A 124,531-nucleotide genomic window follows, 5' to 3' on the forward strand; every position below is an offset into this window, starting at 1 on the left:
CTGTGCAGCTTTAGTATTGTGAGGTTGACCAGATGTCAGCCAATGCTGAAGCACAGCCTGGCAATAACAGTCTGTATATTCTTCCCCGGAGTTGGTCATGCTCCCTATGGCAATCAGAAATAAAAGGAGGTACTTAAGTGACCAGAAGCCATAGGACATCTATCAAGGTGTGTGTACTATAGGGATACCCCTGAGTAAGGGTCTTATGGCTCCCAGGCTGGCTGCCTACATCTCATAAGATATTTCCTTTAGGCTACTTTGTATTCAGTATATGTGTCTGATCTCACAGAAAACTGTAAAGATTTCTGCAATCAAGAAACACACTCGGGCTTCCCTGGTGGCGCAGTGGTTGAGAGTCCGCCTGCCGATGCAGGGGACACGGGTTCGTGCCCCGGTCTGGGAAGATCCCACATGCCGCGGAGCGGCTGGGCCCGTGAGCCATGGCCGCTGAGCCTGCGCGTCCGGAGCCTGTGCTCCGCAATGGGAGAGGCCACTACAGTGAGAGGCCCGTGTACTGCTAAAAAAAAAAAGAAAGAAACACACTCATCTTTGTGTCCCTGGTAACACAAAATGAAAGACAGTGCCTGGTGCTAAAGTGCTCTCAGTAAACGTCTGTTGACTTGAGTTCATATGCTGGTATCCTCCTCAGACTTTTTTGAAACACTACAGAACTTGAGAAGCTTGAAGACAACTGAATATTTCTTCCTCTCTTAAGTCCATTCTCTCTTGACAATTAGATCTATACATGAGATTTAGCACTGCTCCAAGGACTCAGAGTCCCATTATTGTACTGGTGGGGAACCTGAGGACAAAAATGGCATTGACCTGTCAAGCACTGGGGTAGGCAGTATTCTAAAATGACCTCCAGTGACCCACACTCTTCTATAATCCCTTTCCCATGGATGTTGGTGGGACATGGAGCTTGCTTTTAACCACTAGAACATCATGATAGAATATCAAATCCTGTGATTATGTTACCTTATATGGCAAAGGTGAAGAGACTTTGCAGATTCAATTAATTTGCAGTTGACTTCGAGTCAATCAAAAGGTAGATTTTCCTGGGTAGGCCAGACCTAATGATGTGGCTTTTAAAAGAGGCTCTAGATGTTCCCTGAAATTTGAAACTCAAACCAGCAGAGGTGCTCTCGCTCTCGCTCTCGCTCTCTCTTGCTCTCACTCTCGCTCTCTGTCTCCTGGAACAGATAACTTTTGGTGTGGGTAGAGAGGTTTCCCTTCTGGGTAAGCAGGCAGTCACTTCCTCCTATGAGTTTCCCAGGAGTCCTCTCTCCCACCCAGTCCATCCCAGCTGTTTCAAATGCTCATGTCTCTCCACATGTCCCAATCTCCTCCCACCTTCACATGATGACCAGTTCTTGATTTCCTTCACCAAGTTCAAGTCAAACAGGTGCCCTCCATCACTTCCTCCAGCACCACCTCTCTGCCTTCCTGGGAAACAGTAATAACTAGTTTCCTGGCAATAACTTGAGTTCTCCTCCTAAGCTCAGAACGAGGTGCTCTGCTCTGCCCAGTGCTTTCCCTTCTGGGCATTCATGTTCATACTGCCACATTTTTGTGGATGACCCCCAGGTCTCTCTCACCAGCTCTGCTCTTTCCAGACCTGCTGTGTGCTCAGGGCAGCTTCACTGGAGGTACCCTCTCCACCTCATTCTCCACCTTTATTCAGTGCTTCCTCTGCCCAGATCATCTGTTTCCCCCACCATCCTCTCAAATGTCCAAACTCTGGAACCTCAAAGTCATTTATCCTCCACTGAACCACTTTCCTCAAACATTATTTTATTGGGCATCAATTTCCTCCTCTATAATTTAGAAGACAATAATCTATCTCCCTACTTATTATTTGGAAATGTTTGGGTGAATTTTCAGGGTTCAAGAAGAAAGAAGCTCCAGGACTTTCCTGGTGGTGTAGTGGTTAAGAATCCTCCTGCCAGTGCAGGGGACACGGGTCCAGGAAGATCCCACGTGCCGTGAAGCAACTAAGCCTGAGCGCCACAACTACTGAGCCTGAGCTCTAGAGCTCACGAGCCACAACTACTGAGCCCACGCACCACAACTACTGAATCCTGCACGCCTAGAGCCCGTGCTCCACAACAAAGAGAAGCCACCACAATGGGAAGCCCACACACCACAACAAAGAGTAGCCCCCGCTCACCACAACTAGAGAAAGCCTGCACACAGCAACAAAGACCCAATGCAGCCAAAAATAAATAAATAAATAAATTTATTTTAAAAAGGAAAAGAAAGAGGCTCCATAAACATAATTGTGAACGTGAAGCTGAAGAGTTATGTTTTCCATATGTTTTAAAATTCAGTCAATGGAAATGGACGAAGTGAAGAGAGCTGTGTATAGGGGGCAGGATGGCCACAGAATAATGGTTGTTTCCAGCTGAAGGATGGACTCGTGGGGATTTGTTATACTATTCTGTCTACTTTTATGTATGCTTGTCTCCACAATAAAAATAAAAAGGGTTTTGTAATAAAGTTAAATATCCAATTAAATCTTTGCGAAAAAAAAAAAAGTCAGAGTAGGGTGGGGCAATGCTGTTTTCATAGTCCCAAATGGTAACAATAGTCTGAAAGTGAATTGTAACATCCCCTCTTGAACCCATGTTTCTCCCCAGTCCCCACCCAGCCTGCATCCTGTGACTTACCAGGGCTATGTACATTTGTGACATCTGTTCTACAGCTGTGAGAAAATAGCTAAGTAGATGGATAGATACGTATACGCATGGATGGTGCCAGTCGATCAGTAAATTATTAGTGTGTTTTTAGTTTTCAGACACTTCTTTTTAGCCCATGACAACTCATCTCTGGGTCTCTAGAATACAGAGCATTGTCTCCCCGTACTTGACACACCAGTTCCTGCTTGAGTTCAAGATTTATGGAACTCCTTGTTGTCAGACCAGGGAACCATCTGACACGGGTGGTCACATCTTTGGGGCCTGCGCTGGTGGTTTGTGGACCAGGGAGTCATTGCACCAGACAAAGGAAGCATGCATCTTTCTGAAGACCAAGTAAAGCCCCTGTACCTTTCTGGCCTGTGGCTCCTGATGTAGACATTGACTTTCAACCTCTAGAGCCAATATTGACCTCACTGGTTCCTTCCCAGACTCTCAGGGTAGAGTTGGGTCTCCTTCATTCCCAAGTCTTAGACCTGGCCAACATCAAGTCTCAGGAAGTGCTCCGAGTGGACTCTAGCTGGCTCCAACACAGGCACCTGCACCCCCCCTCCCCCACCAGCACCCCAACTGCCCTTTGCCATCTGGTTGGGTTTCTAACTGGCTGCAGAGAGCAAGTGATTAGGGAGGATTTAATAACTATCAACAAAAAGGAAATTAAATTTTGTTTGGTTTCATTTCTTTTGCCTTTAATACTTTGGCAATCGAGAAAAGATAACTAGAGAGAGAGTCTGGGCTAACTGAGAAATCAAAAAAAGAAAAAAAATGGGAAAGAAACAGACATTATTTATTTATCCACAAACCTTCACTGAGTGTCTGCTATGCACCCATCGCTGTTCTAGGCACCCGGCAACACGATGGTGAACACAACAGCCCAATCGCCAGTTCTTGGGGTACTTTCTAGACATAAACAGGCCAGGAAAGACAATGAGAATAAAAATGAAGATCTGAAAATTCTGACTATAAAACTACACCATGGAAAGGTGATTGAAGAAGGCATTGTGAATAATAATAACTACCACTGGAGTGTTTACTATGTGTTGTAGATGTAATTGTGTCCCCACAAAATTCACATGTTGAAGTCCTCACCCCCAGAATGTGCCCTTATTTGGAAGTAGGGTCTCTGCAGACATAATTAGTTAAGATGAGGTCATACTGCAGTAGAATGGGCCCCTAATCTACTATGACTGGTGTCCTTATAAAAAGGGAAATTTTGAACACAGACACACACTCAGGGAAACAGCACGTGAAGATCAGAGTTATGCCGCCATAAACCGAGGAGCTCCCAGAAGCTAAGAGAGAGGCTTGGAACAGATCCTCCCTAGAGTTTTCCAGATAGCATGGCCCTGCCAACACCTTGATCTCAGACTTCTAGCCTCTCCAAACTTGAGACATGAAATTTCTGTTGTTTAAGCCTCTCGGTTTGTGGTCCTTTTTACAGCAGCCCTAGCAAATTAACACACAATGTAATAGGTGCTGCGCCAAGCGATTTACATAGATTGTCTCATGTAACCCTCACAACAACCACTGATAGGTACTATAGCCCATTTTACAGAATAAATGGAACCAGAGTAAGGTCAAGTAACTTGCCCAAAGTTGAGCTGCTTTAATGTAAAAGGACAGAAGTATTCAAAGCTTGGGGCTCAGGGAAACCTGCCCTCCACACCCATAATCTACCCTAATTTGGTAAATCCTACCTCTCCACTCGGCCTTTCAATCCTTGCTCCAAACAGGTGTTGTCTCTTCAGTTGGCTTATGGTTAAGATGCCCCCACTTCATGTTTGGTGGTCGAATTGGTGCCTTTACCTGTTCTAAGGCTATACAAGCAGAATGACCTAGTGAGTCGTGATGTTTACGCTGTATGCAGTGACTCATTTACCAACAAACTGGTAGTCAACCCCCCTCACTTCACGCCCTCTCTGTGTGTGACCTCCAATATATACCACACACACACACACTCAGACCAGCCATAATAGTACAGGTTGTTCATGTTGTTTTTTTTAATTTGTTTTTCTCCAAAGCTCATCACCCAGTTGTGTAAGTTCCTTACCTCAGCCTTGCATCCAGCACTAGAAGACATTTTCCATTTTCAAAGGTATAGGATTCACGTAATTTCATTGTGATTGTCATTTGCTAATGAGCTAAAAAGCAGATGTGGATTTGATCCTGAGACAATGCATAGGAGCTGCGTGAAGGCTGGGTGTCCTGATGCTATGTTATAAAAGTGAAGGTTTTGCAGTACTGTTTTGTTTTTCAAGTGACTTAAGGGGTTTTCATGGGTAATTTTGATTATCCTTCGTTTTTGTACGTCAAGCTGACTTTAACCACTATATAGGCCATGGCTCCACTGTAGCTTAAAAACAAAAATAGTGAGAGAGTTAAATCATCAAATAGGACATCGAGTCTGTGTATGCCAAGCTCAAAAACCCTGCACCGTAACAGTTAAACCATAATCACAACGTGAGTAGTGATTTATTTCCAGCAAAACATCAACCAAACATCAAACAACACACTAAATTAATGTTGTCATTTTGGATTTTGTTGGGTTTGTAGTTTTGACTGAGTTTACTTACATATTTGTTGGATTTTACAGTGAGATAAGCGTACGGAGCTTATACCTTTATATGTTTGTACATGTTTAGGTTACACTACAATTAACATATTTTAAGTCCAACAATAGGAGTATACTGGAATTTACTGGAATTTTTAAAGAGTTCATAAATTACTCAATTTGAGACACAAAGCGTTGACCAGACTAGAATATAAAGGTACAAAGTAGAAACACATCAACATGGATAGTAAAACAATCAGAATGATGAAGAGATAAAACTCATTGTTTAGGAAGATGTTGGAATAATTAGGGGGTGGTAAATGTTTTTCATTCAAAAATAATTTATTCAGTGCCCTCTGAGCTAGGAACGGTACTAGGGGCTTATGGCTAAGAGGTAGGGAAGGAAGAAGGAAAAGCAGAAATAAGATATCGAGATGAGGGACTTCCCTGGTGGCGCAGTGGTTAAGAATCCACCTGCCATTGCAGGGAACATGGGTTCGATCCCTGGTCCAAGAAGATCCCACATGCCGCAGAGCCACTAAGCCCATGCGCCACAACTGCTGAGACCGTGCACCACAACTACTGAAGCCCGCGTGCGTAGAGCCCGTGCACCGCAACAAGGAGTATCCCCCGTTCGCCACAACTAGAGAAAGCCCACATGCAGCAATGAAGACCCTGCGCAGCCAAAAATAAACTAAATAATTTTATTTATAAATTATTCAAAAGATGTCAAGATGAGTAAGACCTCAGGTCCTTCAAGACATTCAGTCTAATGGGAAGATAGGACTACAACAGGTAATATTAATTAAGCACTAGTGAGGTTCACATAGACTGTCTCACTGAAGGCTCACAACAACCCTAGGGGATGAGCAATATTATTCCTCCATTTTACTGATGAGGACACAGAGGACCTCATGGGATAAATGGTGCTACTCAGCTAGATGCCCTTAGGAAATTACACATGGGAGTCAGGGAAACCTTCCAAATGAGGTGTGATTTCATCCGGGTCTTTAATGATGACTGGGATTTCACCAGTCAGCACAGAGGGGGAAGGCATTCTTGTCAGAATAGACAGTTTGGGGACTTCCCTAGTGGCGCAGTGGTTAAGAATCCACCTGCCAATGCAGGGTACATGGGTTCAATCCCTTGTCCGGGAAGATCCCACACGCCGTGGAGCAGCTAAGCCTGTGCACCACAACTACTGAGCCCACATACCACAGCTACTGAGCCCGTGTGCCACAACTACAGAAGCCCACGCACGTAGAGCCCGTGCTTTGCAACAAGAGAAGCCACTGCGATGAGAAGTCTGTGCACCATGACGAAGAGTAGCCCCTGCTCACCATAACTAGAGAAAACCTGCGTGCAGCAATGAAGACCCAACGCAGGCAAAATTTAATTAATTTTTTTTTTTTTTTTTTAAAAAAGAACAGACAATTTGTGCAAAGCCATGGGGACATGGAAAAGCATGGTTTCTCTAAGTAACGGAACAAAGGTGTAGATTGGCCCAGCTGAGAACACGGCCGGAGTTAGCTGCCCTGAAGGGGTTCACGCCCATCCTTCAACCCTGGTAATGGATCAAGCCATGTCACTGGACCGATCCTTCCCACACTAGAAGAAATGCAGTGCTTCCCGATGGTATGGTAACCAGGCTCAACTCTTCCAAACAGTGCCACCGCATACAGCTGTGCACACTGTGCGCTGCATGAGAAGAGCCCCATCGAAGTGGCACAAGCCACACAGCAGACGTCACAGATATACACACTCATTATGACGGTTTCCTGGAAGGGGTAGTAAAGTTTCTTTTTTCTAATAAAATCTGTATGTTATAACAATTTTCTGACAAATAGAAGTAAGGTATCTTAGGGAGGGACATCTCTTCCTAATTCATTTAAATGTGTCCTATGAGCTAATGGTGGTAAGCTAGCTCTTACTGCTTTTCCCTCTTGCACTGTGCTGAAACCTATTCCAATGGCACACCATGATCTTATTTGGCCTTTTCATGACTCAAATGCATTACATCAAACCTGCTTCAAGCAGGTAACGCTTTCTATTTCCTCCTATCCCATGTGATTCCAGCTTCCCTACCTGGTCCATCGCTATCCCTCCTAGATTTGGATCGATCCACACTGTCTTCTGACTCACAACAGATCACTTTTCCTGGTTAATCTCATTTTTTCCAGAACTCAAACACAGCCCTGGGCCTGCCTGTTGTCGGAACATAAGAGGTCCCATGACCCAAAAAGACAGGAGGCCTCCAACCAGAAACTGTATTCATGGAGCCCTCCCTGTTCTGCCATATATTTCTGGAACGGCTCCAGAAGCCTCCTAAACATGAATTCTTAAAACTATCAATTTATATATTGCTCACATAGAAATATAAATCATTCTGAGCTGTAGTTGGCTCCAACTCCTTCAAAAGTCAGCCTTGGGTCTATTTAGACGTTAGTTAAATGGCCACCGTAGCAAGCCCTGCTACAAAATGAGCCTAAAGGGGCACATGGGTTCACCCTCAAAATCGTCCTAACTCTGTTCTATAAGAAACTTCCTAAAAAGCCTAGAAAAACATTGTGCAGAAAGGATACAAAGCTATTTTAGGAGGATGGCTACCTCTGCAGAGGGAAGACAGGCATGGGCTGCAGCAGGAGGTGAGCTGTTCTCTGTAACATTGTTATTTCTTTTTAACACAACCTCAAACAAGATGGTGAAATCTTAGTGTGGTAAATGTGTGTGGTGGGTAGAGGATATCTGTTGCATTATCTTCTGCTTTTAATGTTTGAAATATACCATAATTAACATTTTAAAATGTAAAAAAAAAAAAAGGACATTTTTATGCACTTTGGCTGAAGACCATATTATAATTATTCACCAGAGAAGCTTTAGGGCATCCTTTGATGAACCCCAAATAATCAAGTTCTGACCTGGCCCTTCCTAGGCTCAGAGGGAAAGGTTCATGCATACAGCCGCAGGGGGGGACTTGGAGGGTCTCCCACCTCCAGCTGGACTGGTGCTGTCACAGCAAAGGGCAGTGCCAAGGCCGGGACGGTGCACAGTGCACCCAGTGGGCGTCGAAGTGGCCGTCCGTCCGTGCTTTTGCTTCCCACGTCCCCCCACCCCCATTGTCAGACTTTCACCAGTGTCAGCTTCTTTTCCCTTCTCTAAAGGAGGCGTGTTTTAAATGATGTATCTATTCTGCCACCTAGCCTTCAGCCGCATCACTACAACAAAGCTGCCTTAAAAGGCTCTTCTGCACAGACTTCAATCTTGCTGGATTTCCCTAATCTTGGCTGGGGGACCTGAGCGATTGGGTACTTTATTTCTTAAGGGTCACCGTACCTTAGATTTGGGCCAGGGTGAGACGGTAGCATTAGAATGCTCAATGTGAAAGGGTATTTTCCTTTGGGAAAGGGATTGGTCAATCTCAAAAGGGCTTTATAATGGAATAATAACTCACTGTGGGGAACAGTTTAGGCAAATCTGTCTAGAACAGTGGGGATAGCCATTCATAGGAGTGAATGAAGGCAAGACCCTTAGCTGACATTCTTCCTCTCCAACCAGAGGAATCCATGATATCTTATGTCTCATTAAAAGCCTTGCTTTCTCACATCAGGCATCATCCTGGCCTCAAAAACCAATTAGAAACTCATGGAAAATGACCAGAGGAAAGGACTCACGCTTTATAAAACACAAATGCTATGTACCCTTGGAAAAGTTGTCCATATAAAAGCACAAATCTTTACTGGGTTGCATTTCTTGAAATATGCAGTTAATCTTTTAAAGGAATGGAAAAGGGTGATCTCTGGGGAACTGGACACAAGTGGATGATATTTAACTTCTTACTCCTCCAAGAAAGATGTGGTTGAAAGGCATCAAAGCTGGAATATGCCAGAGTTAGGAAGCAGAGTTGGGAAACTTGTGGCAGAGAAAGAGGGAAGGAACCCCGGCCTCTGACGTTTGAATGTGGCAGGCATAAGTGAGCCACCCCCCAGCCCCCAAACTAAATTCACTGACGCAAACGACTTTTTTTCTGGAAGCAATCTTCTAAAGGTGACTGTGAACAGATCTGGGGCTTCAGAACAGAGGCGAGGGGGAAATGGAATAAAGAAAGGCTCCTAGGCACCCTCCATAATCCAACATCCTGGAACAGACCTTCCCACTCTGCCGTCAGACGTTAATTATGGGCTCTCAGGGGCAAACCCATCCAGCCAGGAGCCCATCTTTGGACCGAATTACCATAGACAATCCCAGGCTACTGAGCGTTCTTTCTCTCTTAAGCCCTCGCAGGGAGCCTACCTGAGCTCCCATCAGCCAGCTCTCAACCCCTCATGACATAAGCCCGTCTCTAAGTGGAAATACAGACAGTCACTTAATGTCTACAGACTTACAGAGTTCCCCCTCTCCCCGGCTCCCTGCCACCAGACCCCATGGACCAGCTCTGGCTTCCTTTCTCTCTACCCTTTTCGTCTTCTCTATGAATCATCCCCCTCTCCCTTTTACCCGTCTTCACACATTTTATTTTCCAGCCACTGGAAGTCGGCTAGACAAAAAGACGTGTCACTGAGGCCGTCTCCCTCAGAATAGAGGGTGGCTGGAACTAGGCAACTCATGTTTCTCTGGAAGGAGCGCCACAATCTCCCCATTCATCTGAAATGCTACCACTGTGCCTTAGCCGGCTCTGCTGCGGAGTGGCTGCAGAAATAGGATCAGGGGCTGGAACACACACGCCACGCTGTCCGCACTTGACACAAAGGGGAAAGTAATACGTGATCTCCCTCACTCTTCAAATATTCCAACCAGAGTTTTGAATATTAATTTTGTGCCTACCTTACCGAGCCCCAGACACAGAGGAGAAGCAATGTTAACGAGCCTTGCTTTTTTTTTTTTTTAATCATTACACACAGCTCCTCGTCTCTCAGCCAACACCTAAAGCCCCTCTGGCGATACGAACAAAAGCACAACTTTAAACTTTTGCCTTGACTTTTAAACGTGCCTTTCGGCAAGTAGATAAGTGGGAAGAGAGATCAGGATCTGGGGGTGTTAACAGCATAGAGCGAGATGCTTCTGAACCAAACTGGCAAGAGAAATATTTTCTTCAAAGCAGCCCTACAGAAGGAATTCTTATCATAGATGAGGGTGCAGTCTAGTGGCAAACTTCATGAAATGCAGCCCCTTCTCCAAAGGGAAGTTAGAGCACTTCCAGAGGGACGAAGAGAAATGTAAAGGGGTGACAGTCCCACCGCAAGTTCCCCCAAGTGGGGCAGCAACAGTTGCCCAGCTCTCTCTGATCTGCCTCTGAAGTCTACGACCCACCCATGCCAAGTGCAGGAGAAAACGACAAGCCCCACCTTCATTCTTTGAAGACTTCAGCTCTCTTTCGTTTTACTTAGGAAAGAAGGGTCCTTAGGGTCCCCATAGATCACATGAGGTTCCAAAAGGGATAACAGTGCTCCTGGTCGGGATCGGCAAGTCCTGTGGTGACGTCAGCTCCGATTCCTAGGCTGTGCCTGCTGGCACCAGTGTCCCTCATAACAGTGGGTCCCTCTGGTTTGTCACCCAGTCCCTCCAGGGATGCAGCCCTGACCAATGGAAATACCCCTTTCAAAGAACCCGGAAGGGAAGGATGACCACTCTGCCTACCTTCCCTCTGACAACCCCACACCAGGACACTTCAGGCCTCCAGGCAAGATTTTCAGACCTAGCTTTCTTCCGCAGTGCCAGTCTCTGTAACTCACTGCTGCCTACAGGCTGCTGCTATGACTGTCCCTTCGAGCAAGTACACACACACACACACACACACACACACACACAGCTGCCCGGGGCTAATAGTGTAACTGAAGGAAAGTGGCCACTTCTTCACCCTGTGACCAAAGACAGTCACTCCGCCAGCAACAGAAACACTACATTAAATCCCCTTCCCCAGATTTTTAAGGGGGAAATTCAGTCTTTCTTTTCTTTCTTTTTCTTTTCAGTCACCACCCATCACTGGCCACCCTACACTAACGCCCACCCCAACACATACATGCGAGACAGAGACAGAGAGAGACAAACAGAGAGAGACAGAGAGAGACAGAGAGACAGAGACAGAGACAGAGCGCGCGCGCGCACACACACACACACACACACACACACACACACACACACACACACACACACACACACACACACACACACACACACACACACACACACACACACACACACACCCCTTACTTGGTCACTCAAAAACCAGCAGACAGCCATTTCCCAAAGCTAAGGAAGGATTTCTTGGGCACTGTATATATCCAGTTGGCTAATAAGAAAATACTTCTCCCTCCAGCCTGGGCCTTGGCTAGTTAAGGGGTGGGAGGGACCGGGAGACGGGTTACTCCGTATTGTATCCACCGTGCTGCGAAGAACTCTCCTTCACTCGCCCCCCGCCTCCTGCCCGCTCTGGGCAGTCCGAGCCCCGTCCCCCGCGGCCCTTTCTCCACTCCGGGAGAGGAGGGCGCTGTTCGGGCGGCGAAGGGGAGCCCCCGTGTGTCTAGAAGGCCTCTCCCCACCCCCACCCCGTGTGAGTTTGTACTCCTTGGCATCCTTGCCGGGGTTGGGTGTTGGGGAGCTCAAATTGCAGCTACAAACTGGCTGGCAGCCAGGGGCCGTCTATTTAAAAGCGCCTGCTCGACCGGAGCCCGTAGTCTCTTTGGAAACTTCTGCCGGGGAAAAAGAGCTAGGAAAGAGCTGCAAAGCGGTGTGGGTTTTTTCCTTTTTTTTTGTTTCTTTTCTTTTTTTCCTCCTTTTCATCACCCCCTTCTCCGTTTGCACCCTGCTTCGGGCTTCACGCAGAACCTGCGAATTTCGAAGAGGTGCTGGCAGAGTGGGAGAAAAGAGGTGTTAGGGGCTTGGATTTGGTCTTTTTTTTTTTTTTTTTCTCTATTTCCACATTTTCCCCCCACCCTCGCGGCTGCAGCCTCCGCCTTTTACCTGTTCCGAGGCAGCCGCGCGCCGCTGGCAGCTGAGGGTTAGAAAGGAGCCGGGTGCACTTGGAGATTTTAAACAAAAATTTTGAAGACGAATCTATTTTTCTCCCCCCGCACCCCCTCCTCCACAGCCTCCGATCTCATTATTCCGGTGGTGGTTTTGGGGTGAATAATTTTTGGCCCCCGCCCCGCAATTCTGACCAGGTCAGGCTTGGGGAGGGGTTGTTTCTCCCGCCTCCGATCCCTCTGCGTGCACCTGGCGCTGCTCTTTTTTCCCCTACCTGTTGCAAGTCCGTAATCTTTGCAACTGAGACTTGCTTGCAGGCACCCCAGCCCTCCATCGCTCCCTACATTTTGCAGTTGTCTGGCGGAGGCCACCTGCTCTACCTGCCAGAAATTTTCAAAAGAAAAATCAATTCTCCGCGCGCCCTCTTGGCCCCCTTCTCCCTTCATTCTCGCGCTCCTGCCCCGCCCCAGGTAAAGGGGGAGACTCGCAGAAGATGGTGCTCACCGCGGTCCTCCTGCTTCTGGCCGCCTGTGCGGGACCGGCCCAGGGCCTGGGCTCCTTCGTGCACTGTGAGCCCTGCGACGAGAAAGCCCTCTCCATGTGCCCCCCCAGCCCCCTGGGCTGTGAGCTGGTCAAGGAGCCGGGCTGCGGCTGCTGCATGACCTGCGCCCTGGCCGAGGGGCAGTCGTGCGGCGTCTATACTGAGCGCTGCGCCCAGGGGCTGCGCTGCCTCCCCCGGCAGGACGAGGAGAAGCCGCTGCATGCCCTGCTGCACGGCCGCGGGGTTTGCCTCAACGAAAAGAGCTACCGCGAGCAAGCCAAGATCGGTGAGCACGCTCAGTGTGCCAGGCAGCTATGCGGCGCACGGGCGGGGGACACGGCACAGGCTGGCCCGGCGCGCTCTGCCCAGCAAGTGGCTTAGAGCCTGGGTGCATCCCGGGAGGAGGGCGGGGAGGGTCCTTGCCCCTCGGGATTGGAACCCTGGCCGATCCTGCTACCCGGGTTACTGTCTAGCCGAGGCTCTCCCTGTTTTCGCTTCTTTTCCTCGCTCCTGTCCACACCTCCTCCACCCCACCCCTCCCCCCTCGACTAAACACTGACTCTAAGATCCTATTCAGTCTCCAGGTCCAAATCCCCAGGTACTGAATCTCCAGTCCGAAAATGTACACCTTACATTATTAACTCCCTCTCCACCACCCCCATCTACCCAATATGTTGTGGGGTGGGTTTGTTGGGGTTTTTTTTTTTTTTCCTGAACTTGAAAAAAATAATGTCTTTTGTTAAAATATTGCTTTAACTGGGGACCTGGAGAGAGAGAGGCGTCACCGGTCTTCTGTGGTAATTCCACCTTTGTCCTTCCCAGCCCCCTACCCACCCCCCCCACCCAGTCCCTCCTTGACGTTTCTATTCTCCTACCCCACCAGACACACACGCACACATGCACACATATCACACGCACGCACGCACCCTTGGTAGCTAATGCCTTTTGGGTGGGGACTTCGATGCCCCTCCCACGTGCACACCCATTGCTCTTGACTCGATCGGATTGACCGCGGTCAATTATACAACATACTGAAATGCAAAATACCGTTTTTCCTCCCTGGAAAGGAAAGATTACTTTAGTCAAGCTCAGAGGCGGCGGGAAGGTGGTGAGGCGGTAAGTGGGGGAGGGCGGGAGTGATGGAAAGAGATAAGAAGGAAGGGTTTGGTGTTCCAGGGCTGGTGTTTGTCCCCGAATCTAACTCCTTTTCCCGTGCCCCAGTTCAGATTTTACCTAGGAAGAAAGGTGGATACAGGGTTGGGAAGCCAGAAGAGGCATGAAATTCAGACATCACAGCTTCCCCGCCAGTGCTAATCGCCCACTCTCCCGCGTTGCCCCTCAAGCTCTCAAACCAGATCACAAGTGGGCGTGGTGTAAATGGAAGAGGGGCCCTGGAAACGCAGAATGCAAAATCAAGGGGGCGGAGACGGAAAAGCCAAGCTCCCGGAGCCTCCCCTCCGCCTCCAAGTAGCCCCGCCTCCGGGTTGCCCCGCCCCCAAAGTCTCAGTGCCAGGAGTCTCGGGTTTAAAAGGTTGACAGAGCTCTACTTTTCAATCAGAACAGTTCTGCGCCCCTTAGACTGGGTTTCCTTTTGGAAAGTTACTTGATCTTAAATTTTTAGCAAAAGTTTAATGAACTCTACACAAGAGTCTGGGTTCTGAGACGTCGTTATCGGTCCTCTCCCAAAGGGGTTCAGACTTAGCTAAATAATGTTTATTCTGTGTAGTATTTTATTACTGGGACAATGCTCTTCTTACCTCCTATCCCCTTCCATTACGAGCACCCCAACGTGAGTTTTCTTAACTGCACACTACAGACACTGTCGTGTAAGAAAGGAGTGCGTTGGCGCTTGAGAAGAGGCAGGAGACCTTTCCTGGGTTCGACCTGGATGCCCACAAACCCTGCAGGTTTTGCCTGTCGCAGGAGGCCGTCCCTCCAGCTTTGCAAGAGGTAGTCTTTCTCCAGACTGCAGCCTGCAAAAAGGGAGAGAGAGCAACGTGCAGGCCCCGGAGGCCCCAGAGGCCGGTTTGTGAAGTTATTTTTATTAAGAGCCACTTTTCAAAGGCGGTCCCCCTCGCCTTCATCTTGTGGGATGTGGATTTGGAAAAGCTTAGCACGGGGTGGGGGGTGGGGTATGAATCGGTTTCCTGGCTTGGAAGCGAGCGCTCTGGGTAACAATCCGGTCACATCGAAAGCATGCAAGCTATCGCTCAGCCGCCTTCTGGCCCCATTTTTATTTGCCCAACCGTATGGTTGGTGTGATGTGGTTGGTGTGGAAGGTGCCCGCGCGCGCAGCTGCTGGGAGAGCAAACGGGCGCATCCAACTTTCCAGTTCAACCCAACACACGCACACACACACACACACACACACGCACACACACACCGCTTTTGTCCCAAGCAAGATGCCTTTTAGACTTCTCTGCAGCCCCTTCCTCAGCCCCCACCTTCAAGGTGCCTCTGGACCAACACGGAGCAGCCTTCCTCCCCCTCCCGCATCCCCATCCCCATCCCTCTGGAAGACTCCACCCGCCTAAAGCAGGTGTCTAACCCACTGTAGTCGCTGGATGGCTGCCCTTGACCGGTGGCCGGAGTTGACGCCTTCCTCCCGGATGGATGGGATGGGAGTGGGCTCTCCTGGCTAGAGCTTTTCAGCCCGAAAACCACTGGGTGGGACCCCCAAAAGTTGGAGATGGTGCAGCGACGGTACTTAAAGAGAGCTCAACGAACAGAGAGAGGGAGGAGAGTGTCAGCTCCTTTAGGCAAAATTACTGCCCCCTGACACTCCACCACCACTCCTCCCTACCGATACCAGCAGTGCGAACTTGGATTTGCCCCAAATTTAGATACAGACATAGATGATAATATACATATGCACATATATCAAAAAATATATGGAGAGAGAGAGATTTAGGGGGGTTTTCCAACCAAAAAAAAAAGTGCATTTCTAGAATCAGAAATGGGGAGCTGAGGAGAGCGAGATGGCAGGCAGCCAAAGCTTCTGGGAGGAAGAGCGGAGGGCGGGAGGGGACTGGTGTTTTGCTAGGCGCGTTGCTGAGCAACGGGAGAGGGCGTCCGCCCGCGAGCCTGGTGCCGGGAGCGCTCCAGGCCCTGCATTTTATTCTGGCCAGTTCAGGGGCAAAGATAGATATAGAAACAGAGGGCAATGTGAGGGAGGGCTAGAGGGAGGCGGGAGACAGGAGTTATTTATTGGACCGAGCTCAATAAATATGGGCGAGCTGGGTCGAGTCAAGGAAGGACCGAGCTTTGCTCTCAGCTTTGTTTGGAGAAGGAGCCTTGCGGCTTTACTGGCGCACATACTTGCCCGGGTCTGGAAGATCTCTCTTGTGCCTGTGAGATATTAAGTTTGGGATACAGGGAGAAGTGGGTTCTGGGTTTCAGTTCTGTCATTTAGAAATAAGAGAGGAAGAACAGAAAATATGCTTCTGGGAAAGAAAGAAAAATTACCTAAATAAAAATGAATTCTGCCTTTGCTTCTTTGAGGGGTTTGGCCCTCCAGCACCCTGGCTTCCATTCTCAGCCTGGTCCAAATGCCATGTTGAAATCAAGTTCCAGAGTTAGGTTTATTGGCCAAATTTTTGTCTGGGTTGAACAAGATCACGGAAAACTGAAGGAGACAGATTCCTTTCCCACCCGTATCCCCTCCCTTTGAAACAAGTCTTTAAGAGGCTGGCTGTGCCCTGAGCCAACCAAAATGGGAGCTGGGAAGACGAGAGAGGGTGCTTTTAACTTGATTTTTCTTGCCTTCCCCCTCCCCTCCCTTCCCCCTCTTTCTGCTTTGTCAGTTCAGACTGGAAGAGCAAGCACAGTTGGCCACAGTGAGAGCTCATTTTCTTTCCACTTCTCCCCCTACCCTCCCCACCTCCACCCTGACCCCTTTCTTATCCCTCCCTCCCATCCCACCCCCTTCTCCATCCCCCAACTCCAAGGCCTTCCCCTGAGGGCTTCAGTTTTAACTTGGAGCAGCTGTGCGTTAGTCCTGGGGCTTGGATTGGATTTGAGCAGGCAGGTGGGCTTGCAGCTGCAGAGGGGGGACCAGCCTGACCTAGGAGCCAGAGGTCACCATGAGGGTCACGGCAAAGGGCATGGGAGCAGGAATCCCAGCAGAAACCCTGGTCCCCTTAATGGGGAAGGGGGGGTGGGGTAAGGGGGAAGGTGCTAACAGGAAAAGAAGGTGATTTTTGTTATCTAAAGTTTTTACTTTGTACCTGAGCAGTGTCTTTGAAACTCAGTTATTTAATGTATGGAAAATAAAATTTTGGAGAAGGGCCACTACACTCCAGGTCTATTGCCTCCAGAAATTGGAAGAACACCGTAAACAGACCAGGTACCAATGAGGTCCCACTGGAAGCAGAAGTGAAGAGGGAGGAGGCTGTTTGGTGAGGTTTTGTTTGAGATTTTGTTTTGCATTTTTACTATGGTAGGTCCAAAAGTTGCAACCCCCAGAGACCATCCTTCAAGTGTAATCTGGACATATGTTTTCCAAAAAATAAGATTTATTTCATATCTGCAGGAAGAAATAAGCAAATTAAAAAAGCCAGTTCTAAGCTTCTGGTCCCCTCTCCCCATATCCACAGAATCCCCCATTCTTGTTTCAAGCTCCAATTCTTGCCATGATATCTGTTATGATGTCTTTTTTTTTTTTTTCCTTCTTAAATATAAATCCAGAGAAGTGACTGGAAATCTCTATGAGAGGCAAAGTAGCCTTTCCTGCCTGGCCACTCAACTTAGCTAGGTCCGAGAGTCTCTCCAGGAATTGTCTGGGTGTTGGCCAAAGAATGCTACAGCTGGAAGGAACCCGCAGTGATCATGGCATCATGGCAGTCAAGGCCCTCATTTTACAGATGAGGACTCTGAGGCCCTAAGTGCAAGTCACTAGCCCAGAATTAGGCGCAGGGTTAGAGGCAGAGCCAGGGCGAGAACTCAGCCTTAGAATCGTGTTGCGCCTAGGCCTCCGTTCCGCTCTCCCTGGCTTTCTTCCTTAAGTCACTAGGTCTCTGGCCTCAGTCTGGTCTAACCTGCAATGAGGTCTTTGGCAAATATCACCCGAGGCTGTCATCCCATAGCTTTGGGGGGGGTGGGGAGGAGCTGGCGGGGGCGGGTTGTGAGGATGAAATAAGAACTCAGAACTGGGAGTGCTCCATTTGAGGGGAAGAAGTGAAGTGACCCCAAAGTGGAGAAGGCAGTACCCCTTTATTTTCAATCCCTCCCCGTTCTGTCCCTTTTTCTGCACGGTCTTGCAAGCAAGGCTGGCTTAAGCCAGTGGTTTGGGATGGGGGCAAGGAGGGTAGTGTGTTCAGTCAGGACTTCAGGTCCATGTGCCAAACCTCATTTCCTGAATGACAGGGAGCTGTCCTGATGCGGGCAGGCAGGCAGGCAGGCCCTCGCTGCTCCTTGGCTAGGCAGCAGTCCATAGTCTCTAAGGAGCCCACGGCACAGAAGTGGCCGGCTTCCCATGGCAACCAGCCTCCACCAGCACGGGCTTCCATGGAGCCGGGCAGCAAGATGATGAGATCTGAGCTCGGGTGGGGTGGGATGAGGGTGAGGGAGTGATTGGGGGATTTGCGCATCAGAAGAAAAAGAGAGAAAACCATATGCCACAAAAGTTGATAAGGAAGAGAGAGAGAAGGTCACCGGGTTTTTGAACGTAGTCAGGTATGTGGGAGCTCTTTCAGAAAGAGAGGAGAGGAAACCCTCCAGATTACAGCTGGGGGCCTCACGTTGATCTGAGGAATTGCTGAGAGCCATCCTCATACATCCTGGTTGCTGGTGCAGCTCCTCCTTTGGGGGTTTCTTAAGAAGGAGGCAGATAAGGCTGTCTTCCCAATAGGTTAGACCAGCTGTCCCCAACCTTTTTGGCACCAGGGACCGGTTTCATGGAAGACAATTTTTCTACGGACCGGAAGCAGGGGCGAGGGGGAATGGTCCAGGCGGTAATGCCAGTGATGGGGAGCGGCAGGTGAAGCTCTGCTTTCTCCCTGCTCACGTGCTGCTGTGCGACCCGGTTCCTAACAGGCCACGGACCAATATCGGTCTGCAGCCTGGGGGCTGGGGACCCCTGGCTTAGACCGCCAGGTGAGCCCTGGGGGGTGTTTTAAAGTAAATAGGTTATCTTATTTTTGATCCCTCACTTAAACCATCAGAGATCAGCCCTTCTCTTACCAAATCCTGAAGCAAAGCCCAGATTGAATTTGCACTCAGAACCTAGCCTCATATGACCTCTGCTGGTTTGCAGAGATGTTTTACATGGGCCCCTATTATCCTGAACTGGGTAGATTGTACCATTACAGCCGTACTGGGGAGCTGCTCCCCAGTCTCCCTGTCAACTCAGTGAAGATGGCTCTCCTTCCACACCCTTTAGAACAGCACTGTCCGACTGACATATAATACAAGCCACATACATATGTAATTTCAAACTTTCTAAGAGTCCCTTTTTTAAAAAAAAAAAAAAGGTAAAAAGAAACAGGTGGAATTAATTTTAACTGTATGTTTTAACTCAACATACCCAAAATATTATAATTTCCATATATACTCAAAATAAGCAATTATAATGAGATATTTTACATTCTTTCATGTTAAGTCTTTGAAATCTGAAGTGTATTTTACATTTACAGCACATCTCAATTCAAACACCAAATTTTCATTGGAAATACTTGATCTGTATTTTTAGTTTTCATAAGATTTACAGTTGGAAAAGTAGATTCGTATACCTGAGTTGCCCTAAATATACTCAAAAGTTTTCCAATAACCAAGGATATTTTTTTAATTTAAATGAAATAAATCTTAAAATTCAGTCCCACTAGCCACATTTCAAGTGCCAAAAGCCACATATACCTAGTGGCCACCGAACTGGACAGGGCAGAGGCCACCAGCAAGCCCCTCCCATACCTGAGAAGGGAAATACTGTCTCTACTCTCCTCCTGCCCCAAAGAAGTCAAAAAGGAAAAGAGTCTGAGCTTTAATTGCCAAACAGGACAGACTCCCTTGTTTGACCCCTAGCAAGTCTCTCTTCTTAGGGGAACCAGGGTTGGGAGGGGAAAAAAGAAAAAAGTGTTCAAACCATCCGCTCCCTGCCGCCCCCTTCTGGTCATACAGGACTTTTCAGGGAATTTGGCTACTTAATTGTGCTGTTCTGAATGGGCGGTGATGAGTCACCAGTGAGAGTGTGGCCAGGTCAGAGAAATGGTCCCTCACTTCCTGCCTCTCCTCATCTCCCCTTCCCCCATTCAAGGCTGCCCCCCACCTCACCCCTCCATTACCTTCTGGTTTGGGGTGTATATAGGAAAGAGATAGAGACGTTTCTACTGAGCATGTGCCTTCCGCAAGTCTAGAGAGATACTGGATGGCTGGATACACTCATCTTGGGAGTTGCGCATAAGTGTGTGTCTCTTATGGGTAAATTTATCACCAGCTGCCGCCCAGGGATCAAGAAACGTGTGCCAGAGTCATGGCCCTGAATCCTAGTTTGTCCCCAGGGAGAAAAAATAAGGAGGATCCTTCCTTTACAGTGGAGGATGTGCGAGTGGGACCCCAGCCTTTCATTCTGGGGAAGTGTCGCCAACTTGACACCTGCCGTATCTACACTGCGGAAAGGTGGTGGGTCACCTTTTCTCTCTCCATCTTTAGGTAAAAAGACCTAGTGCCTTAATGCAGCATGAAGGAATGGGATTAGACAAAGGACAGACTCCCAGGCTGAGTTCTCTAAGTGGGAAGCAGTCCTCAGAAGCTCTTGGGCAAAGCCCCTCTCACCTGAGGTTGGCAATCAGTCTCCCCAGAGATGAAGGTAGAGCCATCACTTCCCAGCAGACCTTTCTTCAGTCCAAGGCACCTGAGATCTTGTGATCTACAAGTAGGCACCTGTCAGCCACATATCACAGCAACCAGATTTTTAGTTGATGATGGGAACAAGGGAGGTGGGAGGCAACAGAGACCTACCAAGGCAGAGACCTACGCTGAGAGTTCATTAGCACGTAGCAGCTCATAGAATCCTCACAACCCTATGGAGAAGTGGCTGTTGTCATCCTCCCCATAACTCAGATGAGAAAACTAAGGCAAGGAGAGGAGAGGAAGCAACTAAGAGAGGTCAAAGTACACCTGCACCAGGATTTATTGAACCACAGTTAGCAGCCCCATCTTCCTCCCAAGAAGGATGACTGAAGGTCAAGGGCTGGTAGTCTGGCTCCTGACTCTGTTTCTTTGCTTTGCTCTATGGTGTCTTTATTTCTGTGCTCAGGATAGAGATGTCACATACCCACGTTGGTTTTCCTGGCCTGAAATGGCGGGGGGCTGTAAAGGAGCTCAGGGGGCTAAGCCTGTTGCTCTCTCTGTCCAGTCACTAACTCTCTGAATCTGCTCCCCGCCTCTGCCATGTACCCCAGGTCAGCAAGGCTCCCCTCCAGTGTCTTTTTGCAACTCCTCCCTTCTTGCAACGGGTTCCTTAGGGTAACAGTCGTTTGGGTTTCTTTTCCTCTTGGGAAGTCAGTGTTCCTTCCCTTCTCAGCCCATAATTCAGGTGAAGAAGAGCCCAGAACGTGCATGTCTGTTACTAACCACAGAGGAAAAGAAAACAGAGTCTTCCAAGAGAGACTGGGGCAAGGTAGGCTCTGGTCAGTGATGTTACGGGTAGGAGCAGGGACGGGGCAGCTCCCCTGGAAGGCTCTGCAGCCCTCTCTACTGCCCCGTCCCCTTTTTCTTTATGCAAAGGCACACACAGTGTAATTGAGTCTCTTGGCATCTGCAGCTGGGAAATGGTCAAACTTCAGGAGACTGAGACACGTCTCACATCTTTTTAAACAGTGAGCAGCTGATCCAGCATTTTCGCAGAAGCCTTACGTGTAGCAAAGAGCAGGAGACTGCAGGTTGGCTAGGAAACAAGGCCAAGTGGAGAGGAGGCACGGAGAATCCAGCCATACCCAGGCATGGATCAGTGCCCTCGGATGAGCTGCCCAGGGGAGTTTTCGGCAGTGATGGAAGTGTCGTCGATCTGCGCTGTCCAACACAGTAGCCACTGGCCACATGTGGCTGTTGAGCAGCAGAAATGTGGTTGGAGCAACTGAGAAGCTGAGTTTGTGATCTGACTTAATATTTATTCATTCCAACTGTATTGGACAGCACAGTCTTAGATCAAAGAAGCCCAGTAAATCCAGGGGACCCTACTTCTTCCCGCTCCTGTGAGGCTCACCTCCCTGCCACCTTGTTCCCTCTGCAGCAGCTCCTGTGTTTAAAGGCAGGTGCATGGGTGACATGACCCCTCAGGGTATCCACTGAGCTCTAACATGCCGCAGCTGGCATTACAGAATTGCTCCTAGACCTCCTGCGCTGTCTCGTGAGCAGATTCACGCATCTCTCCATTTAAAGATTATTGAAGACCATAGGCTGGAGAGACCAAGATAAATGACAAAGTTCTCCCCTTAAGAAGCTTACTGTTTGAATTCCACAGAGGGAGCTAGAATGAGAGGCAGTGGAAACCCAGCTCCCCTTTTCATTCCTTGTAGAGAGATTCTGGGTGAACCCCTCTTGTCTTCTGGCTAGGAAAAGAGACTACTCCCAGGTCCAAGTGGCCTGGCAAAGCCCCACATCCTTCCTGAGCTGCGCGTTCCAAGTACACCTCAGCTTCTTCAATTTCCGTAGGCGAAGTCACAATATCTGGTCCACCCATTTTCTCTAAGTTTGATTATGAGGTCAAGATAGTGTGGGAAACAAACACCAGGCTGGGCCCAGGCTGTTAATGGTGCCAAGGTAGGACTCACAGCCCTAGGGTGGAAGGTTCGATTGCAGGAAGCAGAAGGTCCCCAACTGGACCCGCCCCATCGCTGGGCTCGGGGAGCAGGTGGGATGAGAAGGCTTCCTAAGAGCAAGTACCTGGTCCTGCTGCTAAAGCACCCCGCGCCTGCCTGTGGGAGAACTACAGTGAGAGGGCGGGTTGGAGACCGTGGTGGGGCTTGGGGAGGGAGCATGCATTGGCACTTGTGCTGTGAGGAGCAGTGCCCGCCCTGGGATGCCTCTGGGTCCACACTGGCTGGGCCTGCACCCAGACACACTCAAGGTTCACTGGGGGAATTCCCTGGCGGTCCAGTGGTTAAGACTCAGCACTTTCACTGCCGGGGCCCTGGTTCAATCCCTGGTTGGGGAACTAAGATCCCACAAGCTTCATGGCGTGGCCAAAAAAAAAAAGGTTCACTGGGACATGAGGATGGCACAGTCCTCAGGCAGGTTTTCGTGTTGCCCTGGGGAGTGGATGTTGCTGCATCAGTGTGAATGCACAGCGCCTTATGAAGGAAGGAGAAACTGAGTGCCCACCCTAACACTGCAGGGGCTGGGAGCATCAGAGAGCCCGGGTGGCAGGACTGGGGGCAGAACAGAGCAGAGAATCACATAGTTATCCAAAGGTAAATATCGGGACAATATGAGAGCCCTTGCTTCCTTAGTTGTTGGATAGATCATGGAGTTAAAGGGCCCTGCCTCAACAGCTTCCCAGAGGAGGGAACAATAGTGAACATTCCCTTGCCCACTCTCTGCAGAATCCTTTCAAAATAACATCTAGAGATAGGAAGGGAGGTTTCCCTTCTTTCCCTGACCGTGTTTCAGGTGCAGATTAAAGAAACAGCAGGGGGTTACACACTGATAGCATTGCCCCCGCCCCACACCTGCCTTCTCCACCCTGACCCCCCGTGGGTCCTTCCCAGTCCGTGCATGTCCATCTCCCTGACTCTTTCCATGCATGCCGCAGACACACAAAGAGGGGAGGATTGGGGTGGTTGTCAGAGAAGTAGGGGAGGGAGGCACACAAATTCCAGATTTTAAAATTGTTTACAGTCCCTACAAGGAAGCGCCACGGACGTGTTCTGCGGCCATCGGTCTCCTCCGCCACCTACTGGCCGTATGGAGGTATTGACATGCTGGTCGACTGGGTTCCAGAACCTACTGCATTGCTAAGTTCCCTAGATTGCTATTCACGTGCAGGGCAACTTCACCAGGAAGTCCTCCCTTATATCCCACCTAAATCCCTTCTGCAACCTTGCTCCATTTTCTTTGGATGAAACAGCTCAGGAGCTGCCAGTCTACTTGTGCCTTCTTGTTTTATCTAAAACTTAAACCCTTCCAAAATTGCAAGCCTATTTATGACTCAGCTACAAAGCAGCTGAGTAGGGCTAGTTGGCTCCGGCATCCCAGCTCCAGTCTTACTTTCCAGCCCTTTAATCTTCATGGCTCTGCCCTGGCTCCGCTCCAAGTTTCCACTGTCTCTCTGGAGCCTACAGGTGACCACAAGACCCTGATTAGTATCTTTGATACTCGACTCTCCCGCTGCCTAAGTAATAGGTCCCATGGGGTTAAGTGGCACCGAAACCCGGGAGGCACATCAAAACTTTAAGTCTGCCCTTCAGAAACAGCCAAAGAGACTGCAAACTGGGGAGGGTATGCCCTCAGGAACCCGGCCTTGGTGAGGCCAGGGGAAGGACAGAGGGTTTGCAAAAGTACTTTGAGTTCTTTAAAGAAGGCACTTTGTTCTCCAGTATCATCCTTGCTTAGTCTCAAAGCTAACACTTTTGGACATAAGACCAAGAGAGGTCAAAGTAAATTGCCCCAAAGTTTCTTGAACCATTGTTAACAGCCCTATTCTCCTCCCAGGGAGGGTGAGTCAAGGTTAAGGGCAGCCACAGCACTTCTCAAAGATCCTAAAATATGAAGAGTCTTGAGAAGGGCTGCTGACGCTGGGGGAGGGTGGGCATTAGCCAATGTACTTCCACGACCACCAAAGCCAGAGAGAGAAGCTCCGTGAGAGAAGGTGAAACAGCATCTGGAGAATCACACCTTCTGACCAAAGGGACAGGGGGCCCCCAAAACAGGTGACCAGAAGAAGGTGGGTGGCACTCCCACCCCAGATATCTTTAAGAGCCAGAAATAGTACCGCTGGGATGGGTGTGTGTACTTGTGGACACAGGGATGGACTATTGGAGGGATTCGGGGAGCTGGAACAGCCAGCCACTGGGAGTAAGCAGCCCCGGGGACCTCTCCCGGTGAAGAGCCCAGATCCACAGGTGCCCCTGAGGACAGTCTGCTTTCCCTCTGGGCCAGGCCAGAGCAGCCCCCAAAGGAGATGCTCATCCTTCCTCCATGTGTCCCACACCCAGCCCTCTCGCCCTCCTCCCCTCCCTTCACCTGGTTACAATCTTGATTGGGGAAGGCATGTGGCCATGCACACCCAGAATGCTCCCAGCCTTTCAATGGCAACCATCTCTTGCCCTCTCCCCTCCCCCACTGCTCAAGCGAGGGTCAGAGCGCTTGGGGATGCCCAGAGAGTCTGAGTGAAGTGTCAAGTCACTCAGTAAGATGTGACTAGGCAATGGTTCGCTTTTCCTCTCCTCACCCCCTCCCTCAAGACCTGGGCCTCAGGTTTGGGCCTGAATTACTAGATAACAGAGCCCTAATCTTTCACTTTGCGCAGAGTCCCCCACATCAGCTTGCTCCACCCTGCATCCCACCCCCATCCTAGCTAATCCCACAACCAGGAAAAGTTGGTTTACGCCAAAAACATCACTCTGTTAGCTAATCTCCGGAAGGCTCCATTCCACCTGCCAGGTGCATCACCTTGTTGATTTATCATCCCGGTGGGTTTTGATAGAGTCAGAGCACAGGGCAGGACATGGTGGGAAGAGGGAGTGAAAGGCCGGAAGGGGACAGGGATCCTGGTACTGAATTTTGTTCAGGGAGAGCCTGCCCACTGCTTTGTCATTTGCTTTCTCACACCTTCTTCTCCAGAAACTACTTCCCTTCCTCTCCTGTGGATAAATACCCAAATCAGCCGCCACCCAGGACACTGCGAACCTCTGGAGGCTTCTTTAGGGTGGGGTACTTCCCTGCCCGGGACTTAAGGACTGGATTACCTATTTGATTAAATCTGACAAATCCCGAGCCAAGAGACAAACAGGTGCTTGGGTGCTTCCTGCCACCTGCCATCCTGACCAGGTTAGGCCAGGCCTCCACATACCTCGCCTAACACACACCTGGAACTTCCCCTGGGCTGAAATCTCCTGCCCCGGGCACACCAAACAGTGTCCTCTCACAGAACTGCTCCCTCCCTGCACCTCTCCTCGACACCACCTCCTCAGATTCCTCTCCTTCCATTTCCCAACCCATGCCTTGCCATCTCAGCTCCTGGGCAGCCCGGTGAGAGCAGCGAGGGTGGACAACCGGATTCTTCTTCAGTCTATTTGAGTTATTCAGGGTCACCCCCAAAGCCCTATTTTCTTTTTCTAGAATTTGAAAAGAAAAGAGGGCAGTGAAGACAGGGTTCCCTGCCCGCACCCCCCCTGCCCTACACCTGCTCTCACCCTGGGCATCCTGCCCACCTGGGAAGAGCAATCGAAGACCTCCCGCCCTGGGTCTGCCTAGGCTGGTGAGATCAGGGCGCTGAGAGGAGGGACCCAGAGAAGGGCGCCTGTGAGATGAGAATTTCATGGAAATCTGTGAACCAAGAAAAGGCCGGAGGCTGGAATGAACAGATCGACAAATAAATGAACAAAGTCCTAGTTCTTTAAAGGTCATAAGTCAGCTAAATATAGACTGTCACCAAGTCACTGCTATATATAACCACTCCACCCGCAGCCAGCAGTCTGCCTCTCTTGGCCTGGAGCTGAGTTATGTCCCAGCCTCCCAGGGCACAGAGCACAGAGCCAGCTCTGAGAAGGAAGCAAGGCCCCGGGCTTCCACGTCACCCCCAGCCGCCGGCACTGATCCCCTCCAGACCCCACATTTCTGGCTTTCCCGGCTCCCCTCTTCCTGTTCTGCCTGATGGTCCCACCCCCCTGCCCATCCAGACACCCCAGGACCCTCCTGCCCTTGGTTTCCCGGCTCCAGATATATCTCAACTCCAGCAGTTCCGAAAACACCAAAAGGATGGACTTGGCCTCTTGGCCACGTCCTGGTCGTCGCCTACTTCCCCCGACAGCCTAGGTCTCCAGAATGTGTTCTTACATCACAGCCCCGCCTCCGGCCACCACCCCATCTACTTAGCCAGCCCCCCAACAAGCAAGACCCTTCCCACAGCCCTCGCCCTCCCCGTCCCCAGAATATCCTCTCCCTCCTGTCCAACGTCCCCTCCTGTATCAGCCTGACTTTTCCAACACTCTCCTACCCCATGAAGTCGCCCCGGATTTCCCACCACTTACACGAGTGTCGACTCGTGCCCTGGTTCTCAGTTCCCTGCTCTCCCCAGTTTGGACGAGTCCAGGAGGGCAGAGAGCCCGTGCCCTCACCCCAATCCTTCGAGCCTCGGTCTCTGCACGGCTGGGCCTCAGCCCCCTTCTCCCTGCAGAAAGAGACTCCCGCGAGCACGAGGAACCGACCACCTCCGAGATGGCGGAGGAGACCTACTCGCCCAAGATTTTCCGACCCAAGCACACCCGCATCTCCGAGCTGAAGGCCGAGGCCGTGAAGAAGGACCGCAGAAAGAAGCTGACCCAGTCCAAGTTCGTGGGGGGAGCTGAGAACACCGCCCACCCCCGGGTCATCTCTGCACCTGAGATGAGACAGGAGTCTGAGCAGGTGAGTCTCAAGGATTCTCTCCCCATGCCCCTCTGCATCCACACCCCGCAGCCTCCGCCATCTCCCCAGCTTTCCACCTTAGCCTGCGTCTAAATGAGCGTGCGTGCCAGCACTTTATACGCCCAGGGGGCGCGGCAGGCGAGGCGGAGGGAGACCTTGGGTGGCAGGTATTGGGGACGGAAGGCGGTGACTCTCCATACAGACCCTTTACCACGCCCCCCCCCCCATACCCCAGCCATGCTTTCTGCACGTCCTGGTGGTTCCCGCGGGTCCTGGCACGCCTCTCACCTCTCCTGTCCGCACACAGGGTCCCTGCCGCAGGCACATGGAGGCTTCCCTTCAGGAGCTCAAAGCCAGCCCGCGCATGGTGCCCCGCGCCGTGTACCTGCCCAACTGTGACCGCAAAGGATTCTACAAGAGAAAGCAGGTACGCCCCGTGCCAAGCCCCAAGTTCAGGGCACTTGCCAGAAACCTCCACCTCTAAATGCCTGGATTTCTGTCATTAACAACACTTTGTCCCAAACCTCCAAAATCCTTGCCCCCGTCACAGTCGTGATTGTCCCCATTCCCTCCTACACTATAATCTGCTGACGTTTTAATGATTCACCTTACATACATGAATTCATCTATAAAGGAAACTTTCTATCACCGCGTCACGTCACACGTTGGATGTGATATTTTCTGATAGGCACACATAAATATATACATATACATGACTCTAAAACGTGTTTTAACCACATACCACTTGAAATCATTTAGTGTCCCATTCACAGCCAGGCTACCCTTTGGGCAACGGCTGATGAAGCAGTCATCTGAGCCCGTTAAGGAGTACACATTACCTTAGGGTAGTGATCTCAGACTTCCTAGGGCATCAGTATCACCCCGAGGTCTTGTTAAAACACTGATTGCTGGTCCCACCCCAGAGTTTCTGATGGTAGGTCTCGGGCAGACTCTGAGAATTCGCATTTCTAACAAATGCCCTCCCAGATGACTCTGATGAGGGCATCCCTCCTCTAGGTTAGGAGTCAAGAACCAGACAGCGTTGCGTGAGTGCTTGGCTCTCCTGTTTACTAGCTGTGTCCTCTTACCCCAGTTAGTCAATGTCTCTGCCTCCAGTTTCTCATGTAAGATGGAGAATAATTTTACCTATTATTCTCACATGATTATGAGGAATAATGGACTAATCTTTATAAAGTACTTAGAACAGTACCTACAATATAGTAAGTGTTAGGCGGTGCCTTGTAGGTGATACAGCTATACAAGTGATGCCTCCTATTACTACTATTATTTAACAATTTAATTTATCATCATTTTCATCATCATGATCATGATCAGGTTATATCATTCTCTGGAAAATACCAAGTTGGAGGACCCTGAATGGGTGACATGAAACAAAGTCGTAGGAGCTAGCCTAGGGAAGACTGCCTAAATCAGCACTTCCCCCCCGCCCCCCCCCCCACCGTCCGCCCATGCAGTGTGGACATCAGAACCCCCAGGGTTGGGTACAGCTCCCTCAACTCTCCGGGGGTGAGGATCTGTCTTGAGGAAGGGAGGTTGAAGGGCCAGGCAGGAGCAGAGCCTCGGGGTACAGCCATCCTCACTGCCTGTCACTCTCCCACCCCAGTGCAAGCCTTCCCGTGGCCGCAAACGTGGCATCTGCTGGTGCGTGGACAAGTACGGGATGAAGCTGCCAGGCATGGAATATGTGGACGGGGACTTTCAGTGCCACACCTTCGACAGCAGCAATGTTGAGTGACGCGTCCCCTCCCCATCTTTCCCTCACCCCATCCCACCCCCCCAGCCCCGACTCCAGCCAGTGCCTCCCTCCACCCCAGGACGCCACTCATTTCATCTCATTTAAGGGAAGAAAATACATATATCTATCTATTTGAAGAAACTGAGGACCTCGGAATCTCTGGCAAGGTCTCAACTTTGAAAACGGCAACAATGGAGATGCACAAAGCTAAGGAGACACCCCCCCCCTTTAAAAAAGTTTTTCTTTTTGAGGCAAGTTGAATGAACAGGGAGGGCAAGAGAGGAAGAACAAGAGAAAGAAAAGGGAGGGAGGCAGATGTGTGTGAGAGAGGGGAGGACGAGTAGTCACGAGAAGGAAGAGCAGAGCGTGGGCCGGAAGCAGCCGCCTTTACGTCCAGCCCCGGCCCGAGGTGGGGAGACGCTTGGGCAGGAGCGGGTGCAGCCCCAGGTGTGGCCTTCGATGACACCCTTGGAATTTGCCCAGTTTGGATGGGTCACAGGGGGAGAAAGGAAAAGACAACAGGCGTCAGTGCCTCTCCTGGATCAATCTCCGCCTGCAGCCAGCAGCTTGCACGGCTCGACGGGTCCTTCCTCTCCTCCCACCCCGACACTGTTCTCTCTCCCTCAAATTTACAAAACCTAAAATGCATTCCATTCCTCTCAACACACAGCAAATTCATAACTGAGCGATATTAGATAGGCAGGTGTCCCTAAGTGGCTCCATGAATATGAAGTATGTGCGCATATTTCCCTCCCCCTGCAGACTCTGAGAAATCAATCCACGCCCCCAATAGTGGGAAGATGGGTTCTTCCAGGGCGGCTAAAACTCTGCGCTGAGCGAAGCCTGTAGTCTCAGCCCTTCATTGCATCCAGTTCGCAGCTAGCACAGCCTTTGTGGGGGAGGGTAGGCTGGAAAACAAAACGTGGGCTTGTATTTATCTAGAAGGCTCCATATAGTACTATATGGGCAGACAAATCTATTTTCTTGATTTTTTTCTTTCTTCCTTCCTTTCTGTCAAAGGTTTGCATTAACTTTTCCAAGTAGTTCCTCTGGGGGCATTGAAGAGCGTCCTTATTCTGGGAAAACCAAGAAAACCCATCTTCTTGTAATACAACCCATAATGCCTGCCTCCCATGAGCAGTGGCAAACTCAACCCTTTGTGGGACACAGTGTTGGATTTTTTTCGTGATTTCCCATGTGTGTGTGTTCATGTACCACCAAGCCAGGTGGATGAGCACACCCCGCGGTGCACCCACCGAGCTCCCCAGGACATCCCATTCACCTTTAGGCCCTTGGGAAGTCACTGTCTCTGGACTCCCACACCCAGTGAACCCGATAGGTCCAAGTTCGACCCCCTGGTCCTGCCCAGCCTTTTTGTTTCATCTGGACAGAGCCTGCCTCTGGAAAGCCTCTTTCAGCCTTCACGCTGGCAGAGCAGGAGAGAGACTGAAATGAGAGACGGCAAAGAGGGAGATGGAGGTGAAAGGTTTAAATATGGGGAAACAGTAAAAGTGATTGTTCAGGCCAGAGTAGTTGAAGCGAGGGGCAGAGAGCTGGAGAGACAGGGGGCTGACTGTCCCGCTCTAGCTTTGGAGCGAAGCGACAGAAAAGAGAACAAAGCCAAGAGACACTTCCCTGGGTCCCCACCTGATAATGCCTCTGGAATTTAAGGGGAAGGAGAGAGGAAGTTGGGGGAACAGGTTGTAAGAGAGAAATGTGCTTAATCCAGGCCTTGGATCCAGGGAAGGTGGGTAACTTTCGATGGGTTCTAGACTGTAGTGGCTGGACAGAAACAGGATCAGTAGAGACCAGCCATAGTTTGGAAGGGACAAGCCTATGTGCTCACCTGCCCACCTTCACCCTGCAATAAGGGACTGAGGCCAGAGAGGGTTTCAAGCTCTTCATCCACTCCGGCCAGTTCTGGCTTCCGTCCTGGGGTGGAGGATGGCGGAAAAGCCCAGGACAAGCGGGGAATGTGTGTTTTGGGGGTGCTGTCATTTGACAGCCAGACTTTGAACCAAGAAAAATCCCATCCTCCACGGACTCCCCCCAACAAGTGGGCAGCCCTGGGGCTGCCCTCTGAGGATGGAGATCGCCGGCCAGGAGAAGGGTCTTGGACATGGCGAAGGAGACCCTTTCTCGCTGTGAACGCAGCTTTCTCCACTCTTTCCTGATGACACGACGCCGTGGAGACCACACCAGCATCTAACTTGGGGACGGTGAAGAGGGATAGCTAAGGAGCAAACACACTCCAGCTAGTGGAAAGCCTGCAGCTCTGGAACTTGGGGGGATGTCTCCTGCTTCCCTGGCCAGGACGGTTGGCTGGGATGGAAGAGGCAGTCGATCTTCGCAGGACAAAGGGCCTGAGGGGTTTGGCAGTCGTGAGGACTTCCCTGACCTGCTGTGTCACCGTGCCCCAGCTCTCTGCGCAACTGTCCCCAAGCCCCCGATTCACCTTTCAATGTCTTAGGCCAGTATCGTCAGCCTTTCCCACTTCACTGTTCTCTCCGCCCGTTCTTTCTTTGCATCTTGATCAGTCGTCTACCTGGGATCTACCGAGTGGATACTGGGGGGTCATTCCCCCTAAGAAAAGACTGAACCAGGGATTTGCAGAGCTCTCCCCACCCCCTGAGGCCTGGACCTGGTTCCTGGTTACTGAGAGGGGCTGTCTTTTCCTCCCGCTGTTTACTGGACTTTGAAGGGGCCTGTGCTCCTTCCATGGGCTCTTTGCCGTCAGCCGTAAGGTGGGGGATTGGGACCTGCTTTAACGCCACCCGTCTCTTCAGGCCTCCAAAGCTCACACTGACTAACCCAAACCTGTGAGTCTCTCTCTCGTGCTTGCAGGGAGGACGGGGCGGGGGGAGGACTCTGGTCAGCTGGCCACTCCCTAGAGGATGCTGGACCTTCAGACAGAGGGAGGTCTGGCCTGAGCCCAGAGTGGGAGCCCATGGGGAGGCAGACATTGAGGAAGGTGAGCCCTCCCCTGGGCGAGGTGGCGGGAAGGCAGGTGTGGTGAGCTCCAGCTGTGAAGTCCCGGAGCAGGGACCTTCTTGACCCCAGGCTGCCTGTTGGCCGCTGTCTGCTCACCCAGAGGCCTTAGGCTCTGGGTTTTCTGTGGCCTCAAGTCTAAACGTTGGCCCACTGCGCCAACAGGAGGTCTCTCCCCATCCCCCTTTGACTCATGCCTCGCTCTGGCAGTGAAGACCTGTGTCCGCCTCTACTGCCAGGTCACTTAGGGAGGCCTAGCCAGGACTGATTCCCCCTGCCCCTAGAGCTGCCCCACGCACAGGGGCAAAGCAGGGCATCTGGGACGGAAGAGACTCGAAAGTTTCTCGGACAGCCAGGCCTGGACAGACAGGCCTGGAGACATTTAGCCCCCACACGGGGGGGAGGATGGGAGGCCCTGTGTGGTCCCATCCCTTGTCCCCTCGCCCATTTCCCTATCACCACCTCTGTGGTCTCCATGGTAACCCAGCAGGGCCAACCTCCTCCGGGGAGGCGGGCCTGGACCACCACTCTCCCACTGCCCAGCTCGTCAGCAGCCACAGGGCTACCAAGCAACTGCCCAGCCCCCCTCCAACTGGGGCTGTGCCCCCCCCTCCATCCACTTAGCCCCCAAGAGGGATCCAGCTCAGATGACAATTGCAGAGAGGAGTGGGCCAAGGAGAAGCAACCCTCTGGTCTCGGAGAGGACAGATTTGGCTTCCAAGAGAAAGGAGGCTCTATTTTGAGAGGTAGTGGGCCAAGGGAACAGAGGTTACCGGCCAGCAACCTGGGCGTTGTACTGTCTTTATTTTTAAAACCACTAAAGTGCAAGACTTATTTTGCACTATTCTCCACTTTTTTTTTTCTCATAGGCTTTTGGTGTCTTTTTATAAACATACTTTCTTGGTTTTCTAATGGAATATATAGTTCAGCCATTTCCACAGACTCTGGCCTCCTCTCTTTAACTTTTTTTGGATGGGAGAAAGGGGAGGTGAGGGGGGTCAGCCGCCCTGCACCCGTTCACCCCGCCTCTCTGGTCCTCGGCCACCAGCCTGAGTCCCGGACCGTCCACCACCAGCATCACACAGTAGCCCACACGGATAGACAGTTGTCAGACAAGATTCCTTCAGATTCCGAGTTGCCTACCGGTTTGTTTGTTTTTTAGACAGCAATAACCACAGCACATATTACTGTAGTTCTTTATAATTTGACATACATACATACCATAGCGCTATTCTCTCCTCTTTTTTTGTTTTCAACTTTTTTTTGTTAATAAATGCTCATAATCTTTACTGGTGAAAAGGATGAAAAAAAACAAAAAACCAACAAACAAAACCTGTTTGTGGAAAAAAAAAAGAAAAAGAAAAAGCGGGGGGAAAAAAATCACCTGAATGTGGAAGAGCTCGCCTCCTGTTTAGTGTTTTGTACGTAAGGAAATAAAAAACGAGAAAAACAAAAAAAACAAAACAAAAAACCTGAGGATCTCACGTTTTATTAAAAAAGTGAAGATTGCTGTATACTATTTATTCAACTTATAATTTATGTTACTCCTTGATCTTTGTCTTTTGTCATGACAAAGCATTTATTTAATAAAGTTACGCATTCAGTTAGCCTGCGTCACCTTCCTCCGAGGGTCCAGGGAAGGTAGGCGAAGGGAGAGAGAGGACAGAGGGAAGGAGAGAGGACCAGGTGGAGGCAAAACCAGGGCCTGCTCCCTCCAGAGGGGCCCCCAGACCCAAACCCAGGTGCCCCCTTTTCCATCTCTCGGAAACCCTTTCAGTGAGTTCCCTACACAAGGCGCTTAGGCGGGAGGGTGGTCCTGCAGTTCAGCAGCGTTAGCACTAGGACTGTTATCATTTTTACCATCTAATCTCAGCTCCCGCTGCTAAAGAAAGCGATCTTAATCAACTCCTAAGCAAATGATGGGTCTCTTCTCCTCAGAGAGGACTTTAAGGAAGGCAATGCTAGAATGTTCCTCTCAAGCTCTCAACTCCTGGGAACCTCTGGCAGAGGTGAATCCTACCTCCTGCTCTTGCCCAGCACCCCGTTGCCATTTCCACCCGCTGAAGAGGAAAGTTATGAAATGGCTAGTAACTCTGATTTCAACCCTCCAGCGGCGTAAGGACCACAATTCCTACACTGTTCTGCCATCCGCCCTTCCTTCCTCCGGCCGCTTCTCCTCATCTCCATGTCCCCTCTTTACCTGCGAGCCCACAGCAGGGCACTGCCCTTCATGCACCCCCCTGACTACCTCCAACAAGGGCCTCCATCCATGGGCACAGCAAGGGGACAGAGTTGGGGGCATCTCCACTCTGCCCGACCCGGACACCCCCCCCCCCCGGTGCCCTGCCCCGTCCGAGTCACATGGCAAAGCAGAGACATTGGGAGTGTCCCTGCCTGGCAAGGGGCTGGCCTGTCATTGGGCATGTGTCCTTCGGAAGCACCACTGAAGCTCTCTTCCCTGAGACCACTGGGCCCGTACACAGCTTTGCAGATGTGCAGCCGTTCAGCCAGCGCCCTGACGGCAGAGATTGGAGGGTGTGACAGCTGCGTTGGGAGGCCAGAGACGGACCGGCCTTCCTCACTTTCCTGGGCGGGAGTGCTGATGAGTTGTGCTGGGCGGGGACAGGAAGAGTGGCACGCAGGAAGGCCGTGTGGTCCAGGTCAGGCCACATGGCATCACCTGCCCCGGGACTGTCTCCTGGCCTCTCCACTGGCAGCTGCTCATCCACGTACTGCCTGGGGTGGGTGGGGGGCAGGAGGGGGCCAGGATTCTTCTCAGACTTGCTCCCCCTTCAGGGCCCATGCCACCCCCAGGCCCACTCCACCATGCCCCCTACTCCTACAACCCTCACCTCCGGACATCCCGCTCAGGTACCCACGTCATTTGGGACCTGGCTCCGGGCTGCTGTGCACCTGGTCCCACCCCCTCCCTATACAGTTCATCATTGGGACCCAGAGCTGCTGACCACATGTTTACCCGGGGGGCCTTGGGAGCCGGTAGGACTGGGCTGGGGCCTGGGGTCACTCTCAACTCCACGGTCTCACTTCCATCCACTGAAGCCCCTCTCCGAGCCTGGGCGCCCTCAAGGGTTCCGCATGGCAAATCTGAAGATCCCCCTCTCCCATTCCAAGCACGGTCAACTATTCCAGTGAGAGAAATGGAGTGAGGGCGCTGCAACGTCAGCGTTTTACTCAGTGGAGAACGAGAGCCTTTGGTCTCCCCTATTCTGCTGTTCGAGTCATCAACCCTCCCCGGCTCTTCCCCGGGGATCCTGGAGCCCATGGCTCCACTGTTAGCATCTACTTGTCTGGGTGCCACCTGCCCTGCAGCCCCTCGGCCCTGGATAAACCTCCCCTTGTCACTCCTGCACAGCTCCACTGTGCCCTGCTGGAGAAAGTCCCAGCATCGTGTGGGCTGACACCGCCACAGAATCCCCAACCTCCAGATCCTGCCTGGGGAACCTCCCAGGTTCCCCAACACACTCTCACGTTCCTCCTCATACTGCCTTCTCGCTATCAGAGAAAACCAAGACCCGCCTCTGAGAGCGTCCTATCTTCTCATCCCAACCCCTATGGAGTCAACCTCCGTCATGTTCTCTCCCACCTCCCCCATCAGTCCTCCTCTGTTTCCAAGGGACAGTCCCCTTCCTTCTCTCTCCCTGCCTGCTGCTTCCCCATCTCCTCCATCAACCATCCCCTCTCCTGCTGTGTAGGCAACAGAGGAGAGGGAGAGAAGGGGATGGGTAGGAAAAGTATCTTTTTTTTTTTTTTCACACACACACACTGTATTTTTTTTTTTTTTTTTTTGCGGTACGCGGGCCTCTCACTGCTGTGGCCTCTCCCTCTGCGGAGCACAGGCTCCTGACGCGCAGGCTCAGCGGCCATGACTCACGGGCCCAGGCGCTCCGCGGCACGTGGGATCTTCCCAGACTGGGGCATGAACCCGCGTCCCCTGCATCGGCAGGCGGACTCTCAACCACTTCGCCACCAGGGAAGCCCTGTATTTTATTTTTACAAGAGATAAGTGAACTGACACCAAGCATTGTAAATGGATGACCACAACAGAAGCAGCAATGATTGCAATTACCAAACACGAAACACACTCATACTATGTCATGATATTGACATTCAGTCCAGGGATCCTCCACTGTAACAGCTCCTTTACTTTGCAGTGAAAATTGATTTGTATATTTTTTGCCTCTGAGTCCTTGTGGGATTTTTTTTTTTAATTCAAACAGAAAGTCACAAAAATTATAATCATCCTCATCAGTTCACTCAGTAATTAATTGTTTTTTCATCTTGATCTTTTGTTAGCACTTTTATGAATTCATCAGTTTTCCATTAGAGTTCTGAGAATACTTATTCATTCAGTTCAGCAGTATACTCAGTTACCAGAAACCTGTACTTGTCAGAGTCTGGAAGAGTATCTTGTGCTTAGAGCCGATGGGACTTGTTCATGAACTGGATGTCGGGATGAGGGGAAAGTTGAGGATATCTTCTCCACTCAAAGTCCCCCAGACAACTCAAGTTCAAGGTGTCCAAAACTGAACTCGTACTGTAAGCTCAGATACTTCACCTGTCTTATTTCACTTTATACCTTAAAAGCACCAGTTCAAAACCACGAACAAAATTTGAACTCATCTTCCCTCTTAAACTCTCCCCTCTTCATCTCCCCTCTCCATCTCTCGCCTCCCTTTGCTCTCTCAGAGAATGGCATCTACCCGATTGCCAAACCCAGCCCTCCTTAACCCCCAATGTCTAATAAGTCCCCACATCTCAGGAATAAGCGACTTCACCGACAGCTCTCCAATCTGACCGTTCTCAGCACCTGCCCTGCCCGGTTCAGACCACGCTCCCTTCTCACCTGGATCACTACAGTTTCTTCCTGCCGGGACCTTCCATCCCCACCCGTGTCCTCCATGCTAGACATCGCAGTCAGAGTTCACTTTCTAAAACACAGATCCAGTCATGTCGTCCTCTTCCTAAACTCCTTCCTTGACTCTTGAGAGCGTTTGGTCTTAAAATCCTTCATCAAGACACCCAAGGTCCTTCCTGGTGGGCCCTCCTCGCCCTGCACCTCCCATACCATAGGCAACCTCAGCCATCGGCAGGTCTCCACGTTTATTGTGTAGCTCATGCTGGCCCCTCTGTCTGAACCCCACCACACATGCGCCAGCGCGCGCACGCGCGCGCGCACACACACACACACACACACACAACACGCCTTTCCCCGAATTCCTATTTCCTCTTACAGTTCTGTCCTTACGTGCCTCCTGAGACAATTGTTCTCCTAATTGCACCAGGCATACCTCCGTTGTACGGCTGCTTCCCTTTACTAGAATGTCAGCCCCTTCAGGACAGGGACCATCATCTTTTTCACCTTCATATCCTAAAACCCTAACACTGAGCCCAGGATACAGTAGTAACTGCCTGTAGGCAGCACTTATCATACAACAGAAATGAGTTTATATTCTCAAAGCAATTCTTTGAGAGAGACATTATCTCAACATTTAAGGATGAAAACAAATGAGGTTCAGAGGTGAGAAATGTGTCCAGAGTCACATGTCACAAGCAGCAGCCTCCAGATTCTGTTCCAAGGCTGCCTCACCTCCTCCAAGCCCATGATCCCAACTCTCCCATCACAGGTAGCCAGTATTCCAGACACATCTGACAAATGCGGTCGCTACAGCGGTGATTCTCCACATTCGGAAGGCATGAGAACAGGCAACCTAGGATAGGTCCCGTGGTGCGCAAGTTCAACAAGCATCCCCAGTTGACGCATTCTGGACTCTGGGACCACCTCTTAAGCAAATGACGCTTTGAGACAGTGTAAACTCAGTTTCCCATGCTGCCACACAGTGGCAGTAGAGCCGCAGTGTTTGTCCACGGCCCGTCCTAAACTAAAATTTAAACAGTTCCAGAAGGCGAGCCATCAGCTTGACATCGTCAAGATCCCTGCCCAGCCAACCATCATCCCACATGGGTGCAATTAAGCTTTGCCTCAGAAAAGGTTTCTAGGTCACAGTATACATCAGTCAGTGCGGTTCCTGTAGCCAGAGCCACAGCAGAAGTACTGATCACATACCCGGAAAATCCACCTCTTCAGAGGGCTTAGAGTACAAGAAGGCTGCAGGCAAGCGACATGGAAATGGGCAGGGAGACTGTGGCATCCTCAGGAGTACGCTGCAAAAATATTACAGAAAGGACTCAAGTGAGTTAGCAACCTTGGGGCATGGGGGTTGGCATGAGGGCTGACCCCAGCAGTGGCCCCATGATAATAGCCCCTTTCATTTGGTACACTCCTGTCGTTCTCAAAGCACATTCACATCTATTGTCTCACATTAATAATCACCCTGTTATCAATTGGGTGATATATCAACCCTGTTGAGGCTGAAATCATCCCCATTAAACAGATGAGGAAAACTGAGGCTCAGCGGCGAGTAACCTACCTCCAGGGCAATGGAATAGTAAGGGACAGAATTCAAACCCAGGTGTTCCGACTTCAGTATTCATTGCCTTACTCCTTGGCTTTGCACTAGAACCTTAATCAATCAATTAATGTTAGGAAAAAAAAAAAGAAAGAAAAAACGCCTGCAGTCCACTCCAGACCAATGAGATCAGAATTCCTGATGGTGGGGCATCAGCGTCAGCATGAAAATTGTTTTTAGTGCCCCAGTCAATTCAAATGTTAGCCAAGTTGAAAAGCACTGCCCTTGCTGGGAAAGGCAGCACAGCTGCCCCACCCAGGACAGCAGCCACCGGCTGCCGACTACGGCTGAGGGGATAGGAGAGGGACGGTGGGAATACCCATCAGTAGACAAAAGGAAATTCGTGTAGGGACTGGTGACCCCCAGGCTGCAGATCCAACCAGCGCCCAAAGCCCTCCAGGCTCTCCCCGAGCACCCGCCCTGCTTCCGCCCACAGGGGGCAGTGTAACTCAGGGCTGAGCAGCACCCCCTCTCTGGAGTTAGGGGCCCCAGCCCTGGGCGGTGGAGGTGGGGCACTTCCAGGGACCATTTCCTCATCTGTGAAGTGGAGCTAATAATAGCACCTCATTTGTGGATTCATGACCATTAACTGAATTAATGTACTTCCGGAGCGGCCAGCCACTAGCTACTGGCCCAGCCTAGATACTCTGAAAGGGGATGTCTGCTTTGGGGGACCTGCTTTTCTTCTTCAAGGAGTGAAACTCATCTCACCCCTGGTCCGGGCCCCAGGTATCCCTCTGCCTCTCCTGAGATGCTAAATGGACGGTCAGGAGGGAGGTGGACCAGGCAGAGCTGCCTCCGGTCCCCTCCTCCATGGCAGGAAGGGGTCAGATGCTACAGAAGAGGGGTGGCACCGTGAAACATGGGGCCAATGGGGCCGTGTGTGGACAGTGGGTCTGAAAGCACTGCACACTCCTTCCCCCATGCCCCCCCCCCGCAAAGTGAGGAGCCCCCTGGAATTGGCCAGGGCTGAAGGGGCCAACAGAACCAAGCGGGCAGAGCTCTCACACAGAACTGTGCTTCAGACCCACATCTGTGCCTCGTTCCCTAGTCCCTCCGCATTGGTCAACACGTGCTATTCTGGGGCCAGACAACTCCTCAGGCCCATCGGCGAGCAGGCCTGGATTCTCAGAGGTCACAACAGCCCCACTCCTTTTCCTTGGGGGCTGAGTAGATGTCTCCCCCTGGGCAAGGGAGTTCTCCTTGTTTCCCTGCTCCCTTTCTTCCTCTGCAGTGTCTTCTGAATGTGAGAGAGAGAAAGAGACACGGGCTCCACCCTTCCTCCCCCAGGGCCCACCCAAGGGCGGGAAGGTCGCTAGAGCCTCAGCTGGGAGTCCAGACTCCTAGGGCTGCAGTGGAGGCTTCCACCTGGATTCAGGACTTTTGAGTTTCCATAGCCCCTCTTCCTACCCCATCCATCTCATTGCTGTGTTATGAATGGAAAACCGAGACCGTGCCTGTCCCACTTTCCCGTGAGTCCAGTCAAGGCTGGAGGGAAGGAGGCTGGTGAGCCTCGAGATCTCTTTCCCACGGGGGCCCCAAAGACTCAGGCAAAAGACACGTGCTTTATTTTTCCTTCCTTTAATCTTAAGCAAAAGAGACACAGGGGTTCAAAAATAAAAATTTCTTTTTTCCCTCTCCCAAACCTTTACCCCAGCTCCGCACTGCAACCACCCGCTTCCTGCCCAGCAGGGACTCGAGGAGGGAGGGTGCAGGCATCTCCAGCTGGGGAGGGGGAAGGCGGGGAGTGGGGGGGTTAGGGGGGGCGGGGGGGTGTGCTGAGCTCGGTGCTGGTCTCTTTCCAAATATAAATACACGTGTCAGAACTCCTGGAAAATCCTCCCTCCACCCACCACGCAAGCGCTCTCCTTGCTCTGCCAGCTTTGGAGAGGGGTGGGGGGCGGTGCCAGGCACCGGCGGCTGGCTGTAGGTTTACTGCATCCGCTGGGTGTGTAGCCCGCGAGCCCCCTGCTGCTCGTTGTAGAAGAGATGACACTCGGGGTCCCCCCGGATGGTTGGGGCCCCCTGGATCAGCTTCCCGGTGTTGGGGTTCACACACCAGCACTCCCCACGCTGCCCGTTCAGAGACATCTTGCACTGAGGAGAGAGAAGAGGACATAGAGGACACCCCGATAAAACGGAGGTCCCACCAAAATGCAGGCTCCGTTCATGAGGTCTGGGTGTGCCTGCAATTCTGCACGGCTAATAAGCTCCAACATGACTCACGCTGGTGCTGCTGGCCCAGGGACGTGCTCTGGCTATCAGCAAGGCTGCTGGGGATGCCTCGCGATGGAAAGACTCAGCCCCCATCCACGGGGAGGTCCCATCCAGCCAGGGACCCAGTGTACTGGAGTTCACTCGTAGTGTGAGGCGGAAAACGCACATGAAAGTCAGCGTTAGCTCGGGTCCTATTATGTGCTGGGCGTGGCGTGAGCAGTCATATACACTGCTCATTTACACTTCATATCTAACATACGCTCTTTTTTTTTTTTTTTTTTTTTTTTTTTTTGTGGTACGCGGGCCTCTCACTGTTGTGGCCTCTCCCGTTGCGGAGCACAGGTTCCGGACGCGCAGGCTCAGTGGCCATGGCTCATGGGCCCAGCTGCTCCGCGGCATGCGGGATCTTCCCAGCCCGGGGCACGAACCCATGTCCCCTGCATTGGCAGGCGAACTCTCAACCACTGCGCCACCAGGGAAGCCCCTAACATACACTCATTTAATCCTCTCAACCACCTTGTGAAGTAGGTACCATTACTTTACCATTTTAAGGACGATCGGAAGGAAGTCCAGGTGGGTTCAGTAACTTGCCCAACATCACAGAGCTAGTAAGAGCCACAGCTGAGATGCCAAGCCAGGCATTCCCCTCCCAGGATCCCTGATCTTACCCATGAGCCAATTCCTCTTGCAAATCCCCATTTACCCATAAGCTTCAGTAGAAAAGAAGATCACTATTTCTTCTTTTGAACTCCAAACGAAGTAGCTGGCTACATCTAGAGGGCAGGTGTACGAACCAATAGCTTTTAACGCTAGACTGCTATTTCAAAGGGCAAGATGCCTGGGCTGTGAAGGAGATGGGGAAGTGAGACCCCCACCCCCACCCCGGGGGATCAGCAGAGCCCCGTACCCCATCTCCTGGCTCTGCACACCCACCCTTTAAAAGTCAGTTCTGACTTCCCACTAGGACCACCAGGGGAGCCTCTGAAAAATCTGGTGCCCAGAAAGCACCCCAGACTCACAAAATCTGGATCTCTGGGGGTGAGGCCCAAGCATCTGTATTCTTTAAAGCTCCCTAGAGAAGCCCAGTGTGCAGCTGGGCTCAGACCCTCTGCTGGAGAACAGAATGGCCGGTGGAGTCCACACCATCTCAATCCTTCTCTCTGCCTTACATGAAATGCACACAGACTTTTTCTCCCTATACTAGGGATGAGCTGGAGGAAGTGAGCAGTGCACTAGGTGAAAGGACAACTGACCATGTTAAACAGCCACTAACAATCATCACTACAAACTCTATGTGGTTAGGTAAACAATATTAATAATAAGGGGAAATATGCATACACGCATAGATCATTAGAAGGCATATGAACAGAATGGAAAGGGGAGGAAAAAGGGCTCCTGGGTGTTTCACTTACACTTTCTACATTTTCTCTAATGTACTGATAACACTGTTCTGTTAACCGTTTCTAGAAATATTTCAAGTGGCGTTTCTCCACCCGATTCTCCATTCCCTGAGATACTTGAAAACCAGAGAGTCTACTTGGTCAACAATGGTTTAAATCAGTGATTCTGGAAATGCCGTCCACGGATCATCTGCGTCCTCTGAGAGCTGGTTAGAAACGCGAACTCTCAGATCCCGCTCGACCGTCTGAATGACAGTCTCTGGGGACGAGGTCCCAGAATCACCTGCAGGTGATTCTAACGCTCAATAAAATCAAGAAGCACTGGTGTGAGGCGCTATTTGTCCTCCAAGAAGCTCCCTCCTATCCTGGACACCAAGCGCTGCTGGCAGGTAAGCTGGGTACATGGAGTCAGGCTCTGACAAGCCTGAAGCCAAGAAGAGAAGCCCCGCCCCTGCCTTCCCTGGCCTGGCAGCTGGCATCCCCTCCCCTCTTGGCTGGCATCGCCACCCGCCTCCTCACAGAAGACTAGGTCTCCCGCTCAGAGGCTTACAGGTGATGGGGCAAGAACAAGACACACCCAGGGTCCAGGGCCAAGGAGATCCTCGCTCACCTGTTTGAGGTTGTACAGGCCATGCTTGTCACAGTTGGGGATATGCAAGGAGTAGAGGTGCTCCAGGGGCCCCCGCTCGTCGGGAAGGCGCATGGTGGAGATCCGCTCCAGCACCTGGTCCAGTTCCTGCTGGCAGGGGGTCTGTGGGCACAGGCACGCGGAGAGGATGCTTAGAGTGGGAACAGGCCCGTGATTCTTCTGAAGGGACTTTCCCAAGGCCACACAGCTAGCTAGTGGCACCAGGAACTTCTGACACCCAGCCCAGCAATCTACCTACCATATGGTTATGCTCCACCGCACCCCTAAAGAAAGCCACCTGCATATGAGTATTCCCTCCTCTCCTCCATCTGTGTCAACGGCTTTCAGGGGTCAAAATGGGAGCTACTTGCAAATACTGAATTCAAGTGGCTGCCTCTGGAGTATCTCTACACCCACCCGGTGGCCCAACCTCCATTCCCTTCCGTCAACCCAACCAGGGCCTAGACAGCAAAGCTGAGCTGGAAAGAAGAAGTGGGGTAGCTGAGTGAGGGCAGCTGCAACGCGAGTGGGCAACCTCGAGCGGATCCATCTATATCTCTAGCATCCATTGCTTTGCCTGTGTCCCAAAGCCAAGCAGAAACGTGGAGATTTTAGAAGGGACTTCAAGAACCCGTATGCAGAGCCCATTTCACAGCCAAAGATACTGAGCTCCCCCCACAAAGAGAAACTGATCAACCTGAAGGTCCCTGAATATGTCAGTGGCAGAATCAGAAAGGAAGTGCTTTGCCCGCAGGCACACAGGACATGGATCTCATCGGGGGGCCCACATCCCCGCTTGCTGGGACACTCCCTTTACACGTCCTCCCACCCCTCCAACCAGACCCGACCCGTTCTGACCCTGGCAGGTGGCGGCCGCAGCTTCTTGGGCTCCTCCAGGCCGAGGTGATGTTTGCCACCCTTGCCCATCTGCCGGTGCTGTTCCGTGACCTTCTCCCGGAACACGGCCAGCTCCTTCATGCCCGACTTGAGGGGCTTCCGGCCAGCACCACCTCCACCTCCCAACAAGTTCATGTTCCCGTCCACGTGGTTCTCGACCAGGCCTCCCTCAGAGTGGTCCTCGCCATTGTCTGCAGAGAGAGGGAGGGAGGAAGAGCTGCAGGTCCAGTTTCCAGAGAGGTGGGCCCTCCAGGGACTATCTGGACCCCTGATAATGACAAGGAAGGAGATGACTAACATCTAAGCAGTGGTGCTAAGGGACTTATGTGGATGATCCATTTCGGTTTCACAGCAATGACGAGCACAACTAGTAACGTCCCCCAACTTCTAGACAGAGAAGCTGAGGCTCACGGAGGTCAATTTCTTGACCAAGATCACAATCCAGGATCTGAACGCAGGCTCTCTGACTCCAGAAAGATGCCTGGGTCACCTACTCTGCTCTGCCTCCACCCCAGGAGGTCAAGGGGGAGGATGCACGTGGGGGAGCAGAGGGGCACAAACGAAGGATTACCATGTAGGCAAGGCTCTCACCGGGGAACGGGGAACGTCCACCACTCTTCCTTGAAAGACCTCTGAGATTCACCCACCAATAACTCCCCCCCCCCCCCGTTTAAAGTCTTCATGATGTCTGGTCGGAAAAGGCATGGATCGGATGAGCTTTTAAAACTCATGCCGCAGAGGTCACTGGGCCGTGCTGTGTCTGGCAGGGAAGTGAGGTGGAGAGCCGCGCTGACACCGGAACACAGCGTCCAGCCCCCGCCGCCATCACTCTTCATCTGCCCGTCTGCTTCCTCCTCTTGTTGCCCTGACGCTCCACTCCTATGGCCGCTACAGCACCATCCCGGGACCCTGATTCGTGTCCTGTCTATGCATGCTGCCCCACCCCCCATTACATCGAGAGCCCCCAGAACAGGAACGATGACCACGCTGTAGTTTCATCTTATCGCAGGGCGCGTAGCCTCATCCAGATGTCTGTCCACGGACCATCCACTGAGTCTTTCGACTTTCTTAAACCTCCAGCCAGCCGGCAATAGGGAACGGCTCCTACGGTGCACACAGCTCAGGTGGAGGGGCCCTGAGAGCACTCCTCCCCTCCCACGGTCTCATGCAGGCTTAGGCACGTCCAGCCAGGGAACAGAGTCAATGGTATGGAAGGGTCCTAACCAGGGAGACAATTTCTGGCAAGCTCTAGGTGGGCCGGGGTGCAAACAGCCCCCCGCAGACACGGCAGGGCCAACAGGGTCTCAGACCACACTGCCTGGAGCGGCCCCCTGCAGGGCTCAGGGAGCAGGCAGTGGGAGTTTCCAAACAAATCTTGCACATTTTCTCTTCCCCTCTAATGCACCTCCGAAAACTTACAGCCTGGATAACATACCCGAATGGCTTTTACAATATTTCTACACAAGGGTTTCAGGCGAGGCACCTAGTACTTGACAGTCCTTTCAGAATTCAGGCAGTGTGGTAGGCTCTGGGGGTCGCTGTCCTGGGCATGCTATACGGTGTAAAGAGCTGGCCCTGACCTGTAAAAGGGGGGCCATGACACCCCCTCTGGATTGTGAGTTTCGGCGTTCACTCCCCCACCAGCGAAGGTGTGGGACCCTCTTCCGTGCCTTGGGGAGCCAGCGCCTGCATCCTCGGAGCATGCTCCAGCAGACTCTGGGGGACCAGGCACCAACGGGGTCCCTGGAAACGGAGGAGTTCAATAGAGGTTTACTCCCATCCCTTCCCTTTGCACTAGGCCTGATGCCTGGTCGGTTCTCACTAGCTGGAGCATCCTTTAGAACCAGGCACGTAATCTCCAGCCTGGCAAGTGCTGGATAGGAGGGCGGACTCGAATGAATTCCAGCTCTGCCACTTTTTATACCAGCTGTATTTCTCCTACATATATATCCGCACTGTGCCTCTGTTTTGCTTAACCGTAAACTACTGGATAATAATAGTTCCTACTTTACAGAACTGCTGAGAGTATGTTATAGGTAAAGCCGTGAAGATACAGTGTGGAACGCAGAAACTCTATGTCCTGTTGGTGGTGATTACTTGGACGATGATGATGATGATGACGACAGCTGCCTCAGTGATCTGCTACCCCTGCCGTGTGGAACCCAATCAAGAAGCAGGAAGCAGAGGAAGATAAGCTTCTGAGCATCAGAACAGCAGACACCACATCCATGCATTGTGAAGCCGCGATGCTTTCCTCACAAGTCAAGGGAAGTCAGTGCACGAAGAACCTTGACGGTTCGCAGTAGCACTGGTCAGATAAGCCTGGTTTCTGCATGTCTGGTTTCCAAGGCCACCACAGAATAAAATCAACAAAATTAAAAGGAGAAAAAGGAAGGCACGTGGTCAGTGGCGAGAAGTATCAAATGGCAGAGAGGAAAGAGGACAGTAAAAAAAACCAAACATAAGAGCTCCGGGGACATTTGGTGCACAGCAAACAACTCCACAGCCATGGATGACCCCTGAAAACTTCCACGTTGTGTGGCCTGAAACAAGACTAGTGTTGATAATACGACTTTGGGGCATCCAACAAGGAAAGGGGTAAACATGACAAGTATTCAGTATTAAGAAAGATATCTATCCAAAATTGCTAAACTTTAGAAAAATAATGGAAATATTTAAATGAGTAAGCCCTGTGAAACCCGGAAAATTTTTCTCTAGAATGGCTATTTCTCCAGGGGCTCCGGGTAGCCCAGATTTTATCATAAATAAACCAAGCGCAGATTAGATCCCGTTCCAGAAGCCCCAGCACCACCTGCAGGGGAAGGCTGATTTGAAGCATCTGCCACCGACTTGGGTGGGAGTCCTGATCTACCATGTTCTACATTCACCCGCCCCAAACTTCCCTCACCCACCCTGCCCTCCCCTTTCCGTCCCTGAAGCTGAAACAGCAGAAACCCAGAGGCCCCAAGAGAAGCAGTCCGGGTTCCCCGGCTCCGCTACCGGCCCGGTTCCCCTGAATGGGGACCAGCTGCAGCTTTCCCCTGGGACTGGTCAGGCAGCTGAGGCCAACCACGAAGATGATCCCACCTTCCCGGTTCAGATGCCAGAGGTAGAGGGCAGAAGGCTGAAGGAGAGGCTTGCGAGAGTCTGAGACAGACCTGGCAAATAAATAGGATGGGCTGATTCAGGTAACCCTCCATTCTGCTTAACATTAACCTTGAAGCATAAGGCAGATGTTGGCACAAATGGGTGGGGCGGGGGGGACTCATCTCCATCCTCACCATCAGTTCTGCCATTTCCATTTCTACAGGCTTCTCTGCTTCTCTGCACCTGGACCTGGTGACACAATTTCAGGCTCCCTGTCTTCATCCCTGCAGGTGCTGGCCCGGGGAACACAGGAGGAAGAGAGCAAGACGCCTAGAAAAGTCCTGCTTCCCCGGCTGCACTGGGAACCATGCAGGATCAAAGGGGGAAAACAATGGGGACCTCTGGGTTGCCCTCGCCCAGCCCCTCGTACCCGAGTTCACCCTGGGCACAACAAACCCATCCTCATCGTGCCCTGCTCAGCCTGCTTCCTGCCCACAGTGACAGAGAGCATCTATGGAGACCTCAACACCACTTCTGCACCCGACGCCCTGAGTTCTGCTCACAAAGTAATTAGACAAGGGCTCTGGGAATTTCCCACCATTTCTGGAACCATCCGCTCTGCTGTCACGAAGCCTGTGACTCTCAGAAGTTCACCGGGTTCCTCTCTTTTGGGGGCAGGTTTGCCCGCCTGCCCCGAGGCTTAAATTAAGACAGCCCGTCTCCACTGTGGCTGCAATTCCACGTTCTCAGGTTGAAACACAGCAGGATGGCCCACATTTAGTCCTCTTCAGGAACGTCTGGGAAGGCTCCACTCACCAGAACCCAATGCCTGGGACATTCTCAGGATCAGGGTCTCCCAACCCCAGCACTACTGTCTTTGGGACCAGAAGATTCTTTGTTAGGAGCTGTCCTGTGTAAGACGCTGTGTAAGACATCCTGGGCCTCTACCCACCAGATGCCAGCGGCACCCTCCCCGAGTTGCAACGATCGAACACGTCTCTGAACATTGCCAAATGGTCTCCAGTTGAAGACCACTGTTCGCAGTTAGGATTGATCCAGAGGCCTGAAGTTCCCGGCCCAGTGCTGAAGACTCCCAGCCTCACATAAAGCAGATCTGAGCTTTACTGTATCCCCCCCCTCAGCTAAGACCCCTCCACCACTGTTCCATCACAAGGAACACTTCTGGCCTATGAGCCTTCCTTCTTGGTGGTGGTGGTGGGGACCCCAGAGGACTCTTAGCCTGCTGACCCCTCTTCCCTAACTCTCCCGGGCACTCGTACCACTGACAGGGGCCAAAGAAGCAGCCTTTGGATGAGCCCTAGAGGTCAGTCCGCAGTTAACACTCAGAGCCAGGCCCTCTGCAAGCTCTGGAAACACTGGATGGAAGAGAGGGGTACACAGATTCGTGCACGTTCAGGACGGCAGGCTCCAGGCAGGGCTGGTCTGTTCATCAGGCACAGAGGGCACGGTGCCCAGGGCCCTAGGAAATGTTTTCATTTCTTTTAAAATCAGAAGAAAAAAATAAACTTTTAGGTCAAAGCAAACGTCTTCATATAACACTGATACGTTTGCAGTTATAAAATACGATTTTCTAATTCTTCTGTGTTTGCCCCCAAAGACAAACATGTCTGCCCCCAAAAGTCATAATGCAGCCCCACTCCAGGTCCCAGAAGACAGGGCTCAAGTGGGCAGTCCTATCCCAGAAGGACAGAGGTGGCTTCCTGTCCTGAGATGTCCCTGACGGCTCTGAGCGGAAGGTCAGTTCGTCCACCCTCACGGAAGCCACCTGGGTTCAAGGGTATGTTTCATTCCATTCCTTTATCGATCTCATCGTTGCCGACGAAAGTGCCAATAAGATGAGGAAATCCATGGGCCTGGTCTGCTGACGCAGGTGCTGACACCCCACATCTTGAAGTCGAAGCGCAGGACAGGGAAACACAACTGTTGACTGGGTGGAGATCAGAAAGGACTGTAGGCTGAGAAGAGCCTCGATTCCTTGACTGATCCTATCCCCAGCCAAAGAGGTTCAGGGATTCAGCCTCCAAAGTCTGACTGCCTGGCTGAATCCTAGCTTTACCACTGAGCTGTGCAGCCCTGGATAAGTTACTTAAGCTCTCTGTGCCTTCACTGCTCGTCCGTAAAACACGCACAAACAGGATCCACCTCCAGTGGGCGGCAGAGAGGATTCCGAGGGCTGCTGCGTGCATACGCAGTGCCGGCACGAGGGGCTCGCCCTCAGCTGCCTCCTCTGCGTCCCACACTCGGGGAAGCACCCTCACGCTCTGCTGGACAAGGACATTATCACACGTTACCAAGCTCTGCCCATACGTTCCCTTATAGGTGTGACAGCGCAGTCCGCAGGAAAACATTCCACATGGAGAACTCCAGCTAGAGATGGAATTTGCCCTCAGAACAAAAATACCAAGTTGCATTTTTTTTTCTGCCTAGGAGAGTTCGGTGCAGAATAATATTTATTAAGCAACCACTTATGTATGCAGCTCCATGGGCTACAGTGCAAAGGTCACTCTAAGAGATGGTTCTTAGCAACCCAAATCACATAACTGGAAAAGCCTGCGGGCTTAGGGGTGACTGACAGGGACCTCCAAGATGCCTGAAGAGATGTCCCTGTAAGGATCAGTAAGCAGTAGCTGTTCCCTGCCTAGTGACCCAGGAAATGGGTCAACGCTGAAGAAGGGAGTTTCCCAATTATGTACAGAAGGTCAAGCTTTTCCAAAGACAAGTAGGGGAGATGATAGAGGGAGAGTAGAGTCTCCCTTGTGGGAGGCTTGAAGGGCGGGGAGAAGGCCCGTCCTGCCGTAGGGGCACTGCCACACCTTCCCACCTTACACACCTGGAGGAGAGCTGAATGCGAGACAGATGGACCGAGAGGACACGGACGAGGTGTCCTATTTTACAGACAGCAAACCCAAGGCCCAGAAGGACCAGCACCTGGGTCCAAGAGGAGCACGCACAACCTCTCTGCTGTCATCAGAGGTGCTCCACGACTGGCCTGGGGTCCCTGCGCCGCCCTGTGACCCGGTCTTACTAAGCTAGCCAAGCAGGGCAGCTGGAGGGGGACAGTCGGGAGCAGAAAGATGCCTACTTCTGTGCACTGACACTCTGGCTTTAAAACTTAACTTTGGCATAGTCCTTTCCCCCGCAGTGTCACGTGGCTTGATTGTAGCACTGACAACCTTACTCAACGGATGAAGACCCTTTCTCTCATGAAACTTCACTTTCTCCTATTGCGATGCTCCGACCTCTGCTCCATTTGACAGTTGGCAACTCCTGATCTACCGGAGACCTTAGAGCACTCTGGGGAAAACAAGCCTTAAGAATCTAACAGCAACCACCTACCCCTTCCTGCTTATGGTGTGAAGCATCTGTCCTCATGCAGGCCTGGTGAGAAAAGGAGACCTCTTCCCAAAAGCATCACACATCTTCGTAAGAAGTTAATACATCTTTCTTTCTTCTTTTCTTTATTCTGAAGAAAGCCTAGCCATTTTCCAACCTTCTCCTCAGTCTATCTCATGATTATTTGGAAATCTAAGAGCTGAGGGCAACACAGAGATGATCTAACCCAACCCTAAATCCATCACTCCCTCCAGTGAACTCACCTCCTTCTTCCACAGGTAATAGCATTCCAGGCCCTCTGAGAATGGATTCCAAGTAACAGGCCAGGGGAATGCCGGCTGCTTTCCTGGTTCCACCCTGGCTGGGCACAGAACTCACATGGCTCCTTCTTTGTTGATTTCTCCCAAAATGCACTTAACCTTGACATATGTTGGGCAAAAGAATAAATACTAACTACCATCTTCCTCCTCCCTCCAGGACGACTTCTCCACTAATATCCATGGCAGTGGGCAATTCATTCACAGACTCAAATGGGCAAAGAACCCCAGGAGTCAAGAGCCCTGAATTCCAATCCTGGCTTTGCCCCTGACAATTCACCCGTGATTCTGGCCAGACCCTTTAACCTTTCTGAGCTCTAACGTCTTATGTCTGAAAAATGAGAATCATCACCCCACTGAAGTGAAGGCTGCTACTTAAATAGGCTACAGCATCAGTACCACTCCAACTCCCAATGTGCGCAGAATCAGGCTTTAAAGAAATGTGCAGATGATCTAGTTCTTGAAAGAGTAACGAAAGGTGCATTTGTTTGGTAGACGGGAAGGGCGGGTGATGCCTGGTCTGCAGAACGGCCAATGCATGGGGGGAAAGTGAGTCACAAAAGAGCTCTGCAGCTACATCTTCCGACATCTTTCTTCTAAAGCTTGATTCTGTTGATTGTATAAATGCCACATGTTGCTAAACATCAAAGCTCTCTGCCATCTGATGAAGTCCTTGGGCAAGGGTGGATTTGCCAAAATTACTTTAACTTTGCTTATAGAATTTAGGCAAAGGAAAGATGGGAGGAAGGAAGGCAAGAGAGAAGGGGGAGAGGGAAGGAGGAGAGAGGGAGGAAAGATAGGTAGAGTCTCATAACCGCCGTGCACGCATAGGTGAGGCAGGGTTCACGGGTAAACGCACCAACACACAGGGGAAGCAGATGTTGTTGGAGAGGCTCTGAAGCCAGTCCCCTTGTGCGGCTGACTGCTCACTTAACTTCACCCGGCATATGGCCACTTTGGTCAACAGCACAAGCCACCCAGAAGCCAGGGTGGGTGATTCAGGCCTTGCTGGGAGGTGGGGGAGCGGGAGGACGTCGTCGGGGGCAGAAGTTAGAAACGGGTGGGGTAGGAAGGGGGCCTATTGGTTAATTTTCAGCTAAGGTTAAACCTGAAGTCCTTAGTCTTTCTGGGTGAGAGACATCATGTGCCCTCCTCCACCTGTTTTTAGCCTGTCACAGGCGGGCAGGCAGCAGGGGCCTCTTACACTGGAATCCTGAGTAGTGCGTGCGTGGATGTCTCACGTGGTGGCATTCCAGCCCAGCTAATGGCATTCCTGGACGGGCCATCTACGCCCTGCTGACACCCAGCTTCACTCCAAACTCCCTTCCCATTCTCTGAGCCCCTGCTCCCTGCTACGGAGCCAGCTAAGCAAACCTGACATCTCTCAGATGCCACCTCGTTCTGGGAAAAAACCCTTCGGCAACAGACCAGTAGCTCCTCAGTATGGTTTCTGAACAAAAGGTCTCCTCTCTGATGACACCCGCCGCCCACCCGTACGTAAGGAAATGGCTGCAAACAAGCGGCCTCCTCTGATGTTCTAGACCCATAGGTCGCACAGGTGATCACATCACACAAGGGCGGGAACTGGCCTTTCTCACCTTGAGACCATCTCCCTGCACCGACAGCTACCACGAGCCCATCACCTAGCTAAGGGCTGCAGAAGTGGGTAAAGTCTGTGGAGTGGGATGGCCAGTAGGCACCCAGCCCCATCCTCATACAGGGAAGGAACCGCTACTGGAGATAACGGCGACGGTGGACAACAGGAGGGCAGAGGGCCAACTACCTGCCACGCCACTCTGAGCCCTTTTTGGATTTCCTTTGGAACACAGGCTCTGGAGCTCGAAGCCTTGGCCATCCGGTTCTAGTGTGGCAAGAAGGGCATCACTGGCCGGAAAGCCAGAGGCCCAAGGTTCTGATCCTGACGTTACCGCCAGGTCTGGGATTCTGAATGATGCCAGGCTGGGTGTTTCAGATGTGCAGGCCCCGGTGTGCTCAGCTGTAAATTCAGAGAGTTAGACCAGGCAAACAGTTCCCAATTGTAGCTGTTCATCAGAAATCATTTGAAGAGCCTACGAAAAATAAAGTCCTACACTCCAGCCCCAGAGCTTCGGAGACAGCAAGCCTTGGGGCGGAGCGGGCAGGAGGGGTCAAGCACTCTGTACTTTTTAACAACCACCTTCCAGCTCAGGGCCCCATTCCTCTGTGATTCCTGACTCGGTTTCCTGAAGAATTTCTTGGTGATGGGAGAAAAGGCTTCTATTCAAGAGATACGCCTTCACGTGTACACTTTGCAAAGACGAAGCCTCGTGAGCTCCTTGCACCCACTGACGTGCGGGTTCAGAAACAGACACATGTATATGCTTAGATGCACATACAGGGGCCCTCCTCGGCCAAGCATCATGGAGGTTTTCTAGAGCATCTCTCATCGCGGGGTCCCCCTCGAGTGACCAGAAAGTGCAGGGCCTCCCTGCCTCTGCACTCTCCAAAGGAGTGCTTCATAAAACACCAGGGTCATTCCTGGAATCGCCAAGACCTGGGAAGGGTCAGGGCTGAGGCAGACAGTTTGAGAAAACAAAAACATGCTCAAATTCAGCCACAGTCCTCTGGGGTTCTGCGAGCCAGTCTGTCCCTGAAGAGCCAGAGAAATTGATATCAAGATGGTCAACAGTACTATCAGCTTTTCCCTCCTTCCCGTGAGTCCCCAGCGTTTCTCGTCTGGTTCAGCTAAAGCCATCTGAGAACCTGGCAAGGGGACCTACCTGCCGAAGGCCCAAGTGAGTGGAGAGCGTGCTTTGGTGCAAACGTGGACCAAAGGCTTATGGGAAGAGTGTGCCTGACCCAGTAATTCTACTTCTCTCTGACATGTGCACAAAAACGTTCATTACAGGGCCTTCCCTGGTGGCGCAGTGGTCGAGAGTCCGCCTGCCGATGCAGGGGACGCGGGTTCGTGCCCCGGTCCGGGAAGATCCCACATGCCGCGGAGCGGCTGGGCCCGTGAGCCATGGCCGCTGAGCCTGCGCGTCCGGAGCCTGTGCTCTGTTAACGGGAGGGGCCGCAACAGTGACAGGCCAACATACCGCCAAAAAAAAAAAAAAAAAAAGTATAGCTCTGACCTGTGTCTATCAACATGGGTAGATCTCAAAACCTAAAGTGGACGGGGGAAAAAGTTGCAGAATGAAACCTTTTATGTACATTTTCCATTATCTCAGAGAATGACTCTGAAATATTGGTCATTCATTAGCAAACCTGTTTAGCTAAGAAAGAGAAACACTAAATAATGCTAGTGGTTGTTTCTGGGGAGGAGGGACAGGGAACAGGTGGCTGGTGGGGAGGGCCATCAGCGGAAGCTTAAAAAAAAGACTTGAAGTAAATATGACGACGAAATATCAACGTTCCCAGCTGTGGGCGGTAGACTGGCATTATTATGTCATTCTTAGTATTTCTTTGCATTTTTAAAGTTTTCTTTTAAAAGAAACTCCCTCCATCCACCTCTCACCCTCCTTGTCAAGCAGGGGTATCAGTAAATACGGGTGCCCCTTGAACCCCACTGGCTGGAGGAGGACCAAATCACAGTGACATGGCCAACTTCAGTGCCACTCTCAGAGGCCAGGGTCACAAGAGCCACCTGCCTGCCAGTCGGAGACTGATCACGGGCTCCCGGCCAGGTCTGTGCAGCATGAAGAACTGAGAAATGAGTCAGAGGAAAGACTCGAAGAGAGTGGAAGCGGGTCACAGGGTCAAGGAGGAGAAGATGCAGGAATCAATACTCAAGGGCCACTCATGCCCAAAGGAAGGGAAACAGCTGTTCTGGCTTCCTAAGGAGCAGGGAGGTAGCAGCCTTAAACCGAAATGGGAGAGATCCACGTTAGAAGCCACCCGAGTTTCAGAGGAAGAACTAAAATGAGTAACAAATTGCAGGTGGAAAAAAATTACACATCTTCCTCTGGTATCGTTCGGGAGGAAGGAGGATGGACAATATGGCCTCCAAGTGTCCAAAGGCCACTTGATTGAGTGGATGACGGGCATCCCTGGGCCAAGCACTCTTGTCATTGGACTCAGCTTCCTTCACAGCCCTGTAGCCTGAGTGCACTGGCACAAAGCCATGGGTCCATGCTTTTCCTTCCTCCTCCAAAGGAGGGAGCTTCTTGAAGACACAAACTTGTACTTAGCTTCCATAGAGTGTAAAACAAAGTACACATCATGAAAGGAGGGCAGGAAGGGAGACATTTTGTGTGCTCAATTTGCCTTTTTGGAAGAAAGAGATTGCGCTTTCGTCTTCCAAGACTGGAGATTCTTTTCCTTCTGTAACTTTATCCACCAGAGAGGGGTCCCATGATTTCACATCAAGATCTTCCCAAGAGCCTTGGTCAAAAGGCTAAAACAGCACCCGTTTACTTACATGACATGTATATACATCTCTACTGACTTGGTTTCTTCTTAGATAATATCCAACTTTTTCAAATGCTTTTCTTGCTCCCCTCCACGATCAAACAGCATGTGCTGTGGGAGAGGGATAGCTTGGGAGTTTGGGACTGACGTGTACACACTGATCTATTTAAAATAGATAACCAGGACTTCCCCGGTGACTCAGTGGTCAAGAATCCACCTGCTTATGCAGGGGACACAGGTTCAATCCCTGGTCGGGGAAGATCCCACATGCCATGGAGCAACTAAGCCCATGCGCCACAACTACTGAACCCACATGCCACAACTACTGAAGCTCGCGTGCCTAGAGCCCGTGCTCCGCAACAAGAGAAGCCACCGCAATGAGAAGCCTGCGCACTGCAACGAAGAGTAGCCCCCGCTCGCCGCGACTAGAGAAAGTCCGCTCGCAGCAACGAAGACCCAACACAGCCAAAAATTAATTAATTAATTAATTTTTGAAAAGGCTATCTGTATTAAAAAAAAAATAGATAACCAGATTTCCCTGGCGGTCCAGTGGTTAAGACTCCATGTTTTCAATGCAGGGGGCGTGGGTTAGATCCCTGGTCGGGGAACTAAGCTCCCACATGCTGCACGGCACAGACAAAAAATAAAATTGATAACCAACAAGGACCTACTGTATATGTACAGCACAGGGAACTCTGCTCAATACCCTGTAATAACCTAAATGGGAAAAGAATTTGGAAAAGAATAGATACATGTATATGTATAACTGAATCACTTTGCTGTACACCTGAAACTAATACAATATTGTTAATCGACTATACTCCAATATAAAATAAAAATTTTTAAAAAAAAGCATGTGCTACAGGTGGTATGATAACTGTATCTGTATAGAGTCAGTCTCATAGCTTGTACCTGTGCTCAATCAGTGTTTAAACATTAGAAAAGTTGACTATCCAAAGAGCATTCCACCGCTCTCTGGCCTAGAGTATCCTGTTATATTACTTCTTTTTTTTCATGTTTCTGGTCTCTCCCTCACCATCTAAGCCCCAGAGCAGCAAGAGTGGTTAGGAGAGAAGAAAGGCACTGAGCGAACAGAAGCATGAATTGGAGAGGAAGGCTACTTCCCTCTACCAGGACCCACATTCAAACAACTGTCCCTGCACTCAGCTCTGATGTCACCACGCAGACCAGCTCCCAGGGACCATAAACACTGGGTCCCACTCACCTCTCTCCTTCCACCCTCTCCTTCTGCCAATTCTTCTCCATCCCCAGACGTCTCCCAGCTATCCCAGGCCTGACAAATGGAACCCAAAGGATGCAAAAAGAAACTGAAAACCTGCAAAGATGTCCAGGATTGCCGGCCACACTCTCAAACCAGCACAAGAAGTGTCTTGAATATAAATAAGTGTCTTTAAATAGGTCACCATGCTTTCTTTTCCTTCCACTAAAGGTTCACTAATTTTGTATGATATAAACCTGCAGCACATCAGTTGTCTTCCTTGGTTATGCTCTATTGGTTTAGAGGCAGCAAAGGAACCAGAGCTAACTAGCAGGGCCTCAAGTAAGAATCCTCCCCTCAAGGGGCATGCATGGACCTTGTTCCGAGGTCAGCCATGGCAGAACCACAATGAGGTCACGACTGCCCTCTGGAAATCCCTCCACCACTGACTCCATTCTGGACTTTCCAAAGCAAAGGGCAGCTGTCCAGGTAAGCCACACCCTGTGGAAGCAGCCACACTTCCTTGCAGGATTCTTAAGTGCCCCTTCTTAATAAACCTGGCCAATCAGCAAACAGCTAAAAAACAAGCATTTGCCTTCTTCTGTTCTGTGTGTTGACATCAGAGGGAGAAGAGAGGGGAGAGGTATCACCATCAGTACGACTCACCTGATTCTCTGAGTTTCTAACCCTGTGCTAAGTGGTTTGCGTACAGAACGTTGTTTTATCATCAAGCAATCACACGAGGTTGATAATTTCTTATCTCCTCTCATGCTTGGCTAAGAAGCCATAGGGTATGAGGCCAGTGGCACAAAATCAAGCAGCAACAGCAGAGCCAAAACCAAATCCCAGGTGGTTTAACTCCATCGCTCTTAACCAACCAGAATGGCATTTGGGCATTGGTATCCTGGTAAACTCCTGACCAAGACCTTGTAACCCCAGGGCTTCCTTTCTACTGTTCCCCATCACCTTGTCTCTCTTCCCATCTCCACAGGACCCTCCCTCATCTTCCCAGGGAAGGAAGCCATCAGTCATAAGCCAGCGGGCCCCCACCCAACCCCAAAAGCCCTTAGGATCCAGTAAACCCATTCCTCCCCCACCCCCCTTTATCTTGCCTGACACACCTCCTGCCGGTGTCTCTATAGAAACCACCCAGCCTTATCAGGCAATTGCAAGGGCAGGGCCCAGGGGAACTGTCATTTTCATTTTATCTTGGCCTCAGGCACTTTAGAAAGTAAGTTCCCAAAAAAAAAAAAAAAGAAAGAAAGAAAGTAAGTTCCCCATCCACAGGCAACTTGGCACCTCGATCCAGAAGTGGAGACAACAGACCTAAAAGAGACTTCCCGGGGAGTTGCATAAAGGAACATTTTTGAGAAGTTATGCCTTAATTACTACCTCCCAGGGAAAAGGAGCTTTTCCAAGCAGCAGTGTATAATTCACTGCTTCTCTGCATGTTTGAGTCTGATGGAATGGAGCTCTGGAACGAGAATCTGGAGACCCAGACTCCGTCCTGGTCCGTCCATTCTGGTCTGCACTCGCCTTGGCATTTGAACCTGAATACAGCCTTGATTTCTTCACCTGTCAAGTGGGGAGAATCTTGAGGCTAAAACAGCTAGAAAAAGCAAAAACCCTCAGTCAGACTTCCCTGGCGGTCCAGTGGTGAAGACTCCATGCTTCCAACGCAGGGGGCGCGGGTTAGATCCATGCTCAGGGAACTAAGATCCCACATGCCGCTCGGTGTGGCCAAAATATTTTAAAACAAAACAAAAAACGACAGGCATTTGGGTAGAAGTAGACAATATCTAGAAAAAAAGCAATTTTAATTATGCTTATGTATTTTGTCATTTACCCTTCGAGGCAGACCCTTTGCTCACTGCACCCCTACAATCCAACTCAGATCACTCCAGGTAGAAGGTCCCCATCTCCTCAACCCCTATCAGGAAGGAACCCCTGAGCCTCCCCCCTCCTCCCCAACTTACCAAGGCCTCCCCAGGCCAGTGCCCCTCCCCTCAGGGCTTCCTCACCCGCGGAGCTCAGTTCCTTGAATGAACACAGGCTGACACACCTACACCCGTCCACTAATTAGAAACCTCCCCAGGCTCTGCTCGGGGCCAACTTAACCAGGGCCTGTGGGCCAATTCCCCAGGCCGGCAGCTGGAGGTTTGCCAGGCCCTGCTCCCTTCTCCCCAAACTTCACTCCTGCCCTGCCTCCCAAGAGCCAGGAAGAGATGTGGAGCTGGCGGCCAGAAGGGGCCCCAAGGGTTGCCAAATGCCCCCCTCCCCCCCACAAAAAAAAGGGGGGAAGGAAACAATTCCTCACTACAGTCGACTCTGTACTTCTTTCCGGGGGAGCCGGCTTTCTGAGCAAGGTCTCCCTCTGCGTCCTGACTGACACCCAGGAGCTGAGCCAGCCCAGATCTTCCTTGGCTTTGTTAAGGAACAGGAGTGGCCCCAGAGGGGGAGGGGAGGGTCGAGGATCAGAAGCCAAGCAGGGGGAGGGACAGAGGGAGATGGTCCATTTTCCAGTAGGAAAAAAAATCTCCTAGAGTCCATCCACTCTATTCGGAGTCCGGGAGAGGGTAAGGGAGGGGGCAGTTACTCTGGAACCTGAAAGCCAACACACTTCTCTGGACCCACCAACCCCTCTGTAAGGAGAGCTTTGCCTCTCCTCCCCCCTCCTCCCCCCACCACCAAGGTCCCCGGAGTTTACCGTCCACCCCAGATGCCCAGTGGCAAACGCTGTGCTTTGTCCCTATTGTCCCTGGTTTCACCACAAGCATCTGCTGACCCCTGAAGACTCAAGCATCCAGCTTCTCTGCTTCCTGGGGCCTCAACTCCATCAGATGCTTGACAACAGACAGTGTCACGTCATCGTGGCCGACGGGCCATTCAGAGGGCTTTCCGGGACCACAGGTGGAATCAGACATCAGGAAGAACCCCAGGGCCCAGAAGACACTTCCCCATGCCTGTTAAGAACCCCTCAGGCCCCACCCCACTGGGGAGTGAGGTCAACGCTGGAGACGGCGTAGTAAGAAAACATCGCTTTTTTGGATAGAACATCCAGTTTCTTTGCCAGGATCATGTTCAACTTTCTGGCACCCTAGGCCCAGACAGGATGGACCCGAAAGCCCACTTTCCTGGGGCAGGAAACGGGCACCATGGGGTCTTCACTGGCTGCACTGACAATACGACACAGCTCACCCGGCACATGCCGTGTACCAAACGTGTGAGTACACACTGGTTCTGACCCTCTTCTGCTAAAGCCTGGGTCCTAGCAGGTGTCCCGTGGAGGCCATCGGTGGAGGAAGGCGCTGCCCACCCCTGAAATGTGGCCTCAGGGATTCCCCAGTCCTCTGAGCTCCAGCAACTGGAGAGCTGGGTCCTAGAGGTCGGCTGGCAGGTGAGGGCAGGACTCAACTTCTGGGTGCCGGTGTTCCTCCTAATGTCCAATTCAACCTGTCCCATTTCTCAGTAGCAAGGCCAGCAAGAGTACCCAGGGTCAAACTCTGGGGCCCCCTCTGCCCCCTACAGTCCCTCCACCCCCGTTTGGCACTACAGTGAAGCTGCCAGAAGAATCTTGGTCAGCTCCAGATCCTCGCGCACGAGCCCTAAAGAGCATCACCTAACTTATCCGTAAAAAGTGCAAGCCCTGGACCTCAGGCCATCTGTTTATTGTCAACTGGGTTTATTCTGCATTGAAAATAGTTTCATTACCTTTTCCACAAACAGCTCCACTACAGTCTGTCTGTGAAAATGGGTCAGAGGTATGGATGCTGGAAATCAAGTGGCTTGTTACAGAAAAAAACAAAAAAACACCCAAGTGCGTAGACTTTTTACGTATTATCTACCTGTACACACACCACACGCACGCACACACACGCACAGATGTGACCCTATGAAGCTGGTGCTATCGATTCCTCATTTACAGATAAGGAAACTGAGGCTCAGAGAGAATTATCTCTTGCCTCAGGTGGCAAGTACGCGGTAGGAAACTGGGTTTTGAACCAAAGCCACTTCACACCAGGATGAGGCCCCTTAGCGCCTGGTACAACCTTCAGAGACAGGTGGCCCGCCTGACACAGCCAGTTCGGCCTTTGTTTTAAAGGCCGCCTAAGTGTCTGAGAGGAGACGTCGCTTGCCAAGATTAAGGCAGCTAAGAGAACCTACTACGTGCCAGGCATTCTGCGTTATCATAGCTGACCTCACATGTACCCCATTTGAGAAATACAATCATCCCCGTTTCACCAAAAGATAAGACCCTGGCCCATCATCACTCAGGTTCTCAGAGACGGGCCTGCATTGGAACCCAGGTCAATCTTCCAGCAAAGGCCAGGCTGCTTCCACATTCATCCACTGCCCACCAGCTCTTCTCTCTAGAGGCCTGTCCTGGAACCCTTCTGCCCCTCCTGACTACTGCACGCTGGCCACTTCCATTTCTGAATTCCCCAAGTTCTAGGACTTGGGCCTCTCCAAAGAGTCAAGGGAATGCAAATAACTGAACGGTGGCCCAAGCATCACCTGCACGTGGCAGGTGTCCAGGAACAAACCTTCTGGCTGACGGGGATCAAAGGTTTTTTCTGCCAACAGCCCGCACTCACTTGCTTGGTCACAGAGGCAGAGGGGTACAGAGGAAAGGCGGCCAGGTTAGCCTCTCACCTCAGTACTTAGCTGCTCAGGTGGCCCCTCCATTGAGCCCCAGGGTCCACACCTGCGGAATGGAGGTAAATAGCCTCCCTTGCAGGGATGCTGTAAGACAGGAGACAAAGTAGGCAAAGAAGCAGTTCATACCAGGATGAGGACAGGCGGGAGGCTGCCTGCCACCTCAGCGAAATGCTGGCCAGAGACAGCAAGGAGAAGCAGAGGGGCTCCAAACATCTGCCAACCAGATCGCCAGCACCCTGGCACATTAGAAGTATAACCTCGCTCCCCTGCGCCTTGGTTTTGGCAGAAGCAGCCCTAGCAGGCACCCCCGCCCACGAAGCCCAGTCCCTACACTGCCAGTCAACTGCCCTCCTCATTTAAGGGTCAGATTTGGTTCAAACACGCCAATCCCCAATCATCTACGTGGTCTCCATCTACTTGGATCCCTGAGGAAGGCCGGGCCAATCTACTTCCCATGTCACTTTCTCGAGCCCTGTCCACCTGCTTAGCAACCAGCCAGGTGTGCTAGAATTATAGTGGGAGAAGCATGGGAAAGAGAGAACGGTCCAGAGTGGGTTGTGAAGACAGGATGGAGAAAGCAGAGAAGGAAAAGGGGAGCTGGGAACACAGAGAAGAGAGAGACTAAAACTAAATGCAGTCCCTGGATATGCAGTCTCTTTAAAAAATAATGATAATGATAACCGAGCCTTGTTTTTTTTGGTACGGTTTTGTAGTATGTGAGGAGGACCAATAACAAAACCAAACATGGGCACAGCCTGTTCATTTTCTACTTCTCCCTCATTCCCTTTAGCAGCCCCTGCCCTGCCCACCCCTCCCCGCCTCGGATACTCCTGTCCTGCATTTCATTAGAACCACGAATTTTTGGAACCTGCTCATATCAGAACTTAGCAATTGTGTGTCCCATTTTCTACAGCAGAGAATAGCTAATCTAAGAACCGAGAAGCTAACCTGATAAATGGGCTAGGGAACAGTGATGCTCTCAAAGTCACCCTCAGTGTCTGACAGCTGGTGATTGAACACATCCCGACTCTCAGGCACCTTGCAGGCATTTCTGTAGAAATTCTTTCCCCCAAAGGAATGATGTGCCTGGAAAGTTTATTTTAAAGCTCACTGCTAAGGTAAGCTAATAATGAGAACCATCTAACCCTCCCTTTTCCCTTTGCCTGCCAGGAAACTCAAGGGTCCAATTAGGCCAAGAACCACTGCATAGATAGACCCTCATGTCCACAATAGATGGGTTTTTCTTTCCCCCTCTCCTCCACCACCTATTCTAATTCAGAGACTCCTTACCTCTGGTTTTGTTTTGGTAAGATCTTTTGACACTGTCAATAGGATTTTTTTTTTCTCAAAGCTTCCTCAAATATCTCATCAAAGGAACAGATGGGGTCATCATCACTACACACTGGGAACGACCTCCGTGAGCACTCTGGATGGGAGTGGAAGGTGAGCGGGGAGACTGCGGGCAAAGACTCCAACACTGCCTGCCTCTGCCTAGCTGGTTCGGGACCTGTGGAGTCACACCCTCCAGACCAGCCCTGCTTCCAAGGCCACAGCGCACAGAGCCACACCCTGCTTAATTCCTGTAGTCAAGGAACTACAGATCTCCGGTCTCCCCAGAGGGACCCAGAAGCAGCAGCCCTCCAGTCCCCCATCTCCCCTTCCAACACACTCAGGCAGAGCAGCTTAGCAGAGCTAGTTCTGGGTATTCTGTCTAGGGTGGGGGGTGGGGGAAGGTAGTGACGCTAGCAATCAGTGACAGTAGGTCCCACTCATTCCCCAAGACTATTTTACGACTTTGAACTCAGTATGCAAATTTATGCAAGACAAGATGCAAAGCAGCGCTCTGAGCCAGAAGTCCCGTTGCTTTTTCTCCCCCTTCTTTGAAGCTGCACTGAACCACTGTAAATCAGCCCTCGCCTCTGCCCCCCTTTATGCTCCCCCAGCAACTGCAGATGCAAAGCCTCCCCAGGCCCGCCCGCCCGCCCGCCCGCCCGCCGGCCGGCCCTGGGACTTTGAATGACTGCACATTTCTATAGCACCTTTATAAGTGCAGCGGGCCAGACGGCCACTTGGGCAGCTCCGCCCCTCGGCATAATCCCCGGCATTGTACACGGAAGGGAAGGAGGCAGGGGAGATGCTTGAGGGAGCCAGTCCGGCCCGGCCGAGGCCCTGAATTCTGAAAGGGCCCGGACTGGCCCAGGCCTGCTTCCTTCCCTTTCCCTAACATTTCTAGGCACTTCTGCTCACGCCACCACCCAACACACCCATGCATTTCTCAGGTCCAGACTTCACGCAGATCTTAGGGTCCCCCTCCTGTTTTTCTTCCAGGCCCACCCACTCTAAGCCCCCACCCCACAATCCGCGCCTCCGTCTGACTTCTGGGTTTCTTTGAACCACCAAGTCCCAGCCCATCACCCCCATGGGATGCAGGCTCAGCACCCGCTGATGTGCCCACCCCCACCCCCTGCATCCCAGCCATCCCCAGGAAGCCAGCAACACAGCCCCTGAGTCCAGGGAACAAAGACAAAAGAGCTAACAGCAAAGCCGGAACTGCTGGGGTTTGCTGCCTCGAAATAAGAGGGTATGTTTAAAATTCTCAAAAGCAACCTGCTCAAAGAGGAATGCAGGCTGGGATGGGGCTGGGGGGGGGGGTCATTCTTCAGAGGGGGGAGGAGAAATGGGAGACGGGGAGGAGGCGGCAGCATTCAGTGCTAAGGTTTCATCGGGGCCACGTTCTTGTCGGCACACCCCACCCAACTCGGACCCCCGCAGTCCCCACGCAGCACCCCGATCCCCGCCCTGGCTCAAGACCCTCTCCTGCACAGGAGCCTCAAAACCCGCCCCTCTCTCTCTCCCCTGCACCCCAGCAAGCCCAGGCTTCTCTCCTCTTCACAGTGCCCCCGTCCCCTCAGCCCTCTTCACGCCTCCAACACCCCGCTCTTAGCACGTCTTTCCAGGGCACCCGCTCAGCTTCCGCCCACCCCCAACCTTGGTGTCCCCTCTTCCCAGTCTGGAGCACAGGAGAAAAATGCGGAAGGCGGCTGTCTGGCCGCTGGGAGCAGGCTGTGGAGGCAGCTGGGGCTGGCTGGCGGAAAGGAGTCCCATAACCAGGCAGAAAATCCACAGTGACATTCTTCCCATGAACTCACCCCATTGTCCCCGAGCTCCCCTGGCGACTCCAGGGAGGAGTGAATGGGAGAATTCCCAGCATCTGTTCCCTTCTGAAGACCCTAACCTGCCTCTGGGGGCTGGGAGGCAGGACAGTTGGTTTTCAGGCAGAGAGTGAGAGGAATGAAGAATGACAAAATGCCCCCAAACAAGTTTTTGGAGGGACACAGCCAGGCTAGGAAGGTTAGGAAGGACATGTGCTACGCACTTGGTTAAAACAGTCAGAATCCAAACGCTTCTATGAACGTGGAGGCCTTTTGAACAAAAGTTCACCCTGCTGAGGGAGATGTTTAGTTTGTCAGAGTTCAGCTCAGAAACCACAGTACCTTCCCGGTGGACCACGGGGTGCTGGGGGGCGAAGGAGGAGGAACGCGGGACTGGGGGGATGGGCACCCACAGTGAAAGGACCTTTGCTGAGTCTTTTCCCTTTTACTATTACTTTCTAAGAGAAGCTGGAGGAAAGGGTTAACTTCGAGGCAGGCTAGGGAGGGAAGCAAGCCGGAGTGAGAAGAAAGGGACTTGAGGGGTTCCGCTCAGAGGAAGCCCTAACTTGCTGTGCACTCAAGGTCAAAATGCGACAAAGAAAAGATTTCAACTCTGACCCCTAATTGTATTCCCAAGGAGAACAGGGAAAAAAAACAATAGCAGGCTGAAGGAAGGGGGGGCGGGGGGTGTCCGGGGCGGGAGGGGGCCAAGGACCGCAGAAGCTGACGAGCAAGCACGAATTTTTCACTTTTTCTTTTCTTTCTTTCCTTCTTTTTTTTTTTTCCCTCTAAGTTTGAGAAACTTGCTTTTTAATCAACAGCAGCAGGCAGTGGACACATTTCACCACCGTCTCCAAGAGGAAAGAAAATAATTACAGCTTCCTCCAGACCACTGGGGCAGGAGGCTTTTGTAATTTAAAAAACAAAAGCGACAACAAAACAACAACAACAAAAAAAACCAACACGTGAGAGATCTTTATAGCCTGGTTGTGTCCCCAAAAAAACTTGTTTGGGGGTATGCGAGCTCCGTACGAAGAACCTCAGGGCCCCCATTCTATGGGACAGGAAGAGCTCCCTCAATTAGGATGGGGGGCGGGGGGAGGGCAACACCTCGCTCCGGTAAGAGTAGTTGCGCCCCGGCCCAGGCATCCTCCTGCCAGACGCCCGGGGGCCCAGATGCTAAACTGAGCGGCCTGGCTGCCCCCGCCCCGGACCGCAGCCGGCGACCCGGCTTAAGTTACAGTGACTCAACGAATGGGGTCTCTTCCTCGCCTCCCAAACGTCCCTCTCTTATCGTTCCACCCGACATAAAAGCAAGAGCCTTCTTCGTCCTCTCTGAAATAGCAGCGTTCCTTTTTAATTTTCCCCCTAGGCAGCCCACCCTACAAAGTACCAACAAGTCCTTTCTTCTCACCTCACAATCCCAGAAAGAAGGGACCTCAAGGCGCCGCTGCCTTCTCCTAGCGCCCCCTTCTCACTAGAGGTCCCTGGTGTCACCGGTACCCGCCAGCCTCAGCCCCCGGCGGCGTCCTCCACCAGGACCTCTCCAGGAACCTTCGGTCGGCGGTCACCAGCTCAAGCTCCTACTCACACCGATCTGACCGACACCCTCCTCCCCAGGAAATCCCCCCTCCAAAAAAAGAAGTCAGTAGAAGTACATTCCACCGGGCAAGCCTATGGTAACAGGGATGCCTTCTCTCTCCCCATTTTTCCCCACCAAATTAGTAGCCAGGGATCTTCCGCACGCTCGAACTCCAGTTCCCCCCACCCCGGGCCTGACTTTCGGGTCCCCCCTCCCAACAATCGCCCAGAGCCGGTCCAGGACTCCGCTCTTCCTCCGCTAAAACGGTCTCTGAGGTTCCGCCACACATTCCTTCCCTCCAGAAGGGCCGCCAGCCAGGCTCCCCCGCTGCCCTCCAAGTTTCTCCGAACTAGTTGTCCCAACCAGCGTTACCTGCAACCTGCTCGGGGCTGGCGCTGTACTCGGCATCCCCGTGCTTTTCGCAAGTGCCCTCGCCGTGGACCAGCGCCCGCAGGGGCAGCTCGGAGCCCGGGTGGGGATAGCAGCGCAGCCCCTGGCCGCAGCGCGGGGTGTACACGCCGCACCGCTCGCCCTCCAGCCGGGCGCACACGGAGCAGCAGCCGCAGCCCGGCTCCCGGACCAGCTCGCAGGGCACGCGGGCGTCGCCGGCCGGCCCGGCCTCGGCGGCGGGCTGCGCGGCGGGCGGGGGCTTGCAGGCGGCCAGGCTCTCAGACGTGCAGGGCGGGCAGCGGAACAGCACCTCGGCGCGCGCCCCGCGGCCGCCGCCGCCCGCGCCCAGCAGCAGCAGCAGCAGCGGCGGCAGCAACGGCAGCGCGGGGCCGCCCAGTCTCGGCAGCATGTTGGCGGCGGTGAGCGCGACGGCGGCGAGCGAGCGGGCAGGTGGCACGGCCCAGCGAGCGCGGGAGCCGCCTCCTCCGCTTCTTTCTCCTCCCCCGCCGCCGCAGCCGGGTCCTAAAGGGCCCTGCTTCTCCCCGCCCCCTGCCTTCTCCCCTCCCCCTTTTGGAGACCACCCCCTTCCCCCGACACTCCCGCGCGCGGGCCTCTGCGTGCGCGCACGCCCACTCGCCCATCTCCACTTCCTTGCATGCTGCGTGGGTCCCCTACACCCCCTGGCCTCTCTCCCTCCACACCCTTGTACCCCGGGCTCCCTGACTCCTGGAGGATGAGAATAACTTGGGGGTTTGGGTAAGATTGGCGCGGGAGTGGACAAGAGTGGGTGCTTTTGTCTCCTGTTTTCGGTTCAATTCGGAAAGGCTTCGTTTGCGCGCCTCCCATGTGGCCGGCGCTGGACTCACTGCTGGAGGGAATGCAAAGGACGGCAGACATGACCTTCAAGTAGATTTCAGTCCCCTCCCAGCAATTCCCTCCATCCTCGGGTCCCACTGCTGTCATGTTGCTTGGGACAGTGACTTAGGAATCAGGAGGCTGTTCACATCCTCTAGATCAGCCTACCCCGAACAGCCCCTCTTAGGGACCATTTCAGTTTCTCAACCCTGCAAACATTTGGTAACATATTAGTACCTGAAATGCAATTTCTGGACACTAAGAAACCTCCCTTCCTCTCCGCCTACTCTGCTCCACCTCCCCCCACAAATAGTCCCTTGGGGACCTGGGCCTCCAGCCACAGATCTCGAGGCATTTGCTGCAGGACAGAACACCCTGCTTCAGGGGTCTTACGTCAGATCAGCTTTCCAGGTGTAGGAGAATGTCCTGGGGTAATGTCATTTAGAGCTCTCTCCAATAAATGCAGATGGACAAGAATGGCCTCCCTTCATTGTTCAGATTGGTTCTTTGATCCAAGCTGTCCCCAGCTCCAGGAAATTCCAGGCTGGACCCCACTTTAATCATCACCCACCTCCTGTGACCCTAACAAAGCTCCTTGTCAAAGAGACTCTCTTGGAGGGGGTTGGACCATTAATCTACCTCCAGCCCAAGTATAATTTCTCAACACCTCCGTGCCACCCTTCCCCCACCAGGGCTCTCCACTCCAGCTCTTTCTAACTTTAAAACTGAGAGCCATTTGATTCTACTGAACAGCAACTTACCAAGTGGCCACCTGGCCCTGAAGGTGAGCTAGATGCCCCAGGAAGGCAAGTTCCTGATCTTAAGGAACTAACAATGTTATGGGTGAGAGTTTGGTGAAATGAACAAATAACTGGTTGTCAGAGGCTTTGAGGAGGAGAAATATTTAGATGGTAAGGTGATGGGGATTGCACGGGTAGGTCAGAGTTGAAATTGAAGCTTGGAATTCTACCAGGGGAAATGCAGGCACAGCAAGGGCATCCTGAGCAGAGGGACCAGCTAAGTCAAGGACCTGGAAATGGGAAAGCGAGGTTAGAGAGAGGAAGTCCACTTTGGCCCGCGGAGGCTTGGGGGCAGGGGGAGGACCGGCAGGAAATCCAGTTGACTTGTGTGGAGAGTTGCCTTCATTTAATTGAGCAGGGGGGTGCAGCATCCTTATTTGGGCAGAGGAGTGAAAGAGACAGAGCTGGACTTCTGGAAATCACTAGAGCTGTGTCTAGAGCAGATCAGACAGAACTAAGAGACAGGCATGAGGAGGCAGCCGGTCACTCCTCCTCTGTGTGCCCTGGCATACTGGGCCAGCTCAGTAACATTTGTTTCTGTTGGTCTCACCCACTAGAGTCTGAGCATCTGCAGAGTAGAGATACTCTAGCGTGATGCTGTCCAATAAAAATCTATTGCAAACCACAAACGTGAGCCACATGGGAAATTTTCAATTTTCTAGTAGTCACTTTAAAATATAGTAAAAAGAAATAGATGAAACCCATTTTAATATATACTTTATTTAACTTAATTTGTTCATATATACTTTGTTTAACTTAATTTGTTCAAAGTATCATTTCAAGGTGTAGTCAACATTAAAAATTATTAGTGAGAGATTTAACACTCCTTTTTTTCGTACTAAACCCTCGAGCTCTGAGGTGTATTCTATGCTTACCACATTTCGGTTTGAACTAGCCCAAATTCAAACACTCAATAGCCGTATGTGGCAAGTAGCTGCCATATTGGAGAGGAAACAGGTCTAAAATATAGTGCCTGGCACCTAGTAGGCACTCAATAAATGTGTTGAATGAATGAATTAGTGAATGAATGAAAAGTACTATCGCTAGAAATACCCCTCACAGGGCACCGATCTCAGTCACCATTGCAATGCCCAGCAGCTGGGGATGAAAGGTAGGAATGAATCATGAATCTACTGAGAGGATACGAGAGGCATTCATTCATTCACTCATTCATTCATTCACTCGTTCATTCATTCGTTCAGAGATGCATTCTCCTTCCATCTCCTTTAAGGTTCTTGATCCTAAGGTTCTTCTCGTAAGCCAAGAACCAAGGAGATGAGCAGGCAAAGTAAGGCTAACTTGCAAATGCCAAGTGCTCAATGAGATTTTTCTTTCTAATGAGTCTGAAGATCCTACACCAATTCTTTTCTCTTCATTCCCTGGTTAAGAGTAACCCTCCTCCCTGTGTACACACATCCACTCACCAACAACAACCCCATCTTTTTCAAGTCCTTTCCTAACCACTCTGAGGTTCATAGTTCTACTCCAGAAAGGCCAGCAGCTGCTGAGGCTTCAATCACAGAACATCCTCAATGGATTGAAGTTTCGGGAAGAGGAGGGGCTTGACCAAGACCACAGGCGGGTTACTGGCTGGCCTGAGACTCCACCGTTTTGTTCATCACTGCAGGCCCAGGGCCTAGAACAGTGCCTGGTACAGAGAGGCTAGATAAATCTTGAATGAACCCAGGTTCTCAGCTTTTAGCCCCCTGCTTTGCCCACCATTCCTGGAGCATACCTTCCTTTACGTTTCTCATGAATTCTTCTGTGATGTCCTTTGGCCTGAGAGCCCTGTCTGTGCCGGGCACTAAGCAGTAAGGACTCGCTGAGAGATGGGGACCGGTTGAAACTGGTTTTCTCCCCTCCCCCTAATCCCTGCTTTTTCCATTTGAAAAGTGTTTCACAGACTCCACCCTCACAAGGTTTACCATAACTAAGTACCACCTGTACTATCATTTACATAATATTTTTTTAATGTAAGTCAATTTGCTTTTTTTTCTTTTTTACTTAAAGCTATTTTTTTAATTTTATATCACTACCATAAATGGAAAGGCAGTATTGATGGCCACGTATAGATAGCAACAATAAAAATAAACAAAATGAAAACAAAACAACGTTATTGGGCTTCCCTGGTGGCGCAGTGGTTGAGAGTCCGCCTGCCGATGCAGGGGACACTGGTTCGTGCCCCTGTCCAGGAAGATCCCACATGCCGCTGAGCCTGCGCATCCGGAGCCTGTGCTCCGCAACGGGAGAGGCCACAAGGGTGAGAGGCCCGCGTACTGCAAAAAAAAAAAAAAAAATCCACCTGCCAATGCAGGGGACACGGGTTTGAGCCCTGGTCTGGGAAGATCCCACATGCCGCAGAGCAACTAAGCCCCTGTGCCACAACTACTGAGCCCACGTGCCACAACCACTGAAGCCCGCGCTCCTAGAGCCCATGCTTCACAAGAGAAGCCACAGCAGTGAGAAGCCTGCACACCGCAATTAAGACCCAACACAGCCAAAAATAAATAAATTAATTTTTTTTTTAAAAAAAGAAAGAAACGTTATTCAGTTCAAGTTGGATACTGTTGCTTACTGCAGCCTCTGAAGCTGATATACTCTTCTGGTTAACAAAAGATGAGCCAGAGAAGTTTTGTTGTTGTTGTTTTTTAAATTTTTGTCTGCATTGGGTCTTCACTGCTGCGCGTGGGCTTTCACAAGTTGCAGCGAGCACGGGCTTCTCATTGCAGTGGCCTCTCTTTGCTGCAGAGCATGGGCTCTAGGCACGCGGGCCTCCGTAGTTGTGGCACGTAGGCTCAGTAGTTGTGGCACACGGGCTTAGTTCCTCTGCGGCACGTGGGATCTTCCCAGACCAGGGCTCAAACCTGTGTCCCCTGCATTGACAGGTGGATTCTTAACCACTGTGCCACCAGGGAAGGCCCGAGCCAGAGAAGTATTAAATGCAAGCCAGACCCAAGCTGAAATTTTTCTCCATTAAGTCATCAGGAGATGGAGAAGAGTATTTTTAAAACATTTCATGGAAATGTAACATAGATGCAAAAAAGTACACATATCATAAATTTGAGGAACGTTCACAGATTGGCCAACCCCTGTAACCAGATGAAGAAAGAGAGCATTAACAGAACTCAGAAGACTCCCTTCTGGCTACCTCCCCACCAAGGGTCGCCATTATCCTTGCTTCTACTAGCATGGATGAATTTTGCCCGTTTTTGCATTTCCCATGAATGAAAACATACAATACGTAGTCTTTTTGTCTCTGGCTTCTTTCGCTCAACATCAGGCTCGTGAAATTTGTCCATGATCTTGCATGTAGTTGTTCATGCCTTCTCCTGTTGAGGAGTGTGCCACGGTATGACTACACCACAGTTTATTTCTCCATTCTACTGGTGATGGCCATTTGGCTAGTTTCCGCTTTTTGACTCCTATGAACACAGCTGCTTCTAGTCTCCCAGAACATGTCATTTACTGAGTGTGGGCACACAGTTCTGTGGCGTCCCTACCTAGACGTGGAATTTCTGGATCATGGAGTATCCCAGTGCTCAGCTTTAGTAGATCTAGCCAGAAAGTTGTGCCAAATAAATGTATGAACCTATACTCCTATCAACAGTTTATGAGGGGACTTCCTTGTGCGCTCCAGAGCCCGCGAGCCACAACTACTGAAGCCCACATGCCACAACTACTGAAGCCCACGTGCCGCAACTACTGAAGCCCGCGTGCCACAACTACTGAAGCCAACGAGCCACAACTAGTGAAGCCCATACGCCTAGAGCCTGTGCTCCACAACAAGAGAAGCCACCGCAATGAGAAGCCCACGCACCACAGTGAAGAGTAGCCCCCACTTGCCGCAACTAGAGAAAGCCCGCACACGGCAACGAAGACCCAATGCACCCAATAAATAAATAAATAAATTTTTTTATTAAAAAAAAAAACGGTTTATGAGGGCTCCACTTGCTCCCCATCCTCACCAACACTTGGCATTTTCCGTCATATCTCAATGTACCCGTTCTGGCGGTACATAGTTGTATCTGATTGTGGTTTTATTTTGGAGTCCCCTGATGACTAAAGAAGCTGAGCATCTTTTTAGTGATAGAATAGGAGGAATTTTCAAAAGGAATTGTGTCATATAATGTGATGTAATGTCATGCCCATGTATCATAATTAAACATCTTGAGTAGCACCTAAAATCATCTTGCGTGCATGGGTTGCCACTTTTTTTTATTAGGGAGGTTTTAGTCTTAGCTGCTGTTTCAGCAGGAAGGGAAGAGAGAAAAGGTAGGAGTACTCCTTGAGCAGAGGAAGTGTCCTCTACCCTCTGTCCATACCCCTGGGAGTTGCCTCAGAGCAGCGTCAGCCACCTCCTCTCTGGTACGGCCTGAAACAAACGAAACAGGCAAGAGGACCTCTGGCTTTTTTGATCCAATGGCTGGAAACTCGACCAAGCAATATGAAAACTGAAGAATGTGCTCTGAGAGGCCAAGGCTGCATGCTTTATGATGATTTCCCAGATGAGCCTCAGGTACCAGGGCAACAACTTGATCGGATCACCATCATCATCTTTGTCTTCAGAATGTCTTTACCAAATCCCTCTCCCCAGATGCTCGCTTAGGCTTTTGTGTAGCCCTGTCCTTTAGAAGTTACTGTATCAGGTTGGATGACTCTAAAGTGACCGAATGGAGAGGACACAAAGGAAAAGAATCAGATGAGAACATGAGCATTGGAGGCTGGTGGAGGAATTCAGAGAAAGGGCTCTGCAGCCAGGCTGTCTGCATTCGTGTCCAATTCCTCCCCTCCCTGGCTCCGTCATTTGGGGCAAGTTACTTCCCCTCTCTGAGCCTCAGTTTCCTCATCTCTAATAAGGAGGTGATAATAATTGTACCTGTTTCAGAGAACTGCTGCAAGGAGTGAATGAAATAATCAAGGTGAAGTCCTTAGCACTCTGCCTCTCATGCAGCCCTCGACAACAGATAGTTGTGCTACTATTATTACCTGCCGCTCATGAGGCTGAGAGTTCCCCAGTATGAGGTCAGAAAAGTGCCAAGTCCCTTCCACTAACACAGCTGGGAAGATGGCTGCAGGGGGAGGAATTCACCGGGCTTAACGGGAAGGGGTGGGGGGTGGTTCCCCGGTGTATAGTGAGGTGGGAGGGGTTAACCGGAGGCACAGAGCTTCCAGGAAGTGCACTGGAGAAAAACAAGGAAGAAAGAGAAGAAGACATCAGAGCATAGATGCCTTAGAGACCTGGAAGAAGGCATAGATCCAGAACCTTCTCCCTCTTGTAAGAAGGAGGCCCAGCAGATCTGCATGGCCAAAGCAACAGGTGATGACGCGCAATGACAAGAAGAAAATAACAAAACGAAGAGCAGTAAATCTGTGCAAATACTTTCCCAGGTGTTACTTCATTTCATTCTCATAAATGTCATAGGAAGCCCAGAGAGGTTGTGACCTATGTATGTTCACCCAAAGAGTATATAATAGAGCCAGATGTCAAACCCTTACCTCCCCACAACCCCAGGGGAGTCAAGAAACCAGAATTCAATTGAAAATCAGCTTCTGACTTCAAGGTGTGTGGCCCCAGTTGCCCCCTCTGCCCCTCATGGCCCATGATGCCTTTGTCCTGGACTGGTTACCTCTCACTGTAGAACGAACCATCCCAAAGCTTAAGTCTTAAAACAACTATGTGTATGATCAGCCATGGTTCTGTGGATTGGCCGGGCTCAGCTGGGTCATTGTCACATGGGCTCTTCCATGTGGATGTAGTAGACAGGGTCTGGGACTTGGGTCTGCCTGACTGAGCTGGGCATCCAACAGCGTTACTCACCGTCCTGGACAGTAGTTGAGCCGGATGGTCAACACCCTTCCTATGTCTTCTCCACATGGTCTGGGCTTCTCAGAGCAAACTCAGAGTGGCTCAGTTTCAAGGGGGAGGGTCCCAAGGGCACGTGTTTCAAGAGGCCAGATGGAAGTTGCGAGGCATCGTAACATCCAGCAGTCCCACAGTATTACTTCCCCCGCCTTCTACTGGTCAAACAGTCACGGGGCCAGCCCTTCTTCAAGGAGGGTGAGAAGCGGCATGTGGGACAGAAGATGTCGTTCCGGCCCCCTCTGGAAAGCATGATGGACAGCCTCCGCCCCTTCTCACTGATGAGAACATCTGTACGTAAGCCAGGCTCTTACTCCAGTATCCTCTGCTTCTCAGACTCTCAGTCATTCCCTGGGGAGTGAGGGGCACTTCTGCTCTCCAGAGACAGGCTGATAGGGATAAAATGAATCAATGTCTTTCCTTCCACTGGGTTACCCACTCTATCCCAGCCTCCCAGGCTCACAGTTTTACAAAGAGCACAGCAGAGCTCCAAGCCTAAGGTAGAGGTGCTACCCATTAAACCATTCACAATATTTTCCTCCTTTTTGGGGAGGTCGTTGAGGTCAAGGTGTTGTGGAAATCCCTGATGGGTTCAGGACCTTGAGCCCCATTGCATATGAAGGAAGAGTGTTGAGCAGAGCACCCCTCAGCCTTCAAATCAGTGTTCAGGAAACTTTTTTAGTAAGAAAAAAACCCAACAACAACAACAAAACCCCTCGGTAAATATTTTAGGCGTGGCGGGCTTCATATGGTCTCTGTCACAACTACTCAACTCTGCCATCCCATCCCCAAAGCAGCCAAGGATGACATTCAAACAAACAAGTATGGCTGTGCTATGTTCCAATTACATTTTATTTACAAGAACAGATGGAAGCCAGAATGGGCCTGAGGTCTACAAGATGCTGACCCCTGCGCTAGGGCCTCCTTGATTCTAGAGAACAGGCTTTCAAAGGCTGTCAGGACCAGGAGATAATACAGACCCTAGAGTATTACTTCCCAGTCTGCCTCCAACTGACCGCCCATTGGAACATGCCTACATGGGAGCAGCAGGATGCCTGCTGGAAAGCCCCCTCTCCAGTGGTCCCCACTCCTTCCCAGAATCCCACAGTGAGGTGTCTGAGTCCCCAGCATCACCAGAAGACAATCTCAGTCCGGCACCTGGTCAGGCCCCGGCAGACCCGCCCTCCCCCCCACACACCCCCCCCACAGTCATCTAGGACAAGCCTCAGAGCCGGACAGGGCACTCCCCGAGACTTCTTGGAGGAGGCAGGCGGGACAGGCGGCACCAGGAGGCAAGGCAGATGCCACAGACCCGATCGAGAGAGAACTGGCTTCCCTGAAAAGGTTTCAAGCAGGGTGCAGCATCTGTGAAAAATTTGAGCGGGGCTGCTGCCTCTATTAGATGGGCCTGCCCCCCTCCTATGGGCTGCAGCTTTTCTTTCGAGGAACAGGAATACATCTGTTTGGCGATACTCTATCTGGAATCGTTAAATAAACCTTTCAGGCCCTGGCAAACAACAGCCCATCTTATTCCGATGGGGGAGCTCCTGAAACACAGCAGACTTCTTAATCCTAAATCTGTCTGCAGGCCTCCCCTCTCCTCCCAGCAAATCCCTGCCGCCCCTACTCTCTGGCCCTCCGCTGGGAGAAAGATTGCTCACCCTTGCCTCCTTTGGCCCCTCTCAATGCGAACAGATTCTTGGCTTTGAGTCTTCACGTTTACTTTTAGTATTGTTGGACTTGCTTTTCCTCTCCCTCCCCGACTCTTCCCAGGGGGTCTCTCTCCCTCGCTCGCTCAGTGGATCGCAGTCACACAATCCTGTCTGAGCAAACTTGCTCAGGGCCTCACAATTATCTCATCTTCCCATTACCCCCACCCTCACCCCCTTGGGGCCACTGAGAACCAGGCAGAGCTAAACAAATAAAGGACGGGAGGGACCCAGCCAGCTTTTCCAAGGCCCTGGCCATGGGGAATTGCAGGCTCAGAGGCTCAGGCTCAGCTTGCCTTCTGCTCCCCAAGGGCACCAGCCGTCCCCATCATCACACACACACAAACTGAGCCCCTCCTACAGCTGAAACCCAAGTCCACCGCAAAGGCGTGTTGCAATGCGGGCTAAGGGATCTGTGTGTCCAGCTGAGCACACAGAGCTCACCCCGCCCCCCAGTCCTCTCCAGCTTCTCACACTGCCGCACACACTTCGTTGCCCTAACTCCCCTTTCCAGGAAATCTGTTGCCTCCGCGGGGAGTGAGGGAAAGCATGAAGTTGCTGTGGGCACGTTTGGGCTCTTACAAAATTGCTGCCGGGTGGTGGTGACACATGGGTTCGAACGTGCCCTTCTGCCCGCCCTCCACCTTCCCGCCCGGAGAGGACTGTACGGACCTGGTTTCTCCTTTGCTCTGTAATTAAAGCACAGCCTCTCCCCTCCAATCAGAAGCCGGCTGGTGAGAGGGCCACTGCTCAGCTGAGGTTGAGGGGGAAGGGAGGGAGATTTGAGTAGGGGAGGAAATGATGAAATCAGGCAGTCGGGAAACTAAGCCATTGAGGGGGTTGGAGGTAGCAAAGAATCATTCTCCAGGGGAAGAGGAGGACCCTCAATTCAGAGACTCTATACAGGCCAGCATGAGGATGCGGAAAGTTTCCTGGGGGACAAAGCCTCTCTTCTAATATGATTCTTGCTAATATGATTCTCGCTTCACTCCTGGTAGAGCACCTTCCTGAAGGCAAGGCCAATCCCATCTGACCCCATCCACTGCGCCGAACACCACCGTTCAGGAGTGGAGCTCTGTCCCAGCTATCCTAAGATCTGTGTTTTTGTGTCTTGCATCTGTCTCCTCCATCTCCCCGTGACACTGAGAGCTCTGTGAGGGCAGAGGCTGGCCTTCTCTGATTCCTGGGCAGCCCTCTCCTCCCACTACACACCCCTTCTATCTGGCTTTGCCCACAGTAGACGGAGATCATCCCATCCTCTCTACACGCCGACATGTGGGCAGCCTCAGCGAGTCCTCTTTGCATAAATGGAAGAACTGCAGCCTGAAGAAACGGAGCTCCTCCTCATTCAGGGTCATTGGACCGATCCATGGTTTCACTCCCCAAGCACCGGTCCCTTCACTTGGCACTCCTATCTCCTCGTCCTGGCTGTGGACAGGCAGTAAAACTCCACTGACAGGACCACTGCGGACAAAACTGAGACTAAACAGTGTTTCCCAAACATCAGTCCTTTGGGAACCTGCTTCTCATTTTTGCCCCATCTTTGAACAACCCCGATTATTATGTCTTTAATATTTATCTTTAAATCAACTCACTTATTTTTACATAAATAAAATACTGCAAGTAATAATATTTCTGAAAACACAGGCTTCATATGCTACTTTTCCTTTACACATGAAAACAAAACACAGAACTTAAAATATGTTCCTCGACATACACCTAAAACCAGCTTGTGTACCATACATTGGTACAAAATGTAGAAGGTATTTTAACCTTTGGGCCAGGTTAAGTATTTTAGGCAAGCCTCTGAGGTTCAGTTCCCTCCTCTATAAAATGGGAGTGAAAATGCCTTACTCTGCCTTCACGGGGGCGTCAATACCTCACGAAGGACAGTGGGCAGTATAAAAAGCTATCGAGTAGGAAGGGAATTTTCAATAGAAGCCACAGGCAGGAGAATGTCCCAAAATTTAATAAACATGGGAATTTTTTAAAGTATAAGTTGCTAAAAGAAGATAGAGAGTGCTGTACAAACTCAAAAGAACAGGAGCCCTGCACCAGATCCTGTGAAGGATACACAACAGAAATAGTAGAGAAATGTACAGGCTATTAAAAGAAATAATACACTCCCACACGAAAAACACAAATAAAAGAGCCTATTGAGAATTATAACCCTGATTAGGATCTGTTGAGCCACGAATGTGAAGCAAGGGGACGACGAGCCTCTGGATGGCTCGTGGTGAGCCCCACAGCCTAAACAGTGGGCTGGGAGGGCTTCCTGGAGGTGGTGTTAGAAATCAGAGCTCTGGCTCCTTGGTTGTGAGGGTGGAAGCCTTTTTCCCTCCCCCAACATCTCAACTCCACATCCCCCTCGGCTTTCTGCTATGGACAGCAGGTGCGTGTTGGAAACTACTTTTCTGGGAGCTGGTGGTTGTTGGCAGGACATCAGGGCCATCAGAGGCAGCAGTGCTGTCTCCCAGTGCTCAGCACCCTCTGTGGCTGAGTACCCTCCACAACCCCCCACGCACTCCCTCACCCACAGCCTCCCGAGTGCACCTGGGAGGAAATCTTTCTGGCTGCTGCCTCCAAGGAAACTTGTCTTCCTCACTTTCTGTAGTGTTTCTCTCTCCTCTATGCAACTGTCAGAGCGCAACTATTTCTATCTCCTCTGCTGTTGTTCCTCTCTGCTACCCTGTAGCTTATCTTGGCATTGGTCTCTTTCTGCATTCCCTGCCTCTTTACCCCATCCTCGTTATCTTCATTAATATCATTTTCAGCCCCACGTCCACCCCCAGCAGGAGGTCTCTTTTTATGACCCAGCCCTTTATTCTATAGAAAAGAGGCCCCGGGACTTCCCTGGTGGTGCAGTGGTTAAGAATCGCCTGCCAATGCAGGGGACACGGGTTCGAGCCCTGGTCCGTGAAGATCCCACATGCCGCGGAGCAACTAAGCCCGTGCACCACAACTACCGAGCCTGCACTCTGGAGCCCGCGAGCCACAACAACTGAGCCCACGTGCCACAACTACTGAAGCCCGTGTGCCTAGAGCCCGCGCTCTGCAACAAGAGAAGCCACTGCAATGAGAAGCCCGCGCACCTCAAGGAAGAGTAGCCCCTGCTCGCCGCATGTAGAGAAAGTCCACGCTCAGCAACGAAGACCCAATGCAGCCAAGAATAAATAAATAAATTTTTAAGAAAAGAAAAGAGGCCCCGGGGACGCTGCTCTATTGTAATGATTATCAGTGGCCGTGGGACTCAAAGGTATGGTAGTCTGGGATTTGGGCGGAAGGGAAGGTTTAGAGTCACAGTTAATCCCCTGCCACCATTACACACACACACACACACACACACACACACACACACACACACACACACCCCGGAGCTGCAGTGTGGCATTGGGCATGTTGCCAATACTATCCAAATTGTGGCTCCTGCCCAAGAGCCGGAATGAAAAATCAATAGTTATTTCCATCCACATCTTTACCAAATAGTGAACAACCCGGAGACTCAGCCAAATGACCTCAGTTCCTGCTTTGGGCCCAGAATTCTGGTCTCTGGACCCTCAGTGTATAAAGGGGCGTTTGAGTTGTAACACCAAGGACTTCATAGCTTGAAACAACCAGGACAAGCACACCTACTTTAGAGGCGGTTCTATGGGGTCCCAGTGCCAGTTCTGCCCTGTCACACACCTGATGACTACAAGTCACCAAACTGCTGGAGCCTCAGTTTCCTCATCTGCAAAATGGAGTAAGCACACCTAGCTCGCGGGGCTTCTGTAAGGATCGAGTGGAATCACTCATGACGGCCTCTGGCAGGATGTCTGGTCCAAAGAACAGGTCCAACCGAATGTCTGCTGAACCTGAGTGGGGTCTTAACTGTGAGTGTCTTGCTTCTCGGAACAATCCCCTGACCGTGAAAACTTTGATCCAGAACACGGGATGCCTGGTAACCTTCAAGGCCACCTGTGTGCACCTGAGCCCCCTCCCTCCTCCCCTGCTGGCTGTAACGATTCTGAAGGCTCCACCCGCCAGAGCAGCCCCCTCTGGAGACCTTCACCTTGCAGGTGTGCCATCTGCTGCTGCCTGTCTACCCTGCCTGGTCCTAGCCATTTGGAACAGGACCTTCTCTCTGGCGGAAAATATTATTGTTTTTTTGGCCACTTGTTTGATCCTCCAGAGTCAATATTTGCAGAGATAAGCACAGTGTCCTGTAGCAGTGCAGTTGTTTATGACTATGTCACCATCCCATTAGATTCCAGTCCCTTCTGGGCCACAGTGGGAGGCGAGGGTACATTTCAACAGCAGTGGGTCCCAAAATGCCTTGGCCAGGACATGGAAGAGGGGCTGGGGTCAGGCCGACCGCGACTTTCTCCACTAGATTATGAGGTCCCGGACTGGTCTTTTCTATCAAAATGAGATTTTCTGTTTTCACTTCATATAAAAATGCCTGGTGAGATTTTCCACCCAGACTGGAGAGCTTATTTCAAAGGATTTGACTTAAAATATATGCTGTGAGGGGTATGCAAAATTTCCTTTGAAGTGGCCTGGAGGGAAGAGCACCCCCGAGGGCTGGGTGGGCAGCCGCTGTCTCGCGCAGCTACACATGAGATGCCACGGAAGGCCCGGATGACATCTGATTAGGACAGACACGCTACACATATTAAGCCATTGGGGACACAGAAGGCAAGCATGGTTTCAAACAAAGCCCCAGAGCAAAAGGCATGAGGCCGTGCAAAGTTACAATTGAACTGTTTCTCAGGTGGACAACTCTGTATAATTATAAGAGAGTAGAAGCAGGGATTGATTAACCATGGTTAATGGTTTTCTGGAGAGACATGAGGAAGGCTGGCTAGCTAATAATAGTAATAACAACAGCAGTAGGAGGGAGGAGAAAGGAGGGGGGCAGGGGGAGGGGGAGGGGAGGGGAGGCGTAGCTGGGTGGTCTGTTCTATACCAGTCTCTTAGCAAAGTGACTTACAAAAATAATCTCATTTAATTATCTTATTTAATTCTCACAACAACCCCACAAAGCTGTTCTTATCATCCCCACTTTTCACATAAGTAAAGTGAGACTCTGAGAGGTTAAAGTGATCTGTGCGAGGTCATACAGCTTGCAGAAAGCAGGCACCAGATGAGGTTTGTTGACCTTGATCAAGGAACCTCCCAAAGATCCATTTTCGATAAACTCATCCTGTGTACTGAAGACAGCTGGCCCTATTATCCTGCCTTAGCCATTGCCTTGATCATTCTTCTTTCTTCCCTTTGAGACAATGGGATCCTTTGAATCCTTGGCCTGAACCCATGCTAGGCTCCAGGACAAGTTGGTCAAATGAGTCAAGATGTCTTTCTTAGCCACCCAGGGATCTGAGATTGACTTAAACCTGCCCTAAAGCACTTGCAAAGTTTGGAGACATGCGGGAATTTGGGAGCACCCGCTATGTACCAGGCACGGTCTTCGTTGTTTGGGATAAACCAGTGAACAAAGCAGACCACCCTTCCTGCCCTGGCAGAGCTCACCTGGGGAGGGAGCACAGGAGTTACTGGCAGACACAGTAGGGGATTTCTCCTTACGGCCTTCCTTTTAAGAAAGCTTGACTCAGCTCCAGTCTGCTCTCCACACTGCAGCCAGAGGGGATTCTGTTCCAAACACAATACGAGCAACTCAAATCCCTGCTCAGAAAGTGGTCTCCTGGGGGCTTCCCTGGTGGCGCAGTGGTTGGGAGTCCGCCTGCCGATGCAGAAGACATGGGTTCGTGCCCCGGTCCGGGAAGATCCCACATGCCGCAGAGCGGCTGGGCCCGTGAGCCATGGCCACTGAGCCTGCGCGTCCGGAGCCTGTGCTCCGCAACGGGAGAGACCACAGCAGTGAGAGGCCCGCGTACCGCAAAAAAAAAAAAAAAAAAAAAAAAGTGGTCTCCTTTCACTCTTAGGAGAAAGACCCCCAAAAGCCTTAGACGGGCCGTCAAGGCCCTACATGGGGTCTCCACACATCTCCTGCCTCACTGCCCACTGAGGACCCTCCCTCTCTAACCGGTGCTTCCAGGCCCTTCCCTTTTTACCAGCCAGCAACTCCTTCAACTGTCTCCTCAGTCACCTCAGCCTCATGGAAGGCCTGCTCCCCCTGGTCAAACCCCTCCTTACAGACTCCCTGAGTACCCTGGACCTCTCTGTGGTGCTTCCCAGCATTACAGCTTCACACTGAGTCCGACAAGTATCTGATGACTGTCTGTCCCCACACTGGACTGTAAGCTCCTTGCGCACAGGACTGACAGTTGCACTCACCACCGTGTGCCCGGAACCTAGCCAGGGCCTGGTCCAACACAGTCTGCTGAATGAACGACCATTCCCTGCACCCCACCCTCCTAATCGTCTTCTCATCTGATCGGTGCAAACCTCCCTTTCCTAAAATGTGAACAGGCAGGGGGTCAAGAGCTGAGGGCAGGGCGCCCATGACACTTCAACCTCTAATTGGGATCTGAGGTCTCAGAGTATAGGTGCATATATTAGGACAAAGACAGAATGTTTGACCTCAGACATTCCAGGTCATACGGTCACGGCACCTGTGATGGAAAACAGACGCCACTGTAATGTGAAATCCTGGAGAAAGAACAGGGTGAAATGAGTCACCAGCCAAGCTTTATCTCTAGAAAAACGCTGAGCAGGAACCCTCCAGCCTCACGAAGCTTGGAGTCACACACCCGAGAGCTCTGTTCCGTATCACTGACTCACCTTTCATTGGGAAAGGGCAGGCCTGGGCCGCAACAGTTGCCTTCTAACTGGAGAAATAAGAGGCATCCCTTCACTTATTCATTCAGTTATCATGCATTGATTAGGGACATAAAAATAGACTAGACCCATGCAGTTCTTGTCCTCAAAGTTCTGCCACACAAACAGCGCAGGCAAGCAGGCTTTGTGGGACGACGGGTGAGGGCAATGGGACAGGCACCCACTTATCAGGGGAAGGGCTTCATGGAGGTGTTGAGGCTCAGGAACTGAGTCTAGAGACAGATAAGAATTGGGTTAAAAAAAAAAAAGGGCTTCCCCGGTGGCTCAGTGGTTGCGAGTCCGCCTGCCGATGCAGGGGACACGGGTTCATGCCCCGGTCTGGAAAGATCCCACATGCCGCGGAGCGGCTGGGCCCGGGAGCCATGGCCACTGGGCCTGCGCATCCGGAGCCTGTGCTCCACAACGGGAGAGGCCACAACAGTGAGAGGCCCGTGTACCGCAAAAAAAAAAAAAAGAATTGGGTTGGGCTGCAAAGGGCTTTCCAAGCCACTGGAATGGCACAGACAAAGGCATGGAGGTAGAGACAAAGGCTTGGGGTGTGGTGGGAACTGCTAGTGGTTTGGTATTGCTGGGAAGTCAAGGGTAAGACTGGAAATGGTGAGAACGGAGCTGGTGCAGGAAGGACGGACTGGGTCTTGGAGCAACTTTTAAGTCCTATGAAGAATCTTGAAACCTTTCGTGTCCAAATAAAGAAGCAGCATTGAGGGCTTTAAGCAGGAGAGTAAGATGGACAAAACTGCATTTTAGGTAGATCCCAATGTGGGGAGAAAGGGTTTGAAGGGGACCACAGAGAGGGAGAGAAGCCAGTCAGAAAGCTGTGGCTGTGTCGATAGAGAAGAGACAAGAGCATAGTCTCTTTTAAATTGTACTTACTTATTTATTTATTTAGGCTGTGCCGGATCTTCGTTGCGGCACTTGGGATCTTTTAGTTGTGGCATGTGGACTCTTAGTTGCAGCATGCATGTGGGATCTAGTTCCCCGACCAGGGATCGAAAGCTGGCCCCCGGCATTGGGAGTGCAGAGTCTTACCCACTGGACCGCCAGGGAAGTCCCAAGAGCATAGTCTTGAGTCGTAGGGGAGGCATGGGGGGAGGGGTTCAAGAAAGGTTAGGAATCTATACTCAGAAGAACTAGGGTATAATAGAAACGATAACCACACTTTCCAGTTCCTGAGTTCTTTCTACATGTTCGCCACTCTGGAGAGCTTTTTGTACATTTTGTAAGTTTTAATACTTGTCCAAGTAGGTAGAGGACTCGGGATGAATAAAGGCTTGGAGGCTCCTGGACCTGTGCAGACAGTAATGCCAACTGAACTGAGATTAGAGGAGAGGAATGAAGTAGGAGCTGGAGTACAGAGTAGAAATGAAAAAGAGCGGGTCCCAGTGATTAGTTAAGAGGAGAATTTTATTGGGGACTTTGGAAGAGAATAAGTTTGGACAAAAGTTTGCAAAGTCAAATGTTTCTGTGTACCAGAAAGCTAATGTAAGTAAGTTAAATAGGCAAAAGGCCAGACAGTCTGGAGTGGTGAGGACTGCAGCAAAGGGAGAGCCCACGTACTATCGAAAGAGGTCAACTGCTGCACAGCTCCAAATGCTGGTGGCCTTGCAGGAAGGAAGGTTCAAGGTAGCCAAACTGGCTGATTATCAAAGTGAAACCAGTTCTCCAGACTTTTGTGTGAATTCTCCCAATCTGAAAATATTGGTGATTAATTTAAAATTTGGAAAGGAAAAAAAAAACATTGTACAAAGCACCCCAACCTGCCTATAAGCTGGACGTGAGTCTGGGGTTGGCGATGTGAGCACTCTGGTGTTGACCACTTCATCTGGCAGTTCAGGGTCCCAGAGGCTTGCCAGCTTCCTGACAAAAGACCAAATGCCATTTGGAGAAGGAGAGATCAGATGTGGTAATGTCTCCTCCTCAACAAGTGCCGGGATCTGCACAGACATCCCTTCCTGGGGTGAGTAAGATCTGTTGCACTGTGAACAGGGATTGTCGGACATCGAGAACATCTTCAAGTTTCTAGAAGCTCAAGCAGCAAAGGTACATGCTTAGCACTTGTCAGGTAGGTGTGAGTGGGCTGCACTGCCTGTTGGAAATATGCCACCGTCTCCCGTTCATGTTTCCTGGGTCCATCCTCTGCTGTCCTTGCAGAGTTCCCATTTCAGTTCCTATTCTGTGATTCAGGTCTTATGACCCTTTCACTCTCCTCTTGATCCCTTCTCTTGGGACCCCAGTAGCTGTCCCTGGCTTCCTGCTCCACCCTGCCCTCCCTAACCATCCTCAGCTGTGAACCCACTGCTCTGGTCTGACCCGACAACCCAGGGGTCATTGTGTTGTCCTGTGATTTAAGACAGTGGGTCGGGCTGGAAACGTTTCCAAGTCTAGGGAGAGAACTTGAATCAGTAATCACTATAACAGCAAACAAAGAGTGGGAATAGAGCTACGTCCTCAGACAGCTCCAGAAAGAGGGTCGGTGGAGAGTGATCTTGGTGGTTGAATCAACTCTAGTCAAGAAGCCTCCAAGAATTAGGAACGGCTAGCACATGTGCCCCTCACTCTGTGCCAGGCAGTCTTGGGTGCTCCTACGCTGAACTCGGGGAATTTGAATTCTCCCAACTATCCCATGAGGTAGGAGCCATTTTTATCCCCACTTCACAGAGGAGAAACTGAGATCCTGGGAGAGAGGTTAAGTCACGTGCCTTAGGATGCGTCGCCTCTTTCCCATCCCAGACTCAGAGCCAGAGTCTGTGCTCTTAAACAGCGCTTCTCAAATTACCTCTAAGGGAAGACCAGTCCCCCCCCCCAATTCATCACAGACCTACTCCTGTAAAACACAATAATAAACGAATTACTAAAAAAACGATCATGCGCTTGGACGGTGCGGCAAGGCAAATTGCTCTAAAAGTTTCTGGATGCTTCAGTTTCTACACCTACCACGTCGAGATGCAGAGCAGTACTGGGCCACATGGGCTGAGGAATGCTAATCCACTTCCTATACCCTCGCTCATCCGCTGAGGATGCGAAGGAATGAGTGGGGCGCAAAAAAAAAAAAAAAAAAAAAATCACTTGTCTGGATTCCAAAGGCTGAGCTGTTAACCTCAGCGCTCACTCCAGCACTAGGGATGCAAGAGAGCCTCTCACCCCGTGTTCCTGGTTTGGGTGACTTAGGGCGGTGTGCCCCGCATTGTCCAGGGGTGAGGTTAGTTAGCTCCAAAGGGCCCTTCCAAAACCACAACGCTGGGATTCCGTCTCCTTCTGCAACAGGCCAGCTCAGCAGAAATGTTTGCAGGGCCAGCTGTTTTTGCTCCCGCATTCATTAATAAAAGTAGTGAATGCAGCCAGGGCCACCCTTTTCTTTCCTTTGTCATGTCCTGAAAGGGGGCAGGGAGGGAACAGGAGAGGCTGCAGACGCAGGGGACGTGCCAGACGTGCAACAGGAAGGGCTCGGAGATGAGGACTGAGAGGAAGGAAGGCAGGTGGGCGGATGGGGGACGGGCGGCGGGGCGGGGGGAGGGGCCGTGTGACAAAGGCGGAGAGACACGTGGAACCAGTTTCCCCAGGCAATGGGGTAGGGGTGCACCTGAGGACTGAAGAACACCTGGCAGTTTCTGGAACAGAGGAGGATTAAGAGCTGCTGAGAAAAATGGGGCTGGTGATAGAGCAGGGCTGGGTGGGATGGGGGGGCCTCCGAGGAACCGCTCATCTTACTGGGGACCTTCTTTTGATCCCTTTAGTCCTGGGGAGTGGATATTTCTCAGTCCATCAGTAGGCGGGGAGCGGGGGCGGGGCACACTCTGGGTATTTTATTCAGACTTTAAAGCAGGAAATTGGTTACAGAGGTGGTAGAAAGCTTCCCTGGGCTAGCGGGAGCATCAGTTGAAGGAGCAAAGATTCTCCAGCCAGAGCTCCCGCACGGAATACAAGACGCTGCTGAAGCTGAATTTCAGAGAAATAAATAACTTTGGGTATAAGAAGTTTAGTATATAATGTGTTAAATGCCACAGAATTGTACACGTTAAAATGGCAAATTCTATGTTATGTGTATTTTACCATAATAAAAATTGAATATAAAATGTTATTCCATTTATCTGAAACTCAAATTTCACCAGTGCCCTGCAGCTTATTAAATCTGGCCACCCTAGTCCCAGCAGGAGCTAAGACAATGCCAGGGGGCTTCCCACATGGAGCTGGGGCCACAGAGGAGAAACAGCTGCTGCTGCTGGTGGAAGAGAGAGACAGGAAGTAGAGGGAAAGGAGGAAAAATGATCTGGCCAGTGACCCCCAGTTCCTCCCTCCCAGCAGCCAAAGCGCCTTAGCAGCCCAAGGGCAAAGGAGTCTCAGAAATGCAAGAGCTGGGAAAGCTCTTAGCAAACTTGCAATTGTTTTAGCTGACCCAGGAAGGCCACCCAGTGACCACAGTTTTAATTTATCTGTGTCAATCAAAATAATAACAATGACAATGACGATGATGCAAGAGGCTGCAAATAAGAAAAGAACTTATTCGTGGTTTTAAAAATTGCAATTTGGAAGACACAGACCTGGGTAATTGCAAAAGAGTTCTGGGAAGAGAAAGAGTCAGGAGCTTATAGAGACAAAAAGCCGCAAGGTCCTTACTTACGAGTTGCCTGGCGAGAACCGTGATCGACTCTGACTCGAGTCAGGAAATATTTGTCCTTAAGGACTCATGAGCTGTTTTAGGGTGAGGGTCCAATAACTAGACAGGCTGTAGTGAGTTTCTGGCGGATGTTTTGGATGACTTAACATCAGATCAAAAGGTCAGATTCCATCCAGGCTGAGACATGCATAAGTCACACTTCCTTAATGGCCTCCCAGATCCATTTTAGAGCGCTCTCTTAGCAATACTAACTCCATTTTGATTTTCCTTTCACATTTCTCCCTTTTGGTTGAAATCTTTCCCTAGAAAGCATCAATGATCAACCACTTGGGTTTTGGGCATCAGTATGAACTCTGTCAGCACTGGGAAGGCTCGTTCCCAAGAGAGCTGTGTTCCAAGGAGCGGGGAGAGAGGGGGTTTGTGGGAGAGATCTGCTTATAGAGAGTTTACAGCCATATTTGAGCAACGAGGAGCTATCCACGAAGAGAGTCTCAGGCAGTGTTCAAAATAGGCATGGATCTCCATCAGGAGGAATCTTATAGGAGGGAGCAGTCACCTCCACATGTCAAGCTATCGTTATTTCTCTGGCGGGTGTCATAGCACAGTGGTGAAACACACAAGGCCTAAACAGTTTAACAACAACAAAGAGAGAACGATTAGAACAATGATTAGTACAACTAATTGCAATTTGGACGGCACTAAGCCAACAGACCAGAGGGGAGCCAGCTGAAGGAGATTTCTAGATGTCAAGGTTGAAGCATCTTTTGGCATTTGAGATGTCTTTGATGACGTCATCGGGTGTTTAGGTAAAGGGCAGTTTTAGTTCTCAATGACTCCAAATTAAAATGATGGGAGAAAAACTGGAAAGGTTAGTTTGGAGAGTCGTAGATACTGGAAGAAATGAGAATTTAGGATCTAATCCAGTTTACAGGTAAATACCAAACCCCCAAAGAAAATGAAAGGCACTAGACCCTAATGTCCATGAAGGCATGACATTGAAACAATTTTTCTCTCTAAAAATCACCCTATTTACATCAAATATAGTCAAATTAAGACTGATTTGTTTGCAAAATAAGTATGGTTTCAATAAATGTGGCCTGATTATTTACATAAATGTAACAAGAATAGCAATTGATCTTATAGGCTCTTTTAAATTTACTTTGCTGGAGTTTTTCATAAAAATATCAGATTGAACTTTTAAAGGCCTCTTGGGGCCAGGAAAGCGAAATCAAAGGACTTACCACCAGATTTCATCTGCAAGACCTATGGATTTATGTGAATTCCTCACTTCTTGAGGTCCCCAACATATCTTGAGGTTCCTGCACGGGGCAGGAAGTGCCCTTCCTTACTCCCTGGTAAGGCTGCTGGGAACCTTGTAAGTAAGGTACCGGGCTGTTTTTCCATAGGTCTTCATTGGCTCCATAAAATCAATCTTAGCTCTTTAAAGCTTCTGGTGATATCTGAGCCTATGCATGTTTCTCTCAGACATTCCAGTCAAAATCTTGGTAACATAACCAAAGTTTCCAATTGTGTCTTGTTATAAGGAAAACAGATTCTAACTGAATTTACACAAATTACTATATTGCCATCAAAATAAGAATACTCACTAAGAGTTTCCAAATTCTGGAGGACTCAGGTAGGGAGAAAAAGATAAATGTTTCATCTTTATTTACAAAGGTACGGGGCTTCCCTGGTGGCGCAGTGGTTGGGAGTCCGCCTGCCGATGCAGGGGACACGGGTTCGTGCCCCGGTCCGGGAGGATCCCACATGCTGCTGGAGCGGTGAGCCATGGCCGTTGGGCCTAAGCGTCCAGAGCCTGTGCTCCCGGGCAGGGAGAGGCCGCGACGGTGAGAGGCCCGCATACCACAAAAAAACCCAAAACTCATTTACTTAATTAAATTCATTCCAATCTTAGCCAGTCCTGACCACAAATAAAATTCCTTTCCAAAGATTCCTTTTTTTTTTTCCATAAACCTTCTACAACTTTCTATATCCATTTTAGTTTGCCCCTTGTTCTCTTTCCCATTTAGAAATAGACAGATTTAGGACAAAATCACTTTCTATTCCCTTAACAAAATGCATTTTCATTTCTATACCTTTTCTTAAAAATTTCCATGTATACAAAGGTGTTTTCCTTATTAATTTTAATTACATATATTAATTAGAATTTTAACACTTAGAAACCTTAATTTCTATTGAAAAGAAATAATCAATTATGAACTATCTTTTATATTAGCGTTCAATAGATTGGCAAACATAAATACATTTTATAGTCTCTAAAAACATGTGTTTTTTTATAGAAAATTTCTCAGCATGGCAACAAGCATATCTACTAATTGTCCCAAATATCTTTAGTTTCCCTGTAAAAGGAAGTCTACGTTTAGTCAATGCTTCTGTATCTTATTTTATTTGGGAACGATCTAAGTATTTAATAAATTTCCATCATTTACTTAATCTAGCAAAACTCTGAAGTTTCAAGTTACCAAAATGATTTGAGGAAACTTTTTTTTTTTTTTTTTGCCCATGCCGTGTGAGATCTTAGCTCCCCAACCAGGGATTGAACTCGTGCCCCCTGCAGTGGACGCACGGAGTCCTAACCACTGGACCGCCAGAGAATTCCTGAAGGAACTATTTTTAGATAGACACATCATAAAACATAATTATTCATAAAGAGTTCACCTAAAAACTATCTCATTTACATTTACTTATTCTACTTATGAAAATATCATACCAGGTTATTTTTCTTGATGACAAATTCTGTAACAGAAATAATATGAACTTATTTGATTTTTAGTAAACCTAGGTACAATAAAAGTATTATACTTAATGTTGATAACTCTAAAGACATGTCTGTGTTAAGACAAAAAGCTTAAACTAGCTTTAATAGTGAATATTAGTTTAATACTAAATATTTCCCAGATTATGTGAACCTGAAATTCATTTGGATTAGTTTCTATTATATTTCTGAGAATTTGTATAAGTGCTCATTTTCTTTAAGCCAATTCAATAAAGCTTCTTTACAAATTAATTTTGGCAATACTATCTAGAGGTAGAAACATGCTAAATATACAGCGTACACACATAGACATACGTACCTACAGATAGACACAGACAGAGGTCTTATAGTTTTCATTTTAAAACTTTAGTCGTGAATTAGGTACGATACAAAACTTACTAGTTTATTTATTTGGAATAAATTAAGTCTACTCATTCAAATGGCCTAAGCCTTTCATTCTTTTCATGGAGAAGACTTTTAAAATCTGTATTTGCCCTTGACAAGCAATTTTAAGGAGATTAGGCAAGAGAGTCCTTTTTGCAGTTTGAGTTTAAAAAAGGCCTCTTTTCCTTGTTTGTTTGTTTTTTTTTTTTTGCTCAGTCATAAAAATTGGAGATGATCTAGAAGACCAGGTAGAACACTTACATCTCAAAGGCATGGGGAGAGAAATGCAAGCTCCCCTTAGAAGGACTTTTGTTCCTTTAAGGTCAAAACTTTGAAAAACAATCTTTTTTCAAAATGGCCATAATAATCATAGACATTTTTATCAGGCTATTGGTTGCATTGTTGCCTTCTGTAGGGGATGGCTCTCACTGTCATAAAAAGGAAGTTCAGAGAGAGATGGGTAATAAATTCACTCCCAACAGTCAACCTTCAGGTCATTGCTTTTCTTTTTTTCTCTTTTAAATTAATTATTTATTTATTTTGGCTGCGTGGGTCTTCATTGCTGCGCGTGGGCTTTCTCTAGTTGCAAAGATTGGGGGCTACTCTTCGTTGTGGCGCACGGGGCTTCTTATTGCGGTGGTTTCTCTTGTTGTGGAGCACGGGCTCTAGGTGCACGGGCTTCAGTAGTTGTGGCACGCAGGCTCAGTAGTTGTGGCTCATGGGCTTAGTTGCTTTGTGGCATGTGGGATCTTCCCGGACGAGGGATCGAACCCGTGTCCCCTGCATTGGCAGGTGGAATCCTAACCACTGCGCCACCAGGGAAGTCCCCAGGTCATTGCTTTTCAATCTATGGGTTACGAACCACTAGTGGGCTGTTAAATCACTTTAATAGGTATAATAGTACACATTTAACATAAATATTATAATTACACAACAAAAGACAGGTATGTAGGAAAAAAGGACGAAAATAATAGAAAATAGTGTATCACATGTAATAGTAAGGGTAAGTATTGCTCTGTGAAACTAGGGTTTCAGTTGTGTGTGTGTGTGCACATGTGTACACTGTTGCAATGTAAAATATATCTCTTATTGTGGGTCATGGTCAAAAAACTTTGAAACCACTGTTTTTGGTTAAATCACCATTCCTCATAATTCTACCCTTCCTAATTGTCAACACCCTTGCTCCTTCAGACCTCCAAACAAACACCACTTACTGTCTTCCTCACACACTCACCACTTCCTTTCCCTTCCTTTCCTCCTCGGGATCCCAGAGATACAGCCTTTCTCTGTCCCTGATCCCCAAGAGGCCCCGTTCCTCCCCTCCCAGCCCTGTTCCACTGTAGGACACCAGAAAAGTGCTTTGGGTACCAAACAAGTGGAAGACAGCAGAGTTGTCCCCGAATATCAGCGGTCCTGGGACCAGGAGAAGAGGAGGGTTAGTGAGGGGAGCTTTGGCTTTGTATAGTCAGAGCCCCGAGAGGAAACGGCAGAAGCAGGCTTTGGGTTCAGTTATGGAGGGGAGTATAGGTCAGGGTCTGCGTCACTTCGGAGGGAAAGACATTCCTGAGGGGGTAGTCGGGTTTACCTGGAGGGAGGAGGAAAAGGAAAGAATCTGGAAAGAATACCTGGAAGGGGAGTCACTGAGACAGTGAGGAGTCGAAGAGGTGCTCGAGAAGGGAAGTAATACACGGAGCTGGTAGAGGAAAGACTGTGTCTCAGCGGGAGCAGGGCTCAGCCCGCAAGGCCGGCCAGGGTCTGCAGGAAGGAGTTTCCCTGGAGGCCTGGAGACCACCTCTGGCCTTGCAGGGCCCTCCTCCTTTTCCTCCCCTCCTTCCTCCATCTCCCTTTCCCCTTCCCCTTCCCCTGGGTTAAGTGAAATAAATAACCCAGGTTGCTCAGGATTAAGCAGACTTAGCTTCAGCCATCATTACTTTAGCCACTGGCCCCTTGGCTTTGTTCATTCCAGCTTCCCGTCTGATAGCACTGAGGGATGCCCACTTTGCATGATAAAGACTGATGTCCAGGCTGGGCCCCTGCAGATGTCCAGGACACTCTTTAGCACAGCCCCCTCCTCCATCCCTCTTTTCCACCTAGTGTATTTGTCAGGTTGAGAGCAGAGAAAATTAACAGACCCTCTCCACCAGCTTGCCCAAACGCCAAGGCAAAGGGGAATGGTCTGTATCATCTAGAGTCTCATCCTTGAAAGCGTCTCAGTGGCTTAACTTTGGAGTCCCTGGCTGGGCTGGCAGGACGAGGGGCTCTAGGAGGTGCTAATTCAATCAGCTGATCCCTTTGCCTCAGTTCCCCCAAGAGAAAAGGTCTGAGAATCCTATCACCTTGTACTCGGTTTGAACTTGGCCCTACGGCCACCCGTGTCACCTCCCCTCCATGAGTTCTGCTTCCTCATCTGTGCAAGTCGGGGCTCCTATTGAATGATATCTAACACCCTTTATCGAGAAACACTTCTGTTACAGGTGTTTCACAGGGTCGAGACAGGTAAAGGGAATGAGCAAAGCTTGCCACCCTGCCACAGGAAGTAGGATTGGATGAGGCAAATGGGTTTCAAGGGGCAGCTTGCTCTGTTTCAAGGGGCAGCTACTACTCCACTCTACTATTCTACTGCCAACAGAGAAGCTGAGAATCTGAGATTTTATGTGAAATCTCCAAAATTTTAAACATTGACACTAGTTTCAAAATTTTTAACCATCATTGCAGGCCAAGCATAAACATCTGCGAGCCTGACTCAGCCTGTCCGTACCAGTTGTCTGCCACGTCCAAATGGTTCTCGAACTTAAGCATGCATCGTAATCACCCCAAGGGCTTGTTAAAACATGGACTGTCGGTCCCCACCCAGAGTTTCCAATTCCATAAGTCTGGACTGGGGCCTGAGGAGCTACATTTCTAACAAGCTCCCAGGTGACGTTCCTGCCGCTGATCCAGGGAACATACTTTGAGAACAACAGCTCTACTCTATAGGAATAGTGACAGTATCCCATGTAATTCTTTACATGACGCCAAAGCAGCTCTCATGAGGCGCTGTCAATATTTGAGGTCCCTATTTTGACAAGTAGAGTGAGGACGATCATGATGATGATGAAGATAGCAGCTAACTTCTTAAAATGCATCCTACAAGTGGTAAGTATTTTACACGCATTATGGCCGTCGGTCTTCACAAAGGCCTCAGAGATCGGCATTATAAATAGCCCCTAATTACAGGTGAAAATAGCTAATATGTGGTGGATTTGAAGGCAGACAGTGAAACATCAGAGACCACCTTCCCCCAGTGAGGATTCACAGCCTTCTTACACACTCCATTACATATTCAGATCCTCTAGATCATACTTTTTATAGGTAGATCTCCATAAGTCAGAGCAAATTGTGTGTCAGTTAATCATTCATTCACTCAGTGAATGTTTGAGCTTAACATATAACTGCAAGTCACGCTATATAAAGTGAACGTAACAAGCAAGGGAAAAGGATAGGAAGTGATGGGGGGAGGTGGGCAGGGCTATTTTAAGGTAAGCATTCAGGGAAGGCCTCTCCAAGTAGGTGACATTTGAACAGAGACTAAATGAAAGGAGGAAAAAGGAGTAGCAAGTACAAAGGCCCTGGGGTGGAAACAAGTGTGGCACATTCTAGGACCAGCAAGAAGACCAGTGAGGCTGAGAAGAGTGAACAGAGAAGAGGTTGGAGAACTGAGCAGGTACCCTAAAGGCCACATCAGGAGTCTGCCTGTTATTCCAAGTGTGATGGGGGAGCCGTGGGAGGGTTTTGAGTCAGAGACTGACCAGCTCTGATTAGGTTTGGACCAGGATCCCTCTGTTCACAGGGTGAAGACCAGACTGTGGGCAAGCAGGGGTGGAAAAAAACGGAGCTGGTGTCTAAATGACAAGATGCTCAGAGATGCCTGAGCCATGAGCTGCTGCAGCTTTTCTCAGCCTCGGTGGGTAGGGGAGAGAAATGGTGAGGGATGGAAGGAAATGGATGCCAGATGCAACATTAAAACTATCTGATAGGGGAGTTCCCTGGTGGTCCAGTGGTTAGGACTTGGTGCTTTCACTGCCATGGCCTGGGTTCAATCCCTGGTCAGAGAACAAAGATCCCACAAGCTGTGTGGCCAGGCCATAAAGAAAACTATCCGCTAAATCATGGCATGGGAAGTTCTGCCTCCCTGATGGGGACCCAGGCAGAAAGGCGATGGCGCCACTTCTAAGGACACCAGCAACTCAGGTTTCCTGACTCCTGATCTCAGTACCTACAGCGTGACCCTGTTGGGGAGAAGAGGTGTCTGTGTGGGGTTTGGATCTATAGAAAGATGATTCCGGTCCTCAGACCCATCTCCTCTTAAGCCTGTCTAAAGTGATCAGAATTTCCCATTATGGGAGATGGAAATATTTAAAAACTGGATTGTGATGATGGTTGCACAATTGTATAAATTTACTAAAATTCATGGAACTTACTAGGGGGTGAACATAGTGGTATATAAGTCCTACTTCAATAAGGTTGTTTTAAAAAGAAAAAACATTGGCCCACAAGGGAATCATCCTTTGGACCTTGAACTTTTGAGAGTTTGTCTATCACTAAGTAGCCCACAGCACTTTAAAAATATACACGGTAACATCCACCTAATGGAATAACAACCATGGTGACTCATACTGTGCATGTAATTTCAATTTTATTATATGTGTGTGTGTGTGTGTGTGTGTGTGTGTGTGAGAGAGAGAGAGAGAGAGAGAGAGAGAGAACCCAGACCTTAATTCTAGGCTCTGGGATTGTTTTATTTCTGTTTTTTGTTCCCAGCTTTTGATTTTCCAAATTTTCTACAATGAATATTAATAGTAAAGATGTCCTATTAAACAGGTGAATGAAAATAAAACCCATATAAAATTGAGTTAGAAAAAAGGCCAGGGAATTCCCTGGTGGTCTAGTGGTTAGGACGCGACCCTTTCACTGCCATGGCCTGGGTTCAATCCCTCCCTGGGAACCAAGATCCCCCAAGCCCCACGGCGCCGCCAAAAAAAAAAAAAAAAAAAGGAAAAGAAGCCAGAAAATAGGTCATATGCAGTTATCATTGCCACACACTGTCTGTATGTGAGATCAGCAGGGGCAGAGACAAAGCAGAAAGGAGAAGGGGAAGAAAATAAGTTAAAATGTTAATCATGGAATCATAGGCGATTTCAACATTTTTCTCTTTGCCTGTCTCTGTTGTCTCATTTTTCCACCACGAACATGTATTATTTGCCTAATGAAAAGGAGACATAAAATCTCCTAAATCATTGGCACTATGATCTTACAGATTACTTTCTGCTTTTTCATGGACTATTTCATTCTTCTTTTTCCACTGTGAAGATTTAATTTCGTTCAAAAATTTCACAACTATTTATGGAATGCTTATTCCGTGCCAAGCACTGTCCTAGGCACGGCAGGAAATGGAAAGATTATTAAGGAATGATCAGGTCTCTTTTCCCAAGTAGGTCATCGGACCAGTCAGGAAGACAGATACGGATGCAAAGAACTATACCACTGCTCAGCATGGTCATGGGCGCAGAGATGGAAATATAAGGTGCAAGGAGAGTTCAGCTAATTAGTCAGCAAAACTGCTTTTTTTTTCTTAATTCTATTATTATTGCAAACACTTCTGTCAAAAGTGATCTCTCTTGCCTTACTAGCTTGCCAAGTACAGATCTCTGATGGCCTGAGCTATGTGAGTAGGTGGGACTTTTGTTAGGAGCTAATAGTGATTGGCTGTGTGCAGGGCTGTTTTTCATCCTCACAACTGCCTGAGCACAACGTGGGGGCACAGAAAGAACAGTACAGTTGCTAGAAGACCAGGCTCTATAGTTAAGCTGCTTGGATTCTAATTCTGCTTCTTCTGCTCCATAGTTACAGAACCTCCAGCAAGTACCTCAGTCTTTTCTTCTGTAAAATGGACATAATAACAGTACACACCTCACCGGGTCTGTGGCAAGCACTGAAAAACTCATCACGCACTCAGAACAGAGCCTGACACACTCTAGGATTTTATTTTATTTTATTTTATGCCATGCCATGCTATGCCACGCACGGCATGTGGGATCCTAGTTCCCCATGCAGGGATCAAACCCGTGTCCCCTGCATTGGAAGCATGGAGTCTCAACCACTGGACCACCAGGGAAGTCCCTAGTATTTTATGATGTTATATTTATGTTCCACCAAGTAAATATTCATACTATTTGGTATTACCTTTTTCATGCACTGCTTCAAATGTACCTAAAGACCCAATTTATGACAATGATTCAGCACTTTTTTTTTTTTTTTTTTTTTGCGGTACGCGGGCCTCTCACTGTTGTGGCCTCTCCCGTTGCGGAGCACAGGCCCCGGACGCACAGGCTCAGCGGCCATGGCTCACGGGCCCAGCCGCTCCGCGGCACGTGGGATCTTCCCGGACCGGGGCACGAACCCGTGTCCCCTGCATTGGCAGGCGGACCCTCAACCACTGCGCCACCAGGGAAGCCCGATTCAGCACTTTTGATCACCTACTGTGTACCCAATACTGTTCCCCCATGCGGGAAAAGCAAAGAGGAACAGACAGGACCCCACTCTGGAGCTGCTCACAGATCAGTGCAGGAGAGAGACCCAAATACAAATAACAGAACAGGGCTGGTAATTAGGACAGTAGTTGCCTAAAATGTCCTAAAGTCCCAGAAAACGTTTTTGTCTCTCTGTCTCTAATAGTTAAAATGTGGTTCCCATTACCATGTTTATGGCATTTGCTTGTGAAGGGAAGAAGGAAACGAACGTTCCTTGAATGTCTGGTGAGCGCCAGACGCGGTGGGACTGTCTATAACTGTGGGAGGCTCACCGTGTACCAGACACTGTGCTGAGGGCCACATAGGCTTATTCCCCTTTAATCCTATGAAGCAAGTATGATGATTATCCTCCTTTACACATAGGGAAATCAAGGTCTTTATCTCTGAGGTCAAGTAACTACCCTAGCTTATATTGCCAAGAAATGGCAGAGTCAGGATTCAAAATCAAGCCTGCGCCCTCGGCGATACGCTGTGTCTCCCCCCATGTGTTATTCTACACGGCATCTAATCTAATTCTCGTGGTAACTCTTGGAGGCAGATGCTACTATACCTACTTTTATACATGAGGAAACTGATGTTCCAAAAAATTAAATGCTTTGCCCAAGGTCAAAGAGTTAGTAAGTGACAGACCCAGGTGCCTCCAAAGCTGTGGTCTTTTCAAAGTTACTGTGCAGCCTCTCATTTCGCCCCGTGTGGATTAAAGTTGAATTTTCACCCAGGCCTGCAGGAGCACATCCTGGATTGGCATGTAGGAAACATGACTTCTCATCATGACTCTGCCTATTACCAGCACTGTGGCCTGGGACAAGTTGCCTTCCCTCTTGAGGCCTTCATGCCCTCATCTATCAAAAGATAATATAGGGTTCATACTTCCCAGGAGTTCCCAGAGGAATGTTATAGAAAGTAAGCTAATACCAGGCTCTGCTGGTATAAACCTAGGGTAGGAGGCTGGAGTGATGCCCAAGGAGGGAAGAGGGGAGAGTCTCTGAAGATAAACACTTCCACACTGTGTGCAGGAAAGGGGTCTCCATCCTGCCATCCGTCAGAGAGGGAAGTGCAGCCTGGCAGGTATACGACTTCATCAGGATGAACAGATGTTCTATTTCATCTTTGTCAACATCAGCAAACACACATGAATGCCATACATCAGAGTCTAGGGTTATACACAGTCCCTGCCTCATTGGAGAGGCAAGGCATAAGAAAGAAAGGAAAGAAAGAAAGAAAGAAAGAAAAAGAAAGAAAGAAAGAGAGAGAAAAAGAGAGAGAAAGAAAGAAAGAAAGAAAGAAAGAAAGAAAGAAAGAAAGAAAGAAAGAAAGAAAGAAAGAAAGAAAGAAAGAAAAAGAAAAAGAAAGAAAGAAAAAGAAAGGAAGGAAGGAAGGAAGGAAGACCAATGCCCATGGGAGTTTAGAGGAGGCAATAGGGATGGAAGAAAATGAGAAAGACTTTATAATGAGGATGGAATGGACCTGGATGAGGACTCGAGGAATGGCTCACATGAAAAAGAAGAGGAAATGAGGGCATCTTGGACTGAGGGAATTCTGGAAGGCAAGAATGGATAAAAATGGACATATTTTGAAGCTAATTAGTAGACCAGTTGCCTGAGGTGGTTAATTTGCAAGATGAGATGGAAAGCTAGAGGCCAGTTGTAGAGGACTTGAAATGCAAGGATTAGAAAACTGTTTTTATCCATTATCCTCAAAAAATGTTTAGCAGGAGAGTAATGTGATCACAACAGGGCTTTACAACATTATGTGGAGCCCAGTATGACAAACAGGTTAAAGTCCAGAAAAGATGAGCAGTTGAGAAAAATATGATAAGGCCAAGCAAAAATCAATGGATTTGGAAAATAAGGCACAATTGATGACCCTGGCATAGTGCTACCAGAGTGACCTAGGTGGAAGCCAGGTCACAAAGGAGGGAGGACAGGGTAGCTAGCGCCAAAATGAAGATTAAGAGTATTACAATTCTACTGAGAAGCTTCCGAGTGAAGAGAAGGTCAGTAGCTTATGGGACAGGTTTGAGGAAATTTGGAGGGGGGGTCCCCAACAGGTTAAAGACAGAAAGGAAGGAGTTAGCAGAGAAAAGGAAGAAAGGTGCTAGAAGGAGCAGAGTGGGGGAAAGGACCACAAGGTGGAAAGGACTCCCAAGAAAAGGTAGACAGGAGTTGCCAGCTTTTCCCTCACCCTTCCCTCTCAAAGTTAAGATATATGGATATATTTGGAAGTTTTAAGGATACAGAGGTGAGTGGATGAGGTTATAGAGCTCTTCACATAAACTCAGCTGTCCTCAATGTTCTGCACACAATAGGAGATGTTATCAGCCGTGAGGGAGAGAGATGAAGAGAGATGGTGTTTTGGTTTGGGTAACCCCAAAAGCAAACTCTGAGACAAGGATTTGAGACAAGTAGTTTATTTGGGAGTTGATTCCGTGAAGCAGCAGGAAGGGAGCAGATAAGTGAGACAGGGAAGGGAAAGTAGCCAGTAATGGATGTGTACGCTCAGGCTGGTGACTGCTGTGGGCGCTTCAAGCAGTGGAGAAGTCTGGGAATCAGCAGAGAACAGTTATCCTTCAGGAGAGGTGAGGGAGCCAGGGAATTTCTCTCCCAGCTCCCATCTGTCCGTGGTTTAGGGCTGCCTCCAAGGGCTACACCCTGCAGACACATTAGTGGACTGTCGCGTGCACACTGGCAGAGAGGATGCCGGCAATTGGAAGCATGCCTGAAAAGGATACTAGCTGAGAAGATGTGGACCCAACACCAAGAAAGTCTGCTAGATGTAAACTATTATATATCGGATGGATAAACAACAAGGTCCTACTGGATAGCACAGGCAACTATATTCAATATCCTGTGATAAACCATAATGGAAAAGAATAGGAAAAAAAAGCATGTCTATATGTGTATAAGTGAGTCGCTTTGCTGTACAGCAGAGACTGGCGCAGCATTGTAAATCAACTCTACTTCAATTAAAAAATGAAGAACATCTGCTAAAAACGGGGGTAAGGAAAAACGTTCAAAATCGACAAAGTGAGGTGTGTAATAATGATTCTTCGGAGATACATAAAGGGAGTTCTCAGCGACAGTAAGAGTCAGTTCAGATTAAAGGGTGTGAATCTGGTAATGATCTAACAAAGCACAACTTGGGACCCAATCAGATTCCAGAAACACTTCACCGTCCGAGGGATGTTGACAGGGAACGCAGATGGTCAGGATGAGCTACGGCCAAGCATAGGCAGCAAAGGGCACAAAGTCAGGGGACAAAACCATTCCTAGTGCTGAAGACCCAGAAATGGGCTGGTTGCTGCGGCATCTAGACAGGATTTAGGGATGCAAAAGTAAATGCCACCGTGGACTTGAAGAACCGGAAATGGGAAATTATTGGTTGTGCTGCCCTCATTCAGCTGATGGAGGAGCTGAGAGGAACAGAGAGGGGAAGTGACTTGGACAATGTGGCACAGCTGGTGACTTTCCGTGCCAGGATCACAGCCCACATGCCCCACCATTGCCTTGGGCTGCTTTCCCTTGGGACAGATCCCAGTGATTATGAAAAGTTGAATCAGCAGATGGAGGGAAGCAATAAGCTAAAGAGAGTGTAATCAGAGCATGGTTGGAGCTGGAGCATCTGCCTGGTAGATGACAGTGGAGCAAAGTTATGGCCTTAAGGAGAAGGAGATGGTGTGGCTTTGCCATCAGGGCAGCCCTGGCTCCAGAGCTCTCACACAGGAGGGTGGGGGCAGTCTGATGGGAAGGAGATTTTGTGGATATGTCTTGCAGCTGTGTTTGCAAAGAAAGCAATGTTTTTTTCTTAGATTTTGGGGAGGTATTGGTGAAGATTACAGAGAATGAGCTAAAGCCCACTCCCTGCTTTCAACAAACCACCCCTTGGTGCTGTCATAGATCAAAATAATAGATGGATCATCAACACGGATGTCACAGAGATGTTGTGTGGAGGAAATGTTTGCTTTTGGCAATTTAGCTCTAGGGAATGAGCAATTTGTTTGGCTAGACACAGTGAAGATAAAGGTCATACTTTTGAGAATAAGCCTACGGCCCATAAATCTTAAAAGCTGACCTGCTCAGTTTCACAGGACCCCAGAAGCCCACGTGTCTTTTCTACAACTTCCTGCACTGTTAAGACATGACGAGAAGATGCAAGTCTTACTCTCTAATAGGTTTGCCTCTTGCTCAGGATTGGGGGGAGGGTTCAGGGATGGGGCAGAGTGAGAAATTACCCAGGTGGGATCATGTGACAGTCATGCTTAGAAACAGTACATCCACTCAGTCTGTGGGCTGGGGGCTGAGAGCCCTGGCCCCACTCTGTTGGTCTCCTCCCTATGGCCTCTGTGACATTTAGGGGTGAGAGCAAGCTGCTAACCCAGGTTGGAAGGCTGCTGAAACCTTGTCTGGGATCTTCAGGGACCACGTTTCATACTGGAAGACACTGCTGGAGGTGATACGGAGTTGTCTGCATCAGGAATGGCCTCGGAAGTGAACAGCAGCAAAACAGGAAGAGTCTCTTAACAGAAGTGGGACCCTGAGGTGTTGCACTGAATTGATGCTTGCGATGTGACAAGGGTTCCAAGGTGAGAAAAGTGGATGAGACAAGACTTCAAGCGAAGAGGTATTTAATATGGACAACTGGTTTTCAACAAGGATTCTAAGACCATTCAATGGGGAAAGGACAGACTTTTCAACAAACGGTGCTGAGGAAACTGGACATCCACATGTAAAAGAATGAAGTTGGACCCTGACTTTACACCATATACAAAAATTAACTCAAGGGCTTCCCTGGTGGCGCAGTGGTTGAGAGTCCACCTGCCGATGCAGGGGACACAGTTTCATGCCCTGGTCCAGGAAGATCCCGGGAAGATCCCACATGACGCGGAGCAGCTGGGTCCGTGAGCCATGGCTGCTGAGCCTGCGCATCCGGAGCCTGTGCTCTGCAACGGGGGAGGCCGCAGCAGTGAGAGGCCCGCGTACCGCAAAAAAAAAAAAAAAAAAAAAAAAAAGTGGGCGGTGGCCCAATTCCTGGAAATCCCCGCCCCTCCTTGAAATAGTTGGAATACTCCTCCCACTCATTAGCCTATGAAATTACCCACCCCTATAAAAACTGACAACCGCATACCCTGGGGCCACTCTTGCCTTCTTAGATGGACCACACTCTGTCTATGGAGTGTGTTTCTCTATAAATAAATCCACTTCTTACCTAAAAAAAAAAAAAAACCTCAAGGTGGCACAGAATTGGAGAATGAACTTATGATTACCAGGAGTGAAGGGTGGGGGGAAGGGATAGTTAGGGAGTTTGGGATTGACATGTACACACTGCTATATTTAAAATAGATAACCAACAAGGACCTACTGTATAGCACAGGGAACTCTGCTCAATATTATGTAACAACCTAAATGGGAAAATGTATAAATGAATCACTTTGCTGTACACCTGAAACTATCACAACATTGTTAATCAACTATACTCCAATATATATTTAAAAAAAAAAAAAAGCGCTTCAAGGTGGTGTAATGGAAGGAATTAGAGACGGGGCAAGAACCACGCCAGGGAGTGGTGGGGGGCTGAGTGGGTTGAGGTTGGCATCGGACGGAGCTGGCTGGGGGATATTACCAATAGATTCTTCTTTTTAAGCAAATAGTCCCCAGGCTGGAAGGGGGCATCAGGACCACAGTTAAGTGTTGTCTCCACTGTGCTCCTCAGAGTGTGGCTGAAAGAAGCCTGTGGCGCCTCCCATGGGACGGTACCCGTGTCTCACAGGGACAGATGCTCTCCTTCTACTTCTTTGCGGGACTTCCTGTGGCCCCGGGTAAACCTCCCCATCCTTCCCCATCCTTCCCCATCTGCCTGTGATCAACCTCCAAAGGACACGACCGTGGTTCTAACTTGGCTTTTCATGTTCTCAGCTCTGGCTTTGGAAGTCGCCCAGAGGAAGGAGCGGGATTAAGGAGAAATGTTGATATGCACTGTGTTCCCCCAGAGCCATAATCAACTCCCGTGGCCAGCACTTCAACATATTTTGAGCTGTGGGATTTAGAGTAGAAGTTAATTTGGGAGATAGGAGCTTTTGTCCTTAAGGACTTTGCAGCTCCAGGAGAGAGTGTCGTATTTTACCGCCGTGACAAATTGGAACAACAACAAAAAAGTGGTCTTTCCAAAGATGGGGTTAATTTACACACTAAGCAAAAAACTGAGATGAGTGTCAGGAAAATGAAAAAAAATGAGGAAAGCCAGCCGGGGCCCAGGCAGAAGTCAAGGTAATCTCTAGAACCTGCTTTGGCTGGTCAAAAATTCTACTTCGATGTGCTCCACGTCAATTGAGGTAAAAGGAGGTGGGGAAAATTCTTTCTCCTGCCATTGTGGGGACATAAAAGTCCTGCTAACCAATGAGCTTCCCCCAGACAGAAAACGTCGTGTTCCACCCTCTGGGGACCCCCAAGATGTCTGGCTTCAGCAGGGTATCACCCACTATGAGGAGAATGAATGATGGAGCCAATAAAAGAATAAGCTGAAAGAATGACTGGAGAAGCCACATTCCAGCCCACGCTTCACTGATAACGGTCATAAAATGAGGGACAAAGTGGCCTGGATTGTTATAGTATTTTGACTTTGTTTAACTTTGTGCAAACACTTTCTGTTTAGCTGGGATAATGGGAGTACTTGGACTGGTAATAAACAAATAAATGAGCAAAGAAATGATGTCTTACATTTGAAGTGATTTACAGTGTACAAGGCTATTAACGCACACATTTTTTCCATAGAGCCTGTTAACCACCTTGGGCACAGGCATGACAAAGAATACTTTCTCCTTTGACGAAACTGCAATTTAAGCAACTTCAGTAACTGCAATCACAGAGCTGAGAGTGAGAGCACAGATGTAAACCCAGAGCTCTGACTCTCAATGCTCCTTCTGACCTGGGGTCCTCGCTCTCAGGGGACCTACGCTCTGGAAAAATCATTCCACCATGTGTTCAGCCTGGTCGCCTCCTCAGAGAGCCTTCTTTTGCGATCCAGGTGTCCACCGGTAACATTTGGTTTTGTTTTGGGCAGGTTGTTAATTTCTTACAAATTGTGCAATTAAATGATGAAATGCGTAACTCAGGCATTTAGGTCTTCTCCCACACACAGAACCATCCATTTATCACATCTCTCCTGATGATCAGACATTCCCATTTTCATGTTTGCCCTTCCCGTGGTTGCCCTCTCCCCCACCGCGTGCGTCACTTCTCTGCGCGTTTCCCCTGACGCTGGTCTTCCATTCCGAATTGAAGCGTTTTGCCATGCCCTTTGCTGCCTCGCTCACTTCAAATGTCTGCCCCCCTCCTCCCTCTGTACTATTCCCCAAGGCCCTGGAGTTGCCTACCCATTCTTTCTTTCCACAGCTTTGGCCAGCTGGCCCCAGAAATCAATCAGTGGCCCTTTCGAGACCAGGCTAGCAGCTGTCACTCCCACCACGGAATTTAGGTAAGTTCCCCAGAGGCCGGTTAATGCAAACATTTCGTGAGTCAGCTCTGCTGCACGGAATGCTCCCGTTTCCTGAAGTCTCCTGAAGCCTGGTCCATGTCTTTATCTGCTAAGCCATCAATTTCTACTCCATGAGTATGAATGTTCTTTTTTTCTTTCTTTTTTTTTTTTTTTTTCATTTAAAAAACTCACTGCGTGGTTTCCCAGGAAGCTTTTATAGCCTCCAAACACTCTGCCACCTTCTTCACCCTGCCCTTTCACAGATGTCTTTTGCCCATGTTTTTTGTTTTGCTTTGTTTTGTTTGTTTGTTTTTTTGCGGTACGCGGGCCTCTCACTGTCGTGGCCTCTCCTGTTGCGGAGCACAGGCTCCGGACGCGCAGGCTCAGCGGCCATGGCTCACGGGCCCAGCCGCTCCGCGGCATGTGGGATCTTCCCGGATCGGGGCACGAACCCGCGTCCCCTGCATCGGCAGGCGGACTCTCAACCACTGCACCACCAGGGAAGCCCCTTTTGCCCATTTTTAATGTTTTCCTTCTGTCATTTAGAGCTTTAACATTTCGGCCAGCTGCCCACGCCCTTAGCCTTCTTAGGTGATGTGCCTCTTACTGCCTAGTTTGGAGGCTGATGGGAGCTTCAGAGAACTTTCAGTCCAGAAATTCCTAACCCAGTGTCCTCGTGGGCCATCCATGGAGTCCTTGGGAAGCTGTGATGCTCGGAAGTTTCATGCAAAATGTGGAGGGGCTGGGCACTTTTCTGGGGAGAGAGTCCATAGATTCCCATGCTATCCTCAGAGATGGGATCATGGCTCAGGCCCCACCCCTGGTCCAGCCTCCTCATTTTACAGATGCATAAACAGATGCCCATTGTGAGTTAATGGCCGTGAGACAGGAGTTAGGTTTGGGGCCTCTCTCATCTGTGCTCTGCCTTATCTGTGTGGACTTTCCTGCCCCTGGAGGCTTCCCTAAACACTGTTCCTCCCTCCTAGATTTTTCTCCTTGGGTTTTTGCTTTTCCTCATGGGCACACTCATTGAGGACTCCCTTGCACTTATTCGGTACTCAAGGCTGGCTATTTAATTTGTGGGACCCAGAGCAAAATGAAGAATGGGGCCTGGCAGGGAGTAGGGAAGCCGATACCCCCTTCTTTTGGGCCAGCTGTCCCAGGGATTTTGACCTTGGTGCCAGGGTACCCTGTGTCCTGGAGGCAGGGTGGGCAAGATGCCCATGCCCAGGCGTACACGAACAAGTCCAGGCATCTCAAGCCAGGGAGGGCAGCCACACCTCCCCCGTGCGAGACACCACGGGGCCCAGGCCTGCCAGACTCCCATTGTCCCTGTACCCACACCAGGCCAGGGCGGATCAACAGTGGAGCTTGGCCATCCAACATGCTGGGCAGAGGGCGGCAGTCATATGGGGTGAGGGTGGGGAGGGGAGGCTAGACAGGGCCCAGGGGCCAGGACTCAGCCTCCTGTGTATGCTCCACTGTCCCACTTCACTTCATCTTCACTTCAAAGATGAAAGTGTTAAGAATCTCAAGATGGCAGCAGCAGAGCATTAAACCAAGTGTAGGTCCCTCTGCACCAGCCACAGCCCATGAAGCACCTGGACAGCGTTTCACAGGTTGCAAAGCACATTCACATCCTTGCCTTTATTCTGACCTCTCAGTAGCCCTTTGAATTAATCAGATCAGGGGTCTTTCAGCCTCATTTTATAGGCAAAGACAAGATTCTAAGGTAATAGACAGAGCTTACACATGTGAATGCTGGTGTCAGTTCAGCTTCACCCCTCTGGGCCTTAGTTTCCTAATTTGCAAAGGGAGCTTATCACCCCTTCTTCAGGGTTGTTGTAGGATTACAACAAATATTGTATAAAATGCATTCCGTAGTACCAGATGCAGTCAGTGCTCAATAAGTGGAAATATCCGTGTGCCCATTGTCCTATCTGGCTTCTCCCAAAATCTTGTTCATGAACATTTTCCTTTTTTTTTTTTTTTTTTTTTTTTGCGATACGCGAGCCTCTCACTGTTGTGGCCCCTCCCATTGCAGAGCACAGGCTCCGGACACACAGGCTCAGCGGCCATGGCTCACGCACCCAGCCGCTCCGCGGCATGTGGGATCTTCCTGGACCAGGGCACGAACCCGCGTCCCCTGCATCGGCAGGCGGACTCTCAACCACTGCACCACCAGGGAAGCCTGAACCCTTTCCTTTTCACTAATTTTCATGAATACTTTTCACTAATGAACACTTTTCACTAATTTTCAATATGCACAAGCCATCTGTACCATTATTGGCATAATATTTTTATTTAAATCTACCTATGTTTTTATACTTTTTTACTAGTTAGTTTTATTCTAGTGTCATAAGTGAAAGACCAATAACACTCACCTTAAATAGAAGGTAGTCATAAAAATAAATTTATAGAAAATGATAATGGTATGAGACTCTCTCTTGATACCTTTGCTCGCTGAAAACTTAGAGCCCATATTTTCTCTTTGTTAAAAAGGGAAATTAGCAAGTATTAAAGATTTAGCCCCACCCTGAGACTTCTCTTTCATCTAATCTGCAGGGAATAATCTTGTCACTATTCCATTCAATGGTATTATGTGCCCTGCACATGGTAGAAAGAGGTGGAACCAACGGTCACCAGACATGTAGCACAATTGCAAAGATGAAAATCCCACACAAACCAATTCCAAATGTTTTTTATGGACACATGGATTGAAAGAATTCAAATCAGTTCCTTAATAGTGATTGCCTCTGAGGAGGGAGAGGAGAGGAAAAGGTTGTGGTCAAAGGGACTTTAACCATATTTGTAAAGTTTTAATTATTTTATCAAAAGCGCTTGAAACAAATAGGAAAATGTTCTTACAGTTGCCAATTCTGCATAATGAGAGCATGAATATTTAGTATTCTTCAGACTTTTATTTATTTTTTAAATTTCCCTAAAATTAAAAAAAAAAAAAGAGAAAACAAAGAAAAAAAAGTTTGATCAGGCAAAATGCTCCCAGATAAGGTTGCTAGAAAGGATTGAAAATTCTTTGGTAAGTAAGGGACTGTATTACTTTGCAAGGCTGCCGTAATCAAATACCATACACTGGGTGGCTTACACAACAGAAATTCATTTTCTCACAGTTCTGGAGGCTGGAAGTCCAAGATCAAGGTGGCAGCAGGTTCGGTTTCCTCTGAGGGCTCTCTCCTTGGCTTGCAGATGGCTGCCTTCTCACTATGTCTTCACATGGACTTCCCTCCATGCATGTCTGAGTCCTAATCTCTTCTTCTTATAATGACACAGGCAGATTGGATTAGGGTTCACTCTAATGACCTCATTTGAACTTAATTACCTCTTTAAAGACTCTTTCCAAATACAGTCACATTCTGAGGTACTGTGTGTTAGGACTTCAACATATGAATTTGGAGGATACAGTTCAACCCATATCAGGGACCTTTAACTGATGACCCCTGCCAACCTACCTTATCATCCAGGAGTCTCTTATCACCACCCTTCACTGACTCTGCTGCCTTCCCCTCCTCTTTCCAATGTCCTGGACATCCAGCCAGGGTTTCCTGACTGCCCCACTGCCTGTACCTTATTTTTTTTTTTATTGAGGTATAGTTGATGTACAATATTATGTAAGTTTCAAGTGTACAGCAAAGTGATTCACAGTTTTTAAGGTTATATTCCATTTATAGTTGTTATAAAATATTGGTTATACCTGCACCTTCTTGAGCCTTCCTGTCATTGACTCCTCTTCCTCCAGGCAGCCTACTGAGGACCACCTGTCCTCCTCACCCTAGCTCAGCCCCTTTGAGTCCACACCCATCTTTGGATTCTCCACTCAGGAGCCCAGTGGTATGGCATCCCAGACTGAAACTCTGCAGCTTCACCCAGCTCAAACTAACTACTCATGGACAACACATGCAAGACATTTTCCCCGCCTCAGCTCTAGCCACTGAATGTCCACACCCCTCTTCCTGTCTGCCTTCTTGAGATGTGTCTGCAGTGAGTATGTCTGTGGCATTCCCTTGCCCATTCCTGTCTCTGTAGTTCTTATCATTTTTATTTATTTATTTTTGGATGCGTTGGGTCTTCGTTGCTACGCACGGGCTTTCTCTAGTTGTGGCAAGCGGGGGCTACTCTTCATTGTGGTGCACGGGCTTCTTGTTACAGTGGCTTCTCTTGTTGTGAAGCACAGGCTCTAGCTGTGCGGGCTTCAGTAGTTGTGTCACACGGGCTCAGTAGTTGTGGTGCACGTGCTTAGTTGCTCCATGGCATGTGGGATCTTCCCGGACCAGGGCTCAAACCCGTGTCCCCTGCATTGGCAGGTGGATTCTTAGCCACTGCGAGACCATGGAAGCGCTCTTATCATTTTCAAGTCACAAACTGTAGCAATAAGCATCCAATCAAGAGAACAGAAGCCTCCCTAGACAGTTAGACAGAGGGAATTTAATATAGGGAATTGCTTACACAGGGGTTGGGAGAGCTGAGGATCTGGATGGGGCATGGGTGAGAGATGTGAACGTGGAGGCCCTTGTGAGTAAGGGCGACGCCCTAGTGATAGTGGAGCAGCAAGATAGAAAGCACTTGGGTCCAATGCTCCATGGAACCGCCACGCTAGCTCTGAACTATGTGAGCCCAGGCTGTTAAGTGGAAGAAAAACGACCTTCTATTATGTTGAAGCCACTGTTGCTTGGAGTCTCTGTTAGGGTAGCCAAGCTCATATCCAGCAAATGCATCTCTTTTTATGTTGCCTCTTTGGGGGCAGATTGCAGAGCCCTTTTCCTTCTCTGAGGAGACAGAGCTGTAGCCTTGGCCTTGCCATCTGAAATACATTTAGACACACTCTTTATACTCAAATGACTGCTGGAACTTGGGTGACCAGCTGTCTATGGTTGCCCAGGAATAAGGGATTTTGTAGAGATGGAATTTTCAAATAGAGAGAGTCCCAGGCAAACCGAGGTAAGTGGGTCACCCTACCTTCTTGTACTTGTAGCACCTGCCAGAGTCCCAGCGGCATCCTCCCCTCCCAGGTCCAAACCACAGTGCAGGCTGCCGCCCTCACTGAGTCTGGTTGCCTCCCAGTGTCCCTTTGAACAAGACCCAGCAAGTACTTCTGTGTCCACTGCTTCATTCCCAAAGAGAATAAACACCTCTCCAACCTCAGCCTGCCGAAGAGAATCACCAGAGTTCTTCCAGCAGCCTTGGCCCTTTGCACCTGAGGCTTTTTCCAAAATAAATTCAGTTTCTCTGGATCCGAGGCTCATGTTGCACTCCTTGCTTCTAGGAATTTCCCTGACCATAAGTCAAGTCTCTGGTCTCACCTCAAGTAGTTGAGAGTGGGGTTCTCCCACCACACAGTCCTTGCTGAGCTGTTCTGCACAACCTCTCGGAAGGGGGACCTCCCGGTGAGGGCATCCTCCTCAGCAGGGCCCTTCTCTCATCCTGCTTTCATCTGGGGCACAGCTGACTGGACTGGAAAGAGCAGTAGATTGAGTTCAGATCCCTGTGTTTGGAAGCCTGCCTCTGCCTCTGTTCTAATACTGGGCAGGTTGCCCCACCTTGCAGGGCCTCACTTTCCCATCCCATCCCATAATAAGGTATGATCATAGGCTGAAAAATTACCCCCCAAAAGATATCCACATCCTAATCCCTGGAACCTGTAAATGTTACTGTATTTGGAAAAAGGTTTCTGCAGATGCGATTAAGGAATTTAAAATGAGGAAATTATCCTGGATTATCCAGGTGGGCCATAAATGCCATCACAAAGGTCCTTAGGAGAGGGAGGTAGAGGGAAATTTCACAGACAGAAGAAGAAGGGGCAATGTGACCACGGAGGCAAAGATTAGAGTGATGCAGCCACAAGTCCAGAAATGCTGGAAGCCACTGGAGTCTGAAAAAGTCAAGAAACAGATTCTCCCCTAGGGCTCCCGAGGGAGCACACCCTGCTGTTATGGGCTGTACTTGTGCTACAAGTACAAGAAGGTAGGGTGACCCACTTACCTCGGTTTGCCTGGGACTCTCCCTATTTGAAAATTCCATCTCTACAAAATCCCTTATTCCTGGGCAACCATAGACAGCTGGTCACCCAAGTCTCAACCCCAGTACCTCAGAATATAACCATATTTGGAAATAAGGTTTTTAAAGAGGTGGCTGAGTTAAAATGAGGCTGTTAGGATGGGGCCCTGATCCAATACGACTGGTGTCCTTATTAGAAGAGAAAAGGACGCCAGGGACTCACACACGCACAGAGGAGGGACCATGCAAGGATCCAGCAAGAGGGCCGCCATCTCCAAGTCAAAGAGAGAGGCCTCAGCAGAAGCTAACCTTTCTAGCATCTTGATCTGGACTTCCAGCCTCCAGATTGTAAAAAAGTAAATTTCTGTCATCTTAAGCCACCAGCTTTGTGGTACTTTATCATGGCAGCCCCAGGAAGTTAACCCAGTTAGATGGTGACACCTAACTCATAGGCTTGTTCTAAGATCAAGGAGATCACGAGGTGTGCCTGCTGGGGTGTGGGCGAGTACTCACTCCACCTTAGTGGCGTCCGAGTTCTCCTCTCACGGAGACTGGTCTGCATGTTCACTCCTCTGCCCAAGCAGAAGTCAAAGGGGAAAAAAAAAAAAAACAGCCATAGTGGCTCATTTTTTTTCTTCTTCCTTTTTTTGGGTGCCTGTTTCCCACCTCACCATTCCATCTTCCTTCAGTGAACTCCATCACCCACCAGGACTCCACAAACAGCTGATAATTGCCTGTATACATATCTGTCTTGCCACCACTTAATAGCAATGACAATAGCTAACATTTATGGGCTTCTGTATATAGTCAGGCACTGTGCTAAGTGCTTTTGCTAAATTACATCATTTAAGGCTCTGAGTGTCCCTTTAATATGGGACACTATTATTGTTCCAACTTGACAGATAGGGACACCAAGACACAGAATGGTTAAAGAGTTTGCCCAAGGAAGTGGCAGAGCTGGGAGGCAAACCCAGGTTGTCAGCGCTCAAGCCTACACCCTCACCCCTGTTAAACCACAGGAGGGCAAGGATCCACCCTCTCTTAGTTAATGTTAACGCTCCACCCTGCACTTGACACAGAATTTGGACTCAGCGAAGGCTGCCTGGCCAGCTGGCTGGCTGAATGAATGAATGAATGAATGACACTTGCCATATGCCAAGAAGATGCTCTCCAGGGCTCTGCTCTGTCCAATTTCTCTTTAGCTTGACTCTGCCGCTATTGCTGCTGCAGCCCTGACCATCAGCCATCCTGTGTGGCCCGTGCCCACATCACCCTCTCTCTGCTCTCGGCCTCTTTCATCCCGGAGCTTAGAGAACCTGAGCTGAGGCATCAGCCCCTGCTGCCCCTCCCTCCCCATCACTCAGTAGTGTCCTTGTCTCCTCCTCCCAGGGACCTCTACTCACCTATGTGGACAGAAAGACTGGAATTCCCAAAAGCCTAGTGAGAGAGGTCTGAATTCAAAAGGATTACAGAAATTGCAGGGGCCCATTATACTCGCCCAAAGCCACAGAAAACTGGGTGTTATTTTTGACTTCAGATCTGGTTTTCCTTCCAACATACCAAGTCAGTAAGAAAAAAGAGACAAGATGGGGTGTCAGAGCCTGGTTTCAATTCTTACCAGCTGTGTATTGCTAGGTACGTTATATAAATTCCCTAAACTTGAGTTCCTTGGCCTACAAACTGGGAGATAAGACTGTTTACTCTGCTTTACAGTTTGTGCCCGTTACAGGAGTCACCTAGCCAGGCTCTCCTGGGCCTACGTCACTGAGACAATCCTGGGAGAGAGGACGCAATTCCAGAACCGCATATTTCAGTAATTAACCCGTCTAGACTTTGATCAGTCTCACTCCAACTGCTGATCCAGGCCCTTTGGGGGAACAGGCTAGTTTCCTACAAATAATGGGGAGGGATCTCAAAAACCTTGATTCCACATCAGTGGTTGCTGCATCTGCCCCTGGATGAGAACCAGAAAAATGCAGGGAATGTAGCAGCTCACCTGAATAATTCCATCCCTGAGTAAAACTCCAGAACTTTGGAGTTCTCCAGAACTTTCCTGACCTTGGAGTCAGGAAAATATTTACCTGGCAATTGTATCCTAACTCATTCAGTTGTCTCTCCTTTGTGATGTGTACCTAATCACTATGGAAAATAATCTCTTCTCTAAACTATGTATTTCATAATTTAACCCATACCAGAAATGTGCTCCCATATTTTCTAAATATTTTAAAACACATTTGAATGAAAGAAAACAATGCTTTCAACAGAGATCTGCAATAATGTTTTCATTGAACGCAAGACAAGCCAGCCCTGATGTCATCATTGCAAACCCCTAGAGCAGAGTTTCTCAACAACGGCACTATTGACATTTTGGACCAGATAATTCTTTGTTTGGGGGGCTGTCCTGTGCATCATAGAATATTTGGCAGCATCCCTGGCCTCTACCCACTAGATGCTAGTAGCACCTCTCTTCCATCATGACCATAAAAAAGGCTGCAGATGTTGACAAATGTGCTCTCAGGGACAAAATTATCCCCAGTTGAGAACCACGGTCCTAGAGAAAGAGACCTGGCCTGGGGACTCTCTTTGCCCTACCCTACCTGAAATTAAGTACTTTATAAGAATGCTTTTTGAAAACACTGATAAATTAAAGGTAGGAATAAGAGTTGGGTGAGCAGTGCAGAAGACCTAAATAGACATTTCTCCAAAGAAGACATACAGATGGCCAATAGACACCTGAAAAGAATGCTCAATATAGCCAATTATTAGAGAAGGCAAATCAAAACTACAGTGAGGTATCACCTCACACTGGTCATAATGACCATTATCAAAAAGTCTCCAAATAATAAATGCTGGAGAGAGTGTGGAGGAAAAGGAACCCTCCTACACTCTTGGTGGGAATGTAAAATGGTACAGCCACTGTGGAGAACAGTATGGAGTTTCCTTAAAAACTAAAAATAGAGTTACATATGATCCTGCAGTCCCACTCCTGGGCATATATCCAGAGAAAACTATAATTCAAAAAGACACATGTGCCCCAATGTTCATTGAAGCACTATTTACAATAACCAAGACATGGAAGCAACCTAAATGTCCATCGACAGATGAATGGATACAGAAGATGTGGTACATATATACAATGGAATATTACTTAATCATAAAAAAGGATGAAATAATGCCATTTGCAGCAACATGGATGGACCTAGAGATGATCATACTAAGTGAAGTAAGCCAGAAAGAGAAAGACAAATATCATATGATATTGCTTATATATAGAATCTAAAAAAGAGCACAAGTAAACTTATATATAAAACAGAAATAGACCCACAGACATAGAAAACAAACTTATGGTTACCAAAGGGGATGGCAGAGTGAGGGGAAGGATAAATTAGGAGGTTGGGATTTACAGATACACACTATTATATATAAAATGGATAACCAGCAAGAAACTACTGTATTGCATGGGGAGCTATTATTAATATTTCTTAATTTCTTTTCCCTATAAGGGAAAAGAATCTGAAAAAGAATATATATATATATATATATATATATATATATATATATATATATATATATATATATATAACTGGATCACTGTGCTGTACACCTGAAACTAATACATCATTGTAAATCAACTATATTTCATTTAAAAAATGGAAAAAGATTTTAAAATTTTAAAAAAGATTTGGGTGAGCAGGGAAGGAAATATATATTACACTCTTCGATTATACAAAACGTGCACATCTTAACAGACCATTTACAAAGTTGGTTTCTGGAACATGATGCATAGTAGATTCTTCCTGGGATTCCAATATTTAGTTAGACACGTATGGCAATTCTGCAAAGTGGATGGTTTGTGAGTTCATGTACTTCCTTAAAAATGGCAGCGTTCCCAGATGTGTCCTCCCCCAATAAGTGTTTGTTCTTACTCAGTTTCTCTGCAGAAAAAGGAAAGTTTCCACTGTAGAAAGTCCTCCGCAACTTGTTAAAATTTATAGAGAATATGGTGAAGCTACAGTGTGTATAAACAGGGTGTGCAAAGCTTGGGGGAGGGCGGGAGGGCCTCCACACTTGATATGCTGGCACTGGGAGCCACATTTGGCACCACGATATGCTTGAATCTCCTGGCAGTTGAAAGTGATGCCTTGGAATAACTGATTCAGTGGGAAGAAGCTTGGACTCCCTGTTTTGGTCCCTCTTGGCTCCAATATTCTAGGATCTGACAGTTGCCTTATGTGGTCGATTGTTACCATATGGCTACTAAGGAGTCATGCCTCCCTGGGGCCCACTTCTCTTTTGCTGGGTCACTTTACAGGGTCTTCCATCGGGAAGTAGAGTCTATTTTCCCACTCCTTGAACCTGGCCTCATAACTTGCATTGACCAATAGAATACAGGGGAAGTAATACTATGAGACCTTCTGGGTTAGTCCTTAAGAGACCTTGCAGGTTTTGCTTTCACTCTCTTGGGTCACTGCCATGGGCATGTAAGAACACAGACCAGTCTCCTTGAGGATTAAAGACCATATGGAGAGAGAGGCCCAGCCTTTTCTGTTACTGCAGCCAAGCCCAGGGATTTGCAGACATGCTACTCATGGGACCTCCCTGTGAAGACCCACCCAGTGAACCCACAGAACTGTGAGAACTAGTAAATGGTACTAGTTTTAAGCCACTGAATTTTAGAGCAGTTTGTTCACAGCAGTAGATAACTGAGCATCTTCTCAAAAGATTGTTTTTAAGAAGCAACTTGTGAACTATCTCCTACGTGTACATCATTATCAGCAGGACACTCCTAATGTTGGAGCTTTTCTCTCAAACTAGAATAGACTTTTAGGCTTTTTCTTTTTTCTCTGTTTCAGGAGACATGTCTTCATGTCTGTATTCATTCACTCTCTTCTGTCGTTAGCCTGGGTCCTGAAGGGATACAAGGAAGACATGAGACAAAGTTCCCTTTAACCTCTAGTCTGGGAGGAGCAACTCTCATGTGAAAACACAGGGCTTTCATCTCTGGAGAAACTGAAGCTTGTTTAGGCTGCTAAGGCAAAACAAGTAGTATTCCATTGTATATAGGTACCACATCTTCTTTATCCGTTCATCTGTCAATGGACACTTAGGTTGTTTCCACATCTTGGCTATTATGAATACGGATAGTGCTGCTATGGACATAGGGGTCCATGTATCTTTTTGGATTAGAGTTTTATCTGGATATACGCCCAGGAGTGGGATTGCTGGATCATACGATAATTCTATTTTTAGTTTTCTGAGCAACCTCTATACTGTTTTCCATAGTGGCTATACTAACTTACATTCCCACCAACAGTGTAGGAGGGTTCCCTTTTCTCCGCACCCTCTCCAGCATTTATTGTTTGTAGACTTCTTTAATGATGGCCATTCTGACTGGTGTGAGGTTGCACCTCATTGTAGTTTTGATTTGCATTTCTCTAATAATTAGCGATGCTGAGCATCTTTTCATGCGCCTGTTGGCCATCTGTATGTCTTCTTTGGAGAAATGTCTATTTAGGTCTTCTGCCCATTTTTCAATCACGTTGTTTGGTTTTTTGTTTTGAGTTGTATGAGCTGTTTGTATACTTTGGAAATTAAGCCCTTGTCAGTTGCATCATTTGCAAATATTTTCTCCCATTCCATAAGTTGTCTTGTTGGTTTTTTTTATGGTTTCCTTTGCTACTTCAATTTTTAAAAATAAAATAAAAAATAAATGCAGGGGAAAGAAAAGAAAACATCTTCAGGAAGGAAGATGCCCTCTTTGACAGCACAATCAACAGTGTGTAGATGCAGGACAACAACACGTATAATCAGTCATCACTAAGAATCCACTGTAGGTTTGTCTTTTTCTGCTTCACCTTTTTTTTCGTCTTTGCTTTATCTCTAATTTCTGTTCAAAGAAGTTTAGAATAGAATTGTTCTAACACATCCTATTTCCTAAGTATCAACAAAAGGAAACAGATAAAAGTCACAGAGACTTTCTGAGTTATTCACCAACTGATGGCTCATCTTCAGTCCAACAGACAGAAGGTCAGAGGGCCAACATGTATCAATACAACCTTGGTATATTTCCTGATTCTATTACTTTTTCTTCATAGAGCATAATAGAACTCAACCGCAAGAATCAGAGAAGGATAGATTATCTTATGAGAAACACAATCTCCAATTCCAAAGATACTTGAAAGGACTGCATATTGCAGGGCCCTCCCTATTGAATTATTATCTGAACAAGTTGGAGTGTCTGTTAAGGACAATGGGTGGATAGTTTCTTGCCAGAGCAAATTAGAGGGCTCACTCAATCCCATTGCCATCGACCTGGTTTTACTTTCCTGGACTTGGTACAGTCCTAGGAAGAAGTTGAATTTGTTGATTAGTTTTGCTGCAGGGAGAGGCTTAGCATCAGTGAAGATCATTGGTATTTGGTAGGTGCCCACTTGATCTCTAATCAGTTGTGTGTAATTCTCCCACTTAGGGATGCATTTTGCAATTCATTCACATAGGCAATTTCAAAAGGATAAAGTCCCGTTTAAAATCAGAAAGAAAAAAAAGAGCACTGTAGTGGCACACAAACCTTCTTTTGCCCAATGTAATCTATTAGCATCACAAGTATTAGCTACAACGGTGTTTCTAGCTAATACAAAGCTAATGTGTGATGAGTACTTGCTCTTCATCCCCTGACGTCACGCACACACACTCACACACATCCAAACTGCTCCAAGCTCAGTTTTGAACACGTTGAGATGTCCGTTACTCATCCAAGTGGCGATGTTGAGTAGGAGGGGGGATTTACAAGTCAGGAGCTCTGGAGAGAAGACTGAGCTAGAGGTAAAAATCAAGGGATGTAAAGAGAATGATGTAGTAGAATTTAACGCATTAGCCTTACCGTACCTCACAATTTTTGCTGCATCACTAAACATGCTCTCTTGTTCAGCTAACATTTTTTTGCTCATAACGAGACTTTCTTGATGAATAAAGTAGTGTGTTACAGGAAACTATATTCAATATCCTGTAATAAACCATAATGGAAAAGAATATGAAAAGGAATATATATGTAAAATGTATAACTGCATCACTTTGCTGTACAGCAGAAATTAACACAACACTGTAAATCAACTAGACTTCAATAAAATAATTTTTTTTTTAAATCGAGGGATGGGTCATCCACATATTGAGGGCCTACTGAGTGCTCAGTGCAACAACACAGCACGGTGTAGTAGTCAGAAGACGAGGCTCCAGAGCTGGCTGTGTCTATGTAACTGGTGACCATGAACATGAGCCTTCCCCCGTCTAAGACTCCACGTCCCCATCGGTAGAATAAAGGGGTGAGATGAGATGATCTTTAAGGTTCCTTCTAGCAAAATACATTTGTGATTTTAGGATTCTAATCGCTAAAGTGTTCCCTACCCTTAAAGAGTGTACTCTGCTGCCAAGATGAGCTGATCGACCAGCCGAACAGTCATGGAAGCACAAGGACAACAGAGCAGCGACCTTCTGCCCAGAAGTCAGCCTAGCAGTGGGAAAAATAGCATTACTGTGCATGGGAATAGTCAGGAAGATTTCTTGGAGGATGGGCTGGAGGCCTGGGAAGCTCTGGATTGGAGGAAAAGGAGGAAACTCGGTTGCATATTTTGAAAATGGAATGAGTGAAGCACAGAGAAGAAGGGCATGTTATTCAAAAGGGTTTAACTGAAGAGCGTTGCATAAAAGAACCATTTACAACAGATATGGGCAAAGATCAGGGAACCACGAAGGGATGGTGAAGCACCCAGGGCTTAGCAACAGTGAGGAAGCAGTGTCACGCTGTTGGGGTCGGGGAGAGATCCTGTTTCCAGAGCCTGGGCAGAGCTAGAGTGCTGCAAGAGGGGCCGTCTGACAAGGGCAACAGCCGCGAAGATTGCAAGGCAGGAAGGGAGCAGGGCAATAAATGCTCCATCTTCTCCCTCTCCTTCTGCTTTTGGGTCTCCAACCAGTGCCTCCCGAACATTGGAAAACCACAACAGAAGGCCAGGGCAACAGAGTCTGGGTGACGTAGTTCACAGAGGTCAGCATCCCAGGGCATGGAGCAGAACAGAGAGAGGCAGATGATGAATCTGGCGGGGGGAGGAGGGCAGACGAAGAATAATGAGCACACAAGATATCTAGAGAAGAAGAGTACAGTATGAATTCTTTCCAAGAAGGCTTTCTTTTCCTCTGTCCAAACATGAAATTTGCTCTGAGTCTCAGTATTCCTGATTGTGAAATGGGCCATGACTATGTCCTAGGGTGGTAATGAGGAGTCTATGGTATGCCACATGGAAGGGCCAAGCACAGGGCCTGGTCCACATTGGAGGCTCCATGTATGTTAGTTACTTTCCTCTTTTCTGCACATGCCTACGTGGCCCTTTGACCAGATTACCTCTCCAGGTCTGAGTCTCCAAGTGAGTTAATAAGTTGCATATGTCTCCCTCCATCGATCTATTTATTTATTCATTCATTCAGTGAGTGTTTATTTACTGAGCATCAGGTGTGATTGCTGTAGATTCTACGGTGGACAAAGCGGATATATTCCCTGCCCCTTTTCCTCCCTTCCTCTCAGAACTGTCCCCGTCTCTTTGATTTGGGTCCCTGGTTCTCTCCTGATTCTCACTGATTTTATATCTTCAACATCTCTCTATCACACACTCTAACAGAATTGTGAGAACAGCCCTAGGAGGAAAACTCCCTTGTTTTTACCTGGAGAAGCTGCTACTTAACTTTTCCAGGGACATGAGCCCAACGAGCACAAGAAGACAGAAGAGTAGTTGGCTTAGTTCTGACCATGGGTCTGCGCCAGAATCAGCTACACAGCCATGCGTGCAAGAGAGAAGGATCCACCAAGAGAAACAGGGATGGAAAGATATTGACAGCGCGGAGACTTTCTGAACTGTCATAAGAACACCATGAGTCTGGGGGCGTGTCCAGAGGTCACACGATCCAGAGAAACTCTTAACTTAGTCTCGTTCCCGGCCCTCTGTGATGCTGTTTATTGCCTTGCGATTCTAGCAATCTGTGACTATTCAAAGTACCACCCTCTCTCCAGGACTCAGTGTTTTGATCTGTAACATGAAGAGGTTGGACCAGATGACTTCTAAGTTCCCACAGAAGAGTCTAGCTCAGATGTTTTGAGTCTATGGCTGTGGAAGGCTAATGAGAACTTTAGAGCCGATTTTATGGTTTTGGATGTTCTGCAACTTCAATCATTTTCAAGAAGGTTGAAGATTCTGCAGTCTGGGTAATTGTCCTTCTGAGCTCCCACCCAGTCTATCCTGGAAAAGAGCCTACACAATTATCTTTCCCCCAGGGGGCTTTAGGTAGGCCTCCAGTTATGCAAACACTGCAAAGAGAGTGTGAATCAGAGAGCAAGTGCTAATTGGTGCACTGGCGTCTGAGCCCAAGGACTGGCTTGGTCCCTAAAGGGTGTGGCTGAACGGGACGTTTAGTCACTTTGGCTATCAAAAGAATCAAACTGAACTCGATGAGAAGCTGAACCTGGAGAATACAAATAAATAATCACAGTAATAATCACTCTTTACCGAATGCTTACAATATGCCAGACACTGCGTTAAGTACTCAGCAAGAACCTCATTTAATCTTTACAACCCTCTGGGGTAGTTACTATTATTATTCCCAGGATACAGATGGCAAACTGAAGTTTAAAGGCTTAAGTAACTTGCCCCAAGTCCCTCAGCTATTAAGTGAGGGATCTGGATCTGGGATTGAAACCCAGGTCTGTCTGACTCTGAGATCCCTGAGTAAGTACCCGCTCTGCTCTCTGAGCCCCAGTGTATTTGGAAAAGCTTTAGTTCATCATGTCTGCCTCTGAGGGATGGCTCAGTAGGACCACAATGTTCCTGATTTAAAGACCTTTGGGACAAACTTCGCAGATTTTCTGTATTCATTACCCCATCTCTGCCTGTGTTAATGTCTCAGCCACCCCTCCTTGCCCTGTTTCCAGAGGTCTCTGGGCCACGTTAACATGTCTATTTACAAAGTCACTGGCTCCACACTCTCTAGCTGTTTCGTCTGGTGTCATGTCTAAATCCTTTGGGAGGTTGCAGGAGGGGAGACAGCCAGTTGGGCTGAAGGGCAAAGACCAGGCAGAGGAATATCCAAAAATGTGATACACACGCTCTTTTTGCTACCCATAGGAAGCTTCGAAACGCATCTTGATACAGAGGTGATGAACATGGGCTTTGGAGTCAGCTAGACCTGGGTTCTGGTGGTAGTTCTAAAGCTTCTTCCAAGTTATATCCTCTCTCTGAGCCTCAGCTCCCTCATCTGCACAATGAGGTAGGAAGAAGTCCATCCAAGGTTATTTTTGGCACTCCTGGAGATCGCGCATCTGCAGGGTTTAGCACAGCGCCTACCACACACAATAAATGCTCCAAAGTGGAGAATGCTCTCATTGGCTGCCAGCTAGTTCCTTCTCACTTACGCCATGCTGAGTGAACAGTGCCATGTCTTTTCTGACAGGTTCAGAAGTGTGCTGTTTTTGGAACTCTCTTCAGACGTTGCTCCCTTTCCCATTTTGTGAGCAGAAATAGGTCCAAGGGCTTTGAGAGGTATGATTAATTAAGCACCAACAATGCTTTGATATGTACAGAGCACCAAAGCAAGCATGGGGGAACACACTAATCATGGAGTAGAGCATCTAGCTCTACTAGATAAGAGATTGGTCTTAGAGATAAGACCAATGCCCACGAAAGAACTAGGCTGTAAGAATACAGGACTGCATCACTCAACACTCTGCTGGTACAGAGAACAAATGCTGAAGTTGCTTAAGACTCAACTAATGGCTCATCCAAATCTGACAGATCTTTATCAGAGGCTCTAGGGAGCTCAGGAATCTCATACTCAGTTAAAACACAAATAACCTGTGAGAGTCAGGATCCTATTGCTGGTACTCAGCGTGGGTGTCCTTGCACCGGCAGCGGCAATGATTTGTGTGTGGGTTGCTCTTTCCATTTCCAGAGGGCAGAGCTCATGTTTGGGCTAGTAGGGTGTTTCCCACTCAATAAACAAAATGTGGCCACAACAGGATTGGGGCAAAACGGTGAAGGGAAAGATCACTGAACTAGAGGTCAGGGGACCTGGGTCCTAATTCCATCATGACCACTAACTCCTTGTATGACCTTGAACAGGTCCCTTGCCCTTCTATTTATAACTTATGAGAGAGGTAGTCAGATACGGATTTTGAATTGTATTCCCTGTTACCCTAGGTTTTCTAGAAATTCTGGAGCTTCAAGGGCACCAGTGGGACAAGAGGACAAAGGAGTGATAATTTGGGATTCTATGCAATCCCCCACTTATCTTTCCCTACCTTCAACCAGAACAGCCCCCACTTTTTACACACTGAGGTTCTACAGTAGCCTTCTTGGAAAATCATCTAACTTGTCTCCCTCCACCAAGTTCCTTCTCCATACAGGTCAGCTGAGTCCCAGAGAAGTAAAGCAACTTGACCAAGGTCATCCAGTAAGTGGCAGCGATGGTACTAAAGTCTCTTTTCTGATAACACTGACAATTATTTGGCTGTCCAGGGATAAATGTCACTCCCCATATCCTGTAGATTTGGAAGATATATGGCTCCTAAATTCTGAAAAGGGGCAAGCTGAAGGGAAGGCAGTGAGTAGGGGTTGGGAATCCATCGGCAAAGACACCCGAGTGCCAGCTCTGACAAAGTCCACCTGAAGTCTGGGCAACGTCCAATGGAGAAGCTGACACAGGATTGGGTCATTGATGACTCCACTCCCTGTTGACAAAGAAGGGGACCCCAGCCAAAGCAAAGAGACCCATTGGTCACTGAGGTCTTTCTAGAGTGCTTGTCAGCTTCTTCACCCTGTACCTCCTTGTTCACTTTAAATTTTGGCAATATGAATAAAGATGTTATAACCATTCGTGTGCAGGTTTTTGTGTGGACATAACTTTTCTACTCATTTGGGTAAATACCTAGGAGTGTGACTGCTGGATCATATGCTAAGAGACTGTTTATTTTTATAAGAAGCTATCAAACTGTCTTCCAAAGTGGCTGTCCCATTTCGCACTCCCACTGTCATAGTGTTTTTTTTTTTGTCATAGTATTTTAATTGGCTATTAAAGGTTGTTCCAAGTAAAGAAAAAATTTTAAACTCTAAATTATTAGCATGAATTTTACTGTTCATTTTTATATTGTACAATGCCAGTTTTAAATGCAACTATGAAAACATTCACTTATATGCACAATCACCGAAATTACACAATTTGTATTTTGTAGCTTGTACATGCATATGTATTTCATTCTCACCAAAAGTGTAGAAACACTGCACAAAACTAACTCAAATGGTTTTGGTATGTGCACACTCTACCGAAACTCTCTACCTTCAACTTAATAAGCAATAGGACTCAAAAGACAAGGAACTATTTGTTGCCCTGTCCTTTTCCTTCTGTCATCATTACAGCATAAATGGGGAAGTAACAGGAGTAAGAAAGATTCCTCCATTGTCCTGTTCCCTAGAATTACCATTGCCTTCTTTCTGCCTTTAAAGCAAGTTGATTGGAATGGAAAGCATAGTTTTTCAGGGCAGTCAGCCCTGTATGGAATTCTGATGTTCAGTGAGACTCAAAGCACCCAGCTTTCGTAGCACACTTATACTCATTTTGAGTGGCACTGAACTGCCACACATGGTGTCCACTGGAATTCAGTGCTCCTGGGGTATCCCAAATGCTCTGTGTGAAAGGGGTAGCGAGGAATGGAGGACACACATGTTGCACAGATCTGCTCTGCTCATGGGCAGGCTCCATTGTCCTATCCATCTTCACTCACAAAATCTAAGTTCATGGATAAAATCATTGTAAACTTCAAGATGGCTAGCAGAGCACTGAACCAAGCACAGAGCCCTTCAGTGCGTGGGGCTTGGTGAGACTACACAGGTTGAGCATCCGTGAACCTGGCCCTGAGTTTCCTTGAGAACGTTCTGCTCCATTCAGGTCATAGCTCTGTCCTGATACTCTGTTGTATCAACCCCTTTCCCTCCTTTGTTTCCAGGAGGTCATAGGAACAGAGCTCTTCCTCCTATCAGCTGCCTGATGTTCAAACCAGAAACCTGAACGTCATTCCATATCCTCTCTCTCCCTCAAAGTCCACATTCCATCACCAACTCCTATCAATGCCCCTGTGGAAGCATCTCGTGACTCCTCCCATCTCCCGTCTCCACCGCTGCCACCAGGTTCTTCCTACAACCACTGCAATAGCTGCCTGATGGATCTCCTTGCTCCCACTTCTTCCTTCAAGTGGAACCCCAGACAGCAACCAGAGTGAGCTTGCTAAGAATAAAATCGAGTCAGGTTGCTTTCCTGCATAAAATCCTTTGACGGCCCCCCAGAGTCCTCAAGATCAAACCCTATTCTGACCATGGCTTCTAGACTCTCTCTGGTCTGCCTCCTGCTAACACTTCTCACTGTTCACCTCTTGTTTTTGGCGCTCCAGAAAGTTGAACAATGCACAATTCTTTGAATATATCTTGCTTTTTCCTTCCTTCAGCTATTCTTACTCATTCCTCTCAAGCCTCAGTTATGTCTCCCCCTACCATATCTATTATCACCCCCATCATATAACACTTTCAGAGACACATCACAATGACTTATTTGCATCTCTCACTAGACTCTAAGCTCCCGAGAGTACAGGGATCTTGTCTGAATCACTATAGTGTCCCTAGTACATTGAGTGCAGAGTCATCACTCCATAAAAATGTGTCAAAAGAATAAGCTCTCCCTGGGCCAGCTGTGGCCTCTTGTCACAAGTGAGATAAAAGCTCCTGAGTGGGTGATGGGGTGAGTCAAGTGGTACCCAGCCCAGCTCCTCATTTGCCTGAGGCCAGCCTTGGCTAATTCATACACATTCCTTGAAAGGCTGCGTGTGATTCTTTCTGGGGGTTTCCAAATGCTTAGCAACTTTCCATTTGTTAACAGCAAGCCAAGAAGCTAAAGGCCAGAGGGAATTACTAACCTGTATGTGAAATCAAGACTTTCAGGGACATCCCCTTGTTTGGCCCAATCCAGAGTTTTTCCAAGCAGGGCACACCTAATCTGACACAGCAATAGAGAGGGAAAGAAAGGAGGGTAATTTATGTCATTTCCATCAGAAAATGTCAACACTGCACACAGAATGGTTAATCCAGAATGAAATAGCAAACATTTGCTCAAAATTGATTTAACGCTTTTCTCAAAGCACCTCAGACTGTTGCAAAACCTCTCTGGGCTATTAAAAAAAAAGAAAAGAAAGAAAGAAAAAACAAAACAAAAAAACCCAGCAGTTTGGAGTTGGGAACAAAGAGTCCCAGAATAGTTGTGTTTCCACACCACAGTCACAGCAAAACAACCCTTTTGAAAATGCTTTTTAATTAACAAGTCTATTTACTTGTCTCATTGGGTCCTTGCAACAAGGCAAGAGTTCCTTGCAGCGTTTGATACCAAGTCCAAATCCTCTGCCTGCTTTTGAGGTCATCCTCGATCTCAGTCTCTGACTCTACCCACTCTCTGTCTCACGTTTGCGGGGCCCTGCGTTATGCAGGCTCCACTCCTAGGATACATGTTCTAGGAACACCCATGCTCACGTGGTCTTCATGGCTTCTCAGGGGCACACTCTACTACAATGGATCTCACCTGGTCTTTTCTCTCTGGTTTCTCTTATAAAATTTGCCATTGGTGTTTTGCAGTTTTGCTGTGGTGTTTTTGTTTTTATAGAAATTTTATTTATTTATTCATTCATTTATTTATTGGGGGCTGCATTGGGTCTTCGTTGCTGTGCGTGGGCTCTCTCTGTGGTGCTCGGGTTTCTCATTGCGGTGGCTTCTCTTGTTGTGGAGCACAGGCTCTAGG

At 49.2% G+C, this 124,531-nt stretch overlaps 2 protein-coding genes and 1 long non-coding RNA gene across 4 annotated transcripts; 2 read left to right on the plus strand and 1 right to left on the minus strand.

Annotated features, from left to right (window-relative positions):
* The first annotated feature begins 11,897 nt into the window (after window positions 1-11,897).
* IGFBP5 (insulin like growth factor binding protein 5) lies at window positions 11,898-33,661 on the plus strand. Its single transcript, XM_067740648.1, has 4 exons — window positions 11,898-13,034; window positions 27,081-27,310; window positions 27,618-27,737; window positions 28,935-33,661. The coding sequence occupies exons 1-4, from the start codon at window positions 12,701-12,703 to the stop codon at window positions 29,064-29,066; spliced, it is 816 nt and encodes a 271-aa protein (XP_067596749.1). The 5' UTR covers window positions 11,898-12,700; the 3' UTR covers window positions 29,067-33,661.
* A 6,674-nt stretch (window positions 33,662-40,335) lies between these two features.
* On the minus strand, window positions 40,336-66,323 carry IGFBP2 (insulin like growth factor binding protein 2). 2 transcript variants are annotated; one of them, XM_067740649.1, is made up of 4 exons: window positions 65,816-66,323; window positions 43,646-43,875; window positions 42,770-42,910; window positions 40,336-40,639 (listed from the first exon to the last, which is right to left on the minus strand). In XM_067740649.1, exons 1-4 carry the CDS (start codon window positions 66,240-66,242, stop codon window positions 40,475-40,477), a joined length of 963 nt encoding a protein of 320 aa, XP_067596750.1. In that variant the 5' UTR covers window positions 66,243-66,323; the 3' UTR covers window positions 40,336-40,474. The 2 variants fall into 2 exon arrangements, with proteins under 2 accessions (XP_067596750.1, XP_067596752.1); XM_067740651.1 differs by lacking the exon at window positions 65,816-66,323 and adding an exon at window positions 65,276-65,434.
* Window positions 66,324-103,359: 37,036 nt separating this feature from the next.
* On the plus strand, window positions 103,360-108,798 carry LOC137226235 (uncharacterized). The gene is made up of 3 exons (XR_010944257.1): window positions 103,360-103,651; window positions 107,491-107,650; window positions 108,642-108,798. It is a non-coding gene; the product is annotated as an uncharacterized lncRNA (long non-coding RNA).
* The last annotated feature ends 15,733 nt before the right edge of the window (window positions 108,799-124,531 follow it).

Source organism: Pseudorca crassidens, chromosome 6 (genome assembly GCF_039906515.1).
Source record: "Pseudorca crassidens isolate mPseCra1 chromosome 6, mPseCra1.hap1, whole genome shotgun sequence".
Taxonomy (NCBI): domain Eukaryota; kingdom Metazoa; phylum Chordata; class Mammalia; order Artiodactyla; family Delphinidae; genus Pseudorca; species Pseudorca crassidens.

Coding starts and splice junctions, on each gene's coding strand:
- IGFBP2 (XM_067740649.1), bottom strand. CDS start 66,242: ATGCTGCCGAGACTGGGCGGCCCCGCGCTGCCGTTGCTGCCGCCGCTG. Junction 43,876..65,815: donor CAGCCCCGAGCAGGTTGCAG/GTAACGCTGGTT, acceptor CTCTCTCTGCAG/ACAATGGCGAGGACCACTCT. Junction 40,640..42,769: donor GCCTGTACAACCTCAAACAG/GTGAGCGAGGAT, acceptor CTCTCTCCTCAG/TGCAAGATGTCTCTGAACGG.
- IGFBP5 (XM_067740648.1), top strand. CDS start 12,701: ATGGTGCTCACCGCGGTCCTCCTGCTTCTGGCCGCCTGTGCGGGACCG. Junction 13,035..27,080: donor CCGCGAGCAAGCCAAGATCG/GTGAGCACGCTC, acceptor TTCTCCCTGCAG/AAAGAGACTCCCGCGAGCAC. Junction 27,311..27,617: donor TGAGACAGGAGTCTGAGCAG/GTGAGTCTCAAG, acceptor GTCCGCACACAG/GGTCCCTGCCGCAGGCACAT.